The sequence below is a fragment of the Amblyomma americanum genome, chromosome 2, assembly GCF_052857255.1.
Source record: "Amblyomma americanum isolate KBUSLIRL-KWMA chromosome 2, ASM5285725v1, whole genome shotgun sequence".
NCBI lineage: Eukaryota > Metazoa > Arthropoda > Arachnida > Ixodida > Ixodidae > Amblyomma > Amblyomma americanum.
Window position 1 is genome coordinate 133,412,685 of NC_135498.1, and position 144,179 is coordinate 133,556,863.

Here is a 144,179-nt window from a genome sequence, read left to right on the forward strand (position 1 = left end):
ACAAAGGCCGAATGGCATCACAGTGAATTCATACATTCTGTCGGGGGTCAAAAAAGCAGTTTTGGGACGATCGGCCGCTTCCATGGGGACCTGCCAGTATCCAGAACGTAAATCGAGGGAAGAAAAGAGCTCCGCCCCTTGCAAACAGTCCAGAGCGTCCTCTATGCGGGAGAACGGATAGACATCCTTGCGCGTTATCTTAAGACGGCGGTAATCGACACAGAAGCGTATGGAGCCATCTTTCTTTTTCACAGGGACAACAGGCGATGCCCAAGGGCTACTTCAGGGCTGAATGATACCGTTTTGAAGCATTTGGTCGGCTTGCTCTGTAATAGTCTGGCGCTCGGTTTGGAGACACACGATAGGGGCGCTGCCGCAGCTGCGCGCGGGCACCAGTGTCGATGCGATGGGTGACGGTGGAAGTTCGGCCCAAGGAAGTTTGGTGAGCGTCGAAGGAAGAGCGAAATTGATGAAGGAGGGCGAGAAGCTGTGTTCTGTGCGGCGGGGGAAGATTGGCGTCGATGGAGCGCAAGAACAATTCGGTAGAAGAGCGATAAGGCGTAGAGGCAGGAGGGCTGAGTGCGTTCATGGCGAGGAGCGGTGTATCGTCGGCCTCCTCGCGGATGAGCAGAGATGCGATGGGCTGCACACTGCCGAGGCATTCACCAAGGCGCAGAGCGGTAGGGCAGGAAAATGGGTTAGAAACCAAAAGTATCGAAAGACCAGCGGACACAGTCAGTACGGCGTATGGCAGAGGGAGACACTTGGGGTGCAGAAAAGTATGGCCTGGAGTAAAGAGGACAGTGTCATCACCGATAGAGTCGCAAGACAAGTGTACAAGAACTGAAGAGCACGGGGCAACGTCGATGTCTTTAGCGGCGAGGGCTTTAACACAGGCAACAGGAGGAGTAGCGTCCAGAAAAGGATTGGGCAGAGAAGAGAGCCCGACTTCCGCTCGAGCACAGTCGATGGTAGTTTCAGGGGCGGAAAGGAAATCCCAGCCCAGAATAACAGGATGAGAACAGCAAAGCAGCACGACGAATTCTATCGTGTAGAGGGAGTCCTGAATCACAACTCGAGCGGTACTCGCTGCGGACGGCTTGATGTGCTCAGCGCTGGCCGTACGCAGCGAGTCCAGCATTCGGCGTCTTTACCTTCTTCATTGAACTACAAAACTTTTCGTCCATAACAGAAATCGCAGCACCGGTTTCCACAAGGGCCAAGACAGTAATGGCTTCGACAGATATTTCGAACAGATTAGCAGGAGATATGTGAGGCCTGGGAAGTTCGACGGGGACGCAGTTCTCGCCTCAGGAACTGCGGCGCCTAGTTTTCCTCCTGAGGGAGATTGGGGCGACGTCGCATAGAAGAAATGGAGCGGCGCCTTGGTGAAGGTGAACGGCGTCTAGGAAGGGCTGAACGGTCAGGAGAAAAAGGACGACTAGACGGCGGCGGCAAAGCCGGGCCACATGACCAGGCAAGCTGCAATTGTGGCAGATAGGCCGGTTAATGATGGTGCGCCAGGGAGTGCTGAGTCGCGGAGCCGGCCGAAGAGAAGGAGCCACCGCTCGCGCAGTTGTTGGAAGCAAAGCATAGGTAGGCGGTCGAGGTATGGCGACGACGTCCGCGTATGTCAGCGGAGCGGCCATAGGGGGCGGCGTCTGGGTGACGACGGCGGCATATGTCAGCGGAGCGGCGGCAGGTGGTGGCGGATGGGCGGTTGGAAGAGCCTCGGCATCCTGCTCTTGGATAGCGTGTCGAAGGGCCGGAGCCAAATCTGGAGCTTGCCCTGTAGGGTTCGGCAGAAGAGAAAGCTGACGCGCCACTTCTTCCTGAACAAAGTCTTTGATTTGTTGCAGCAGCGATGAGGTTTCAGGTGCTGGTGTCAGTCCAGCAAGCGACTCAACATGTCGAGGGTGCTGTCGAGTCAGGAGCCTCTGCTTCCGCAGCTCCTCGAAGCTTTGGCAGAGGGTGACGACTTAAGCAACGGTGCGCAAGTCGCGCGCTACCAGCATCTGAAAGGCGTCGTCGTCAACACCCTTCAAAATGTGTTTAATCTTGTCAGCTTCTGGCATGTTGAGGTTGACACGCTTGCATAGGTCAATGACGTCTTCGATGTAACTGGTAAAGCTTTCGCCGACCTGCTGAGACCGTTCACGCAAGCGTTGTTCGGCGCGGAGTTTCCGAACAGCAGGACGACAAAAAACATCGGAGAAGGTTGTCTTGAAAGCAGATCAGGTGCGGATGTCCACCTCGTGGTTCCAATACCACAGGTTAGCCACGCCGGTGAGATAAAAAAATTACGTCATTTAGTTTGGTGGTATCGTCCCATTTGTTGTAAAGGCTCACCCTCTCGTAAGACGTGTGCCAATCTTCGACATCCTGCTCATCGGTCCCACTGAAGATGGCCGGGTCCCGTTGGCGAAGGGAGCCGGCGCAGGTAACAGCTGGGCCCACTTGCGCGGCTTGATGTTGAACGTCGTGAGGCATCGCAGAAGGCGGGAGAGTACGGTTGCGCAATTCCAGGGCTGTTACCCGGCTCCTCCACCAAATGTAAGGCGGGGGTTTATTTAAAAGAGCTGGGAGGAAGGGAGCAGCGGCGAGAACAATCCGAGGGCAACCAGGTAGGGCACAGACACACGTGGCGGTAGCAATACGGCTGACGCGCAGGGCCATCTTCGTTTTCACGAGTCATCTGGTTTGTCTGGGTCATCTTCACTATATAGTATATATATATATATATATATCATATAATATATATATATATATATATATATGTGTGTGTGTGTGTGTGTGTGTGTGTGTTGTGTGTGTGTGTGTGTGTGTGTGTGTGTGTGTGTGTGTGTGTGTGTGTGTGTGTGTGTGTGTGTGTGTGTGAAGGAAGCCATCAGTCACCGAACACAAGGAGCATAAGGGAATGTTTCTATTTTGTCTTAATTTGTTTAGTGACAGTGGCAGCATAATACTTCGATTAATCTAACGCTTAAAGAAAACTACTTTTAAAGAAGCAGAAAAGCAACCATGCCGCCGGTGGGATACGAACCCACCACCTCCGAATATTGCGTCCAGTGTTCTACCAACTTAGCTATGGCAATGGCTGTCCAATCTGCTGCTGTTCGGGGCATGTATTAGGGGGTGTGCGAATATTGGAAATTTCTAATAGAAATCGAATATGTTTGATATTCGATTCGTTTTCGTATTCGAAAACTGATATTCGTGAATTTCCGAATATTCGATAATTCCAGAATTCTCGCCAGCGATCGTATACTGCGCATACTTTCATAAATTCGACCGTGGCAAACCACAATATCTGGGCAAATTAGCCCATAATCGACTTAAAAATTACAGGAAAGCAATACAGAGGACCTATCCGCTTCCTTCCCCGCCGTTTATCACGCGGACCGACCGCATCCCGACGCCGCAAGGCTTCACCTCCTGAACTTTCGCCAAGTGGGCTTTCTCACATACCACCCGAGCTGCGAACAAGATGGCCGATGGCCCGCTTCGAGCAATTGCAACGCGAAATCGCGATTAATTTAATCCTTCGGTAATACGCTACATATTTAATTCCCATGTCCGAAGAATGCGTCTAGTCGCCTTCATAACTCTCCGAGCGTGACTTTCGCCATCCGTTTGGTAAACTACGCTATGCGGAAAAGCCTACTTGCGAAATGCCGTGGGAGCCTCCTGACGGGGCACGTCGAGTAGTCACAATAGGGTAGGCGATCCTGTTAAAATCTTGCCTATTGCATGGTGCATTGTAACCTGCACACCTCTTTAGCGGGCGTAACGGCAGGCGTGGCAACAATCGGAAGGCCTCTGTCGCTAGGGAAAAAAAATATCCTGGCTGCATAGTTTCGGGTTCTGAGCTTCACCGTTGCCCCGCGTCAACTTCATACGTCAACCCACGCATTCGCCGATAGTCCCAATTCCAACTCCACGCGGCTTATTTCGTTTTCCGTTTTATAAACCGCCTCGAAGCTCCGGCGCCCACTAAGTGTTCCCCGGCCCCTTTCTTGCATTTGTGTTGTTCTTCAGCACTCCAAAACGGGTGGCTCGTCATGGGCTTACAAGTGTTAGCGCGATGGAGCCGCCTCATAAGGCCTTACTGCATCTTCAGCATTTGCAGCAGCATTTTCGGCACCATTTTTTTTTCCGGGGGGCCGCGGACAATTTTATTAACAGAAACCTTCGGATGAACCGGGCATTCCTTCCAGTCTCTTGAACTCTGAATGAGTGAGGTTTAAAAGCCACCATGTTATATTTTGTTGTCAGTATTGTCAATTTATGGATTATGTTTTGAATGGCTCATTATAGTTTGGATACAGTTATGCTGTCTAATAAAGTAGTATACATTTCTGTGCACATCATGTTTTTTTTATATGGCACAGAGGCAGTCTAGATTTGTTTATTTTAGTTGCAAAGACCACGCACCATTTTGAAAAAATAAGGGCAACGACGTTGGCTTGCTGATCGTTTTCTGAAATTATTTTGTGCTGAACAGATATTCGATTATCGAAGCCATTTTTTTCTTCATATTCGTATTCGATTCGTATTCGAAAATTTCAGTATTCGCGCACCCCTAGTATTTATGTTTATTGCGTGTAAGCAAACCTGGAGAGTGTTCCGCAGCGTGTATATATATACACATAGAAAATCTGAAAGAAACACACAGCCACAGTAGCCAAGTAGCAAAGGTAATTTTTTAAAACCATTTTAAAATAAACTTGTGGTGCTGATCAAGGTAGATTATTAGCGACTATTTTGTCGCTTAACGATAATAATGCGAAAAGCAGAAGAAAAAACAACCACACGCAGCCGGTGGGAACCGAACCCACGACCTCCGAGTTACACACACATATGGTGCTCCACCAACAGAGCTACGGCGATAGCCGTCAGATCTTTTGTTTTGTGGGGTATTTCAGTTTACGTGTGGCCTAACATGGAGAGTGTTCACCAGCGCCACCCTCGTCCATAAGAAGCGGACGAAGTACGTCCTGTATTACCGCTGGCGTGACGTGGCACGTCATTGAACGGCGAGGGCCGAAGCTAAGTGAAAACCTTCTTATGCTTCCTATGGCATCAAGGGTGCCAGAACCGAGGCACTGGTTAAGCAATTCTGCACACAAGGGAAGGAAAATGAGGGGCTCGTTATGCTTATGAAAGAAGGCAACAGCCACTAAATGCAAGGAAGAAAGGGAATTTTTTATTCTTTTTATTTTAAATTTGTGGTGTTTAGCAAAGAAGATTGTTGGCGAATATTTTATAGCTTAAAGATAATTCACTAGAAAAGCGGAAAAAGTTCAGATTCCACCGAGGGTAAAAGAGCCCACGACCTCAGAATTGCGCGTACGCTGCTCTACCAACTGAGCTACGGCAACGGCCGTCTGGATTTTTTCCTTTCGCGCTTAATTAATTATGCATGTGGCCTAATCTTGAGTGTGTACACAAGCGCCACGCTTGTCCATAAGCGGCGGACGTGCCACCATGTCAGGCGGCTGCTCGATCGTGAGGGGGCGTTTTGTGAGAACAACCTGGGTCGCATCCAAACCCGAGCAACCCAAGTACCACCAATGGCAGAGCCTGTCGTCGAAGGGCAGCTGCGCTACGCTTGACCACTGCGCCGGGAGCGGTAGGATGATTCCCTTGGAAGTTTGAATGTAGAGAATAACCAATTGCTCTTATATACATAGACAATTCGCCATTACCACTATCCGAAAACTGCTATTCGTGAGCACTCCGAAGGGAAAACCCGAACCCGAACTGAAAACCAAACTGCTAGCGCACCCAATTCAGATTTGCCCTAACTATGCCCTATCGACCATCATTTTTTTAATTTTCTCCCTGGGAAAACTTCCGAACCCTCTTTTTTCTTTTGATGTTTTTGCTCGAAACAATGAGTTCATAGAGGGACAGTGGTGTTCCTTCACGAACACTTGTAGATGTGGTTTAGGAATTAAATTCGTCTGGCATTATCGAGCGGTTTCTTGCCTGTTGAATAAACAATGGCTCTGGGCCGCACGCAAAAGCTGGAATACAATAATATGCGTTGCGGGGCTTGATGGTCCATTCTCAGAATACTTTGTTGCGCACAAAACGATGACACAATAAGGACGAAGGCGTCGTGTCTTCCTTGCCGATATTGTGTCGTATTTTTAATCGCAAAAAACTATTTCTGCAGTGTATTGTTAGGAACATCTTTAGGAGCAGTGTGTGCTGCTCGAACGGAATACTATGATTCTATAATGTTCTTTTATAGGCATTCTATTAATTGTTGCCGTTTATCTCGTTATCTCCATGATATTTTCTTTGGGCGCATGAAGAATGCCTTCCACTTCAACAATATATATCCCCAGGGTTTGGAGAAGCCTTGTATCATCTTCATTTCCTTTTGCGCAAATATCCTCGCATTCGTTGCGTAAACCTCTCGCCATCTATCTGGCTTCACTATCCGCAGATCTCACAGCTTTAACAGAAAGTTGGACACCTTCATAGCTGTTATTAATGAAACCTAAGCTGTTTTCGATCACACAGGTTTCTGTTTGCAATTACTTCTCAAAGACATTGCATATTTCACAACTGCCTTGCTTCAGCTGGCATTTTAACTTGCCTATATTGGTTTCTTTCGGAATATTAACAGAAATAAGCATTACTTGCCAATCACATGTAGCTAAAAGGCACCAGCAGGCCACCCAGGAGAAAGGCCAAGTTGTGAGAATAAAAAAATTGCCGGCGGTTTAGTTCTGGTTAAACCTGGAGTGACGCGATAGCTACAGCTGGCCGAGTGTAACTTGCTCAGTGGAATTGTAAAGTCAAGTCTTTCGCCGCTCCGTTTCGCTGGTCGTTCCTTCTTCATGTTCGTCCCACTTGACACGGCGCATGCGCACAGCTGTGGCAGCTCGGTTTCGCCAGCGCGCCGCGCCGCCGGCAGCTGCTCCGCACCACGTCGCGCGTCACGTGACAAACCACGCGGCGGACGACATGATCAGCCACGGCACCCCGCCGCCGGCATCTGCTCCGCACCACGCGACCCCACGTGACTGCGCGCCGGCGCAGCCACCGCTACGGCTCCGCCACGCTGAAGGCTCGAAATACTACCGTATTGTAGCTATCGCTAAAAAACCGCGTCGCAAACAATGGTGGGATGACTGCAGACCTGGCGTAAACAGATGGAGTAGCAACAGAAACAGTAGAAATGTAGCACCGCTGCAGCAGCCAAGGGAAAATGAAATATCACTAAACCCTATTACGGTTGTTATACAGATGTGAAAAATAGCCCATCCCCGTTGTTAGCGTCGTCTTTACATTAGTTTAGCTTATATGCTGCCTGCTCTTCGCTTAGCAGGGAATATTCGCGAAAAAGAAGAATGACAACACAATGCTTGACTCACATCAGCAGAAAACCCACTTCGCCGGCACACGCACGCCAGAAAACACTAAACCACCGCAATAAAGAAAACGTGATTATCTTATTGAGAAATATTCGATAAAGTCGTCTACATTAATGTACAAGGGCAGAGAAAAGTGGTCAGGCAATACACAAAATGTTTGCTAAAAACATGCAACAGACTAGGCACTCACCAAGATTGAATGTGGATGTGAGACAAAAATGTGGGGCTTAAGTTCAAAACCGGAGCATGCCCCGAGACTGATGTGCATTCTAATTTTAAGAGCATAGCGCAGCATCAAGACATTACGGAAGCGCAAAACCATTTTAAGTCTATATCGTCGTCGAAGACTGGTGTAAGCCTGAAATGAATTAAAGGAAAGTCGTAGGGCGTACAGGAGGGTACACATATAATGATGCCTTCTCACCAGTATTAACGCTAGGGTCTATGGCTGCCGTGTCATCGCCCGCTTCTGTTCGTCGAGTTAAGCAGCGTGCATAATCTACATAGCAGCTTCGCTGTTTGAGGAAGCGGCAGTAATATTTGTTTATATATTGAGCTTATAGCCTTTTTTTCTTCCTATGCATATTCTGACTTCACTGCGGACGACAGCTTCACCTTTACTACACAGCAAGTGCGCCGCGAATGGGAGCATTTGCTGCTTGCTACAATTGTGGAAATTTAAATAAAATGAAGTCTATCTCATCATCAAAAGTAAGTGAAAGCTTGAGATACGTGGCAGCATCAAAGTGAAGGGCCTTCTAGCGGCCCAGGAATAGTGGTAGCCGGTCTAAAGGAATTTAGTGATGTCTTCTGCCTCCTGATCGAACCTGCCCTCACCCACTTTTCTTCTTCGAGCTAGGTAGTGCGCATGGCCTCCTTGGATGCATTCGCTGCTTGAGGAGTCTCCACAACAAGCTTATGGTTTCCGTGTAAAGCAATGCACCCAGCATCTCCATTGGTGTTCGCTTTCTGGCGCGTAATTGCTCTTGCCTACTCTTCATCGTCCACATAGAAGCGTTAACCCCCTTGGACGTCTTTGAAACATTGTGCGCGGCTAAAAAGAACTTAATATGGGTATATAAAGCTAAATAAAGCCTTTGTATATCCTGGCTGTGTCAGCTACAATGCGCTTCCACGGCGGCGACGTAAATTGTAAGTAGCATATTAAAACGCACAGCGAACGGATGAAATATCAGAAGGACGACGACTTACAATACGTACGTCGAGAGCCTGAGAGTTTTTATTTCGATAACAAGAACCTGGGGACAGGACAGCATCGCAGAAAGGAACCTGATTAAATGACGCACGAGAAGGACCACCGAGGGTCTTGCGGTGCAATAACATAGAGATAAAAAATAAAAGAAAACGCTCCGGGTGTTACCTGTGTTGCCTAAGCAGCCACGAAATGAAGCTGCTGTTTTGTTCAGCAGTGGGTTGAAATTGAGGTCAGGGCGATAGGTATAGTAATACTGGTGAGCCTCCTTGTAATGGAGTCCAAGGAAGCCAGCGATTTATTTCTCAAGTCTGCTGCGTTACAGCCATATTTCACCTTCACCGCTACTTTCGCATGTAAACGAACTTCCTGCAACCGTGCAGACCAAGGACCACAAAGTTGGCACTTAGTAATTCGCTGAATTTGCCTCAGCTACACAGCCTCCAACACGTGCACCAAGCGCCGTCGACCCCGCTGATTGAGCGTGCATCAATCATGGTCGTCAAGGCGAACACGGTCGTCGAGGCGACTGCGTTCACTTCCGCGGTGACTACGAAACGAGCCTGGGGGAATACTGCCGCGGGTGACAGGGAGCGAAGTATCAAGATTTTTGTTGCGAAAGCAACACTACACCAGCCAGCCAGCCAGCCAGCTCGGCTCGTCGCGTGGTCGCAATTCAGCCGTATGAAGTGGCCGACGAACGACCTTCGAGCCGCCGTTGCCCAGCAGTGCCGCAGCCAAGCCCCAACAGATGGCGCCGCCGTCGCCGCTCGCCCCACCAGATGTGCTCCGCTGAGGTAGGGGGAGAGGAGGTGCCGCCTATCTCGGGGATATATATATATATATATATATATATATATATATATATATATATATATATATATATATATATATATATATATATATATATATATATATATATATATATATATATATGAGCGTCTCGCCTCTGTGTATTGATGTCGTTATGGAGAGCGCGAAAGAGACGCAACAACGAGAGAACAAAGCGAGGAAGAGACATCGCGCTCAAGAGACGCCAGAAGAACGCGCCGCACAACTCGAAAAGCATCGTAGCGAAGATGCGGCTAGAAGTCGTCCCACGTCCCGGAGTGGCTCCTGAACTGCGGAAGAGACCGGTTTGAGTTCTTGAGAGCGTCGGAATAAGACGCTGCGTAGACGACGTGCCGAGGAAATGAAGCTTTCGCAATTCAACTAGGCTTAACCACAGCTAAACTACAGCCAATTTTTTAGACCCGTGTTCTTGCTGGTGACGTGATGGGCGCGATGCGGCGATTACATCACCAGTGCCCATGCCGGTTCGTATAAGCACGCTTACTATAGCACTTCACCACTATACAGCAATATCTATTACAGATTGTGCACGACTGATACAAAACTATCATTCGATAATGCCATTATAGCGCCCTCAGATGCTTCGAATGCAAATGGCTTCAATTTCATTCGAGTTCCTTTCACATTTTCGGGTAGCGGTGTTAGTGATTATTTCTTTGTTGCTGAAGGTTAACTGTCGAGAGCTTGGTCGCAGCTATCTTAATGTCGCTAGCTGACACTCCTTCTTAGCCGGTGCAACTACTTTGATGATAGCCTGGATCGGTTTTACTGAAATTATTCTGCTATTTCAGTTGACATTGCGGTCAGCTATCTTGACTCCGAAACCAGCAGCGAGTCAATGCAGCCAGGAACATCAAAGCCAAGCAACTGCCAAACCGTCAAAACAGCACACTCAAAACCGAAAACGAGGCACACACCGCACCTCAAAAACTCCCAGCGTGGCATGCGCAGCGGAAATCTTAGCTAATGGGGCACCGCAGCTATCTATAAGGACAAAAATTTAAAGCTGATAATATGCAGAGGTACAGCGGTACAAGGCAAGCTAGATTCATTTCTGACACACTCTAATCGACGCTTACCCTCATCGCCATCGACCACCATGAAAATTCCTCACACACAAAGTATGGCCGTCAAACAATTTCTTACGCCTTCCCAAGCATACTAAACGACTTCAGAAAACACATCACCGTAATGAAATATTCCGAAAGGGATATTCCAGAAATATTTCTTTAAACTGCTTGACTCAAAAGATTACAACATAATGTTTCTATTCCATTCTTCTAGTAGATGTTTTCGTTGCGAACTATTGTGTAATATTTACGTTACATATTGTGTAATATGTATTTTGTATATGCAAGTGTCAAAGGAAAAATTCTTCATAAACGCCGTGTCGTTGTTGCTTGGATAACTACATTTTTGTAAAGCTGCTGCTGTGCAGCTTTTTCTCCTGTCCACTTTTTTCACCGTTTATCTTTTCTTTGGTGAAAATAAGACATGTTGATTGATTGATTGATTGATTGATTGATTGATTGATTGATTGAATGAACGATTGATTGACTCACCTTAGCAACTCTCTCGAGGCGGTGCTTGCTGCGTGCGCACCACACTGCGTAAGATCGTTCATAGGTCACGTACTCGAGTTTCGGCGATGATGCCCACACTTGCATCGTTCCAGGTTAACTTGGCGGCCTGCACATCTTTTCGTAATGAGGCCGCGCGGCCTCCAACCTTCTGGTCCGGCATCTCCGCAATGACACATTGTGATGCGTCGACAGCTGAGGCACTGGCTTACCCTCACTGAACCACAGCGGAACCAGGTAGAATTTGTTGCAGGCTAGTTGGTGCATATTTTGGTGCAACACGTTTAACGATACTTAACCGTCTTGTGTGCGCCAGCCTGGCGAACGTCTTCTGGTGCAGTAAACTTGTAACGTAGGAAATTACTAGTCATGTGAAGCACTCCCGTGGTATCCATATATCCATATTAGGTTCGTGCAATGAACTATCTGAAAGCATCACGCGAGGCCCAATCTTGTCGAAGCCTGCTATCACACGAGCTTTTGCTGTGTCTGTAAAGCGCTGCCCATGCTTAGACACCGGAGTACGCAAACTCCGACGCAGGAGCATATCGCTGCATCGACAACAAACGTGTGGCCTATGAAAGGAAAGGACGGGACCAGCCACGCCATAAAAGGACACAAAGTGTTGGACAACGCTATCACTGCCGCCCTGGCTGAGTTACATAGCAACATTCTGGTTAGTGGTATGATGCCATTCTTGACCTCGCCCACTCAATTTCTTCTTTATATTATTAGCCCGTCCCAGGCGATTCTTGAGTGTAACTCAAGAAGTCTTCATCGAAGTGCTCAGGGAACTGTAAAAGTTCCAATTTGACTGCTTTCGGCTTTTTCTGCAAAGAAAACCTGCGAGTATTCTCTGAAAATTTTTCGCATGTAACTGTTTTAGCCACCGATAAAGACGATCTCCACGTTACCATCCCCGCTGCGACAGTTTGATATTGTCACGTGATAGTGACAACGCCAAGGAGAATATATGATGAGAATGGCGTGGAATTCAAACTCGCTCAGGGGCTGTCTTGCGTCCACAATGAACTTAACTCTATGCTGGCAGTAGGAACAAGGGTGCTCGGTACCTGTCGAAGAACAGAATGCCTGTCGCAATTCGCTACGCTTAATCTAAAGATGACAAGAAGCCTTTAAGATAAGGTGCCAAAAGCAACTGAAAAAATCACGAACAATCTAGAGCCAGTTCCACATGGTTATTATTGATAGAGATATGCCTCGTCGCACCTCACCTTAAAAAGTGATAAATCTGCGTACCGGCTGCTTTGGACACCTACAATCGAAGAGCACAAAGCATCGTGACAAGTTTTCACCACAAATGACTTTATCGAGAAGTCTACGGCGCTCTACGCGCGGCCGGCAAGAACAGTAAAAAAAATTAAATCGACGAAAATCTTTCCACTCTCAAGACGAGGCAAAATAATATATACCTCATTTACACTGGGCGAAGCGTGACCATTACTTATTCCACATAGTGCTGGCCCTTTAGAGAGGAGCGCTTATAAACGCGGCGGTTAGAGTGACGACTTTACCTTTCACCCCTTGTTTTTGCACGCCGTCATCTTTCTTTCATCACGAAATTGAAAGCAAATTTTTCCTGTCTTCAAGGTTTCTCAATGGATATTCGCTTTCGGGCTGTTCTTCTGCCTTTGTTTTCAATGTCGTTCCAATGTCATGAAAATACGTAGAACCCGGTTAAAATACGTAGAACAGGGAATTATAAGTATCATTGAAAGCAGATTCTTATTTCACTCTGTCCACAACTATCAGTACTTTATTTAGTAATTGCTCGCAACTACTGGTATAGAAACAGATAATCTTTTGACTGACTACTAGGAATAAGTAACACTAAAGCCTGTTCACCGCAGACAACAATTCCGTCGATAGCATGTCTATTCAAAACATTGCGGGCAGCTTTAAAGAATGAGCAAGTCAGCCGAAATAAAGAGTTTTGTTTGGACGCCACTTTCAGTCTTTATCCTCTCGACGAACTATAACGACTACCTGCCTCTATATCATTTCGATGAGGGTCGTGAACGACGTCAATCGTCTAGTAATTTGGCATCGCTAAGAACCTTGAAGGGGCACTAGAACACAACTGCAACAGTGGCTAATTGGTTGTGTCGCGTTGCGTTTACGGGTCAGTGGTTCGTACCGCCGTCAAATGAGTTATATCGGAGCTCCTGCGGTAAAGCCATCTTGTGGGACTTTTTTTTCACAAAGTTGGGTGATAAACCCATTTCCATGCATTTTACCCAAAAGGAGCCGAGCATCAGGCCAGCGGAAAGCATGTTCCCATTGTGTATATTCTGCGGTTGCACGCCTCTTTTCGGCCCTACAGTTTAGCGATTCTTGTGTGGTAGGGCATTTAAGGGTGTGTAAATTTTCGGAGGGCTGAGGAGGAGAATTGTTTTTCCATTCAAGATATTAGTAACGCTGGTGAAGCATAGCGAGACTCACAGTGTGGTCGAGAATAAAACCCCTTACAATCTTTGCTTTTGCCACAAGCTTTAGGTAGTGAAATTGCGAAAGTGTTCTCTCTTTTAGTTCTTCATTATTACTGATTTCGCTTTGTTGAATGTAAACCATCTTTTAACGAATAGGTGCCCCGTTTCCTATGGTATTGCCTCTCAGAGATTCAAGCATGAATCATATTTCTGTTGCGGAGCATTTCGATTTTTATCATAGCGCTACATTACGTTTTGAGCTTTTGTTCTATAACGACGAGCTGTAAAAAGTGTGCATGCGTATCTGAATGTCACGTGCCTGACAGAGTACTTGTCGGTGACGAACTTGTACGTCTACATCAGCGGCCAAGTAATTTAACAGTATAATGGAAAGACAAGCACAATGTTGTCAATTTGTGGAAAACGCGAAGAAATTCCATAGCCCTACAGCTCGATTTCAAAGACGCTGTAATCATAGACCACGTATACATTGCAAATGACTGAGGAAATGCATGAAGCGCAGCAGATTCTGTCAATGTAAGCGTACTGTATGCACCACGAACATGCAGTCATGCGTAGCCTTTTGTCGAAAATACACATTCAAGTTAATTTTCCGCTAGATCATAAACCCTGCCTCTATTCCTTATAGGACCCCTGAAAGTCTTAAATTTTGAACAAAGAGTACAAAAGTTTCTTGACAGATGATGTAAAAGGAGCCACACGACATCGTGCTGAAGCCAAACTCCTGGTTTATACACTTCCGAGAAAAGCTGTACATACTTGACAAGTATGTTGTAGAGGGTCATGCACCACAAACATGGAAGCCTTGCATATCAGAAGTAGGTCGAGGAATTCTGCTACACTTGTGAAACGCTGTTCCTCGAATCGTTTATTACCAAAACTGTGATCGCAATTTTCAATGACTGCGATAAAAGACTCATGCAAAACTGCACCTATTCCATCTTTAAGTCGCCCGAACACATGCTATAGCACTGATTCAGATCAGGAACTCAATTTTTTCGTCCAGCCTCTTAGTTACTGGTACGCATCCCTGGTTTTAAAGCTCATCAGGAAAGAAGGTGCTTCATTATGGGCTTATGAACCACTGGAATCCTTTTATCAAATGAACAACCTGGTGTATATAAAAACAAAAAAATTGCTGGTGGTCTACCTCTGGTTAACCCTGGTCGAAGGCAAAAAACTACATCGCCCTGGCTACGTTTGTAGTCGAGCGACTGGCGGTTTCCATAGAGAGCCATGCTGACAACACACATTAGTAGGCATTTTTTATTTGTTAAACATCTTGCTTTGTTACAAACGACAAACTTCGATATTATGGCATCTCGGCGCGCGGCTACGGCAAGATGTTCATCTTCCTCTATCGCCCCAGGCGTCTGGCAGTGAGCGCGCGCACTCACACTTGTATACAACTCGACTTCTCCGTCCTCTCATTTTTAGTGACGTCAGCTACAGCAGCTACACCAGCGGCTTCTACACCAAATATCTCGATATGGATCTTTGACCTTCGGCCTTGACCTTATGGACCACCTTGGTGTCGAACGTTACTACCACCGATTATGCTCATGGCTTGACCTCTAGCTACATCCAAGGTCAAACTTGCAGCCCCGCTCACTGCTCAAAAAGCTGGCGTAGTTAAGCTTTTAGCTTAAAAATAGGCGAGAAGAGCATGTTTTCGGAAGGTGGGTCCTCCTCCAGCCGGTGCACATATCGGCGGCCCTCAAGCCATCGCTTCTGCAAAAATGGGACGTCACAAGTATAATCAGTGATCTGCCTAGGCCGTTCAGCTTGCAGATGGGGCAACTGAATCGCGGAAACGGCACAAAGACAGTCGTTCTGAACGTGCCTTCGCCGCACTGATCGACAAGATGCTTAAAAACACTGTCCCCAAACTAGCTGAACGCAAGCAATGTACCTAAATATGTTTAAAATTATCCGTTAAAAACAAGTGTTGTTGTTCTCGCTCGCTAGCAAAGAGAGAGGTCACCGCAGCATTCATTTTCCAGCTTGGTATAATTGAAACTTATCCCTCCCTTGCGTTCGCCTTCCAAAAGGTTGCATAGGCGGTATTATTTTATTATTATCATGGTCCAGCACGTCCATTGCGGGATTATTTACATATCTGATGAACCAACGCAAGGACACAACGAACTAGGGGAGATGAAGGACGATGTGGATGCACGCGTTAGACTATTCATCTCTCTTTCAGAAGGAGCGGAAGCAACAGATTTATAGTTTGCTGTCAGGACCCCTGACGTAAAAACCTAGGTAAGTACTATATTTAAAAGAAAGCGCATCAGGAGATTCCAGAAGTAGATGAAAACCACGTGCCAATAAGGAAAACGTTTTTCTTCAATAAAGGAGAGAGAGTTGAGTGGGAAACAGCTAACAAAAAAACAAGGATGGGTACACGGTGACATATACTCGCGCATCCCGATTATGTTCTTTGTGCGCTGCTTCTCACCTAAGTCATGCAGAGACTAGCTCAACCACCAGCTTTATTACAGGGTGAGAGAGGTACTAGCGAGCAAAATATGTAGTCCTCGCTTTGTGCCACAACAAGGAAAAATTAAAAGGTTGCTAAGAACGGTTGAAAATAAACGCGGAAAACTCAAGGTGATAAATGTAAGACGGGGTCTTAAAAGCTAAAAACGATTAAAGATATATAACAAAATGAAGCAAGAATCACCGCAAAAAGCAAGAAAGTTAAAACTGACAATGAAGTTAAAAGCGAAGTGTACTGCTCCGAGCAATCGATGAAGAGCGTTAAATGAAAAGATAATAAGGCAAAAATGTGAAATTAAATAAAAATACCGCAGTCCAAGACACATGGTAAAAGCTAGGTTGCATGACTCAAATCTGGAATTGCGTGTCAGGTAGGCACCTTGTCTTCCTGATAATACTGGAGGCTTACCTATTCTTTAGGCTTTCAGTGCTGGTATTTGGCTGCCTCAATGATTATTTCACGAGGTCGCGTGTTTCTGTTCTTCGCTATTACATGCATTTTTTGAAGCTAAAAGCTTCACTACGCCAGCGTTTCGAGCCGTCAGCGGGGTCGCAAGTTTTAGCTTGAATGTAGCTATATGTCAAGCCATGAGCATAACTGGTGGTAGCCATACGACGCCACGGTGGTCCATAAGATCAAGGCCAAAGGTCAAATTCGGGATAGTTGGTGTAAGCCGCTGGTGCGGCTGCTGTAGCTCACATCATAAAAAGAGGGGAGCAAGAAGTCGATGAGTATATAAGCACGTGTGTGCGTGCTTACTGCTAGACGCCCGGGGCGATGGGGGAAGATGACTTCTTGCCGTAGCCGCGCGCCGAGAAGCCATGGTCGCGCAGTTATGTCGCTTCGAAGAAAGCAACATGCTTAAAAATAAAAACATGCCTACTATTGTGTGTGTGTAAGTACGAATATCTATGGAAACCGCCAGTCGCTCGACCACAGACGTAGCCAGGGAGATGCGGCATTTTGGTTTTGACCAGGGTTAACCAGAACTAATTTCCCACTAGCAGTATTGTTTGAACTTCGTACGAACAGCCTGTTTTAAAAATTTTAGTTGGCGACATAATCATGCTTTTTAGCTTTTAAGTTAAACAAAGACCTGTTGGGTAAGTACACCTCTTTCCGTATGACAAAGGAATGCAGAATCTACAGCAATAGTACAGTGAAGAAAACGTTGCTGGTGCAGGATGCTACACGTGTCGACTTGTTTCCCTATTTCCTGGAGATGTTTGAACTCCTGAGAAAGTCGTCTTGGAGCACTGAAAACCACTTCAACACTAACTATTTTGCTTGTTGAGACAGGCACGATGTGCCGGTAGTATTCACGGCCAAGAAATGCTATCTGGTTTATGTGCACAATTGGTTGATCGTGGTGGATGCCCTGATCTTCCGCATGCACCATCAAGCATGAAATAATATGCGCCGAATCTGACACTGGTTTTCTCTGCTGCATACCACTTAACCGAGGCGCGAAGTATGTAGGACAAAGCAGTCTTTCCATCAACAAAAGGTTAGGTGAGCATATTCTGTCAGTCTGTTCTGTCAGTTACCCAGCTCTGTCACCCCAGATCTGTCAGTCTTGGGTGACTAAAAACGCCCTGCAATCGCAATCGCAAGAACCGCAATCCTACATGACATGTACAATGCCACGCAGGTTACTTCTTGGCGATTAATTTTTGGAAAGAGGTTCACGATAGTTGTACATAAACATGGTATGCATCATTTGGGCGACTTTGATATGAGCCGACACATTTTTGGTTCTGTTCACATTTAAAGCCATTCTTACCTCTATATAATAAAAAAACGACGAGGGTGTTATTGTCCTGAGCTATAGAGTACATGAGCGTTAAACGCAGCTGTTTTGCGCTTAGCCCACAAAATGCGAGACATTTGCTTTTAATGACGCGTTTTTTTACCGATGTGCACCTTTATGTTGTTTTCGAGTTCCTTCTTTCCAGCAAGGTTCGTGGACTTGCTCCGGAGGTTGAAATAAATAAAAATGGATGTGTCGGCAGCATTTTAGAATGAGAGACGCGTTTTTGACTTCAGCATATTCTTAGATAGACAATCTTGACACGTTAAAGAACCCAGGTAGTCGCAATTTCCGGAGCCCTTTACTACGGCGTTCCTCATAGCCTGAGTCACTTTGGGACGTTAAACCTCCTAGACCATAAACCATAATTATATTGAATAATGAAAAATACCCAGAGAGCACCGTTTAATACGGATGGTCTTTGCTGATCAGCAATGGGAGAGCTGTGCCCCGGCTGTTTCGAGGTTCTAGCCATCCTCAAGCTTCAAATCCTCGTGGTAGTTTAGTTTTTCTACACATATGGGTTTGTCGCACTTTAAAAGTTAATTTATTGCCAGTGGTTTTTCCTTGTAGCGATCTCTCTATCTGTCGAGGCTGTTTATCCGCTTTTAACATGTTATAAAATCTAATTTGCTTTTAAGTGGATGTAAGCTTGATAAATCATTTTCCTTTTATGAGCAATCGAATAATAATCGAATGTTAACAAGAAGTTCCAATAGTTATAATCCCAGCGCATAACGAGATTTAGTTTTTGGATTTTCTTTTGGAAACCATGTCATTCACTTCTGGAAACATGCACCAAATAGCCCCTCAACAAGTATTACTCAGTAACCTTGAATACATATTTTAAAGTGCTCTATACGCACTGCAAACTTTCCTGTCTGTTCTGCAAGCAGTGCAAAAGAATTGAAATCTGAATGTGCGTTGAGTAATTCATTTAGCTAGCCGTTCGATTTCAGATAAGACTGGTGTGTAATAACTTTCCTGATAAGCCTTTCCTGCAGCCGTTAAAAGTAATGATCGAATAATATTGTTGTTTTACGCGAGGAATTTGTTATGTGCAGACGTGAGCACTATTTATGCCGGTCGCATCTTTTGAGCACGATCTATATGCACGAGGCAACGGCGCCATGCATATAGTGGCCAGAATCTACACGAACCAGAGACAGGTCGCTCGGATCGTTGTCAAGCGTTAAATAATTTTGGGACACTAAAGCTTCCTGTTTAAGGGTATGACACGAAAACTTTCATCGGTCCTGTGAGCGCTTCCTCTTGTGCACTCAGATGCGGACACCGTTACACTATGATGTGAATGACAACACGACATACATAAAAAACCCGCTTTAACCAAGCCGTATTAATGTGTTTGAGGGGGCTAAACACTGCTCTTTGTACACTACACACTGCTTGAAGCACACTTCAATGTATTCGAAGACTGTACGCGCAGCTTCATCGCATTTTTGCACAGTCATTCTGCTTCGCCAAATACTGTGCACAAGAAAGACATCATATCTAAAAGATCCGGTTCACCGTCCAAGAACCTCGCCTCATGCGGCGTCAAGGGTAAGGCTTTCTTTAGTCGGCGCGGTGGCTCAGTGGTAATGGTATTCGGCTGCTGACCCGCGGGACGCAGGTTCGATCCCGGCCGCGGCGGTCGCATTTCGATGGAGGCGAAATGCTAGAGGCACGTGTATGCGCACTGTCAGTGCACTTTAAGCAACCCGAACTACGACATCCCTCATAGCCTGAGTCTCTTCGGAATGTTAAACCCCATAAAGCCAAACGAAGTCTTCCTTTATTGACCACTAGAGGAAGTCCCAGAAGAGCAGCGCATCCCAGTAATCAATAAAGGCGTGCTCGACTGGACTGGCCCTTGTTGGTGACAAAGCAAGCAGGCAGCTTACATATGGAAAACAATCCCTTCTCCGCCATATATGCTTTGCCAGCAACGCACCAGTGAGTAACTTGAAGAAAAACATCTTCACACAAGCTGACATCACCGTTTTCCCCCCTCTCTTTAAAACGTTCTTCCTTGGCCTTCACTATACGAAGGTAAACTGGCTTCGGGGAGACATAGTGAAATGAAGGGGTGCTTCGCGCTAGCCCTTGGCATGTCGACGGTCGTCGTTGACGGAGGCACTTCAAGTTACCAGTCTGACAAAACCAGAGGCAGGCCGCAGGATAGCAGTGTAGCAAGTAGGACAGCAGGACAGCATGTAGGAAGGTTGGGGCCGGTGTGCACAGGAAAAAACGTGCAGACGGCTGCAGCCACACTGGGAGCTCTAGGAAGCATACAGGGTGGGTATGCTATGCGGGGATGGCACGTTCTGACCGAGTTGCTCTCTTAAAGCGAGCGGTGGTAAACGCCCGGGCAAAAAACGATAACAGCTGATGGGCCTTTGCAGAGGACAGGCGTAGGTGGTGCGGTCGGCAGGTGAGTACCGGTGCATAAGAAACAGCGCCATAAAGTTAATGAGCTTCGGTGCACACAAGATTGTTGAAAGGCTGGATGAACCTTCAGCGAAGTGGCTGTTGTTGCAGGCACTATAGATATAAGGGCAGCGCCTAGCAGTAGCTACGCAGTATTTGTTTATTCTTCCGTGCCTGCTCTTGCTCGCTTTGCGTAGTTTTTAATTCTTTTTACGTAGATCTCTGTCTTGCATGCTTCTCAGAGGCAGCCTCGAATTTCACATAGGGAGAACAACGCAAATTACAGCGCGCCTATTCCACTTATGCACAGCACTGAACTAGCTTGTTGTCTGCTCGTGCAAGCATAAACATCTATCGTGGCTTGGTTCGACAACCTCTTGTTGGGTCACTATTCCAAGCCGAGTGTGTTGCGTTCTTCAACCAAAAAAATGTGACTTTGGTTAAAAGTCTTTTTTTCTGTGGTAGCTGAACTAAATCGGCCCAATTCTGTCGGAACTCATGCTCGCAAACTCACATGTTCACAAACAACTCTCAAACAAGGAGCTAAGACTATACCTATATATGTACCTCTAGGCCATAAAAAGCCTGTTTGACCTGTTGATACGTTAATACATTGAAAATTAGTGCTACAAAAGATCGAGAGATGAAAGAAGAAGACACGCGCGGACAACAAAAGTACGTCGGTAGTCTGCGTTCGTCAAGCCTATTTTTTTTTCTCGTTTGTCGCGGCGAATGTAAAAATCTTAGAAAATTTCAATGACGTCACGTTTTTCGTGTCGTGTCAATGACGTCACGTATTTGTTTTGTAAGGCGGGGGTTTATTTGAAAGAGCTGGGAGGAAGGGAGCAGCGGCGAGAACAATCCGAGGGCAACCTGGTCGGGCACAGACACACGTGGCGATAGCAATATGGCTGACGCGCAGGGCCATCTTCGTTTTCACGAGTCATCTGCTTTGTCTGGGTCATCTTCTTCACAATCACCCCCGGGGCGAAGAGGAGCCATCCTGGCGACTTACAGCGACAGCAATGTGGAGGGGTTGTAGTAAGGGTTAAGGCGCTGGATGTGAACTGTCTCGCGGCCGCGGCGGCGGAGATCGGGAGATGGCATGAGGGGTTCGACGACGTAATTAACTGGAGATGTGCGCTCCAGGACACGGTAGGGGCCGTGATACTTGGCGAGAAATTTCGAGGAGAGTCCAGGAGTACTTGATGGTATAAGAGCCACACAAGCGCACCAGGTGAGAAGTGCATTGTGGTGTGAGCGTTGTCGTGGCGGAATTTCTGGCGATACTGGGCGTCAGTTGTGAGTGACCGGGCGATTTGGCGGCAATCTTCTGGGTTTTGCGCGGCTTCGGAAACAAGGGTATATTCGGAGGCGTCAGGTTGGTAAGGCAGAATGGTGTCTATTGTAGGATGACGGCCGTAAAGAAGAACGAAGTGAGAGAAAGCAGTAGTGGACTGCTGGGAGGTGTTGTAGGCGAAAGTCGCGTAAGGAAGGATGGGATCACAATTCGAGTGGTTGGATGCGACATACATAGAGAGCATGTCCCCAAGGGTGCGGTTAAATCGCTCGGTGAGGCCGTTGCTCTGCGGATGATAGGCGGAGGTAGTACGATGGATTATGTTGCACTGGAGGAACAGGGCGGTGACGACATCGGACAAAAAGGCGCGTCCGCGGTCGCTAAGGAGTTCACGAGGTACACCGTGACGAAGGACGAAACGTTGCAAAAGGAAGGAGGCAACGTTTGTCGCTGTGGCAGACGGAAGGGCGGCGGTTTCGGCATATCTCGTGAGATGATCAACCGCAACGAAAGCCCAACGGTTGCCGGCCGCAGTGTACGGAAGCGGGCCGTAGAAATCAATGCCTATATGGTCGAAAGGTCGTGGTGGGCAAGGGAGTGGCCACAACTCTCCAGCAGAACGATGAGGAGATGGCTTGCGACGTTGACAGGCGAGACAGGCGCGTACGTATTTAAGTACGAAGGTGTACATGTCGCACTAGTAATAGCGCAGCAGGATGCGGGTGTATGTCTTGAAAACTTTCGCGTGACCGGTTGTGGGTCAGCGTGCAAATAGGCGCATATGTTCGTGCGCAGGTGGCGAGGAATAACGAGTAACCACTTGCGGCCATCGGTGCTGTAATTCCGGCGATTGAGGAGGTTATCGCGAATCACGAAGTGGGAAGCATGGCGGCGGAGAGCACGGGATAGAGAAGCAGCCGTGGGGTCGGAGAGAAAGTCGAGAAGAGAAGCTATCCAGTAGTCAGTACGTTGCGCTGAGGGCATGTCGCTGATGTGATGGGACGACTGGGAGTAGTCAGAGGTGGAAAGGCTAGCGATATCGGCTGGAAGTGGGCAGCGGGACAGGGCATCAGTGTCTTCATTCTTGCGGCCGGAACGGCAGACCCCGCGGATGTCATATTCTTGCAGACGAAGAGCCCATCTGTTAAGGCGGCCGGATGGGTCTTTCAAGGAAGAAAGCCAAAAAAGCGCATGATGGTCCGTCACAACGTCAAAAGAGCGGCCATAGAGGTACGGGCAGAATTTTGCAAGGCCCATACGATGGCCAAACACTCTTTTTCACTGACGGAGTAATTAGTTTCAGACTTAGTAAGTGTGCGGAATGCGTAGGCAACAACGTATTCATCAAAACCACAAATGCGCTGAGCGAGTATGGCGCCGAGGCCGACACCACTGGCGTCCGAGTGGACCTCAATAGGAGCGGTCGAGTCGAAATGACGCAGTATGAGCGGCACTGTGATGAGGAGCCGCAATGTGGTATACGCATCATCGCACGCCGGAGACCACATCGATAAGTCGGAACTGCCGGACAGTTGTGTTAAAGGCGCAACAATCGAAGCAAAGTTGCGAATAAACCTCCGAAAGTAAGAGCACAGACCTAAGAAGCTGCGCAAGTCTTTGATGGAAGTGGGTTTGGGAAAGTCTGCGACAGCGCGAAGTTTAGCTGGGTTAGGACGAACGCCTTGCTTAGAGACATCGTGTCCTAAAATTGTCAGCTGACGCACAACAAAATGGAATTTCTTCAAGTTAAGCTGCACGCCAGCGTCAGAGAGGCAGGTCAAAACGTGCTTCAGGCGGGATAGATGGGTTTCAAAGTCGGGGTAAAAGACGACAATGTCGTCGAGATAGCATAGACACATTTTCCACTTGAGTTCACGCAAAATGGTGTCCATCATCCGTTTGAAGGATGCAGGGGCATTACAAAGACCGAATGGCATCACAATAAATTCATACATTCCGTCGGGGGTCAAAAAAGCAGTTTTGGGACGATCGGCCGCTTCCATAGGGACCTGCCAGTATCCAGAACGTAAATCGAGGGAAGAAAAGAGCTCCGCCCCTTGCAAACAGTCCAGAGCGTCCTCTATGCGGGAGAGCGGATAGACATCCTTGCGCGTTATCTTAAGACGGCGGTAATCGACACAGAAGAGTATGGAGCCATCTTTCTTTTTCACAGGGACAACAGGCGATGCCCAAGGGCTACTTTCTGAATGATGCCGTTTTGAAGCATTTGGTCGGCTTGCTCTGTAATAGTCTGGCGCTCGGTTGGAGACACACGATAGGGGCGCTGCCGCAGCGGCGCGCGGGCACCAGTGTCGATGCGATGGGTGACGGTGGAAGTTCGGCCAAAGGAAGTTTGGTGAGCGTCGAAGGAAGAGCGAAATTCCTGAAGGAGGGCGAGAAGCTGTGTTCTGTGCGGCGGGGGAAGATTGGCGTCGATGGAGCGCAAGAACAATTCGGTAGAAGAGCGAAAAGGCGTAGAGACAGGATGGCTGAGCGCGTTCATGGAGAGGAGCGGTGTATCGTCGGCCTTCTCGCGGATGAGCAGAGATACGACGGGCTGCACACTGCCGAGGCATTCACCAAGGCGCAGAGCGGTAGGGCAGGAAAATGGGTTAGAAACCAAAAGTATCGAAAGACCAGCGGACACAGTCAGTACGGCGTATGGCAGAGAGGGACACTTGCGGTGCAGAAAAGTATGGCCTGGAGTAAAGAGGACAGTGTCGTCACCGATAGAGTCGCAAGACAACTGTACAAGAACGGAAGAGCACGGGGAAATGTCGATGTCTTCGGCGGCGAGGGCTTTAACACAGGCAACAGGAGGAGTAGCGTCCAGGAAAGGATTGGGCAGAGAAGAGAACCCGACTTACGCTCGGGCACAGTCGATGATAGCTTCATGGGCGGAATGGAAATCCCAGCCCAGAATAACAGGATGGGAACAGGAAGGCAGCACGACGAATTCTATCGTGTAGAGGGAGTCCTGAATCATAACTCGGGCGGTACACGCTGCGGATGGCTTGATGTGGTCAGCGCTGGCCGTACGCAGCGATAGTCCAGCAATCGGCGTCTTTACTCTTTTCAACGAACTACAAAACTTTTGGTCCATAAGAAATCGCAGCACCGGTGTCCACAAGGGCCAAGACAGTACTGCCCTCGACATAAATTTCGATCAGATTAGCAGGGGATATGTGAGGCCTTGGAAAGTTCGACGGGGACACAGTCTCGCCTCCGGAGCTGTGGCACCTAGTTTTCCTCCTGAGGGAGATTGGGGCGACGTCGCATAGGCGAAACGGAGCGGCGCCTCGGTGAAGGTGAACGGCGTTTAGAAAGGGCTGAACGGTAAGGAGAAAAAGGACGACTAGACGGCGGCTCAGCAGATCCGGAATACTGACTCGTGGAAGGCCAGTACGCGAGAGCTGGAGGAGGTGGCGCGTAGACTGGAAGACGGCGGCGGCAAAGCCGGGCCACATGACCAGGCAAGCTGCAATTGTAGCAGATAGGCCGGTTGTCGATGGTGCGCCAGGGATTGCTGAGTCGCGGAGCCGGCCGAAGAGAAGGAACCACCGCTCGCGCAGGTGTTGGAGGCAAAGAATAGGTAGGCGGTCGAGGTCTGGCGACGACGTCCGCGTATGTCAGCGGAGCGGCCATAGGGGGCGGCGTCTGGGCGACAACGTCCTGCGTATGTCAGCGGAGCGGCGACAGGTGGGGGCGGATGGGCGGACGGAAGAGCCTCGGCAACCTGCTCTTGGATGGCGTGTCGAAGGGCCGGAGCCAAATCTGGAGCTTGCCCTGTCGGTTCGGCAGAAGAGAAAGCTGACGCGCCAATTGTTCCCGAACAAAGTCTTTGATTTGTTGCAGCAGCGATGAGGTGTCAGGTGCTGGTGTCAGTCCAGCAAGCGACTCAACCGGTCGAGGGTGCTGTCGAGTCAGGAGCCTCTGCTTCCGTAGCTCCTCGAAGCTTTGGCAGAGGGTGACGACTTCAGTAGCGGTGCGCAAGTCGCGCGCTACCAGCATCTGAAAGGTGTCGTCGTCAACACGCTTGAAAATGTGTTTAATCTGTCAGGTTCTGACACGTCGAGGTTGACACGCTTGTATAGGTCAATGACGTCTTCTATGTAACTGGTAAAGCTTTCGCCGACCTGCTGAGACCGTTCACGCAAGCGTTGTTCAGCGCGGAGTTTCCGAACAGCAGGACGACCAAACACTTCGGAGAAGGTTGTCTTTAAAGCAGACCAGGCGCGGATGTCCATCTCGTGGTTCCGATACCACAGGTTAGCCACGCCAGTGAGATAAAAAATTACGTTATTTAGTTTGGTGGCATCGTCCCATTTGTTGTAAAGGCTCACCATCTCGTACGACTTGAGCCAATCTTCGACATCCTGCTCATCGGTCCTGCTGAAGATGGCCGGGTCCCGTTGGCGAAGGGAGCCGGCGCAGGTAACAGCTGGACCCACTTGCACGGCTTGATGTAGAACGTCGTGAGGCATCGCAGGTGGCGGGAGAGTACGGTTGCGCAATTCCAGGGCTGTTAACAGGCTCCTCCACCAACTGTAAGGCGGGGTTTATTTAAAAGAGCTGGGAGGAAGGGAGCAGCGGCGAGAACAATCCGAGGGCAACCAGGTCGGGCACAGGCACACGTGGCGATAGCAATAAGGCTGACGCGCAGGGCCATCTTCTTCGTTTTCACGAGTCATCTGCTTTGTCTGGGTCATCATCTTCTTCACAATTTTTTATTTATGAATTCATTATTCATTTTTCCGCCACATAGTAGACGGTGCTGACTCTGTACCATAAGCCGAGAAGCTTAGGGAGTTGCACGGCGCAATTCGGTAGTTGCAGCGGCAGGGCTAAATGATGTCCTGGATGGTGACGCTGCACAAGTAGTGGAAAGATTAACTGAGGGAGTTGATGATATAAAGGCAATAGCACAGCAAATGCAGATCGTGGTGTGCACAGTGCCGGAGGTGCAATGACAGGACGGAGAGGTTTCCAAGGACTGGGTGAGTGTTAATCGAGAGATAAGGAAGTTAAGCAAGGAGAAAGGTTTTGAAGTGGCAGACATAAACATGAAACTGCATAGAGCAGGCTTTGGCAGATGCTTTACACGAGATGGCATTTATTTTAACGGAAGGGTAGAAGCAGAGGTAGGCTGGCCCTTGTAATAACGGTGAGTGTAATAACTTGAGCTGAGCCCAAGAAAATAGCCACTGGAAGGTCCAGGAGGAAAACTACTAAAAAATTAACACCAGGATGAGTTACATAAGCATAGAAAAAGAGCAAAACGGTTAGAAATAGAACAGCAGTTAAAGACGAAGAAGTAGGTGTGTACGCGCTGTGCGAGACATATCTCAGGAATCGAACAGATCCAACGTTTACTGATGCTACGTCTGGGAAAGGAGCAGCAGAACAACAACGCAGATGGGAGGAGGGGTAGGCATGTTTATCCAGAAACGACGATAGCGTAATCTTTCAGTTAAGACTGGTAAGTCTTAACTAAAAAAAACGGAAGGAAATACTCCTAAATGATTACTGTGAGGGATAGACGAAATTCCAATCAAGCTTATTAATGAAATTTTCCCAAGATGTAAGGAAACGCTGATAAAAGTATTGGATACAGTCGTAACAAGTAAACAAATTGCGCAGAGCTGGAGACAGTAAAATGCATGTGACTTATAAAGGAAAAGGAGATGAGCGAAAACTCCTTCCGACCAATTACGCTAACATATACATGCTGGCAAAGCAGGGTGTGAAATTAAAAATTCAGTCATGTGTAGAAAGTAATACGATACTCGGAGAACTTCGGAACGGGTTCAGAAGGCGTAGGTGCTTAGATGATGGCCTGCTAGTGCTTACTCAATGCATAGAGATAGGTAAGGCGGAAAACAGACCTCTGCTTTTAGCCTTCCTCGACATAAGCGGTGCATACGACAACGTGAACACGGAACTCTGCGGAACACCGTAAAAGATGAAGGTATAGGTCATAAGGTAAATTATGGTCTATAGAAAATATACCCTGAAAATGAAGTTCAAATATATAAGAATGGTTAAAACGTACAACTGTCGATGTACGCAAGGGATTAAGACAAGGTTGTCCTCTATCACCGCTGCTGTGCATGCTTTATATGGTAAATATGGAAAGAAGAGAACAAGGAAGCAATCTAGGTTATAATCTGTCGTACAGATTAGGCGGAAAGGTCGTTGAGCAACGACAGTGTACGGAGGAATATGGGCTGGGCATTGTTCGAAGCACGGGAAGCCTAGAGTAAAATTCTATGTGAAGAACGACTGAGGAAATGGACGATAACAGGTGGGCAGCTGACGTATTTAAATACTTATAAAGAAAGAGCGTTGACTTGCAATGCCGGAAAGGAAATAGGAAACTAAACATTAAGTATGCCGGAAAGAGGATGGAGACAGAAAGAGCATTAAACTAGAGGTTAAAAATTTGGAGGGGACACTCAAGTTCCGCTTTGAGGGTATGACGCGATGGCGTTATAGGTTAATTACCCTATATGCAGAAGGTCAGAAGCGCTGCCAGGCGCCTTGCCGGAACGTGCAGGACTCAAGTTGCAGTCGTAGTTCGTTGGCACATCGTTCTCGACAAACCCGATGCCACGGACGCCAGCAGAGCTTCCGCGTCGAACGAACGGGCAGCTAGCCGCAATCTTCGCGGTGAACGTGCCTTGGATGTGCGCTGCGTTGTTCGCCGCTCACCGCGTGATTCCTGCGTCCCCGCAGGGCCCCACTGCGCCCGAACGAGACGAGCAGGAGGCGCTCATAGAGATACATACTTACGTAAAGAGCGGACACTCCCGTAGGGCCCTGCGGCTGAGCTACTACACTGCCGCCAGCGCCCCGAGCGGGTGGTCGGAACGCTAATTTCGTCATCCGAGATTTTAGGCAGTGCTTATTTATCTTTTGTTTTTGCTATTGAAATATACAGCTACATCGTCTAAGTGGAAGACATGTGCTTCAATATTTCATTTCTAAGCATGCCTTACATATAGCCGTAATAAACTCTCGGATCGCAGAGGTACGGAGAGTTTTACTGGAAATACCGCCAAGCTTCTCGAAGAACCTACGCATGTTGAATTAGTTCATGCAGGTTGGAGTAGTGCAATCAGAGCTGTTCTTACTTTAATTTTGTACCATCACTGAGCCGCCTCTTTCAGTTGCAGACAGAGAAGGGTGTGGTTTCACATAGTTTTTTTTTCTTGTTTACAATTTGAACTGTTCAGGAAAAAATACTGGATCACACACATTTTATAAAATACAACATTATACAAAAAGAAACAAAAAAGAACTTATGGTAAACCGGGTGGCACCATAAAAAAAATATTGCACATTTGCTCTGCATGTTTGTCATCGAAAACATCCCCCATGCGAACAACACAACTGCAGCTGTGAAAAGCTAGACGCAATTAAGGGGTTAAAAAGGCACGTAGAGTGCGCTCGATTCGTACAAATCATCAGCTTTGAGCAATAGGTTCATTGGCTGTTCAGAAATACAAGCACAACATATTCATGGTAACACATAATGGTAACACAATAGTAAGCTTGCACTGTTCGTAAAAAGGCGTTATTGCGATTTTTTGGTCAAGGTGTAGACACCACGAAAAAAATCCACATTTATGCTGCACGCTCTTGTTCTAAAAGAAGACAATTATGAACAAATGGCAAACAGCGTAAATCGTCTCCTCGAAAAAGGCTGCAGTTTCCTTGGAGAACAATAAAAAAATACAACTTTCTAAAACATTGTCCTACATGTAAAGAATTAAGTCCATATCTTTACTAATTATCGAACCTAGCAAAGGGAAGGAAAGATGTAATGAATGATCAGCGCAATAATGAACTTAGCGACAGATATATGTAAGCGAACCCTGTGTACTATTGACAGCGATGAGAAATAATGAGACATCAGGCTTTAAATTTGTCCAGCTGTCTGCCTTCACTGATTTCTTGAAGCAAATGCTGTCTAAGTTTCTCTTGATGAAACGAACATTCCAGAAAAGGCGAATTCTATATGTTTTATTGAGAAATGTACGTTGAAATCGCTCGGATTACACAGAGTGGGTCCTGTAGTAATTATACATCATAGCTAGAAAAAGACAATTCAAAGCTTGATTGGCTGGACGATATGTCAAGCGTTTAAATACACGACAAGCGCACACTGAAAATTACCTTCAGTGAGCTGACAATCCGAGTATCCTATAGGCTGAACAGTAGGAATATCTGTCTTTGTCAGCGAAGTCACCCCGGGGTACATGAAGTCATCTGCGGTCAAATGGTCCCCGCAGATGCAGTACGTGGCATATACGGCTGGGCCGGCGACTTTTCTAACAGGTCACCCCTGTTACCACACTCGATCCAAGCCCTCGACCTAAAACAGTTATGGCGCAGTATAACCTGTTATTATTCGCTTCACTGGCTGACTAAAAAAACATGCGCATAGTAGCCAGTTCTAACAAGAGATTGGCAGCACTGTTTTACATTTTTTTAAAGTACACAGAACAGGCGTCAATCGCCTGCTGTCACAAGGAATTCATAAGAGCTTCGTCCCTGGCTTCCATTGGATTTGCCCGTTGTTCCCACGCCATGAAACGCAGCAGTAGCTTCCGTAATTTAATCCGCTCCGTGGAATATTAGTGTGGGCTTGTGTACAGACTGTATAGATTGTTGCAGTCATCAAACGGGAAAGAGAAATATATCGCAACAAAAAAAGATAGAAAAGGAAAATAAACTCGCTGATGACAGTTATTTATAATCTGCTTGCAGGCAAGCATGTTATCATAACGTTCGTTAAAAATTCTGCATAACTAGCTTCAATCTCTTGCGGAAGCGATTTGACGTAAACTGATTTTTGTCTATAAAGCAGTGACTTGTCAATGGTTGTCTCTATGGTTTTCTTCCAGACCGCACCTATATGCGGTGTGGACCAGTGATAAACTTTCATTTTACAGTGACCGCACGCTGTGGTAAAGATTTCGTAGATCGTAGTAACCGCAACGATTTTCTTATACCCCTGCACGTGGGCACTTTCGGTTGTGATCAAGTCCTCGACCGTAATTCTACTTTCAATCGCGATGGAAAATGTTCGCTGAGATAGCGGTCGAAAGATCGGGAGTAAGAACAGCCATAACGCAACTGATGTTACTAAGTAGGTCCGAAACACCCGACAATATTTGCAAAGTTGGCAGAAAAGAGTCCTTGTATATTACATTTTCCAGAAAAAAGTATTTTATTTTGGTATTATGGCTAAAAACGGTGCCTATCAATGCCGTTCACCTAAAATTCTCTGAAACACATGTCGGCGGAATTGACGCAGGTGTGAGAAATTATGCCTGAGTAAAACGTATTAGCGTTTGTTGTACTGCAGTCTAAAATAACCTTTTTTGTTTATATATTAGTCTTCTCTCTTTTGCTGTTCGTTTCCTAGCACTCTGACACCTAAAATGCACATAGTAGGTTTAGAACGCAATCGGGCAGCTCGATTCCGACGCTCCGAAAGCAGTCAAGTACTCCTGATCGCGGCTCAAACGCAATCGGGCCGCTTCACTCCGATACTCCGATGGCAGCCAGCTATTCCTAAACGCGGCTTAAGCGCGATCGGGGCATATTTGGGCCCGATTAGGATCTGACCGATCACGATCAAAACAGGCCGCTTCCCGTGGGACAAAGATATTTTCACGTGGTCGATTTCAAATGCGCATTACACTGTTCGACTCACGCCATGTAAACCATATAAAAGGCTTGCGTCACGATACGGGTGAGCCAGCGATAAAGTCTGTTTTAAACCGAACGAGTTGCAAGTGACTTTTGGAAAATTACGCTTTCGAAGTAATGCACATGCTCTTCCGGAAAACACGACAAACGGATGGCTCACGCCTCATATTATATACCGCACGTGCAAAATACGTACACGCAGCATAACAAACGACTTGGTACAATGTTCTTAGCTCAAGAAACATCAAAATTAACCTTGCAGGCAAAAGGAAAGAACTTACCGGAAGAACGAGGGGGCGCGTTGAAAAACGCGGTGAGGTGGGCATAACCGGCGGCACATGAGAGGCACAGCTCCAACTTCTATTCGGAAATTGAACGCCTTCACGCAACGCGGTGGACTTGTGATAAGCTATCAAACTTTACAGTTGAGTGGAAGCGAACATAGGCCACCTGGCGAGTGGTCAGACCCTTTTTTGCTCGGCCGCGAAACGGCTTGAGTGTCCGCTCTTTACGTAACTGTGTTTATTTATGAGGAGCTGCCGTCGCGCGCTATTGTTTGGACAACACGTACATTGCGAGGAGGAGGAGAGTGGTTTTAGTGGGTGCCGCCTGATGGCGCTACGTGTGCGCCAAGCGAAGAGGTAAAGTAGCGAAATTTTTTTTTACTCACTTAACTACAAATTCTGTAATTTTCATGCTCATATTTGCTAACATACACCACAGTACATGTCTCTAAAGCCCCCTTTTAAGACAACACCATATTAACTAGACATGTCTTTGTTCAGTCCAAGCCGTCAAGCTGGCGTGGCGGAGTGGTTTGCGTGCTGGTCTCGAACTCCGGAGGCCCTGGTTCGATTCCCTAACTCATCCAATTTCCTACTAGGTTTTGTTTATTAATGCGTCCGAGTTGTTTCACTCACGGCCAACACCGCCGATGCCGGCGCCGACGCCGGCTTTTCTGCGACACAGGGCCTTTAACGCTATCGCGTTTAAATGCGGAAGGTAAGAACTGAATTAATGCAATGAAAAAGAAGCATAGTGGAGATCTGAACGGATAGTAGAAAAGATAGATCATGGAGGAATCTTGCTATGATAACTCAAGATGCAGTGCTCGACTCTTTTAAGGTAGGTAAGGGTGTGTTAGAACGCGCAGCTACAAACAAAAATTTAATGAAGATGACACAAGTGCAGTGTGTGGTAACTGTGTAGAAACAATTGAACACCTCATACTGAATTCTGATGGCATCCATCCCGATCATTCGTCATGTGGTGCCACGTGCACCGGCAAAACGGGCCGCTGTGTAAACGAGAGGTTAGGGGAACCAAAAATATTGCTGCACGTGGACTCACCTAATTGTCTGCCGAAGCACTGCCGCACATGTGGGACCAAAGAACCAAAGAAAGAGAAAGAAATGAAGGACGTTGTTTGAAAAAAAGAGCGATTCTTTTCAGGCACCGGAAGCTATTAGTGCGTGAACATATGGAAGCCATCCAAGTGCGCATGTGCCAGGAAACCTGTACCCGTCAACGCTCGGTGGCGCCGACTTTGAGAATTTCAGTCTTACGGTTCGGCTTTGGGCTGTTAGTGAATGAAGTCAGTTGTGTGGCTTATGGTCCGCTTTTTAACTTCTGGTTAGAGAGGATTTCTGTGATGATTGCCCGCTTTGTTCTTATTTTTTCTCCGCTCAGTGTTTTTGTGGTTTTATATTAATACTTGTACTTTCAAGAATAAAGTTGCACTTAAGAGCCAGCGCTCGTCCTAGTGGTTCTTTCGGCCTGCGGTCGTCTTCAGGCGTTTTTTTACAGCATGCGTTTTAACCACCTCGCCTTGCTTTCTAGTATAATCAGTGAAATTTTGTTATTAAATAAACTTCGGCCCAACAACCGAATTCCAGCACATTTGACCCCACACGTACCTAGTAGATTACTCTCCTGTCGTGAAACACCGTGTTCCTGCGGAATGCTGAACATACAACCACGGCCTCTCATTGATAAAAGAGAAACAAAGGCACAAAAGCAACACGCACAACGGTTGACAGCTGGCGAGCAGAGGAGGAAGTCTAGAGAGGCGAAAACTGCGCATCAACTTCATACCACTTTTATGAGTAGCTTTGAGCTTGGCAATCGCCAACAACGCAGCTGCGCTATATTAGCTGGTACTGTGCGCCCCAGGCTTCATAGTTTTCTTTCGCAGCAGGAGTTCTTGATCACTGCTGGGTCCTGCAGCGGCTGGCCAAATTATTTTCTGGTTCGCAGGTTCGTATCGCTTTCCTCTATATAATATTTAGCTGTTCCTGCTGCTGACATCAAATTCTATACTTTGTAAACCAGACATTACGTTGCCATTGACAGTGATGTGACCACCGCTGAATAGCTTCCGTTGTAGGACCAATCGTTAACCTCAAAACACTTGGCTTCCGTTCTCATGTTATCCACTGTTCTGTTCGAGAAAAGAAAAACGCGTACAAGTGAGAAGTGATGCACCGATGGCCTATATGCATAAGATCCGTCTCGTTTGCAACAAGACTATGGTTCGCATCCCGGTGCCATAAAAAATCTTCGCCTGCTAAAAAATTCTGAATGCCGATGAAAATGAGTAATCGTGCCAGGGGCAAACTTTTACCTTGTAACCAGAGCAGATAATACTCCTCCTGGACAGAACAGGTTTCGGCAACCACCTTCTATTTAACGCACCAATTTGCGCTCGGCCTTCAGTGTCAGGCGACCACGTTGCAAGTGACAAAGGCGGCTGTGAGGCCAGTGACGCAGAGGAGGGACCTAAGAATCGTTTGAACGGGTAAGGTCGCCAATAAAAACTGAACGTGGCAACGTTTTACATTCGATCCTCATCCAGTGATGATAGCCTAGCCGCGCTGCTCAAGGCACAAGCTGTTATTAAATGGGATATCACGAGGCTTAGTAAGGTTAAAAGGACCAATGATTATAGTGTGTTAAACAGTGGGAGCCTAGAATGCTATGGCGTTTCGGTGAATAAAATATAGTGGCGTTTATCTTTCCTGATCAGTACCGGTATAGCTAGTTGCATAAAAGAATTCTGCAGCATTAACGAGAGCGTGACAGTTATCGTAATTAAACCTATCACAAAGGACAAAGTGAAAGCTGTAGAGGCCTATACTCGTTAATGCAGTCACAACAATAAGATATCCGAAATGTTCCATGAAGACGTGGAATTAGTAATGAGTAGAGTAAAAAGGTAAAAAGTAACTGCTTTAATAGGACCCTTGAGTGCAAGTTAGGCCATAAGCAATCAGGAGAAAAGCAGCTGGGATTTATGGCATGGGTTCTAGGGATTGCAGGACCCAGTCAGTAATACAGTTCTCTGAACGAAATAGTTTACAGGTCATGAATCGCTTCTGTCGTAAACGTTAGAACCCGAAGTGGAGTTACAGCAGATTGAATGCCGAGACTAAAAAGCAGTAGACTTTATGTTGCGCGCGCAGTATAACACCGTGCAGGATGCGGACGTGCTGAACAAGGTGAGTTGTAGTTGCTATAGGTTAGTGGAGTTTTTAGTTCGCCTAGACATGACGGAATGCAGGAAGCAAATAAGGAAGAAGCGCACCGACTATTTAGTGCTAAAAGGGAAAGTTAAGGATCTATCTTTAGAACAAATATTCTTTTTCAAGGGAAGACAGGGACTTTAGTTTTGTAGCGATTTTTGATAATTTTTTTAATGTCGCTGCTCAGCGCTCAGTGAAATTTGGCATGTAACAACTGCACAGTTCGCGGGGAAACGTTCCCTGAGGACGAACGATCCTAGTAAGAAATGCCAAAGCATTAACGCATCTAACCCCAAAGCTAGAATAGAACTGCCAGAGCTGTCAAAGCTAATCAATAAGCGTTAGGTAACTGACATAAGGAAGTATATTTTAGTGAGATTCGAGCATGCTCTTAACAACAGGGGACGCTTCAAAGCTGCAAAAAGGAAACAGCAGTATTAGAAAATGAGATGTTAGAAGGGAGACGCGATGGGCAATGTGATTAGCAGTATGGAAAATCCAGTTCTCTATTTATTTATTTCAGCACCTTCATGTACCTGGGGACATTACAGAAAAAAGTGGAATGCATGAAAAATATCTATATCTATGTAATTATAACACAAGAATTGCGGCAATACAAAGAGGAAAAAATAGGAACAACAGCAACAACGCTGTAAAATGCAGATTAGTGAGAGTGAACATATTCTTCGAGAACAGTTTTGAACAAAACAGAGTCGGTAATCGAGGAAATTAAGGTGGGCAGGTGGTTCCATTCTTTGCTTGTCATGGGAATAAATGAGTGAAAATATTTTGTTCATGCAACAGAAAAGGATGCCTACTATATGAGGGTGGTCTCTACGGGATGAAATGCGTTTAGGCTCAGAGAGAAGCGCTTCTTTGAGATGGCGACTGTGATGAAAAATTTTGTGAAAGAGAGGTAAGCGAGACAGTTTTCTTCGTAAACAATTAAGTGGAAGGTTCAAAGTATCTTTCATATTTGATACACGAGAAAAACTAGAGTAGTTGTGAAGTATCAATTTTGCACAGCGATCTTGCATAGACTCCAACGTTTGAGCGTGACATTCGAGACCAGGATCTCACACCATGCATGCATATTCCAGTTTTGGGGTACGAGTGATTTATAGAGTAGATGTTTCAAAAATGTCGGTACCACAGTGAAATCTTGCCTTAATATTTGAAGCATGCGATTGGCATTGCTGCAGATAAAGTTTTTATGTGGGTTCCAGGTGATATTGTTGGTTATGTAAACACCTAGGTATTTGCAAAACATTACGTGTTCTAGGAAAAGGTCACCGACCTGGTAGTCAAAAAGGAATGGTGAGTAGGCCGAGTTGTATGTAGTTTATTTTTGACGGTAAATTCAGCGCGGACGGACGAAGGACACTGGAAGCAGGACAAAACCAGTGTCCTTCGTCCGTTCGCGCGGAATTTAGCGCCAAAACATTAAAAAAGGCCGGTGAAAACAAGAGGCGGGTTACGGAAAAATGGCATTTCTTTCCACTTATTAGGGTTAAGTCACATGTTCCAGGTGTTACACAAGTTTAATGGGCTGTTAATGTCGGACTGAAGTTAGGTGTTGTCAGAGATAGAAGAAATCGTTCTGAAAATTACGAAGTCATCGGCGAATAATCTAACAGTAGAGTTAATGTGGTCAGGCAAGTCAATAATGTAGATAAGAAAAAGTATTTGTCCCAGCACAGAACCGGGGGAACGCCGAAATGAACTGGAGAAGGATAGGAAGCATAGTTATTGGCATATGTAAACTGTGTTCTGTTGGGAAGAAAAGTTTCGATCCATGCTAAAACGCTGGAATCAAAGTTAAGTCTGCTATGCTTTAAACGAGGTAATTGATGGTTAACAAGATCAAATGTTTTGGAGAAATCTAGATATATGCAGTCGATGTAGGACCCAGAGACAATGGCAACAAGAAGGTCATCAGTGAAAAATATGCGCTGTGTCTCACATGAAAACGATTCGCGAAATCCATGCTGATGTGGCGTAAAGAATGAGTTATTATCAAGAAAATTAACCAGGCTGGAATAGATTATATGTTCGGAGATTTTGCAAAGAACGCTAGTTAAGGAAATTGGTCCTTGCGACCGTTTGGTAACAGTGAATAATTCAAAGATTGAGTAAACAGGTTAGAGAGGATTATGGATGAGTATGCTTTGGTACTCTTCAAAACCTTCGAATTAATACCATCTACGCCCGAGGACCAAGACAGTTTTAAGTTCCTAATTTAGTTCTGCACACCGACCGAGTCCATAAGTACAGTGTCTACCAGAGGAAAATTTATGTCATCGATAACAGGCAGAGTAACAGACTGCAGTCACAAAAAGAAGTTTGAAAATACTTCATCAAGTGCATCGCAATATTTTCCGCTAGAAATAACAACCGCACTTTCATCGGATAAAGTTTTCATGTTGGCTTTTGAGCCACTATTATTGTTCTAGCATTTTTAATAATCTGTAATTAACCAAAAAGGCAGGGTATTTTGAAAAAATTCTTGTTTAGCGCCCTTCATTGCCTGTTTGTATAGAGGGTTACCTATCTTATAGGCAACCCAGTCATCGTGCCTTTTGCTAAATTTTGCCTTCGCGAAAGAATCTCTTCTTTTTATTTAGTAGCCGTTTTAAGGAAATGTTCAACCACGGGGATCGCTGCCCGCCCGTTATGACACGTTGGGGTATGTATTTATCTGTTAGCAATGTAGAAACTGAGACACGATGAGCAATGTGATTAGCAGTATGAAAAAAACAGTTATAACAGCCAAGTCTTCACAGATCTCTACAATGACAGAAATATGCAGAAAATTTGTGTTGGAGGTAGCGGGGCAGAAGAGTCGGAACAAATGCTGCCGCCGGTAGCGGAGGACGAATTACAGAGACGTTTAGAAGCAAGAAAAGGGGAAAACATCTGGTCAGCATCAGGCTGAAGGATTGCTCAAGGAGCAGTTCTGCTGAAGGATTAAAGGAGGGAGGGGGATTTTCCAGAAGAATTTTCAACCATGTGTGCTCAAATGCACATGACCTCCGGAGTTCCGCACTTTTGAAGGAACGCTATCATTATATCAATCCGTATGAAAGCGGACGTCAAAGACTCGAAAAGCTAAAGCCCAATCAGTTTGCAATTTCGCCATAACAATGATCATGGCGGTAATCACGATTATAAAAATGGCTGCTGTTTAGCTCTGGTTAAAACTTGAGTGAGGCGATAGCTACATCTGGCCGAGTGGAACTCGCTCAGTCGAATTGTGAAGTCAGTCTTCGCCGCTCATATTTGTTGTTGTTCTTGTTTTTGCCTTCGAGACATGGTACTTTCGTTTTGTTGAGCTTTCCTTCATCATCTTCGTTCTTGGACGTGGATTCAATCTCTTCCCCTCTCCTCCCCCACTTGACACGGCGCATGCGCACCGCTTTTGCAGCGCCACGCCGCCGGCAGCAGCAGCTACTCCGCACCACGTGATCACAACCACGTGAGTAACCATGTGGCTGGTCAGGTGACCGTCACGCGACCAGCCACGGCGCCTCCACGGAGCACAAGGGGTGCCACGCTGAAGGCTCGAAGTGCTAACCTACTGTAGCTACCCCTACAGAAAGCAACATTAGATACACGCGAACAAAAGTACTGTAGTAGATTTCGGCTAGGCTACTCAACAATGAGCCATAACCGCTCCACCAGTCGGGTGATACACAAGGCAACCATGTGATACAAAAATTAACCAGTGGGGTCCTGGACGGCATGAGTGTACGACCGACACGCCAATTGGCGTGCTCCCTTAAAATACGTTTTTTTTCTGCAGTGGGCATTTTTTTTGTGTTATCCACTACTTGAGTCCCCTGCGTCCATGTTTTTATTTCCCACTGTTTCCTTCATAACAATGTACGACTGACCAATCCAATAGTCAGCTCGCTTGAAGCGAAAATAGCGGTGTGCCGAATATAAACCAGAGTATATTGCTTTTGTCCATTAGCAGAAAACAATCCACAAAGAAACCTCAGCAGTCAAGCAGGCGTTGCAGCACCAGGGTGCCGAAGAAGCACATGCAATGGCGCTGCTAAGCAAACTCCCAAGACGCTTACCACTTTGTGGGGCGAGATTTCAGTGACCGCTTTTGAGATATTACTCTCCCTCTTCCTTCCACAGTTACCACTGCGAGTTCTTACCGTGGCATTCATTCTCCGTTTGCGCATTCGTCGGCTATCGTCGTGTCCCCCTCCTTCCTCGTGACCACTCTCCCAGTGCTTCCCATGGCACGCACCTACTGAAAGCGCCGGCTACTACTGCTCTTACTATCCCCGCAGGGGGGCGCCTGCAGCTTGCAGGCGTTGGTGAGTGGCGACACCACGGGTTCCCGAGCATCCACAGGGACATCCCCCCAGGGGGATGATGGTGAACAGTGCATCACCACGGACCCGAGCACTCGCGCTTCACCGTGCGTGGCATCGCCGTGTCCCGAGAAAAGGGGATCCTGGTGGTTGAGCCAATGCCGAGCGTTTGGACCTTTCAGGCCCCTCGGCGGAGGCAACACACCACTTTGGCTCCAGCTTCCTGTAGACGGCATCTCCGGCGCGACCCGACCAGGGGAAATCGGCTGTCGCCTTTTCGTGTCCTCCCCTCTGTCTTTCACTTTCCTATCATCTTTCTTGGAACTTTCCTGTCTCCTCCTTCCTTCTCGTTTTTTTCCCCTTTTCATAGGCGCCGAGGGATAACCTTGTGTGGCAAACCACCCTGAGTTGCGTCATATTTGGTTATAGCAGTGGTGTACAGCTGGCGTGGGCAGGGCTTTTTTTCAAGTTCCTATCCCGTCCCCTTGTTGGGCTCTATGGTGGGTGGCTGGCACCATGGCCGAAGAACACATTGTTTTTTCAGGCTACCTCCTTTCTTTCAAATGATCGTCCTCTGAAAAGAGGGTGGACCGATGTGACTTCACAATTTTTCGACAAAAAGAAAACAACTTTCCCAAATTACCATATTGTACACAGTGAATGAAAAGAAATGCCAGCTAGGCTAATATCCCCATTCATAGTTTCAAAAGTTCTCACAGATTCATTAAGTCCGAAGTACAAGTTAACAAAACTGTCTAGTGGAGACTTCCTGCTAGAACTTGTTGACATCATTCAAATCTCGAAACTGGCAGACATTGAAACTGTCGATGACATCCCTGTGTCTGTAACACCCCATAGATCGCTACACACTGTACGTGGTGTCATCTCCGACAACGAATTTTTGCACCTGACAGAAGAGGAAATGCTGTAAGGACTGTCCGAACAAAATGTAACCAATCTATATAGAATAAAAATACGCAAATAAAACAAAGAAATTCCAATGAAACACCTGGTACTGACCTTTGCTTCCTGCACCCTGCCCGAATCAATCCAGGTAGGGTACGCAAACATATCTGTTCGACCATATATCCCTAATCCCAGACGATGCTTCAAATGCCAAAGGTTTGGCCACGGCTCCCAAAGCTGTCGCGGCCGCGATACATGTGCCAAATGTGCCTCCCATGACCATAATTCCGAAGAATGAGATGCTGCACCACGCTGCGCTAACTGCGAATGCGATCACGTCGCCTATTCAAGATCGTGTCCTGCATGGAAAAAAGAAAAGGAAATTACTACCATCAAGACCAAAGATAATCTTACATTTAAAGAGGAAAGACAGCGTTACGCATTGACTCGGAGCAAATTTCTTTCACAGCACATACAAACTTCGCCGATGCGGTGAGTGGGCGCGGCACACCACATCGGCCTTCGGCACCTGCCCAGCTCACACTAAGTGCGGTTGAGGCAGGGCCATCCGCGCCCCTGGCAGATGCAGCGAGAGCTGCTATGCCACCCCCACAAATGGGGCCGTCGGCCTCCAAGCCGGCAGGCCGCAAGGCTTCCCCCATTAGGAAGTCCACCACGCCCCTGCCCGGGGGCTCCCCACGGAACTCCAGCACCTCCACTGAGGCGTCGCCTCGGCCGCAACGGCGGCGGGGCTCCTTTGATCGCAGAAAAGAAAAAAAACGTTAATAACAGGCCTTCAGCAAGGAGGGACCTAAGGTCTCAATACAATCTCCCCCAAAATCATCATGGCGTTCCTTATCCACTGGAACTTCCGTGGAATTCTAAAATAACTATAGTGACGCAACAGATATCCTGAACTCTCTATCGCTTGTAGCGCTATGTCTGTAGAAGACCAACTTAGGACCTTCTCATAAAAAATATTTTTAAAAAGCATAAAGTCTTTCGCTGTGACCGTAAGCAAGCAAACAGCCTCTCTGGATGCGTTGCAGTTGTAGTTCAGAGCGGCGTCGCAACCCATGAAATAAAGCTCCAGACGAATTATGAAGCGGTTGCAGTCACCGTCCTAAGCTTTAAAACAATTACCGTATGCTCTATACACCTTCCACCACATCTCACTATTACACAACAATGTCTAGAGGAGCTTTTTAGGCAGCTATCAGAGCTATATCTGGTAGTCTGGGATTTTAACGCGCACTTCTCGTTTTGGGAGAGGGAACGGACAGACACTAGAGGTCGAATTTTAAAACATTTTATTCTGTGCAACAAGGTCTGCTTGTTCAATACAGTCAAACCCACATATTGATCTTCATCCTCAGGTAAGATGAGTTGCATAGACTTGTCTTTTAGCTCACCATCCGTTTTTACCGATCTTAAGTGGGATATTCATGATAACCCGTACGAAAGCGATCACTTTCAGTGGTAATTGACTGTGCATCACCACCACCAATAATCCCAACAAAACCACGCCGTTGGAAGCTGCACTTAGCGGACTGGCAACTATTTCAAGAAAAAGCCTGTTTGGAGAAATTTTTTTTTGATAATATTAGCGTTGACGAACTAAATGAGAATTTTACAACATGTATCATTGCGGCTGCACGTCTAGCCATTCGTCAATCGTCAGGAGTTGTACGGCAAAATAATAGGCTCCCGTACACAGAAGAGCGCATAGAGGCGAGAGCAAAAGCACGGTACATACGTCGCAATGCTGAGAAAACTTTATGGAAAAACTATATTTCGTCCATAAATAGTTCAGTTACATCGAAACAAATGTGGGAGCAAGTCCGCACACTTAATGGCAGCTTCACTCCTTTCACAATTCCTTTCCTAACAGCTCCGGATACAGAAACAAGCATTAGCGAAGAGGCCGACAAACTAGGGGAACACTTCGTCACAGTTTCTAGCTCCTCACACTACACCCAATCATGTTTAAAGCATAAGAACACAACTGAAAAACAACGACTGCCGACAAGTGGCAGTGCAAATGAACATTACAATAAATTAATTACACTACAAGAAATCCGTACAGTGCTTTCAGCCGGCAAACAGACAGCACCAGGTCCAGACGAAATCAACTATGAAATGCTTGCTCACCTCTCCGAAGATGCTGTAGAAGCTCTTCTCAAATTCTTCAATAAAGGATGGCAGTCCGGAAAAAACCACAGGCGTGGAAAAACGCCGTGGTTGTGCCATTCCTGAAATCTGGAAAACCGCCAACTTCGGCTGGTAATACCAGGCCAATAGCGCTTACAAGTTGTGTTGCTAAAAGTTTCGAAAATGTGCTAAATATTAGGTTAATGTTTTTCCTTGAATCGCGAAAACTTCTTGATATCCACCAATGTGGATTTAAAAAAGCATGCTGTACAAATTACCATCTTGTGCGTCTTGAAAACACAGTCCGTGAAGCCTCCATACACAAACAACACTGTGTCTAGCAGTATTTTTTTTTAATTAGAAAAAGCTTATGATACCACCTGGAGGTATGAGATTCTTCGTTACCTCGCTGATCTGGGTATCCGTGGCAGGATGCTGAACTCTCTAAAAGACTTTCTTTCTGACCGTTCTTTTCGTGTACGTCTAGGCTGCACGGTTTCGAAAAAGTTCATCCAAGAAAACGGCGTACCGCAGGGGTGTATTCTAAGTATCACACTGTTTATTGTAAAAATGAACTCAATATCGCGAATAATTCCAAAGACCATCAAGTATCCCGTATATGTTGACGACCTTCAAATTTAATGCGCATCTTCCAGCTTATCAACATGCGAAAGAAAGATACAACTTACAATGAAAAAACTAGCAACGTTGGAGACCAAAATTGATTTAAGTTCTCTCCACAAAAAACAGTTGCCGTCCTTTTCTCACTGAAAAGAGGCATGCAGATTGACCCCACCCTGCACTTGAATGAAAGTGTTCTACAAGTAAAACAAGAGCATAAATTTCTAGGCATAACTTTTGACAGAAAGCTCACATTCTTACTCCACATAAACACCCTCAAAAAGAAAGCTTCTCGATCTCTAAATATACTGAAGGTACTCTCACGGAAACACTGGGGGTCCGACAGGTTATGTCTTTTACAGATCTACCACTCGGTAGTACGGTCCACCATGGTACTGTCTTCCGGCTGCTTGCGACTTCACGCTAACACAGTTTCGTAAAAACCAAACACCACATGAACATCTACTACAAGAATACTTGGCTGTGAAAGAGAACTAATTAAGCTACATGGAGTTTTACACAGATGGCTCAAAAACAGCGATGCACGTTGGAAGTACCATAGTACAGGAGAAATGGGAAAAAATAGTAAGATTGCCAAGTTATCTATCAATCTTTACTGCCGAATGTTACGCAGTGTGTACGGCTGTGGACAACATAGTACATGAGGACATCGAAAACAGTATAATATACACAGATTCCCTCAGCCTACTCACAACACTGCAGTCAAGAAATGCAGTTGAAACCTTAGTAGGCCACATCATACACAGCACAGAAGAAGTCCCAACACAAGGACATATGATAAGGTTCTGCTGGGTCCCGAGCCGCGTCGGCATAGAGGGTAACGAGAGAGCAGACTCAGCAGCAGTAAAAGCTCAAAATAGTGGAATCAAAATTGTCAACATACCTTTTAAGGACTGCATGAATTTCATACATAAAAAATTAAAGAACAAATGGCAGAAAGAGTGGGATAATGCACTGAACAACCAACTACACTTCATAAAGCCCACCTTGGGGGAATGGAAGTCATGCAGACACCAGGAACGTTTCATTGAAGTAATCTAATGTCGCCTTCGCATAGGACGTACACACTTGACACACAACTACTTACTTACAAAAGAAGCCAAACCCGTTTGTGAAAGATGCGGAGACGTGCTCACACTAAACCATATCTTATTTACATGTCCAAACCTATAAAAGCTAAAAAAGTAGTATTTTAGTCATTTTTATAATCAATGCATTCCATTTCACCTAGCACTACTCTTGAGTGATAATTCAATAATTAACATTTCTTATGTTTTTAACTTTTTAGGAGAGGTTGGTTGTCTTAATGAACTTTGAATTCCTCACTTTTATGTGATACACCTCAGCCACTTTCTCATTCCTGAGAAGAAGACTGAGGTGTGTATTTCATTGGTTGGGAGCCTCGACATCCTTCCTCTGCAAAGGATGGCCGCTGAGGTTACCTGGCCTTTCTTTAAAGTTTTCAACATTGGCCATTTCAAAAAATTCTGCATTTTACCTTCACCAGATGGTGTGGAATGACATTTTAGGTCGTTCACACACCCGCTTCATTTCTGTCATGTAAAGTCCGGCACAAAACAATTTTCTTTGCCTTGCGTTTGGCGCATGATGGCCTTAGCCGCCTATGTGCCATAAAACCCAACACAACACAACACACTATTCTTACTACTCCAACCCAAAACCGAGGAACGGGTGCATAACTGCTATCGCTGTGATGTATGTATAGTGTATGCACGGCAAGCATATCATATCTCGATCGGTAAGGGCGTGGGGCTGGAATACACGACCTCTCCAGTGCCATTCTTCGCGTGTTTACATTAGCTATGCAGAGAACTTCATTATGAAGAGTTAGGGACAAAAGTTAATTGAGTGTTTCTTAGTAATCTTCAATTTCCTGGTGACATGCTAGCTGCAAGTAACTCAGGAGACCGACTGCAAAGCACCATCAAGAACATAGACAGAAGTGTTGCTTGTTTCATTTTCATTCTCATAACACAGACAGCCAAAGCAGAACCATGGGTCAAAACTTTAACGTGAAGGAATCTAATTTTACCTTCAGCTGAATGGGATAGGCAGAACTATTTACGATGGGGAGTGATTGATTGGAAGGTGTCAGGAAATATATCAATTTAGAGCACATTGTAATGCCTTACCCGGATCGCGAGAGTGAAATAACTTGGAAAATTAGAATGAGGTGCAGAGAATTCGTCACTTAATTCCGAGTAACGTGCAGTACTTATCCAGTGATCCTCAAGAAGAAAGTGTACATTTGTATCCTGCCAGTACTCACGTATAAGACAGAAACATGGAAGCTTGAGAAAAAGATTGCTATTAAGTCAAAACCAGAGCAGTGAGGTATGGGAAGAAAACAATTAGATGTAACATTAGCAGAGCGGAAGAGCATATGATGGGTAAGGCAAAACGTGAGGGTTAATTAAATCCTACTTGAAATGCGGAACAAGAATGGGCATGTCCAGGCTAAATGCAGGGAAGACAAAATAACCGTTGATCCCTGAGAGTAGCCTTATGAATTTCGAAGGAAGACAAGTGTATCATTCCACGTTAGTAGGTGAGTTGGGTAATTGAGATTTTGACATTTTCGAGGATTAGCCAGTCACACGCAGCAGAATGCACAGTTTAATGCACAGATAAAGCAGAGACCTTTGTGCTCCTTTTGAGGTAGCTAATCCAATGATGATGACGACTGCGAAAGCTGAGGGCAGCATCTACAGTGGTAATGTGGAAAATGCCGAAGTTGCAAACGGCCTACCACAACGCAACACAAGTGCGAGCTATGAGAAAGTATCCTAGATGATGAGATGACAGCGTCAAAAATACATAACCTGTGCTATGATGAGAGTTACGTTATATAGGTCCTCTTCAGAAATTAAAACTTGTCGGACTCTGTATTTTGCCGATAGTGGAACTTAAAATGTCACAAAAAATGGTAGGGTTATAACGTAGTTGTACACAGCAGACATGCGTGTGTTCATTCTTCAACTGCAATCAACACTTGAGCTCCGCCTTAACAGCGGAACAATAGCATCATTGTGTTATTGGCCATGTTTTTTGCTTTAATTATATGATGTGAAACTACTGGAGGTGTATGCAAAAGACACCATATAAATCTTGAGAGCCTGCGCAGGCTTGCTGGTCTCACATAATTATCAGCACAATTAGCCTGACTACACCGACTGCTGGATAAAGCCCTCTCCCATGTATCTGCAATTAACCCTGTTCTTTGCCAGCTGTGCCCTCCCTATTCCTGTAAACCTCTTGGCCTCATCCACCCACCTAACCTTCCCCTGCCCCTGCTACGCTTGCCTTTTCTTAGAATCCGCTCCTTTACCCTTAATGATCAGCGGTTATTTTGCCTTAACATTACATGCCCTGGCCAAGCCCATTTCATCCTCTTCATTTCGACTAGGATGTCATTGCCGATGCCGAAAGCCGCAACTCTGGAATGCCCCCACGCGTTGAACAAAGCTTGGATTACGAAGCATTTACCACAACTTCTTAACAAACTTCACGTACAAGTTTACGTATCGCGATTTTCATTGAAGCAGCTTAGTAGAATCATTTCCTGGAAATAATTTCCTGTCTGCATCGGGTGTAGAGGTTGTGTGAATAAGCGTACTTCTTTTTCGACGGATGGCTATCTTCCTTCTTTTTTCTAATAAGGTGTTTCGTTATTTTGATTGTATCTTATCTATGTATTTCAGTGCAATTTCTTTTGTATCTGCTTCTGTGACCAGTTAAAAAATTATTGCTGGCCTATTCTCTAAATAGTTTGTACTCCTGATAAGTGGCTGGCCTCAGGTACCGCACGTCTGTTTGCCAATGCTGCCATGTGTATCTTGGTGTGGTTGGCATTTCAAGCTGCCTCGTGAAGTTTTTCAGTACTTAACAAACACAGATCACGACGAGTATTCATGTCACTGCCAGCGTAGTGCCACAGCTGTCAAGCGAGGTGCCATTGCAATGGCAGGGGGCGTTTCTGTCACAGTCACCGGTAGGGATTGTGCGACCCATGTTGCTCTTCCCGAGCAACCTCTCGCGACCAGTCATTACATGCCACATACTAGTGTGGTCAGTTTACTCACAATCCGGTGGGCAGGTTGAGATGACGCCACAAGATTTCATGACGTATCGTTGCGCGACGGTCCTTCCAATTTATCCGACCTTCCTCTCATCGGCTGCAGGTCTCGCAACGCTCCCCCGACCTAAACCGAAATTGTTCGAGTAACTAGGGTAAGCTGGGTTCAGTTCGGAGCACCTAACAAGATTCTTGTTCTGCGTTGGTGCATGTAGAGTAGCGCTTTCGCATTGAAATGCCGATCTTCTGAGCTGGCTGTGTCTTAGAGTATAATCAAAGTACATATATTAAAAGGCGCCTGTGGTTAACGCAGCGCTTACCGATGAAAACGTATACTTGAGCGCAAACATCTAATCGAACTGGAGAACACTGAATCACGGTATTCCTCCTTTGGCACAGGAAAAAGAGGAATGCGCTTTTCCGAACTCACTCGTACTGTCTCTCAGCATTTTGCCGCTTTCTTAAATGGATATACATGTTGTACAGTGGGCGGGATCCTCGTTTTTGTCTGTAAATATTCATAACCATCTATCATATTCCTCTTTGTAGGACGCTGGCATTCCGGGGTGTGGGAATAAAACAGCGTGCTCAAAATAGGTCCCAATTATAAAGTTCTCTCACAATGTGCCGCTGTTTTGTAAGGAGCGGTTCTGTTCCACTGCAGTCAGCGTAAGATTTACGTACCTTTTGCCTTTTGTCTGCACGAGCCTTATGCCCGAAAAAGAAATATTATATGCGGTGTGCACTAGCATCGGCCTGAAAAACTCTACGAGGTTAGATATTGATATTTTGGAGCACGAGATTTTAAGTCCGAGCCAGCTTCAGAGCCGCAAAGGCTGCCTCAGGAGCATCCGGCAAGACGAAGGGTATGTCGTCATTCAGAGGCTTGTGAACAGGTGCCGTGATAGAGGCAAATTTTATTGCGGAAGCGCTATTTTTTTAGCAATCCTGAAAAAGGTGAGGTTTCTCTGAATCCTCTCAGATATCTTCAGAAATAAAATATTGCCACGGCAGGGTCTCAATCCTGCGGCGGCACCAACAGCTTAGCTTCACTGGCCGCCGCACGAGAGCACTATGGTATCGCAGCAGCCAACCACGCGTAGTGTTAAACTGGCACACTTTGGCGCTGGGCATTGCGCGTTGTCGCTTTCATAAACTTCCATCTGGGCGCAACAGTCGCGAAACGAAATGAAACACGCATAACTGCATCCTTGGCTCCCAAGGCATTTCAGACGCGTCTCGAGCTACGTGGCTCTAGTGACAGTGAGAAGAGCGTTGCTCGCGTTTGCGTTGACAACCTTTTGGCAGAAACGCGGCACTGAAGCATTATGCCACCGCCGTTTTTTGGGTTCATTTGCACTGGCGTTGACAACGTTGCAGACTTCGCAGATTTTGAGAAAAGGAAAGTCGCATAACGCGCTTCCTAGGTCAGTCGTCACCTCAGTCACGCTTTCATGTACGTGGCGGTGGTGTCCACCAGCAAAAACCTGCTTTTGCACAAAAGTCTGTGCTTAACAATGTTAAACCGCCATCAATTGTTTTGTAGGAATCGGCGGAAGTAGGTCACCAGTCTTAGGAAACTGCGGAGATTTTAAGCCGACACTGACTCGGTAAATGCTGAGCGAGCGATTCATCCGGATCTGGCTTACTCGCTTCTATGCATACGACGGGATGATGTAAATTATTGTAGTCTGAGGCAAAGCAACATTTCTTAGTATTTAGCTGGTTAACAAGAAGAATGAATGAGGAATGATTCGTGAGCCGTATGTGGGAGCGAGTTGCTTTGCTGCACAAATTGACTGACAACTGCAGAATTCGTCGCGAAGAAGGCTAGATGTGTCAATACGGCAAGCAATCCTTTTCTGCTCTGGTGTCAGGACAGAGCTGATTGCAGCAAGAAGTGGTGCATCGGGAGAAAGAGGGAATGAAGCGGAGAGGCCTGGTACAGAAAGGGAAAGGACGATGACAGGCTCAGGGTTGGTTTTAGAGCGAGAACCGGCATTGGACCGCTAAAGAGAACGATGCGCTCTGATATGGTGTTGAAGGCGCCGAAAAGAAAAAAAACTACTGAAGAAACAAAGAAGCGACACGATAGCGAAAATACCCCTGTACAAAATAAGGGGCCTTCGCGCGATCAAGATCTCCCCACCCGTCATGTGGTTGGAGTCAACTGAACGTATGTCTTCGCAGCGAGAATAGAGTACACCGTCAGTGGTTGCTACTATGCGGGAGCAATAATGTTCTGAATCGGCAGAAAGGTCGCATTTTGCGACTTGACGTGTGGGAGGACACGTAGTACAATTAGTGTGGAGTGAAAGAAATCCCTACCGAGAATGAGCTAGTGGAGGATGTTGTAAACAGTAACCCGTGCTGTACACAGTCCGGAAGAATGAAGCGAAATTTCATTGGCAGAAATTTCAGAAGAATTAGGAATGGGGACTTTTCTGTGGCGAAAACGCAAATCAAATAAGACGACGGAAATAACTGTACCAGTATCAATTAAAGCTTTCACAAGAGTGCCATCGACAGACAACGTGTTGGACGGAGGCGCAGGAGGAACTGTAAGGACACCAGGGGGTGCAGTTTTGCCTCCCGAAAGCGCCAGGTTAGTTTTCTGTGTGGCGGCCTGAGGTCTGAGATATCGGGTGAACGGCCGGCGGGAACCGACGGAAAGACAATGCGGAGCAGCGACACGACGATAAGCGTCCGTCGTTCGGTCAAGAGAAGTGACCGAAGCTTAGTACCGACGGGGATCATTTTCGTCGAAGGCTGTCGCAGAAAAACGGCTGCTACCTGCAGTCGCGATATAAATCACAGTAGGTTGAGCACTGGTATCGCGGGCGTCGGCGACAAACACAGGTAACGTGGCCGCGTATGCCGCAGTAAAACACTGTATGGGACATTGAAGCTCCGCCTTAAGGGTAATGCCCATAAATGCAGAATACTTCTTCCTATCAAATTCATAGGTCGCTGATATTTGTCATATCACTCCCGGCGCAGTGGTGCGGCGGTTAAGCGATGCATCAACTCTTGCAGCGGCAGGTGTTGCCACCGATGAGCCTTGTGAGGCATATGTTGCTCTTCCCAAGCAACCTTTGATCAACTAATAATTTAGCTGCCACATGCCACGGTCGGCATGTAGAAGTAGGCGGTAGGACAGTTCGAAAAGATACCGGGAAGCTATCTCAGGTGACGAAAGATCTGATTAAGAAGCGCCAAAACATGCAGTCATCTAACACTACCGATAGAATACAACTAACGGAGCTATCAAAGTTAATAAATAAGCGCAAGGTAGCCGACATAAGGAAGTTTAATATGGAGAGAATCGAGCATGCTATAAAGAACGGAGGTAGCCTAAAAACAGTGAAGAGGAAACTAGGCATAGGTAAAAACCAGATGTATGCATTAAGAGACAAGCAGGGCAATGTCATTAGCAATATGGATAAGATAGTTAACGTAGCCGAAGAGTTCTACACAGACCTGTACAGTAGTCAATGTAATCAGAGCGCTAATGAGAAAGACAGCAGTGCACAGCAATGCGTCATCCCACCAGTAACGAAAGATGAAGTACAGAAAGCCTTAGAAGCAATGAAAAGGGGGAAAGCAGCTGGGGAGGATCAGGTAACAGCAGATCTGCTGAAGGATGGAGGGGACGTCGTGCTAGAAAAACTAGCCACCCTGTATACGCAATGCCTTATGACCTCAACTGTACCAGAAGCTTGGAAGATTGCAAACATTATCTTAATTCATAAGAAGGGAGACGCCAAGGACTTGAAAAATTACAGGCCGATCAGCTTACTATCCGTTGCCTACAAAGTATTTACTAAGGTAATCGCTAATAGAGTCAGGGCAACGTTAGACTTTAATCAACCAAATGATCAGGCAGGCTTTCGTAAAGGATATTCCACAATAGATCATATTCACACTATCAATCAGGTGATAGAGAAATGCGCAGAATATAACCAACCTCTATATATAGCTTTCATTGATTACGAGAAAGCATTCGACTCAGTGGAAACCTCAGCAGTCATACAGGCATTGCGTAATCAGGGGGTAGAAGAGCCTTATGTCAAAATACTGGAAGATATATATAGCAACTGCACAGCTACTATAGTCCTCCATAAAGTCAGCAATAAAATTCCAATAAGGAAGGGCGTCAGGCAAGGAGACACGATCTCGCCAATGCTGTTCACCGCATGTTTGCAGGAGGTATTTCGAAGCCTGAATTGGGAACAGTTGGGAATAAGAATAAATGGAGAATACCTAAATAATCTGCGATTTGCTGATGACATTGCCTTGCTGAGTCACTCAGGAGGTGAACTGCAAATCATGATCAATGAGTTAGACAGGCAGAGCAGATCGATGGGTCTAAAAATTAACATGCAGAAAACCAAGGTAATGTTCAACAGCCTAGCAAGGGAACAACAGTTCACAATTGGCAGCGAGAGCCTAGAAATTGTGCCGGAATACGTCTACTTAGGGCAGGTAGTGACAGCTGATCCAGATCATGAGAGGGAGATAACTAGAAGGATAAGAATGGGCTGGAGCGCATATGGCAAATTCTCGCAGATCATGAGTGGCAGTTTACCAATTTCCCTCAAGAGGAAAGTGTACAACAGCATAATCTTACCGGTACTCACCTACGGGGCAGAAACGTGGAGGCTAACGAAAAGAGTTCAGCTTAGGTTAAGGACAACGCAGCGAGCCATGGAAAGAAAAATGATAGGTGTAACGTTAAGAGATCGGAAGCGGGCAGAGTGGGTGAGGGAACAAACACGGGTTAATGACATCCTAGTCGAAATCAAGAGAAAGAAATGGGCTTGGGCAGGGCATGTAATGCGAAGGCAAGATAACCGCTGGTCCTTAAGGGTAACGGAGTGGGTTCCAAGAGAAAGTAAGCGTAGCAGGGGGCGGCAGAAGGTTAGGTGGGCGGATGAGATTAAGAAGTTTGCAGGCAAAGGGTGGATGCAGCTGGCAAAGGATAGGGTTAATTGGAGAGACATGGGAGAGGCCTTTGCCCTGCAGTGGGTGTAGTAAGGCTGATGATGATGATGATGATGATGCCACGGTCGGTAGTTTGCACACAGCACCGGTGGGCAATTTGCGCTGACGCCACAAGTTCAACGTTCCGGCCTGGGTGGTCAGCCTGCCTTTAAGAAGCTTCTGTCAAGTTTTTTCCTGAATTTTTCGCTCACGGAAGACGACGGCACCGGCTTCTCTGTCATACGACACCTGACGCTGTCGCGTTAAAACAAACTGGATGTGGCGGAATCCGTCACCAGGCAGCGTACACATGGTATCTAGAGGATAGGGTAACGAGGATGTGCTGCCCAGGGTCCTGACGGTGAAGGACGGAAAGGAGCAGGGTTGTTGCATCGTCTTTTCTATAGTTTGGCACATAGCGGAAGACCGATGTTTCAGGACCGTGTGGTGAATGAAGGAAGCAAACACGTCCTTTACTGGTAACAAGGAGCAGGGTATTTTAAATTTGCAGTAGATAATGCGATGTCGCCATGCAGCTCCTCGCGAATAATGGTGGAGACCGATCAGGCCCCTCTGGCCGACACTGCTAGTGAGGGAGAACCCAGGCATCTTGGAGCCAGAGCGACTGGAGGTGGCAAAATCACTGACAAGTGGTACCATAGTCCAGCACCGTGGAAGGATTCTCGGCAGCATTAGCAGTAAACGCCACAGAGCCGATGTTCTTAGAACGTGGCGAAAGCAATCGTCTTGAGACATGACGCTGACGCGCCGACAACGGGCGACGATTTCGTTAATGTACGGCATGTAAGACTTCCCCGGAAGCTGTACGCTCCCACCTAACTTCTTAATATTCAAGAATGGAATGCCGGGCCGGCACAGAGTGTGCCAAAGATTCGCCGAATAAATGACGAGAATTGGAACCAGTCAGTAATGGCGTCTTCATAGTCTTGGCCATATCGAAGAAGGAAACTTTGACGACATTCACAAAATCGCCCCAGTGGCTGAAAGCGCTTACTCGGTAAAACTGCTGAAGCGAGTTATCCGTGGCATAGCCCCGAAGGCCCATGACAATGCAGGTCCGTGATGCCGTGCTACCATACAAGGATGGCCCGATGGATCTTTGACAGTGACTACATTGAATGTCTGGCTACCAGAGAAAATATTAGAGCCTAGAGGAAGCCCGGCAGTGGAGGCAGGTGCAGGAACGGCGAATAGCACAGGGCGATGCGGGTCGACATGCTTCATCGAGGATGTTAGGCCGATCAGTAGGCTACCAGAACGGAGCTTCAAGGGGACTGTGGATAGGATGCTGGGATCGTGAGGCGCCTCCACTACCAGCGAAGGAAAGAATCAGCGTAGGAGGCTTGCAGAATTACCACACGCGGGAATTGAAAAAAGACAATGCGCCAAACAGACAACACGGGAGGAAAACAGACAAAACAAGTGCATTTCATATTGCAGTAGATAAGTGCCGTTGTGCGACAAGACGTGACGGCAATGTGACTTATTATATAAAACAGATGCATGTGGTGGCCTTGAGGAAAAACATAGAAAAAGGCCCACTGTAGAAGAAAGGTAGCCTAGCAATACAGTCTGGGGCGCTAGTTCGTGCGTGGTTTCGCTTGTTCGCGCATGTGCTTGTTTCGTCTGTCTTTCTCCCGTGCTGTCTGTTTTGCGCTTCATCTTTTGTCAAAGCCATGCACCAACTAGCCCCCCATAGAGCATTCCTAGGCTGCCTTTCTTCGGCTGTGGGCATTTTTCTAGGTGTTTCTTCAAGACTACCACATGCTTCTGTTTTAACAAGTCAAATTGCTTTCGCGTCTTACTGCTCAAGGGCACTTGGCTACTGCATGAGGAAATGAGCGCGCTTCGCCTCACTTACTTCCATGTTGTCTGTTTTGCGCATCATCTTTTGTCAAAGCCATGCACCAACTAGCCCCCCATAGAATATTGCTAGGCTGCCTTTCTTCCGCTTTGGGTATTTTTTCTAGGTGTTTCTTCAAGACTACCACATGCTTCTGTTTTAACAAGTCAAATTGCTTTCGCGTCTTACTGCTCAAGGGCACTTGGCTACTGCATGAGGAAATGAGCGTGTTTCGCCTCTCTTACTTTTGTGTTGTCTGTTTTGCGCATCATCTTTTGTCAATGCCATGCACCAACTAGCCCCCCATAGAATATTGCTAGGCTGCCTTTCTTCCGCTTTGGGTATTTTTTCTAGGTGTTTCTTCAAGACTACCGCATGCTTCTGTTTTAACAAGTCAAATTGCTTTCGCGTCTTACTGCTCAAGGGCACTTGGCTACTGCATGAGGAAATGAGCGTGTTTCGCCTCTCTTACTTTTGTGTTGTCTGTTTTGCGCATCATATTTTGTCAAAGCCATGCACCAACTAGCCCCCCATAGAGTATTGCTAGGCTGCCTTTCTTCGGCTGTGGGCACTTTTTCTAGGTGTTTCTTCAAGACTACCGCATGCTTCTGTTTTAAGAAGTCACATTGCCTTCGCGTCTTACCGCTCAAGGGCACTTGGCTACTGCATGAGGAAATGAGCCTGTTTTGCCTCTCTTACTTTTGTGTTGTCTGTTTTGCGCATCATATTTTGTCAAAGCCATGCACCAACTAGCCCCCCATAGAGTATTGCTAGGCTGCCTTTCTTCGGCTGTGGGCATTTTTTCTAGGTGTTTCTTCAAGACTACCACATGCTTCTGTTTTAACAAGTCACATTGCCTTCGCGTCTTACCGCTCAAGGGCACTTGGCTACTGCATAAGGAAATGAGCGTGTTTCGCCTCTCTTAATTTTGTGTTGTCTGTTTTGCACATCATCTTTTGTCAAAGCCATGCACCAACTAGCCCCCCATAGAGTATTGCTAGGCTGCCTTTCTTCGGCTGTGGGCACTTTTTCTAGGTGTTTCTTAAAGACTACCACATGCTTCTGTTTTAACAAGTCACATTGCCTTCGCGTCTTACCGCTCAAGGGCACTTGGCTACTGCATGAGGAAATGAGCGTGTTTTGCCTCTCTTACTTCCGTGTTGTCTGTTTTGCGCATCATCTTTTGTCAAAGCCATGCACCAAATAGCCCCCCATAGAGTATTGCTAGGCTGCCTTTCTTCGGCTGTTTGCATTTTTTCTAGGTGTTTCTTCAAGACTACCACATGCTTCTGTTTTAACAAGTCACATTGCCCTCGTGTCTTAGCGCTCAAGGGCACTTGGCTACTGCGTCAGGAAATGAGCGTGTTTCGTCTGCCTGACTTGCGTGTTGTCTGTTTTGCGCATCGTGTTTTTCCAAAACGATGCGCCGACTCCGCATGTGCAAAGGTGCAATGCACCCAGTACCGAGTTCTGCTGCTTGCTCGTCTCGAAGCATTGTTAACGGCATTTTCGTCTTCAGAAGTTCTATGAATAGAACCTAAATGGTAATGTCTAACCCTTGGCAAATGGTAATAGATTTCTACGCAGGAGTTTTTTGCTAATTTAGGGTCAAAAATGATGAGTGAAAAATGTTTTTGTTTGAGTACAATAAATTGCTATTTTGGCTAAAATGCACAGTGGACAAGAACTTAAAAAAATCAGAACCGCAAGGATAAATAATCAATACATCGCGCGCATCTATACTACAATAAAATTATTCTCCAAAATGTAACAATAAAAGATGGTTTGGTTTGGTTTATGGGGCTTTAACGTCCCAAAGCGACTCAGGCGATGAGGGACGCCGGAAATTTCGACCACCTTACATTGCACAGTAAAGGGGCCTCAAAATTTCGGCTTTATCGATATTCAATCACCGTGGCCGGGATCGGATCGGCGTCTTTCAGGTCAGCAGCCGAGCGCCATAAACGCTGAGCCACCAATGCGGCGTCTAAAAGATAGATGCAAACCATTTTCTGAAGCGTTCGAGTACAAACCACAATAATAAATATTAATTAATAAAATATCACAAATAATAATAAATAATAAACCACAAATAAAAGGAGGAAGAAGTAGGTATATAGGCACTATGCGAGACACATCTTAGGGATCTAGAAAATGCACCGTTCATTCATGGCTACGCCAGGGAAGTCAGCAACGGAACAACACAGAAGGAGGGAGGAGGATTAGGTATGCTGATGCATCAAGGAACAAATTTTCAAAGAAGAAAGTCAACTTGCAAAGAACATGTCAGGGTATTGGGTACAATTGCCTGTAAAAGGACATGACTAGGAGTAGTTTTTTTAGGAACAGGAGGCAAATGCAGAGAAGAAAACAAGGACCTAGTTAACTGTCTCAATGACGATATAAAGCAGTTTAGAGAAGGTGGCGATATTATTCTGCTGGTTGACCTGAATGGCCGCATCGAGGATCTGGATGGATACACAGATTGTAACGGGAAGTTGATGCTAGACGTATGTGAGCGGCACAACCTAGTTATTGCAAATAGAGAAACTAAATGTGAGGGACAAAGCACGTGGTAATCCCGTAACAGGCAAACGACCATTGACTACTGCTTAGTCTCGCAGGGTATGTATAGCAAGCTCGCAGTGATGGAAATAGACGAAGAGAGGAAGTACAGCCTCGGTAGGAATCATAAGCGTATTAGTCTACAGTTTGGAGCGCTGCTCAAAAGAGAAATGAAGGGGAGTCAAAAAGGATGCGGAAAAATTAAATGACGAACAAATAGCGCAAATAGCGGCGTGCATAGAGGAAACAATAGAGACACATACCATGGAAAAGTGGGATCATAATAAGTTAGAACTCCTCATTAGTACAAAAATAAAACAAGAGGAGTAAACCGCTGGAGAGGAAAGAGGAAGCCACGAAGTTGGTGGAATAAGGAAATTAGGGAGGCCAGAGAACGACGGTTGGCATCACGGGAACACAGAGAAGCGAAGAGGGCGCAGTTATCTGAAAAGGAAATCGGCCGAAAATGAGAATCTTATCGACAAAAAGAAACAGCAAGTGCAGGTCCTCGTCCAGGCTAAAATAAAGCAGTCCTCAGATCGCTGGCTGGCTGAAGTTCGCGATGCAACTAAAGGGGGGCCAAGGAAATTCTGGAACCATATAAGCTGGCTGGGCAAAGCGAATCACAGAAATCAGGAACAGATTCACGATGCCGAGGGAAAATATTTAGAGGGACCTGACACTGTGAACTACATTGCATCAGTTGTAGGTGAGTCATTTAGGAAAGACGATACGGTAATCGCCCCAAATGGGGAGAAACACAGGACAGCACAATAGAAAACAGCTTAGAACTGACGAATCTTAACTGAAAAAGGCGGAAGCAAATAATCCAAAAAAGCCCGTCCGCAGAGAAGAACGAAATTCCAATCCAGTTAATTAATGAACATAGACCAAGAGGCAAGGAAACGCTGATAAATGCATTGGAGGCCGTCATAACAAATAAGCAAATTCCGCACAGTTGAAAACGGAGTAAATTGAATTTTATTTACAAAGGGAGAGGCGATAAGACGAACATAAAATCCTTTCGACCGATTACGGTGAGAGTTAGGTACAGGCTGGCGATGCAAGCAGTGAAATTAAAAATGCAGTCATGGGTAGAAAGGAATAGAATACTCGGATAACTTCAGAACGGGTTCATAAGTGGTAGGCACTTAGATGATAGTCTGTTCGTGATTACCCGATGCATAAAAAGAGCTAAGGCGGAAAGCAGACCTTTGTATTTAACTTCCTCGACAGAAGCGGTGCATACGACAATGTGAACAGGGAACTCCTGTGGAACAAATTAAAAGATGAAGGTATCGGTTCTGAGGTAATTGATTTTCTGCCGGAAGTATATCGAGAAAATAAAGTTCAAATTACATGGGAAGGAATCAAGTGTACGACAACTGTCAAGCTACACAATGAATTAGGGAAAAGTTGTCCTCTAACACCGCTGCTGTTCAGGCTTTGTATGATAAGTATGGAAAGAAGGCTATAAGTAAGCAATCTACGTTACGATCTGTCGTACAGATTAGGCGGAAGGGTTGTTGAGCAATGGCTACCGGGTTTAATGTATGCGGATGATATTGTACTGTTAGCAGATAGATGGCCAGGAAGATTTGCAAACTTTGATTGATTGCTTTCGAGACGAAGCAGACAGTCTAGGTTTCAGTTTTTGCGCAACTAAGTGAGGTGTGATGGTTTTCAACGATACAACTGATCAGGAGCTTACAGTACAAGGCCATGAAATATCCCGAGTGGCCGAATACAAATATCTCGGGGTATGGGTAAACGAAGGGCAGATGTACTCGAAAAAGCACGAACAGTTGCTCATAGCAAAGAGCGTAGAGTTGCCGGAATAATGAAACATAGGGAATTGGGGGGAGGGGCGGGGGGGTACAACTGGTGTGACGTACTGAGAGGTATTTGGAAAAGAATAATGGCGCCGGGCCTTACTTTCGGGATTGTGGTTCTATGCTTAAAGGCAGAAGTTCAGCTGATATTTGAAGTAAATCAGAGAGCTGTCGGAAGATTAGCGATAGGTGCCCACGGGAAAAGCACAAACGAGGCAGTACTGGGGGATATGGGCTGGGCAACGTTCGGAGTACGATAACCTTAAGTGAAGTACTATACGAAGAACGCCTGAGCAAAAATTGGACTGTAGCAGGTGGGAAGCTAAGGTATTTAAATATCTGTACAGAACGCGTTGAGTCACAGTGGCGGAAAAGAACTAGAAAGCTAAACAGTTAGTTTGTCGGACACGAGGACGGAGAAAGAAATAGCATTAAACGACAGGTTAAAAGCGCGGAAGGTAAAAATTCGATGTATTCAAAGAAAAGGAAGCATGGTGTAGGAATATATAGATACCGGAAAAGGCAGATGAGGAAGGAAACGTTTTATGATAACTCAAGAGGCAGTGCCCTCCTCTTTGAAGCTAGTCAGGGTGTCTTAAGACACTCAGCTACAAAAAGAAATTTAACGAAGAAGATGACACATGTGCTGTGTGTGGTAAATCTGAAGAAATAATAAAACATATGATACTAAAATGTGATGGTATCTATACCGATGTCAATGCAGGCACAGTCATTCTTCCTGAGGCCCTAGGGTTTAGAGATAAGGATAGTCATGTAAATACATTTGCGGTGGCAATTAGCAAAAAACGATAGGAAGATTGGTGGCTCAAAAGCAGCGAGGTGGCATAAGTTTAAAAGTGTAGGAAGACGTATTTGAATGAAAATGGCGAATTTTATTAACAACTTACAGGAGAGTTAAACAACAATAAAGGGAAAAACAGCATGGTGGCAACTACCATCATCCCGTTTCAAAGGCGACACTCCCACCTTCCATCCATCCATTAGTTTACTACAGACGTGCGCTCCTTGGCGCAATGGGGGCCTAGGTATTTGTAAAGAACTTTCTTGGAGGCGCTGGGAGTGCTGGATAGTATCTGCAGGCACCAGAACGAGTCAGGCGTGAACGATGGAAATCGCCGTCATCCCGTTGTTTTTGGCGCCACTGAGTGTCTGCCGTGAGCGACCGTGCGTTCTGGCGGCAGTCTTCGCCGTTGGGCAGCTGCAGACGTAGTTGTACAGTTAGATGCGGCAGGATCGTAGGCGTGAACTGTGTTGATGGGAAAGACTGGATGGCGGCCATGATACAGACAGAAGGGGGAAACGCTTGTGCGTGCATTGCGTAGCTGTGTTGTAGGTGTGCAACGTATACTGTAGAAAGAGGTCCAAGATCATGTGGTTGGCAGCGGCATGGGAGGACAGTACTTCACCCAGGGAGTGATTAAATTACTCGGTTAGATCGTTTTTTTCCTGATAGTAGGCGGTGCAAGTCCGATGAAATATAATGCACTCGGCGAGCAGCCATTTAACGACGTCAGAGGAACAGGCGCGCTGTGTGTCTTTGATCAGCTCACGAGGACCACGATGTCAAAAAATGAAGCGCTGTAAAATGAAGGATGTCACAATTAGGACTGTAGCAGCCTGGAGCGCAGCGGTTTCAGCATGCCTCGTCAGGCGATCAACGACAATAATAACCCAGCGGTTTCCTGCTGCGGTGTACGGAAGAGGGGCATATAAATAATTTCCGACGTGGTCGAAAGGTAGGGGCGCATAGGGTAGTGGCTGCGACTTGCCAGCTGCACGATGAGGTAGCTGTTTGCGGCGGTAGCAGGCAAGGCACGAGAACACGCACTTGACGTCAGAGTTGTACATACTGTGCCTTCAGTACTTGATACAGATGCGAGTGTACGTCATTAATGCTCCCGCGTGACCGCATTGCGGATCAGCGTAGAAGGATGTGGAGATTTGCGATCGCATATGTCGTGAAATGAGGAGAAACCGTTTCTTCCATCTGAGTTACAGTTACGGCTAAAAAAACTTTTTCGCGAATGTGAAAATAAGAAGCTTGACGCCGAAGGGCGCGAGATGCTGGAACCCCACATAGATGGGATAGAAAGTCCGGAAGAGAGGCAACCATGCGTGTGTACACTGCTTGCAAACCAAGTCCCTGGTGGTGAGCGACTGAATTAGAGGGCGGAGAGGATGGCAGCCTCTTCGGTAGCGGGGAGGAAGACTGGACGTCGGTGTCGTGGTGCTTGCGGCCTGATTAGTAGACGACGCGTGTGCTATATTCTTCTAGACGGTGATAGCACCGAGCCAGGCGGCCCGATTGGCCTCTTACCGAAGAAAGAAAACAAAAGGCATGAAGATCCGTGACCACATAAAAATAATGCCGAAGAGAGAACTGCGATACCGGCCGAGTGTTCAGAGGATGTCCAAGCACTATTTTTCCGTCACTGCGTGGTTGGACTCTTATCTTAAGAGGAGGCAGATGGCGCGAGTAAGTACATATTTGTCGCATCCAGAATTGCGCTGCCCGAACACCGCAGCGAGGCCAATACCGCTGCTGCCGTATGTACTTCGGTCGGTTCTTGAGGGGCGAAGTTTCGCAGGACGAGTGCCGCAGTGAGGAGAGTACACGAGTTTTTGTATGTGCCGTAACGTGCTGGCGCCCAACTCGAGAAATCAACTTTCCTGCTGAGGGGCCGAGTGGAGTTGAGTGTAGTTGTATGCTAAAGGTGGGATTAGCCTTGCTTATTCTGCCGGCAATTGCTCCACCGTAGCGTTACTTATATGTTAATAATGACCTAAAACCGGTCTGATCTGCCCCGCTATGCGCACAGACACTTATAATAGTACATATTCCACCCCCGAAGTCACTATCTATGCACAAATTCAGCCAGAGTAGACTATAGTCTAGTGCAGTGCCACCATTCATGCACACATTCACTCAAATTATAACATAGTCTACTCCAGAAGACACCATCTACGCACACATTCAACCACAGTCGACCATAGTCTGTTCCTGCTGTCACCATTTAGAGACTACATCATTGTCCTGCAGAAATGTTAAAAGAAGGCGTGCAGCCTCCCTTCTGCATGTCAGGCTTCCACTCGGGTAGACAATGTCCTGAACTGTACTGTGAAGGGCTCCTTCTTCTTGAAGGAAGCGAACATCACATATCTTTCTGCGTTGTACTCTGGGCAGTACATAGTTATAATGTTCTATATCCCCGCGTATACCACATAAAGAACAGAGCGGAGCCAATGCTATGCCCGTCTTATGCATCTAGGCAGGAGTGCGAGCAGAGGCCATGCGAATTCGATGTAGTAGAGTGGCCTGGGACCTTCTCAGTCTCTTGGTCACACATGGCTTGTGGGCACAGTCCACAGGGTACTAGAATGACCGAGCACCGTTTCTCTGAAGAGTCTTTTTTCATCTTGAGGTATTTTTTGATGAATTCCTTGACAAAGCTTTATGGCGAGACTGCCTGCTACCTCATTGCCTCTGACTCCTATGTGAGAGGTAACCATTGGAAATATAGAGTGAAGCCTCTGCTGTTCAGAATCTGCACCTAACGTAGAGAGCTTATAGACAAGGCGTCAGTAGGGAAACCGCGCTCTAACCTCTGAAGGGCAGATTTTGAATCAGTTAGGCCGATGGGCCGAGCTAAAAGGTCAATAATGGCAGCAGATTTGCGAATAGATAGCCAAAAATACGATCAGATGCTAAGGCGGCTGCGCAGCTTCCTTTAATGGAAGTAGGTTTCGGAAGGCAATCATAGCAAGAAGTTTAGTGGAGCTGGATGCACACCCTCCCTCCTTCGACACAAGATGGCCTAAATTTGACAGTTAAAGAGCAGCAAAGCGATACCTCCTTAGGTTCAGCTGCAGACCGCCCATGGTGCGTTATTTCAGGTCTTGCTTGAATGGGCTCATAATTAGTCTCAAATTTAGGAGAAAACTGCGCAAAAGTTGCTCAGCTAGCACGGAAACGTTTCAAATTCAGGCCACGCGAAATTGTGTTAGTCATGCGCTCGAATATAGCAGGTGCATTACAGAAGCCGAAAAGCATGACGGGATATTTATACCGACCATCAGGGGTAACAATGCGGCCTTAGCACAATCTTCTACTTGGGGTCTTGTCAGTAGGTAATCCAGATTGTCATCAATACGGGGAAGGAAGTGCACGTCTGCTGGTGTGGCCGTATTAAGACAGCGATAACTAAGCAGAAACTAGTGAAGACATATTTATTCATTACGGTTTTCATGGCTGACGTCCAGGGGCTGTTGAAGGCCTAAATTGCGCCGCTCAGAGCGTGGTGTCAAGCTTATGGGCGCTGACGCACAGGGATTATGGCCTCCGGTGTATAATGAGACACGGTGCAAACGCTGGTAAAATCGGGTTGGTGAGAACCGAAGGAGGAGCGAAACTAATGAAGTTCATCAAGCATCTGAGTTCGTTCAGGTGGACGAACAGTGGCGCTGAAGGAACGAAGGAAAACGTATATATGCAAAGTGTCGACCGTGGCAACAGCTGGGCTGAAGGCGTGTGCGTTTAGAAAGTGTAAATCTTCAAGCTTTCCACATAGAAGAATGGAATAAGCTGAATGGTGCTAAGACACCACAAAACAGCAAAAAGATATGAAGATGGAAGTGTTACAAAAAGGTGTTAATGCCAGCTGATTAGGCGTGTACAGCACATGGTAGGGGGAGACACTTGGGGTGTAGAAATATTTACGACAGTATATGAAGTACATTACCATCGCGAAAAGAGCCGAATATAATGGGCACAAGCGAAGAAGGGCACGAAGGAAGGTGAGTTTCTTCGGCAACGACGCCTTCGGAAGAAAAAGAAGCTGAAAGGGTGGCGGCCTACGAGCAATGGCTAAGCGCATGGACAGTGTTATGGCACAACTAGGCCTCCCAATTCCAGATGATGCCATGGGAAGAGCTGGGCAAAGTGGTGAATTAATGGCGTACAAAACTTCTTTGGTACCCACCCGAGCAGTGCACGTCGCTAATGGCTAAATACGCTGCGCGCTTGCCATGAACACCGAGAATCCAGAAAGCGGTGATATAACTCCTTGCGAGGAGCGGCCAAAGCTTGCCGTCATGACAGAACCTGGAGGACCTGTACACAAACAGCCTCAGCAGAGGCTCGATCAGATTTTCGGGAGAGAAATCAGGACTTTGACATTTGGCTGGCGGCCCAGTTCTTGCCTCGATAACTGCCGCATCTACCTTTTCTAGTGCGAGATAGTGGCGTGCAGGCGCATATGAGAAAGGGAATGCCGACGCGGGTAAATGTGTCCGGCGGATGGAAAAGGAGTAGCGATCGAAGAAATAGGCATATATGTGGAGGCTCGGCAGGCATAGAGTACTGGTTTTAATGCTAATGCATTTCTTGTCTCAGGTGTGAAATGTAGTTGACCTGTCAGCAGAGCGTATCGGCAGAGCCTGTCGGCTGAGCGAGTCCGAAGGAAAATGACCATTCGAAAAAATAATTTCGCCGGCATCGCGGTTTGAACCCAGGCCATCTGTGAGCCAGGTGGGTAGGCAACGCACAGCCCGCGAAGGGTTCTTTTCTCTCAACATAGTATTTATTACAGTCGAACAATGTTCTTATACATAAACTATGTAAAAACCACGAAAAAAACACTCGCAAAACAACAATGTGCATATTAGGACAAACTTATACTACAAAGCACGAGCAAAGACGCGACACTGGATACATCGCTAGTACATCATAATACGACGTATCCAAGCAACGGTGCAACAGAAAGAGGGCAATGAAGAGCACAGCACTAGGAGTGGTTGCCAGTCTGGTTCAAATTCATTTTGGGCATACAATTCCTTTAGTTGTATGAAAGGTCTTTGGTTCAAGCAAGTTAGAGGGGCATGTAGTGAACGCTTTGGGTGTGCACGACGGTAAAGTGCGTTGGGGATGTCTACTAATGTTAGACAACAAAGACTTGCAAAACTATTGCTGACGTCGTCCAAGTGTCACGTGATAACTGTCAAATGACAACGATGATGGAAAAAGTTGCCAACGTAATCCAAGGGTCACGAGACAAGTATCATGTGACAAAGAGAACTTGCAACAAAAGTTGTGGACGTTAAACCTCAAATGCTTTCGCATTTCTCCAAAGCGGCAGACTTCAGTGCTCTGCAATTTTTTAGGTCAGAAGCCGGAAACTGTGGGAGACTACGGGCACACCGGCATGCGACGAAGGCAAGGCCGGCCTACATGGCTTGGAAATCCACTAGAGCGAAGAAATTGGTGACTTTCACTAGCACGCCAAGGATTGCACAAGCGGTAAGAGAAAAGGCATCGTCGTTTGAGGTACCTCAGTCTTAGTAGTCGGGACGTATTGTAGCCAGAGAAGTAGCTTGATGGCATCGGCTGTGCGACGGCGTTAGTGTTGGTCACTAGTGCAGCAAGAGGTGCGTGTTGATGTGGTAGTGCGGGTTGATGAACCGGTGGAAGGGCTTCAGCCACTCGTTCGGCGATGACGTCACGATCGTCGAGCGCCAAGTATGGAGGCGGCCCGGGGCGGAGAGGCAGAAACGAGAGTTGACGAGCAGCTTCCTCAAGTACACGCTTTAGGTCGTCGCAATAGGGCTGAGTGGTCAGTTGCAACCTACCGGCCGGCAAACAACTGGACAGGCGTACCCTGATGGCGAGGGAGGAGCCACCGCCTGCGCTACTCATCGTAGCTCAAGCACAGACTTATGACTTCCTAAATGGTGTGAAGATCTCTAGACAACAGCATCTCGAATGGGTTGTTCTCAATTCATTTCAAAATATGCTTTTCCTTGTCAGCCTCGGACATGAGATCGTTCACTCGCGTGCAGAGTTTGACCGCATCTTAAGTGTGCCTCTTAAGATATAGCTGAACTTCTGTGAACGTTAACGCAAGCGTTGTTCGGCACGAACCTTTCGCACAAGAGTACGACCAAATATATCGAAGAGGTTTCTCTTGAATCTGGCCAACGTGAAAGGCTTGCTTCGTGGCCATGATACCAAAGGCTGGCAACGGCACCCAAATAAATAATCTTGTTCATTATTAACGGTAACTGGGGCCAGTCAAGCTGCCCCTGAGCAGCTTTTTCTCCTTGTATCCCCCACAACCATTGCATCTCCTTGTTTGTGGAAATAAACTCAAAATTAAAGTCAAGTTTCTTGAGGTGCCCATCTGCTCGTATCATGTGAGCAGGCATTCAGCATCGAGGACGTCAGTCCCGTTGAAGAGAGCGAGGTCCGGCCGGTGGAGAGAATCGGAACGGGGAACTGCCGGGAACAGGGTGCGCCGCATGCCCGTATAATAGTTAAGAGGCGCTATGTACCAAGCTGTGGAGTTCTTCCCCATACGGCGTTGACGCCGTTCAATGCTACTTTCCAAACGCCAAAAACGTCAAGTACTGAGATGAGCAATGCAATCCTGTTGGAAACATTTTCACCTCCAGGCTAGAAATACTAATCCGCAACGTTTAATAAGATGGAAGTCAACCTTCCTCAGGGAAGAATTACTTAAGAATTAAGGCATGTCTGAGATATAGAATGTCAGCAGCGTCGGTTATATTAGGACTTACGTTAATCCGGGCGAACTTTACCACTTCTTCGCCCTCAAGTTAAACGGCTACATCGAGGCTGTCTTCGTCGATAACCTATGAACAGCAGTGCTTCGATAATGTCGGCGACTTTCCACCTTTAGTGACATTAAATTGTTTCATCTGATAACTCCTGGACAACGATGCTAAACGTGCTGGACAGCAAGCGCAGTATGACGTCCCATGAATTGGTCTCCGGCTTAATAGCGCATGGACACCCTATCTGCGATCGTCTTCTTCGAATACTTCATCTGGCTCTCAGTCTGTGGATGTGCGCCGTGGTCTTCCCCCTGCCAGTTAGTCTGTGGTACAAAACGCCGTATGTTTTTTCGGTTATGAAGGCTTTTCCTGTCACCGTGAAGGCTACTTTTGGGGTGCCATAGCTTGGGAACTCTGATAAGTAATGTTGCACTGTGTTTGTGTACCGTTCGCAAAATGTTTTTCTTCTTCATAACGGGTCAAGTAATCGGTGAACGTTATAGGTCAGTAGCTACCGGATGCACACCTGACAAATGGCCGGGTAGAACAACACCCCACTTTCTTCGAATGGCGTCTCTGGCTATGGCATAGGGCGAATATGACCTATCGCATTCTCGCTGTAGCCCTGAAACACCAAAAGACCAGCAAGTAACTGCGGAGTCATTTAACATGCACAAAACGGCATTATGCATAGTTAGCCTCTTACCGCTGAAACATGTTCACACTTTTCAGAGCATAACCTGAGCCAGTATTCCTCACGTTAGTCTTGAGAAAGCAGCTAAAGCATAGTTTATCGATGCTATAGCAAGCTGAGAGAACAAATACTCACTATTTTAAGTATTTGGAAGGTAATGAAACACTACTGAAGCGTTCGACAACATGCAAAAGGTTGTACATAAGGAGTGCTCCTGATTATCTACTTATGTGCAGAAAGCTTAAGTTCTGGAGCCTGGGAAGAAAACAAGAGTTCAGGAAAGTAAGTACCGAAAAGTAAATGAAGATTCAGGGGTGTAAGATAATGATCAAGTGAATTTGGCAAGTATATTAAAAGTCCTGAATCGCTGCCTCTAAAAAAACAAAGGGTATCAAAGTTGTATCTTAACGGTACTCTCCTCTCGAAAAGAAACACGGAGGGTAGCGAAAAGGCCCGAAAGTAATATGAAGACAGTGTGCCGAGCTAGGCACACATATTGTGGGAAAAGTTAAGCGAAATATAAAGAAATAAGTGTGTTAGAGAAAAAAATGGGAGCTCATGGTATCCTAGCTAAAGCCGAGGGCGGTAAACGGGCGAGGACTGCACATGATATGCGAAGACAAGATAACTCTCAGTTTCTCTGGTAACGAAATAGATCCCAACAGAAAACAAATGAAGCAGGGTGTGGCTATGCGTCAAATTGCCAGATCATAATTAGGTGTTTTCGACACATGGTTCTTCGTTTCTGTCCATTCTGTACTCGAGTAACGGCGCAGTTCAGCCATACAAGCGTCGTTGTTAGTTTCGTGCCGAATACTCTCGAGCTGCTGATGTGACACAGGAAGCGAAGAAATAACGCTGACTTGAATTTGTCCTGTCTAGTAGGTTAGTTCCGTATCACTCGGGAAGCGAGAAAGCGCATCAGCCAGAAACAACTCCTTTCCTGGTTTGAACGTCACCTTGGCTGGAAATTTTTGCAAAACGAGCCTCATGCGCTCCAATCGCAGCGGGCATTCACAAAGTGGCTTTCTGATTATAAATTCCAGAGGCCTGTGATCCCACTCGATGGTAACCTCTGACTGCTCGAAGATATAATCTTGAAATTTTGTGCAACCATGAACAATTGCCTATGTTTCCTTCTCGATCTGCGCGTAGCGCTCCTGTGCTTCCATTAGCGAACAGGAGGAGTAGGCGACTGACTGCGCATCGTGTAGAAGAACGGCTCCTACTCCACGCTGACTGGCGTGTACTGACAAGGTCAATGGTTTTTCTTGGTTGAAATAGGCAAGAACTGACGCCTTTGTGAGGGTCGCTCGAAGCTAACGAAAGATGATATGCTGGTCTGTCCGGACCCACGCGCCGTTCTTTTTCAACAGCTCACGATGTTGATCATGCCGAGGAAAACTTGCAATTTCATACGGTTTTGTCATGACGGAACTTGCTAGTGTCCAGGTACAGCGCCTCTGGAGTCAGAATGGGGCCCATGTAGCAGAATCTGGGCTTGAGAAAATTGCACTTGTTTTTATTGAGCTTCAGGTTGCGTTGTATACACCGGGACAGCAAAGCTACTAAACTTCTGTGGTGTTGCTCTCGAGACTGTCCCCAAACCAATGTGTCGTCCATAACGAAGGCAATGCCCCTCAAGCCCTCTGGTACCTGGTGCATCACCCGCTGAAAAATTTCCGGCGCGGAAGCGATGCCGATTGGCATGCGCAGGAATCTGTACTGCCCGTAGGGCGTGCTCACACTGCATACGCGGGAGCTCGGCTCGTCGAATTTATTCTGCCAGAATCCTGACGATGCATCTAGAGTAGAAAAGAACTTGGCTCCATGCAGCCGCGGTAGGAGATGATCTAACGTCGGCATGTGGTAGTGCTCCCTCATAAGTGCCTTATTTAAGTCAGATGGGTCCCAGCATATGCGTACTTTTTCTTTATTGACTACTAAAATCATGTGGCTAGACCAGGAATTCGGTTCTGTTACCTTAGCAACGACGCCGTCGTGCTGCATCCGGTCCAGCTCAGCTCAGACGTGCTCCTGAAGGGCGATTGCGATTCGTCGCGCTGGCTTCACGACGCCTCGAGCTTCAGGTTTAAGCTCCGTGTGGTAGACTATGTCTTTGATTTTTCCCGGCCCCTGGAAGACATCTGCAAATCTTTCTACTAGTTCCTTAGTTTCCAAGGCGTCCACGGTGTTTATGCGGCCAATCAGCCCTAAGCGTTCAGCCACCTTGCCACTCAATATAACAGGAACTGCTTGTTTCACCATAAAGAATAGCGCCGTGGTAGACTGCGCTGTATTGGCGACCTGAAGCTCAATCTTCTTCGTCGCCTTTTCTATGTGCCCGAAAAACGCCCGTAGCGTAAAGCAGCAGTCTTGCGCTGGCCTCTTAGTTATATTTCTGAGTGTCGCTTCGGGCATGACGCAACACTTGGCTCCGGTATGAATTTTGCAGCGCATGATGGAACCTTCGATGTCGACAGTCCCTGACCAGCGGTCGTGGCCATTAGTTGCATTGATCTCCAGGGTTTGAAGGAAATAGCCCTCGTCCTCCGCCATTTCGACTTACTTTATCCTGCATGCATGGCCTCTCAGTCTCGCTTCTGGTTGACGACATCCACGCGCGAATTGGTTTCGGCCACCACACTTGTTACAGCGCTTGCTTTGCGCAGGGCACTTTGTTTTCCGTGTCCCGTGAAACAGCAGTTCGGGCAAAATCCGAGGCTAAGTTTCGATTTCACAGCATGTACGGTGGCCTCATCTGTTGCGCTTACTTCTGCCTCTCTGATCTCGTTGAAGTGGTCCTTAGCTTGTTCCCTTGCTTTGCATAATTCCACTGTTTTGGCATAAGATGGATTTTCAGACAGAAGTTTCTGCTACAAGTTTTTGCCTCTAACTCCTAGAATTATTTGACTGCGCAGTAATCTGTCCTCTAGCTCTCCGAATTTGCACAAGCGAGCAAGAGTTCGGATATCGATTAGCCTCTCGTTAAAAGATTAGCCCTCACGTTGAACTCGGGAGCCGAAACGAAACTCGTTGAGCGTTAAATTCTTCGCTTGTTTGCAGTGGGCCTCGGATTTTTCTATCAGCTGATCGAGGTCTTGCTTTTCATCCCGCTTTGCGAATTTGAAGGTGTAGAACAGCTGCCTTGCTTCTTCACCAATTGTCACAAGAAGTGTTGCTGCCTGAACTCCTTTAGGCTGCTTCCTTAGTCCGGTCGCGGTAGAAAACATAGTAAATTCCCTTTTCTAAATGATCCAGTTCTTGTAACCGTCACGAGTACTTTCCAGTGCCTTTGGCGGTGGAAGAACCACTAACGCCATACTTCTTTCTCTGGGGGATATTAGGGGTGCAGCTGGACGAGGGGGTGGGGAAGAACAGCGGTGAACGCGGCTAGCGAAATGCGTCGCCGCCCACTTCTGACACAATGTGAACGGTCGGTAGGCAGGGAAAAAAGAGTGTTTAATATCAGACAAGCGGCTGCTTATATAAGGACAGGTACAAACATGAGCATGCGCACTTCGTACTGTACGAGCACGTGTTAACATGACAGTGCGCATAATTACAGTGACCAAAGCTGGTACACAGCAGGGTAAACAGGAGGGGCATATCTGTCTTCCCTCTTCCTTTTTATACCTCTGTCTATATAGGCGAGGACTTTGTCTTTTGCCCTGCTGCTGCTGGTGATGAAAGGGCTTAAGTTAAACAGTTTGTCAAATTCTCTGTTTTTTTTTGTAGAGCCATACACGCTATAAAATTCTTTGATCCGGTGCAACGCTTCTAACCAGCTTAAAAGTTCAACGTCTCTGCAGCTTCATTGAACAAAACTTTGCGTTTCAGTATAAACGCTAACGGCCCTTATGTTACAAAAGCTCTTCTCTTACACGACATCAATTATGCTAAGCCACATCGGCATTTGTTTGGTATGATAAACGAAGGCGTAACGCCACGAGTTGCAGCCGAGTGCAAGCTCCGCATATGGGGCCTGCCGGGGCTTCTTAACATGTGATAAATGCGCTTTCTATGACTATTCATAGTCGCATGTTTTTGCGTAATCAGAGAAGCCTATACATAAGGGTTTGTTATGTTCTGCGCATTTCTCAATCACCTGAATGACAGTGTAAATATTGTGTATTTTCGAGTATCGTTACGAAAGCCTGCCTAATCAATTGGTTGATTGAGCTCTAAGGTTTTCCTGATTCTCTTAGCGGTTACCTTAGTAAATACCTTTTAGGCAACGAATAGTAAACTCATCGGACTGTAATTGTTTAAACTCTTTGACATTTTCTTTTTTACGAATTAAGCTAGTGCTACCATTCTACCATGTTTCTGGCACTCTCGAGGTTATATCATAGGGCATTGCTTATAGAAGGTGGCTAGTTTTTCTAGCAAACTCTCCTCGATTCCTCTAGAGATCTCCTGCTACCTAATCCTCACCAGCTGCTTTCCCTTTTTGCTTTGCGCCCTAAGGCTTTATTTACTTCCTCTTTCTTTACTGCCGAGACGTCCGATTGGTGTGCGCTACTGCCTCTCTCATTGGCATTCTGATTATATTGGCTACTGTATAGATTTGCGTAGAACTCTTCGGCTACTTTAACTATCTTATTGATATTGTTAATGGCATTGCCCTCTGTCTCTCAATGCGTACATATGGTTTTACCTATGCCTAGTTTTTCTTTACCGCTTTTAAAATACGTACGTCCTTTAGATCACACTACATTCGCTCCGTATAAAACTTCCTTATATCGGCTTCCTTGAGCTTACTTATTAAATTTGATAGCTCTGTCACTTCTATACTGTCTGTTAAGATAAACACTTTCATGCTTCGACGCTTAATAATCAGATCTTTCGGCTCCTAAGATAGCCTGCCGGTATCCTGTCGAACAATCCTGCCGCCTAATTCTACTGCTATCTCCGTATTAATAGCTATGAGGTTATCGTTCACTCTTCAAATAGTAACATAGTCTTCCTCTGTAGAAGCCGAATATCTGTTCTGCAGCGACATCCTGAATTCTCGTAGATTCCCTCTCACACCTAACTCATTAATAAACTACCGCTTCACTAGTTTATTCCGTTCCTTCTTCAGGTCTAAGATAATTCAGGACCTTATCATTCTGTGGTCTCCACAACACACCTTCCGAGGACCCTCACATCCTGCACGATGCCATGGAGAGCGCATAGTTTGAAGTCTATCTTATTTTAGTCTCACCGCTGGTCCTCGTTATCTCGTTTGCAGAAGAAGGTATTTATTATTCATAAATTATTTCTCTCTGCGAAGTCTACTAATAACTCCTCCTGCGATTCCTAGAGATTATACCCTAGTAACCTACCACATTGTCACCGGCCTACTTCTCACCTACCTTCACAGTGAAGTGTCCCATTAGCACAATCAACTCTGACTTTCCTTTGTTGATTGCCGTTCCCACATCTTCATAGAAGCATTGAACGATCCGATTGTCATGGCTGGATGTAGGCATTCCGCTTGCACCTCTTCAGTCTAATTACGTTAGCTGCCACCCTCTCGTTAATGTTATTGAACTCTTCTGTGCTGCCGGCAATATCCTTTTTGATTAGAACTTTCACACCTAGTTCTCGTCTCTTTGCTAATCTACAATATCACAATACGTGCTAACCCTTTAATACTGTATCCGCACCTATCATCCTAACTTCAGTAAGCTCTGTGGCATCCCATTTATTACCCGCTAGTTTCCCGAACAGCATTGCAGGGCAAGCCTCTCTTGATAATGGTTTGTTTTAAGGAGATTTAACGTCCTAAAGCGACTCGGGCTATGAGAGACACCTTTGTGAACGGCTCCTGAAATTTCGACCACCTTGGTTTGTTTTAACGTGCATTGACGTCGCACAGTACACGGGCCTCTAGAATTTTGCCTCCATCGAAATTCGGCAGCCGTGGCCGGGATCGAACCCGCGTCTTTCAGGCCAGCAACCGAGCGCCATAACCTCTCATCCGCCGCGGTGGCTCCTAACTGGATAATGTTCTGGCGTTAAACGTTGCCAGGTTCAGTTTCAATGGCGGCCTGTGCGGAGCGGAGCCAGAGATTCTGATTAGCCTCCGCTGCGTCACAGGTATGACCGCTTCCTTGGTCAGTTACTCCGCAGCAGCAGAGGAATGACGGCCAAGGGTTAGTTGGTTTGTTCATGAAAGGCTGTGGCCAAGCCACATCCTGCTTTGTTAGGAGAGTGCGTTGCCTGGTTCTGGTCATCCAGATCAGGTCGCACCCCAGGTGTGATTAGAGAATTTCATCGACACCCGTTTTTTTTTAACACCATGATGAATTGCTCGGCGCCGGGATTCGAACTCTGTCCTCTTGCACGCGAGGCAGATGCTCTAGTTCTACTTCATTGTTACTCCGTTGCAAAGGGCTCGGAAAATTGAATTTGAACTTCCAACGAAGAAAAATCTCTTGGCACCTGTCCCGTGGTTTCATGTCTTCGTTGTCCCCGTCTCTTTCGCAGCGTCCTTAGAATCAAAATTAACTCTGTACAAACTAGCTGAAACCAAAGAGCCACTGGAAAAACACCCCTCCGTTGGCTTTCATTAAACTTCGCGAGTATCTGTAATTCTAAAGAACAGTATTTAAAATCTTGTAAAATGTTCATGTGTCACTCTGGACAAAATTGTTTTCTAAATATTTTGTTCAGGGCAGCAGATTACAAAAAATAAGGCATTTAACATACTCAAGCTTCCCTCCAAATGAACACACGGAGCAGATGATGAAGGCGATGGCAGATATGATGTGGCCGTCCACCATACTCCGAGGGTTGTATGTCATCACTTGCTACCTGCGGCGAGGTTCATGCTGAGGGGAACAAATGGAGAACTACAGCGCGTGTACAAAAAAAAACGTTCTTTATTACACAATAAAAATAATTAACAGAGAGGGCCAGCTAGCAACAAAACGTCAATGAGGGCTTCTCGTGAGGAGAAGGCTACGTAAGAGGGCATCGAATTTTCCGGCTTAGGTGCCGGGTGCAACAATGGCGGCACTGCGCGGCGTGCTCTCACGTATGCCCCGCATTCTTTGGGCTAGTTAAGCCATCCTTAGGAGCCTGCGGCGTGAGGCAAGGGGCGTTCACCGGGCACTTCCGCTTGCTTCGCGACCTGGATGAAAAAGACTTCCCCTGAGCATTACTCATCGAGAATCCGCGTAGTACGTCCACTTTGCGCTTGAGGAAGCTAATGAACCCTGGCCCAGCCATGGACAACTGACAGACTGAATTTCGCGCATGGTGTAGCGAAAATGCATCGAGAATTGAAAACCTCCAAGCCTGCGTTTGTTCTCTGAGAACAAAGCTCGTCCTATTTGGTAACAATGATTAGGTGGTCTTTCACTTTTGGACAAGTGATTTTCTTTCTCTTCAAAATGAAAGCCACACGATTTACAAGGAGCAAACTACATAGAAGGCATCGTTGTTCTGGCATACATGTTTTTAAAGTTAAGAGACCGGAAGCGGGCGGAGTAGATGAGGGAACAAACGAGGAATGATGACATCCTAGTCAAAATCCAAGGATAGAAATGGACTTGGGCGGCGCATGTACTGCGAAGGCAAGATAACCGCTGGTCCTTAAGGGTAACGCAGTGGATTGCAAGAGAAGGCAAGCGTAGCAGGAGGCAGCAGAAATTTTGGTGGGCGGTCGAGATGAAGTTTGCGAAGACACGGTGGCCGTAGCTGTCAAAGGACAGGGTTAATTGGAGAGAAATGGGAGAGGCTTTGCCATGCAGTGGGCGTAGACAGGCTGATCATGAAGAGTAATGTGATACCGACATGCTTTTCTTGTCATAGTCGCTATCATTCCCGGCATTCCTTTAACACCTATTTTCAGTGGTTATTGATAAAGTTCCCAATTATTTTTCGCTGAAATTGCTAGCAGTCATCAGGCTATTTTTATTCATATGCCTGAAACATCAATCAATACTAAACCCAAGCACTTTCTATCACCTTGTGTTTTGGCACTAAGCCTTTAGCTGCGTATGCAGCACTAAACACCATATCATAAAATATTCATGTCCAGCAATGTAGGACAGAAATTTTGAAGATAAGAAAATTTTAAGATACCTGTACGGTAATATGAAAGGTAATGATCTATTCTTCTTATATGTAGCAAAATCTTTTTTTAAATGTTTCCATCGCTCTCATCGAACAGTTAAGACTCAAATAGAAAACCAATGAGGAACGCGTTTGGTGATGACCAGAAGGTTAATAGGAAAAAGAATTGAAAACTGCCGTCCGGTGATCTGCAGATATTCTGATTTTTATCGCTAACTGTTTTACTCTACTCGTAAAACTTTATATTCGTAAACTTTATATTCGTTATACTATATACGTAAAGATAAATGTTCGTAAAACATTTATCTTTCAAAAAATGCTTTTGTCCTGAATAGCTGGTTTTGTAATTACCCCCTTTCTGTACTTCTGCACTCGCATTTCTTCATCTCTGCCAATTGACTCTTCTATGTTACAGAGCGAGAAAAACAGCTGAACACGCAGTTGCGGAGCCTCATCGACTGCGATGGATGCGGCGAAGCGAGTTGGACTATTGGACCGCTGCTGGGGCGTGCCCTTCGCCGTGGCATTCTCAGCTCTCTTGTTGGTCATGGTGAGCTCCTGCACCGGCTACATAACAGTGCTCTTCAAGGACAAGTATCTTGTCAACCACGAACAGGCCTCTTGGGTCTCCATCACAATGGTCATTGCGCAGAGCATCGCTGGTAAGGCACCTTTGCGCCCATTTTGAAATACGGGGGCACAGCTACGCTCAAGAGAACTGCGCAGCTCATAAGTGCTCAGTAGGTCTGCACTGCAGTAAAGCCTTCTTATTCATAGATGAAATTTTTAGAACTCTTTTTTTCCTATTCTATCCCACATAAATACACCTTCCATGGTCACTGATTGTGGTGCCGCACAGAAACGACGACGTTCGGTGGATAGAATATGAAACGTTCAAGTGAAAAAAGAGCAGAACAAAGGAAAAAATATAGCGGTTAACTATAGCAAAACGCAATTGGCTACCCTAGCTGTTGGCAGCCCTCCATCTATTCCTGAGGGCCATGGAAAAGCAATGGGATGCACAAAATGCGAAAATTTTTCCGATAATTTAGTCTTCAATGCCACGCGGCACGTGATGGCGAACGTACATACTAGAAGCTTTGGTCCATTTCTTCACTCAATCGACCCACATCTTAGATCGACTCTCACCCAGAATTCCTCGACAACTCGAAACACTTTATCACCGACTTCGTCTGAATGCTGCATATACAAATGGCCTGCGGTACCGTTTTGGACAAATGAACAGTCCGCATTGTGACAACTGTGCTTCGATAGAAACTGTGGAACATATCCTGCTTGAGTGCCCTGCGTATGCTAACGAGCGTGCGTACTATGAACATTGCATGCAGAAGCTCTGCCCAGTGCCCCTAACAATGGACAAAGTTTTAGGCCCCTTAGCCTGCTTCAGGCAACCGAGACTTGCAATGAACTTTCTTTTTACATATTTAAAGGACATTGGACATCTCGATAAGCTCTAAATTAACTTGCAGGTTACCTTCATGCATTCTTCATGCAGTGAACTTCGTCAGCCTATTCGTCGGACTATGCACTCCATCGTTCCATAGGTTACATCAATACTCGCCACTGCATCCTTAGTACCCATTTCATGGCTGCATTTTATCTTCGTTTTTTTTCCACCTCTTCCACGCTGCTCTCCTTCAGTCTTTATCTCCCAAATTCCCCTCCCTACGCAGAGTAGCATGCCAGCGATATTGAAACGCCGGCTAAATTCTCTGTTTCTTCATTAAAGAGTCTCTCGCTCTCTCTCTCTCTCTCTTGGTCCATTATTTTCTTAGCTTGAAAGCCACGGCATTTCAAACTGAAATTTATATTTTGGGGGAGACGCGCATACGGAACCCGGTATCTATGAATAGAGAAAATAAATCTATTTTAAGCAGTTGAATATATGGCATCGCCTTGTCTTCACGCCACTGGCACCAGAAACTGCAGTTCTTTATGCAAAAAATACAAGGCCACCTGTAATGGTTGCGGCTATTTAAGACGCCTCCTCAGTTTTGGTGTCGTCAGCAGGCATTTCGGTCAAGCGCTTATAATTCCCTTGGCTGCCACCAGGCGGCGCACTACTTTTGAACGTTCAGAAATAGCGGTTTGGCATAATGCAAACAAATTTAAGTCGTTGCGAAGTAAAGAGGCAAATGCATATGTGATCTGAAGAAATGCGTTTCTTGCCTGAAGGTAGTCTTTAGTGGGTGCATCATTATTTTTGGAAGCATTAATTGGGCCAAACCTGAAAAATATTGGGTACGTTTAAGGAAAACAACGAAAATTTGGCCCTCAAAATTAAAGTGGCATATCAGGTTACGAGTGATATTTCGGCTGTCGGCAATGTTCTGAAATAAACTAATCTGCTCACGAGAAAGCCGTACAGCAGGGTGAGATTGAGTAAAGTCTATTGGTTATAAAAGCGAGTCCTCCATTATACTGTTGCATAATCACCTAATACTCTGATGTGAGCGCCGCATAGGTGACTCGATGGATAGTGAACTGCGACAAACATGTTTTTTAAATTTTTTCTTGGCTTGTCGCGGTGCATCTGCACTTGCCTTCATAAAAATAAATTTCAGATAGAAGTTTTCACTCGCAAATTCCCCCCTTCGGTCTGCGTTTTTATCCTGTGTTGTGCTTCAATGTCTCCGTTATGCAGTGCCAAAAAGCAGATACATCCACTTAATCTTCGGGAGAACTATGATGGCAGGGACAAACATGGAAGCACGCCTAGTTCCACATGCGCATGCCCGTTACATTTCGGGCCAACCTACGAGGTAGTCTCTTTGGGCGACAGGTGCACCGAGGAGGAGGAGGATGAGAAAAGGCAGGGAGGTTAACCAGATGAATAGCCAGTTTGCTACCCTGCAAGGGGGAAAAGGGGTCAGGGGAGAAAAAGATGAAGGAGAAAAGACACTTGCAGGAAATTAAGGTCACTATGTAAAGTCACAGCGTTCAGTAAAATCACAGCCTATAGTTCAGGCCAGAAGTCTTCAAAAAGCGGAGCAGTGCCTTGGAGGCCTTTACCGCCGACGACCGCCGCAGCCAGTGGCCGAGAATCTTCGTTTCTGTCAGTGGGCGCAGGTCGAGACGCTCTAGTGCACGGCAGAGAGCCTGTCTTTCGGCGCTGTAGCCAGGGCATTCAAAAAGAACGTGGGCTATAGTCTCGTCACACCCGCAGATGGCACATGCACGGCTGTCAGCTATACCTATTAAGAAAGAGTAGTGGTTGGTTGAAGCTACACCATGCCACAGGCGACACAACAAAGTTGCTGCACGTCGTGGTAGGCCGGATGGAAACTGAAGCTTCAGATCGGGGCCCAAGGTGTTTAAACGCGAATGCGAGAAATGGCCTGAATTCCTCACGGCAAGCGTGATGTCCAGCGACAGTGGTCTAAGCCTACCCGCTGCTCAGGTGCACCAAATTTGCAATAAGCGCATAAGGCGTGCAGGCCAATGCCCTTCACCCGGAGGGTGTCCCGTGCGCGCAACGAATATTCATCGCTTTCTTTCCACCTTAGCAGATCAAGCATTTTTAATCAGTTGTTAGTTTCCAGGCTTTGAATTTGCGTGATTAAGGCAACCAAAACAACGAATAAAGCCTGGTCGTATACGGTCTTTAGTTTCTATTGCTAAGTAACATTTGGTCCAAATTCATTTCCATTTGTGATAACCCGTAAGCGCAATGGTTATCGAGTGGTCTGCCATCTGGCTTGTATGAAACAGATGCGGCATTTCGTTCACAGAGGCACCAAGATCGCTCTGACCTGCTACTCGGCTTGCTTGTGGAAAGGATATTGAAAAAAAAGGCGCCTTTGTGGCCACCTCATGAGCACTAAACATATTATACATGACCCTATTCGGCAAACCCGCTTTTGGCTAACTAAAATGAAACAATAATCAACGGCTTATGAGTATCACTTCGGGGCCTATGTACAATTGCTGGTGCTCGGCCTCTAACGGCGGCGGGCCATTGTCAAGAACGGTCTGGGCCACACACAGTTTCCGCTTTTCCCCAAAGCGACGACGGGTCCGTCGCACACAGAAATAGAATCTGATTACTAGCCCTAAAGTCGCGGTGAATTCCTCCAGCATGCCCAGTACACATTCCGAAGTGGGGACTTGCGCACATTGCGTACGCAACACGCGTGAGAACATGAGCTCGGTCAAGCGAGACGACACCTCCTCGTCGCTCGAACTAAAGCTAGTTTGCGGAGGGTAATCTTCTTTTCTCATTTCATCGATATGTCAAAATGCAAAAAGCTGAGCGTTAAAAGATGCATTTTAGAACCAACAATGAACCACTGATATCTGATCATGCATGTAATAAACGCGAACTATAAGAGGGGTCTTACGATATTCACGCTGTGAGGGAAGCGAAATGCGAAACTGTTTTTGAAAATCAAGTTTGAATATTTCCAAATGAATCATCCTAATGATATTTAAAGCTTGTTGTTGGCTTCGCAAGATGAGCGCAGGCATTTTGTTGCTGCAGCTTAATTTGTCTTATCGGAGAAGCATCGGTAGAAATAAGTTGGAATGCTCCTCTGGGAGCAGAACCCATTGAGTGCAGGAGCGAAGCGGCAGTCAATGGAGAAGAAAAAGCATCACGAAAAAAAGATAGAAAGGTTAAAGTACTTTCAACAATAATGCTGTATTTGTTATGACTTCCACCTCTATAGTGTTACCGTCTCTCAATGAAGCTGCCCACTCAGGCATCAACCACGACCTGTTTCCACCGTAGCGCTATCTGAAAGCGTGTCGCTTGGCGGGGATGTCCGCACAAGTGCTTCTTTCCTCATCAACTGGAATGCTTGTTCGCTAGTTTCACCTGAAAACCCCATTTACATGAGCATAAATTTTCTATGCGCAATATGATTGCCATGAACATAGGTTTGATCATAACCCCGTTATTTTCCATTGCAACGTGAATAAAAATTTCTGGAATGCGTTCTTTGGCGACTGTTATGAATGAGTGGTTCGGGATTGAAGCGGGCCTCCCAGTAGTCTTGTTTACTCGTCTAGTTAGCGAGCGGGTAGACCAGCTTCGCCATCTTGTTTAGCAACCTCCTTTTAGGCTACCATTACTACAGAGCGTAGGCACTTAGCTAACTAGCATACTTACCTAACATATATTTAAAGGCGGAAAAAACACACACTCACACACAAAGAGCAGACAATGGGACAGACAGCCAACGTGTATCTGTGTGCCTTTGTGTGCCTTTTTTTCTCGTTTACAGATTTATATTTAAGAGCAACGAACTCACCCGACAGGAAATTCGGTTAACCTCAGGTCAATTTCCGTATCTCAATGTCACTCAAGGGGGCTGATTCAACACTCACAAAGTGTAAAAGCTGAGAAATGTAGCTGCAGCACCGAAAGTGCAGATGACCGATTGTACTGGGTTCGGGCTAGAAGTTGAAAGTTCCAGAAAAGAGTTTCTTGGTGGTTCGCAGGAACGCGCACCACTGAGAGTAACCAGTATGGTAATCAGCTGATACGCCAGAAAACATTGAAACGAACAAATACAGGCTCTTAAAATTTTAAATCAAGATTTGAAAATGTAAGCGGAGAATTCACTGCACTACATTTAAACACTAGAACTATCAAAAACAAGATAGATAGCTTCGAAATACTTCTTTGTAATCTCGGAATGAAATTTCATGCCCTAGCACTCACTAAAACCTGGCTGTCTGAAACGGGTGTTCCGCCCCACATAGATGGCTCCGAGTGCATGAGTTTAAGTAGGCAGGGGAAGAGAGGTGGATGTGTTGCGCTCTAACTGATGAACAGTTTGCATCTCCGAGCTATAGATGAATTGACCAGGCATGATGACAATGTTGAAAGCCTTTTGGCAGGGTCTCAAATTTTGCAATTGGCGTTTATACAAACCGCCAGCGGGTAATATATCAAAATTTTTAAATTTCCTAGATGGTGCACTCTTTCTGCTTCAGTCCTCAACTTCGTCCACCCTAATCCTTGTTGATGTAAATATGGGTACAATATCAAGCAACGCAGAAGCACAAGAATTTCAAAATGTCCTGAATCTTCATGCCTGTACCAATGCCATACGACTGCCCACCAGGATTGATCGCGACTCTACTACATCCATAGGTGTTTGCATCACGAACACGTATTGCAGCCATGTTATTTGGGGTGTTATAATCAATGATCTTGAAGAAGTTTTCTAGATGTTATAATGCGGCCTTCCCATTGCAAGAATGTGAGGGAAGGAGCAAGCAAATAAAGAAACCATCGATCACTCGTGAACTGTACGAGATAATAAGGCAAAAGAACAAAAATTATCTTGAATTTATAGGGCGCAAAGATTCAAGCGTACTCATGAGTGCAGGAAGCTTAGAAATCAATTCAATTCCGATCTAAGAAAGGCAAAGAACACATATTACGAAAATAGGTTCATGAATGTTCAAAACGATTCTAGGAAAGTATGGAGCATAATCGACCAAGTAATGCGTAGAAGGCGTCACCAACAAGACATCATAGACATTTACAAATACGGCGTTCGTGTTCCTGTAACAAAAGTTGCTGAAGAAATGAACAGAAATTTCATTACCATAGGCTCGTGCGAAGAGGTTCAAGCAGAAGAATGGAGTCTAATATCGGAGAAGAAACTAGAATCTATTATGCTTGTACCAACGACACCTACTGAAATATATAAAATAATTCATTGTCTATCGAATTGTGTCGCTGCTGAAGTCGATATCATAAAAGTCCCACCCATAAAATATGTTGCAAATACACTTAGCCCGATATTGTGTGATATAATAAATAAGATGCTCCAGTCTTGAGAATTTCCTGAGGAACTAAAAATTACTCGAGTAACTCCTCTGTATAAGGGTGGCGGTGAAAACGATGTTAACAACTATAGGCCTATTTGGTATCTACCAGTGTTTTGAAACATATTCGAACGTGCGAAATTCGTCAGGCTATCGAGCTTCTTTGAAAGGCATCATATAGTTAGTAGTGCTCAGCATGGATTTCAGAAGAATAAGCCTGCAGAACAGGCACTCATGAATATCAAAGATAAATTAATTGAACACATTGAAGAAAATTCCCTGACACTTGGCCTGTTTCTAGATTTAAGAAAAGCTTTTGACACTGTACAGCACAATATACTGCTTAATAAAGTATAAGCATATAGGGTAGGAGGAGTTCTACTGGGACTAATTAGAACATATGTTTTGTGCCGGTCTCAATGCGTATCTGTAAACCATGTAATCTAGCAGAATGACAAATCGAATAAATGGCAGCGGAAAGTAAACGAAGACATCGAAGAAACACACAGACGAGGACGATGCTGCACTGACAACTCAGAACTCAGACAGAATGACAATTCTGCATGACGTTTCCCAGGAATCAATTTTAGGGCCACTGCTATTCCTGGTATACATTAATGATTGAATAAGAATACCCGGTTCTCCCGAAATAATAATGTATGCCGACGATAGAAATGTTTTCTTCAAGGCCCAGAGAAATGAATCCCTAGAGAAAGCAGTTAACACTTACCTTACTAATCTCTCTACCTGGTTGCGAATGAATCGGCTAGGACTAAATACTAGTAACATAAATATGTCTTCTTTAAGTCAATCAATAAAAAGGACTCATACGCACTGAATATAAAGTTTTAAAACACCCTGCTCCGCCAAGTAAGTGAACAAATATTTCTGGGAATCTGGTTTTCTGAGGATTTTTCATGGTGGCGCATCCACCTCGCATGCGGGAGGTGCGGGGTTCGATCCCCAGTGCCGCCGGGTACCCACCGGTAATACAATGTGTACAAGCTTTACCCTGGTCTGGTGCTCTGCTTATTTAGGGTGAAATGCTTGAGAAATGGGACCTTGAGAAGTCGAATATACCTTGTGCCGTGGCGCTGTTTGGCTGCGCGGATGCCCTTGCGCCATAAAAATCCATAATCCTCATCTTTCATGGACATGTCATATTCTTAAGCTCACCACTGAACTCTACCCAGTGGTGGGTAGCACATGCAGAATACAGAATTTATTACCCACGTGGCTAAAAATGAAGTTGTATTACTCTTTATTCTTCTCCAGCTTAAGTTATGGTATCTTAACATGGCGTACAACGACATATTCTAATTACAACAGGTTATTGGTCCTTCAAAAAAGAATGTTAAGAATGTGCCACAACTTTTAAGGAAACATCAGAAACATACCCACCCAAACGCTTTTCATAAAATACTCTATGCGCCGGGCCGACCAGGTGTAGTAGTTTAAATATCTACTATGGATTCATAGATACAAACTTTATCCTACGTCCTCAGTTAATTCATCTCGCTATTCAATCCGAAATCCTACGCTTAGACTGCCAGCTATAAGAGCAAACCACGGGCGACAAACGTTAAACTTTCAAACAAATAATATGTTGAACAGAACAGATATCACTGTTATCTTCAACAAAAGATTTTCTGTTTTCAAAAAAGAGTGCAAAAAATGTTTTCGTTTCAGGCAGTATTTTCTTTGCTTTGTAAAGACATTGTGTGATTTCATGTGCATGTAATTTGCAAGCAAGAAGGAAGCAAGACAAGAAAATATATATATTCTCTGCGTTCCTTTGTTTTTTGTCTATCAAATATGACGGTTTATTTTTTTTTCGTTCCCGGTGCAATAGCTTTGTTACTTCGGTTGTTGCGTTCTTTTTTTGTCTTTTTAATGTTCGTTTTGTACAACATTAGTGCTCTAACAGGGAAGTGTACTTGCATATGTGTTTTTCATGTGATTGCGTTTGTTTCCATTCCTTTTCTGATGAGCAAATGTTTGTTTGGCTCACAAGTGCAATGCCGCTTGTCGAAATGTAGTAATTCAATTTGTGCTGAATTTGTATTGAGAGGCCGAAGCCTCGTCCGGCGCTATTACGCTTTTAGCATCGCCCCCCCCCCCCCCCCAGACATGTTCTAAGAAGCAAATAAAGGAAAAAAACCTTTCTACTTCCTTTGTCGAAAAAAAATGACGGGCACTCGTAGTGCCCACAACGCTTCTCTCAGAGAACCGCGCTTCTAAACTCACCGAACTAGGTCAGACTCCCATAGAGTACACGTTATCATTCATCAGTTAGTCAATAAGCCAGCACTTTTTTCTCACACTGATTGCAAAGTGAACAGTTTAAACTCAAATAATAAAGCAATACGGTTCGCTGATCCAACAAGAATCCAGCTACCAAACAACTTTTTCTCTTCACGATGTGAGACAATTGCTTGCTGAAAGCAATGGACTGCGTTCGTAAAATCAGTCTTTTAGCAGCATAGCGTTGTTGTTGTTTTTGCTGTTCTTGCCTCAAATACGATGGCGCATACCCACTGTGGTGGATTAGCCAGGGTTTGGTGCAGATTCAAAGAGGAAAAAACTCATCCAGGTTTATCTCAAGCGGCTCATAAAAATAGAGGAAACTGAGAGAAAAACAAAATAAAACATTTTGAGAGATCATGTGGAAATCGAGATTAAAATCGAGGAAACAAAACGGTGTGGGCTAAATAACTAAATTTTAAATAATTATTCAGAAAGAACATAATTTAGAGAGGAAAGTAAAGGCATCGAGAAGTTAACACAAAAATCTCCCGGTTTCAATAATATACTTGTGAACAAGCTGACACACCTGCCTAATGGCATGCCGTTTGACGGTTGCACCGAATGAGAGGAGGACAGGAAGAGTAAACGGCAGCCCTAACTGAGCGAGCGGATCTTCCAAAAACTGAATTCTCTGCCGTGCAAACCCCGCATGACGCACGTGGATTCTACGGTGTGCACCCAGAACGTCATAAATATAGATTAAGGCTAGGAATCCTGCAGCGCAACAGCGTCATGAAAACCTCACATTGTCTTGATCCGCAAGAACGTATGTTCTATGGGAATTTCAAATGTTCGAAATCCGCTGTACCAAGTATGGGCTAATGGCTCATGTAATGGTGTATTTGGTAACGTTCATAACGGGACGTGGTCAGCCGGGTGAGGTTCGGAACTACATAAGCAACAGGCCCATTGATGTCTGATTTCGCTAAGAAATTGGCCATCGAATTTGAACTAATGCCACAGTGCCCTGGGATCCACTGAAAACGCACCTCTTGGACATGACGTGGCAAAAAAGTACATTAGGGATCGGTATAAGAGAAAAGTTGTCGAACTTTGTAGTGCTGCCAAGACTGAGAAACTCTCCGAGAGAATGACAACTTGAGAAATATTGCGAGTAAGGTTTTGAAGGGCCAAACCAATAGCGAGAAATTCCGCAGCGAAAATTGGTGTATAATCAAGGACCCGAATAGAATGACACCAATCTAGTGTGCGGGAATAAACACCTACTGCTGCCATTTCGCCATGTTGAGAGGCATGTGTGAAAATTTCAGCATGGCTCGAATACTCGAACAGATATTCCTCCAGGAGACGTGTAGCACATTGGCAGATAAGTGCTTGCATATAGCGGCAGCGTATGGTCGAAGCAAACAGCTGGTGCAGCCTGCTCATTGCTGACGCTCTGCACGGGCCTAAGCGAGACTGCAATTGTAGAGAAGAGGTGCCCAGTAAACACAAATTGAGGCAGTTTGTAAAGCGGTCAATGTTTATCTAGAACCCTAAGCTGGGCTAGTCAAAAAATTGGAGGAGCCACTCCAGGAATTGACTAAAGTCCCCGTTAGAAGGTGCGCACTGTGGGAAGCTGGAAGCGAGAGTTCAAGACCTCTATGCCAGCTTCCAGAAAGAGGGCACAATTTGCCACTGATTTTGGTAACCCCAAGCAAAGGCGTAGAGCACGGCTCTCCAAGAGAACCAGAGGCTGAATTTCGCATCTGGGGCAAACGGAGAAAAGAACGCAACCGAACTCCAAAATTGGTCCTACGTAAGTCTTACATAGAAAAAAGAGTGTCTCTGCGCATACCGAATTTCTTATTGTTGATTCTTGTCAGGCTACCCAGAGCTCGCTCACCTTTGAGAAGTATACTTCTGATATAAGGTCGGTAGTCTAGATGAGGGTCGTATATTACACCAAGGTATTTTAAAGACAATTTGCGGGATTTGGGCGCCACAATACAGTAGACAGATATAAAGAGGGGACGCTGAAGGATAAACGAGAACGGAAGATTTGTTCTCTTTGAGAACTAAATGTGATTTGCCCTGCCATACCCCCAGGCTTTAAGGTAGGCTTGCAATAGCTGGTAAAGTGAATGTCCCCAGGAGAAGCAAAAAAAAGCGATGTCCGCATACACATACACTTTGATGTCACCCTGAATCGGTATGTCCCACATAAGTACGTTAAAAAGTAAAGGAGACAGAACCGATCCTTGAGGCACATCTATAATCTGCGGAAAGGTTTCGGAAGTAGAGGAATCGTCAGAACAGAAGAAACGTCTATCATTCAGGAATTCCTGCATCCGTGCAAGAATGTGAAAAGGCGGCTGAATTTAGTAAAGCTTTTTCAATAGTATTGAATGCTCTACGCTGTCATATGCTTTAGCGAGATCAAAAGTGACTAAAGCCGCGATCTCTTTCTTCTCTATTGCAACCTTAATCCTGCTTTCCAAATCTACATGTGCACTCCAAATCAAGCACCCCCGACGAAACTCTATCTGAAAACCACTGAACGCTTGTATTGCAAGAACGTGATCTGTGAGACGGCTATGAACAATGCCTTGAATAAGTTTAACTAAATTAGACAAGAGGGAAATCGCCCGAACGTTACCAATTACAAAACCCTTCTTTGAATTTTGAGAAGTAAGATTATTTTTGCAATTTTCTGTTCAGGAGGGAGCCAAGCTCTCTCCAGGCACACATTAAATATATGCAATACATCAGAGGTAAACTATTGCACAAGAGACTTCAACATACCGCTAGAGACCCCATTGCATCCAGCAGCTGAAGGTTTGAGGCCAGTAGCTATGGAAAATAATTCACAGGGTGTAACCGCGATGGAGTTTGCGCGCGGAGGGTTAGGACGAATGGAACCACCAACCGCGCTTGAAAACGCAGACCAAGGCCTTGAGCTTTCTGGTCAAGTTCTTTTGCATCCGGGGGTGGCAACACCATTGACTCTGTAACATGAGATGACGGCGTATTATGGTTGCGTTCCATGAATCGGTACAAAGCTTTGAGGTTATTTGGGCTTGATGGATAACGGTTCAAATTCGCATTGTACTCCTGCTTCGCCTTGGCAATGGCCCTTTTGAAATGAAGTCGCGAAAATTTGTAATTTATCCGATTTCACAGGCAGTGGTTATGAGAGAGACTTTTGGAGGCAGATTTTCTAAGTCGATATGCTCTCTCACACTCATTCCACCACAGGGAGGTCTGTTTGTTTTTGACGGTAGATTGCATTGTGAACACGGAACACTCAGAGGCCCCTAACACGAAATAGAGAACTTGATGAGCGCGATCCAAGTTATCAGATGATGCATCAGATGATGCACAATTGCACAAGTTTTTTTTAGACGTGTGTGGTTTACGCATTTTTGTGGAGAAGCAGTTGTCCTGAGGGGAGAAGCTGCTATGGTGAGAGTTATCGGGAAATTATCACTGGAAGTTCCACCATCCACTGTAGACCAAGAAGAAACTTGCACCCCGTTCACTGACAATGTTAAGCCAATGACAGATCGAGAATCGGAACGCATGAAAGAAACTTATGGATTGTTACAGCTACGCACGTTCCTTGCCAGCATCCGTGACCAAAGAACCTGCCCACATGCATCAGTACGGAAACCTCAAATTACGCGATGAGAATTGAAATCACCAGCAATCATCAATCTTGTTAGACCGCAAAAGAACATTTAAATGATCTGTGCTGTGGACACCTGAAGGAAAGTAAACATTAGCAACGGTAAGAGGAGCACACTGTGGAATTGCGATATCAACAGCCAACAATTCGCAGTCAGGTCTTTGAATTTGGTGTGGCACATGCGCCCCATGAAAAAATTTAGAAGGAATTAATATTAACAAGCCACCACCCCGGCCGAAATTCCGATTGGCTCGGAATGCCCGAAAAGTTCTGAGAGAGAATGACATAATAGGAGTCAGCCAAGTTTCTTGAAGTAAAGTTATGTCTTGGTCGAATTGGAGACAAGGTTCTGTAAGTCGAGAAAAGTAGATGTGACTGAACGGCAATTCCACTGTTGCACTTTTAAGCCCGCCATTGTTACTGTAAAAGCAGGTAGCCTGTGACAGCCTCCTTTAAGACCAGTTTTATGTGAATTACTGGGGGAACGTTTCTTGCTTTTGTTGCTTGGTAGGGCAGCCTTCGACGGAGAGGAAGGAGCTCGACGCTTCTGGGAAGGATTGGCCATCTCGACATCGTAGTGCAAACGGTACAGAGGCTGGTATCCCCAGCACCATGCACAGGCACAGACGAGGACGCAGCAGGAATAGTAGCCAGGGGATAAACACCACAGAGGCTATTGGATGGACTAGTTGATTGAACGGGAAGGCTAACAGTTGAATGAGCAACCTGACTTGAAATGACCTGGGATAATAGAACTTCATTGAAGGTAGGCAACATACAGTCCAAAACACCTGCAAACGCCTTTTTGATAGCTGACACCACAGACTTTATCAGCAACGTCTCTGCCTCTGCCTCAGGCCCAAATGACCTAGGAAGTCCCGCATAAGAATGCCTCTTCCGGTATAATTGCGCATAAGCATCATCTCCTGAGCATCTTCTCTGCTGAATGATATCCAAAACTTTCTGCTCATCTGCACGTTTGGAACAGCCAGCATCATCAGCCGGATGTACGCCGCAGGGACTGCAAATTGGACCTTCAGGTGTGCAGAAGTCTGCGAAATGGTTCTCCCCGCATAGTTGGCAACGCGTCGCAGATTTACAAGCTTTGCTGCTATGACCAAAGCGCCAGCAATTCCTGCATTTGAAAGGACGAGGATGTAGCGGGGCGACTCGGTACACTATAGGCCGAACCTTAAGCTCAGACGGGCAAGAATATCCTGCAAATGTTACAATCACAGACTCTGTCGTCAGACGTGAGCAATTAGCATCGCTGGTACAGCGTTAAACTGATTACACGCCAACAGGGGCGTCCTGAAAGTCTTCAAGTAGTTCCTGAGGAGAGGCCGAAGAGTCCGCGCCGCGGATGATACCTTTTGAACATGGTATTTGCTCTGGAATGAAATGCTTAACTGGAAATGATGCAAATGATGTGCAGTGCAGCAACTCCGACACGCACTCCACATCCGGCGATCGGCACAGATTGCCGCTAAGGCCGAAAGGGCGCACTTCAGAGATTTCCAGGTGGCGGCTGGTAACAGCCTTCAGCAGCTCCTTGATCATTTTAGATATCTCAATTTTATGGCCCCGTCTGCAATGGGTACAAGCGCCACTGGTAGGTCACTGACGCCATTCCGACTGAAAGAAACCAAGGGCAAACTTTGGGCCGGCAGGCTGGCGAACCAGGGAGCCGAACTCCCCCCCCCCCCCCCCCCCCCCCCCCCGGGAATCTAAAGACATTCCACGAGGCCTAAGGGGACAATAAACGTAACTATCGGTACAGCAATAAAATAAAACACCTGGCCGATACCCCTACATGTGGAACGGCCTCACAGTAGAAGCCGGAAGAGGGAGTCCAGAGGAGGCAGCAAGATCAAAGACAGGAACAGCGGCAGGAACCTGCAGACCACAGATCAGCAGAAACAGCAGGTCGCTCGCCGTTAAGGATACCCTTCTACAAAATTTTGGCGTCGTCAGTGTCATCGTCGTCGAGGGCGTTGTAAGTGGAAACGCAGGTGGCCCGCATGCCACCAAGGCCAGGTGACCATGTAACGTATCACAACTTGTCAACCGTGGGAACCTGCTCTACATAGTGTGACCAAACTGCTGACCATGGCAGGGCTTTTACGCTGTACCTAGGCGACAGAGTGAGAGTACTTGCGCGGGAGAGATTTTCAATGCTACGTAATGTACTCTCTGAGGGTCTCTGAAAGGGGCTCTCATTAAACCTGGAATATGCCTGGTGTCTTGAAACACAGCACTTCAAGAATGTCCTGCAGCAAGAATTTATTTTTTTAGCTTGACTGTAGTAGAGCAATTTTTATTCAAAATTTGAATTTCACCTTTTTCGCAGCTTTCTTCTACTGTCGTGACTTTTTGCACGCTGAAATGCTGGCGTTCCTGCGATGGACCCATACACTCGAGCCCGCCGCCAGCTGCCGACGTGCAAAGGAGTTCCCCGGAGGGCAGAGCTTACCTACCCGCCTGAGTGAGGCGCTTGACTGGCCTCTGCCCTGGTAGCTGCGTGACGCCTGAAAGAATCTATTAGCCAATTCTTAGACGACATAGCTCCATCACGCTGATGATGATGATGATGATGATGATGATGATAAGCCGACATACGCAGAAGCGTGAAATGGAGACGGACACGAGTGCCAGAAGTGGCGCGCGCCAACTTTAAAGCTTGATTGTGGGCTCTCTGTTGGGCAAAAAAGTGTATTTGGCTCAGGTGCTGATAACAACACCATTTAGTGAATGATCGAATTTATGTACTCTCCACAGAAGGCGTTTTAGGGCCCCTTCAAAGGTAGATTAAACGTTACGTGACGGAGAAAGAAGAGTATCAATACCTGCGTCATACCCTAAAGGCGGAGTTTTAGTATCCCCTGAAGTTTCTGGTCTAATAATAATAATTATATTAATTGGTTTTGGGGGAAAGGAAATGGCGCAGTGTCTGCCTCATATATAGTTGGACACCTGAACCGCGCCGTAAGGGAAGGGATAAAGGAGGGAGTGAAAGAAGAAAGGAAGAAGAGGTGCCGTAGTGGAGGGTTCCGGAATAATTTCGACCACCTGGGGATCTTTAACGTGCACTGACATCGCACAGCACACAAACGCCTGCCAAATCCTTATTCTTGGAAAGGTGAAAGAACCTGACGATAGCATCAGCTCTGATAAGCCTCTGTGATTTCCTCGGAAATTAAGGCATGGGTAACAGAAAATTTCTGACTATGTTTTGTAAGTCGGCGCACTTGAATTCTATGCTCATGATGGCTTCGAGTTGTAGAGCACTGTGCGTGCGTGCGTGCGTGCTTGCTTGCTTGTGTGTGTGTGTGTGTATGCATGGCAAGGCTTTCCAACCGAAGTGATTGCATCTGCCATTTGCGCTTTCCGCAGGCCTTATTATTACCCAGATGCAGCACAAGATATCCGTCTACCACATCAGTCTCATTGGATGCCTCTTGGCTTGCACTGGTCTCGTGGCGTCTGCATTCGCCCCCAGCATTGTCTGGATGACATTCACACTCGGCGTTATGTACGGTAAGTTGAGTGTTGCTCTTGGAGCATTTTCCTACAGTTCTTCTGATAAGGCCGACTAGAAGTTACGGCTATCAGAGAGAGGGGGGGGGGGCTTACATTATTCATAATAACTTTTAGATGATTTGCAAAGAAACGTTTTGCTCAACAGAATTATCTGCGTAAGGGATGCAACTTACAGCACAACACATTGTGATATACCACAATTTTCAAGGATGCTGTGCTTGATGAATGCCCAGGGGAAGGTGCACTTGAAGAGATCATGGTGAAGTACGTTGTTCGCGTTAGTCCTCAATATACTGTGCGCTGTTAAGTGACAAAGAAGAGAAGTCCTCAAGAACTGCTGTGCCATAATTTAAATGGGTGTTTAGAAGGGTGAGTGGCCGGGCTAGTTGGCACTTTTGCATGATGGTGGAACAGCGAAACGGACGAAACACAGGAACAAACAAAAAATAGGTACACGGCACTTACTAATAACTGATTTTTTTCGAAGTACAGTGAATACATAGCGATAGAAAGAGGGCGGCACATCGATAAGAGGGCTGCTCGGCTACCGGAAACCAGACGATAGTCACATCAGCGGATAAACCATGTATTAGTGAATGAGCTGGGGGTGAAAGGCGCTAAAAAGAGGGTGTGGAAGGTCGTCGTGCGAAACAAAAGATGAAAGTTAACAAAAAGGTGAAGTTGAAGTTGCCTATAAACAGGGTAAAAACAATACACAATAAAAATCAATTAAAATGCTGACAATAAAAACATTAAAAAAGAAATATACTAGGTGTAAAAGGCCTTCAAGCATAGAACAATAAATGCTAATGGAAGGTGTAGTTAAAAAGGTCCAAAAGAGGCCAAAAGCTTTAAAACCGTAAACGGCCTACAAGAGATAAAGAATAAGACCCGCCTGACAAATGAAGGACCAAATAGCCATTATTTAAACAATAAACACAATAGAGGCCGGTGAAACATTGGAGCCGAGTGAACAGTCGCAACACGATCAAATCAAATCAAATCATATTTTATTCTCCAGCAAGTATCTGAATGGCCACCTGTACGAACACCTTGACGAAGGCCCAGGAAACCATTATATGGCAGCAGGAGACGGACCGAAATAACAAATAATGAACAATACAGAAGTGATCATCAATAAATAAATAGAAAAGCAATTATACAGCGTATGCATGAGAGCAACACAACCAAAATAAGCTTACAGAATGTTTATCAATAATGAATGAATGCAAAAAAGAGTACAGTAATAACAGAGTTTTTCTCATGCGACATACGAATAAATACAGAGTACATTTTCACAAATGTAATGTAATTTTCACAAATTTAATGTATGCCCGGCTGTGCTTACAAATTTCAACTCTTTCTCTCATAAAGCGATAGACGGTGTACTAACAAAGTGGTTCTTAGCACGCCGGATATTGACAGCTTCAATTATTTCTCTAGAGGTACTGTCTCCTCCTTTCCAGATGATCACACATTCATTGAATACTCATCTCGTCTTTGTTCCTATGTTTCGTCCCTTGTGCTGTTCAACCATCATGTTAAATTGGTGGTTGATTCCGTGCCCCTTCAGTAAAAAATATATACATGGTAGCAAATAGGAAGCTTACAGATACCACTTGCACGTAAGAGAACACAGCAGACAAACGTGTTATATTGGCTCTGGCGCTTAGCAGAGCATGTTTCTCGTAAGACAGGAGCACTGTGCGTCGTGGAAACACATGCAGTTCTATTCCCAGCTGGCATTATTTGAAAATTTGGTTTATAAAAAGCGGCATATTTATAAACAAATCAGTTGCTTAGGAATTTCTAACAGTGAGTCAAAATCAGCCATTCAACGATAAAGCGTAGGAGAATTAACCCAGTGCATTGTGTTGAGAGTTATCGTTCACAACGGTGCAGGTACCGGCATAGGAGTCGCCCTGCTGAGCCTCTGCTTGTACCTACTGCTGTACTTCGACGAATACCGAGGCACGGCTACATCTATTATGTGGGTGCTCAGAGCCACATCAAGCATGATTGCCACGCGGCTGCTCTGGAAACTCACATCAATTTATGGGATTCAAGGCTGCCTTCTCATAACTGGAGGAATAGTGTTGCACGTTGTACCCCTTATCATGCTAATAAGGCACCCCCAACCGTGTACGGTGCCCTTCTCAAACCTCGCAGCAAAGGCTAGTAAACTTTGCTCAAGTTCACACAAAATTGTTGATAGTGGTACTACAAAGGAAAGAACACATCTTTCGCAGCGCAACGACCAGGCCCGACAATGTGCCGACTACAAAGAGAAACCGAATAGCACTGCACAGGTTGCTCTCCAGAGTTTTAAGTCCTTACCCTTCTACGTGCTTGTCCTGTACTCCCTCATCTCAGAGTACGTCTTCATAACCTTCTCAATAACCATAGTTGCCTACACAGTGGACAAGGGATGGACAGTTGAAAGCGGTAATCAGATTGTGATCTACAATGCCGCTGGTTGTCTCTTTGGTCGAGTGGTTGGGCCATTTGCGACAGACAAGATCCGCCACAGCCGCTGTCCCATGGCGGTCGCTACTTTCTTGGCCTCCGCTTGTTGTTTTCTCCTATTGCCCCTTGTGACGACATACGGCGGCGTTGTTGCCCTAACGATTATCTTGGGGTTGGCTCAAGGGTACATACTGTGCATCAAGACAGTCCTAATTGCGGACTACATGGCCGTGGTGAGGATTAGTTTCTGCTGCGGCGTGGCCGGTCTGACAACTATTCCTGTGTGGCTTTGCGGACCATCCATAATTGGTAAGTACTACATTATGTTTTCTTTCCTTGTCACGAAAAGTTACGGAGATTAGATAGTATCTTCATTTTATGTTTTTCTTTGCAGGTTTCTTTCGCGACAAGAACGGCTCGTATAATTTGCTCTACGTGGTCTTCTCTGTACTATGCGTCCTCATCGCGGCGATGTTGACACTCCTCGCCTGCAGGGACAGAGCTCGGCGAAGACGCTATAAAAGAAAATTTCAAGCCTTAAACGATGTGAGAGAAATGGCGCTTATTAATACTCCAGTCATAGTTTCCTCTGTGGAGGACGATGTCAACTGCTAACTACCAAATGTTCCTGACAAGAGAACGGTTACATCACCGGGATCCCTTGTGCTAATATCCCGTAGAAGTGAAATAGGTGATTTACCTATTTAGGGAATGGAAGGTAGATATAGACGGGAAGTTGCAATGCAGTTGTTACGATGTCAACAGCTTAGAAAATAATGAAATAAATTATACAGCCTCATTGCTCACATGTCTGGGATTTAGCAGCTTCCTGAGTAGTAATATCCGCTAATAGCACTAAGATCAGACGAACTACAAGAGCTATAGTAGATTTTGTAGCGAAAAAAATAACGTAAGTTGTATGATAATCAGCTAAGTAAACATATTGGACTGAAGAAAAATTTAGACAGGTCAATAACCACACTATCATTTCAAGATAGCCACAATATACTCCGCTGACATCGCAAGAAGCTGAAACCTATGCATGTGGTAGATATTTTGAAATAGCTAAATAATAATATGCATATATTGAAGAGTGTCCTCACATTTTGTTCACCTAACAATAACTTCAATGAAAAAGGATTTGAACAAGATTTAACACAATTTTTAGCAATGCTTAGCAAGAAGTACTTCACCGAAAATACGCGGATATTTAATTCTAATTTATCTGCAGCCTTTAACATGTGGTCAGCCTGAGTTCGTCAAACTAAAACGACTGTACTTAATTCTATCGCCCAGAGAGCTCCAAGCTGATGGTCGTCGAACGAGGAACAAAGTCGTGAACTAGACATTAAATTTTGTTGCAAAAGAACTCATATTAAAACAAACAAGGCGAAACGAAAATGATTCTTTAGTTGAAATACCATTTTACTCTAAACCAGTTACCTTCTAGAACCGACATAGTCATTAAGAGGCAGCATAGTGAAAGCCTACACTAAGCCTGTTACTTCTATACCATGACTTGAGCGCGACGAACGGGACATAGAAGCCAGGAAAACGCGGGGACACAACACAACGCTGTGGTGCGTCCATGCTTGTTACTTTAATTTAAGTCCCGTTGGTTGCGTGTAGTCAAGAAAAACCACCATCAACTCGGCAAACAAGTTACGTAGCTTCTAGAACCGTCCTACTCAGTAAGTGGTAGCATAGACAAGGCGGCAGCATAGTTACCCTAGGAACCGATAAATACAAAAATGGCCGCCATCGTCTCGAAGACATTGAAGTAACGAGCGCTAGCTGTTTGGTTTACTAGATGAAGAAAGCGAAGAAGAACGCGCCGCTCGTCTCGAGAAACGGAATGTAATACCTTCTGAAACGCTGTGGATTGCCACCATGCTCGGCTACGCGTGCACGCACGACTCCCAGCGGAGCGATCGACGCCTAGCGCCATCTATCAGAGAAATTACGATGCAGGTTTACGAAGTGTCGAGTTGCACCCCCTAAACATACGTCCCAAGCGGAACTTGCTTCGTTTGGGGGGTTAATGTGGGCCTAGAATTTGGCTTGCGGTGTGATATGGTAACACTTCAATTAGTAAGTGCATGTATGCAATGTTTACCCATTATTAGTTGTGGTTTTATTTCTATACCACAGACCATAGGGCTTTATTTGCTTACCAATTTTGGTATACAACTGTCCCCGGATTGGTTCCAGTTGTTGTTGGAGTATATATAGCGGAACGAATGTATACTTCCAAAGCGGTCCCGCAACGGGACAGTTTTCGTGAAATAAAGAAAAACAACGGGACACTTTTCGTACCCACTTTACGATAATTTTTGATGAGGGGGGGGGGAAGAGATGAGAGGGCTGAACCGATTTTATTATCCGCCATCTTGGATTCGAGAAACCGAAACTATGCCTCCATTTCGTCCCCTGACGTCATACTCACATAGTTCCACCTCTATCCACCATTCTGGAGCATGACATCATCATTGGCTCGCGGCAGGTGGTTGTTTCTACAATGCCCTTGTAGATGGCGCTACAAGTCTCAATGCGAGATGCGCTGTTTCCTAGTGGCAGCCACAGATGGCACTTTGATTTCGGGGTGGTAGGAGACCTCGAAACGTGATGAGTAATTGCTGCCACAGATGGCGCTGTGACCGAAAATAGTAGCAGACCCTACAAAATCTCGAAACGTGATGAGTAAGAGCTAAGGCTCTTGAAACTGATCAGCAGGCAAATCAACAACCCAAGCCACTGTAAGAAGTTAGACACTGATCCCACCTTATTGTTCAAGTCGTCTTGAGCAAACTAGAAAACCTCTTCTCAGGAAACTAACGCCTTCAAGTGCTGTGTCCACATATCTGGACGCGACCTAAACCTCCTCATATTTTCGTACGCAAAGCAAACTTCCACCTTTGAATACCGCGCTCTTTGACTCTCCCGGTCAAGGTTCTGGCGCCACCTCTAGCAGCTACATCGAAATGCTTTTGTGAAACAAACACAAAATATGTGCATCCCGCCGTTTTTTGGCAGGGCAAGTAAATAGCTTTTTTTTGCATTCTGTGTTTGCAAGTTATCGTTAATAATGCAATTTTGGGATCGGAATGTGTCGATAGGTTAAAGTAGAAACGGTACACAAATGTTCGTCGTTATAGATGAAAAAAGAAGTGCTGCGGTGGACGTTCAGAGTGGCGCGTCCAAAAATGTGGGCATGGCGCCTTAGTGCCGAAATTATCGAAGTGGCGTTTTTCCCCCACAACGAGTCGTTTTTTGTGCACGTATGGCACGAAATGGGCGTACTGCTTGCGGGCGTTGAAAAATATGCTTGTATGAAGAGAGCGTTGGACGACTCCACCGCTGAAGCTCTTTTCACGAAAATAGCTGATGGAGAAGCACCTCCGAAGAAGTGCGGCCGACCAAGCAATGAAGACCCGCAGATCGTTGCAAAGAACCACCACTTAGCTGAGCCGCTGCCGACAAACCCAGCGCGCTATTACCAGTGCTTAAAGTCAGGGTGGTCTGCGAGGTTCTTAGTTCCCCTTTCTAAGACATAAAAAGGATCTGAGACCACCTCTGCTAGATTGTAGACCGCGTGAATCTGAAGGATGCAACCATTTTCAGTGAGGGGCAGAACATTTTTTCTCTATAGTTTTGAAAATTTGCGGTTTTAGCAAAAAATGATACATTTTGTATGAAACCCGAGACGGAGAAAAATACAAAGTGGCAGCACTACAACGGGGGATGAAAAAGGGGAACCCGCGCCCGCACACCATAGTCAGTTCAGAGCTGGCCGATCAGCTCTGGGGCTACAACACCCAGCACATTGGTAGAGCGAGGGGTCAGTTTTTTTTTCAGGTCTCTGACATAAATTGAGCAAACAATGACCTTTAAAAATGATTTTTTCATTATTGCAAGAAACCAAGTGTAAAACAGGCCGTAAGATGGCAACTCTCTCTCCCTTTCCGCCGGTCCTAAGGTCACTCGAGACCCCTTCGATGCAGCCGGACTTCAAGCATTACTTATGATAGAAGCAACCATCGGCCCCAAGTTCAGAACACGTTAATTACACAACGGTGCCGACATGAAGGCTGCACTTCTAAAAGCCGCGTTCGGTGCTCGAAATACCAAATTTCGCTCTCCCTGTCGTCACAGAATGACTGCGTTTTTCTGTTTTATAAGTCATGAATTACAGAATAATTCCCTGAAGCGTTTATTCTCACAGCTAAACATTTGTTTATGGCCAACGATCAAGGCAAGCAAATGTAGGAGTGTCTACGTTCATGTACTAGGTTTACGGCGTCATGTCCACAAATGTGGACGGTAATAAAATATGCTTAAATATCAATATTGTTGCATAATATTTTGAACATTACTTCTGCTTAGTCTACACATCATCTTTTATGCAAAAGTAGATTTTTCCTTTAAGTAGATTTAATTGGCGCCTAAAGGGGCTAATCACGCAATCTGACCGCAATTTTTTTAATTCGTAAAACAAACAAGCAGGATGCTTTTACTTTTTAAAATCAGCAATGTGCTCACAGAAGCCCTTTTCAGCAGATATGCCGGTCAGGTCTGTTGTTTTCAACGATAATTCGCGTATGGAACACTTGTCAACGTTTCTCACCGCTGCCTTGTAGAAATTTCCTTCGCTCCTTCCTTCATTTATTGTGATCACACAGCTCTTTTTTCGAACATAATCGCTTACCGATGCGGTCATTATCGCCGCGGATAGCATATTAGTGGTACTGGATGTCGTCACTTCGTACACAAATATTTCCACAAAGAAATATTTGAAGCGCTCAGCTGCAAAGAGCAATGGACTCCCGTAATAGAGGGATGGCACAACATTTTTGGTACCTGTTAAAATGTTTTAAGCTCGAAGTGCAATAGCTCAAATTCCACGCCCGCAGGAAGATGAACTGTATCTCTATATACTTCACTAGGTACTTACGCTGAACTACTTTGAGTTCGATTCTTATTACTTTCAAATATTTGAAACTTGTATGGGACCTACTATGCAAATGATTTGCATGCCTATGCAAACGGTTTGATGTGGTCACTAGGAACTAAACTTCTAAATTCTTTTTTAGAAAAACCGCCCATATCTCTGCGTTATATAGACATCATTTTTATCTTAAGGGAACACGGATCTGAGACGTTAAATCGTTCGTCCCACACCTTAATTCATTTCTCAAGCAGTACAATTACCTTGTACTTCTCCAGCGCACAGAGCCACTAAATTCAGTTCCTAGATTTGTTAATCACTATTGGTGACTTGTGCTACAGTCCACGCTAAAATATAATCCACGCTCTAAAAAAGGCCTCTTCTCCTAATGACGCGTCCATTCGAACCTCCTCAAATTTGGAATTGTTGTTTTGGCTTCTTAGATCGACACTCACCAGAAGCTGTTCTGACAGCATAAAAACAGCTTTTAAAACAAGAGAAACGGTCTTGACAAAGCGGGGTATCCAAGCATCATCATCAGCATTGTCAGGGCAATTCTTAGGCAAGAAGTAAAAAAGACAGCTACTAAGAAACCTAAACTGTGCCTCAAACAACGCAGTATCAAGTCATCGCATATCAACATAAAAATTGCCATAACTCGAATGGTGGCAACAGGCATGATGTAAAACTGCCTTCACCGTGCCTGCTAAGCTATCAAGTACCTGTACAGTTCTAACTAAAAATCCTGTGGAATGTGAAAATAAGCATGGAGCCCCGCAATTCGAATACTCCACCAATGCGGTGTACAGCCTGCCTCTCATTTGTTGGTGCATATACATTAGACAGAGGGGAAGGTGCGTGGAGTGGCTCATAGAAAGGAAAGTCGAGCGATTTGTTGAACACAGGAGGAATGTAAAAAAAAAACTATAAAAGAGGCAACCTGTGTGACGATACAGTGACTGACACTGACAAATCCAAACCATTGGATACGGGCACTACTATTCAGGCACCTGCTAAAACCAAAGTGCAGAGGAAAGTCATTGAGGCCTTTCTCATAACGAAATCCGGTGAAAAATGTGTTAGTGTAACTTCCTTGGTACTCCTGAACAATGAATTTCCCATTTTATAAGGACACGTGTGATCTGCTGCTTCGATTGCGGATTTAGCTTGGTTTTGGTTGTGCGTTTTATTATTGACGCGGCTTTTGCCTAAGGTTTTTTAGTTGCTCACTGAGACTCTTCTAGCCTTTTGGCTTGCTGTCTAGCGGTTTCAGTGTGGATTGTTTTTTTTTTGCGTTATGTGTTTTTAGCTAGATATGACTCGGCTTTTTCATGAAGACACGTTGTTACTTCTGTATGTGTGCATGTGAGTTTGCGTACGGGTGTTTCGATGTCTGCGCGTGCAGCCGTGCATGTGTCTGATTCTGTTTATGTGCTTGTGAGTAGTTCTTGCATCGTATTCTTCTTCTGCTTTTTTAAGTACTGCGATAAGCCTTTGGTTTGCTCTTCTTAGATACGTTGAAATGTGTGCGTTTCATTTCTTACTATGTGGTGGTTTTGCTGTGTGACTGCGAACTTGTGTATTCCGGACAACGTCGAGGACTGTGAATACTGTCGGGTATAAATGCAGCAGTTTCCTCAAAAATAAAAGTGTTTTGAAGTTTCCGACATTTCTGACGTCTGCTTCTTCCTCCCATTTTTTGTGCAAGTGTATTCCTTTAATGCAAAATTAACCAACTCGCTGAAACGAAAGTACTTCTCTAGAACGCAAATCACTTTTCTTGACACTAGTGTTCGTTCAGAAAATCGATAGCTTAAAACCATGCTACACATGAAGCCTCCATACCGACAGTAATGCTTATATTTCTCTAGTCATCATCCGTAACACTGTAACCAAGGCATATTTGTAGGATGCGCAGTGCGCCTTAGAAGGACATGTACCGACGGCGGCGACTATTTCAAACAATCTCAACAGATCAGCAAAAAAGGAAATAGCAAGAAGTGCTCGTTATGACATAAATGACGGAAGCCAGCTGTCATCGAAAGCATGGAGCATAGGGGACGTTTTTTTTATGATGCTTTTATCAATGTGATATCAATAAAAGCAGAAGAAAAAACAACCACACGCCGTTGGTGGGATCCAAAACCACGACCTCCGAATTTCGCGGCTTTGGTTGTTTCTCCTTCTGCTTTTATTAATACCACGTTGATAAAACTACAATTTAAGAATGTCCCATGTGCTCTTTGGTTTCGGTAACTGTTGGCTTCCGTCATTAATGTAACAACGAGCACCGCTTTCCATTCCTTCTTGTGATAAATAGTTAATCTAGGGATCTGGCAGTCTTTGGCCGACGGCACAGCCAAAGTAAGGATTTGGGCAGCGGCACTGTCTGCTGCATTGAGTGCTGTGCATGCTCAACCGCGCTGAGGGATCGGCAAAGAATGGGGGAAGCCTTCACGTCCGGCTTCAAAAAATTCGACGTAATGGCCTCTCCTGAATTCTTTCCTTCTTCCGTGCTCCATAGCATCGCTTCATCATCGTCGTCATTTGTGGCTAACGCGTTACAACCAGCTGCAGTAACACCCGGATACTTTTTTTGTGCTACGTTGTTAGAATGCTGGTTATATAATTTTTGTGCCATCGCAATCCGAGATAAATTATCTACCGTATCTACGCATAATGTGTTTTCGAAAGTGATGCTCAGATTCATTAGCGATGATGTCTCTTGTACAAGTTTATATTTCAACGTTCAAGATTGATGGTCTCTGTCAGCACGGCTTTGCGGTAGACGGGGAACACGTTGGCCGCGACCACAGCGGGAGCGTGCAGCCGCAGAAGTATCACACGCCATGCCTGGGATGTGAAATCTGCATTTCATCGACAGGCGAAATGGGGTGAAACTCGCGAATGATGGAAGATCCTGAAATATATTCAGGGTCTCATGGCGGCGGCAGCGGTAGCAGCAGCTTGAGGCATCGTTCGACCGGCTGTACTGTCATCACCGACAAGAGCCACTTATAGACAACACCGACGAAAGGTTTCGGCTTGCTTGATCTTGAAGACCTGCTTGAAACCTGCTTGATCTTGAAAACCAAGCCTCGAAGTGAAACCGCACCCGAAGTGAGAACGAGAAGTGCTAGCGCACCTAATTCACGGTTGCCCTACACTGTAAAAAAAAAAATGCTCCGCAGTACAGAGAAACCCGCTGGTAATGCGTTGCCGGAGGGTTTTCCGCAACATGAGGTACGGACTAAATGTCAGAAACAGAGACTCCGTATGACGACTGTCACATTCTTGGTAACGGAAAGTTACGCCATGCTATGCACGAGACCGAAATCGTTTTTTCATAACGAATGCTTATGTTTTGTTCTTATTGAAGTTTCCGCAATGTGTATGCATACGTCCTCCGTTCACTCGGAAGTCATTTCATCTAGAGCGGAAATTATCTGTATTGTAATTATGTACTTTCTGTAGTACATGAACATGCGTCTTCGTATAGCTTCTGCCCGCAATGTTCACTGCAGATATAGCCGTCCAGGTGCCGAAGGAATAAGTATTATGTACAAGGCTTTCCTTTACGCATATTATGTAGTGCATACGTACAAAGAATGCAGCTTAGAATGAAACAGTGGTAAGTGTTTGGGTGAGTACAAGTACATGCGTTTTATTTTCATGGCAAACTACACACATTGTACATCTGCACATTGCTGTCGGATCCACCTGAAAAGCATAAAAATAATCCTCATTTAGTGGTCACACAACACCAAATATAAATTTCACAAATACATTTCAACCATCCGCTATTGAACAATCGGCTTTCGTAGAAGCTTTCAAAAGCCATTCACCGAGAACCAACCCGTTATAATTTATTGCCCAAAATTAATTTCTCATAACAGTAAACAGTAAAAACCACAGGTCCAGAAAGAAGCAGACAAAATGCGCTTTCCCGGGCGGCACTGTGCGCATGAAAGACTTTACAGTTGCTTATCATGTTGTGCTATAGAAAGTAGCTCAGGATGGGGGCCAGATGCAATTCAATGCAGGTGCCTTTCTGTACATAGTACTAAATGCACAACTTAGGGAGCAAGGAACATTGGTAACATCTGAAAAAGGCGGGAGACGCTTGCCGAATTTATCGTCCATCCAATTTGTCCATCCAAATCGTCCATCCAAACTAAATACTGTGAGGTAACAAGAGCTAATATGGACAATCATGCCTTTAAGAGATATTGTCAATATATATTTTCCTGAATGAACTAGTTATCCTTAGAAGCATTCAGAGGAAGTTAATTTTGCTAAATGCCTTTTGCCAGAATAGGCCTTTTATGAACCAGTTGCAAATGAAAAGAATAACTTTAAGAACACGCTATGCATGCTATAACGCCAAATTAGTTACATACAACAGTATACTATGCCCCTAGTTTTATGGTGGGCCTGTACTGCACGATTTTCATGCAAGGTAGTGGAAAGTATGTGCCATGAAACAGACCTCTGCTGGCTGAAACTGGCAAATAAGTACCGGGTTTTTAAGGCAGGAAAGAAGTTACATAGTTCCTTCTGCAGGTTTTGAACTTCAGGTTAGTTATTTGAAAAATGTCAATCCCTGAACTGCAATGATTGAAGTTTTTAGCAAATAACATTTCCATTGTAACAGTTGAAACGCTCGTTTATTTGAGGAACGACTTTTCAAAAGCCTGCGTTTCATGGTGGCTGTCAAGTAGCCCTGATAAAGAGAAACCAGTCACGACACACAACCAAGGCCCCGTAGCACATTTTCAACTATACCCTCGTGATATAGCTTTAAAGTAAGTGTTAAGCAATAAAAATACAAATCCCTTGATTTCCTTCATGATTTATCACTGGTGTATACATACAAAGATAACCGTGCAAGATGTGGAGTGCATGGTACAGAGAGAGTAGGCAGATGGTTTCTTGACACTCAAAAAGTGAACAAGGGAAAGAAAAATCTCAGGGTGCTTGCCGTTTCGACAAGACAACTTGTTTTCGTCTGGGGTCAACATATACAGAGGAAACTTAGAATCAAGTACAGGGTTGCCCACTCTTAGTGCGAACACGCGACCACATGGCTGTGCTCTTTGGGCCACTGTGTCTGACATTGCCACACATCGAAGTGTAACATGACACGAAGCACCACATCCAGGTGCATCTCCTCTTGCGCCATTTTGCAGCGATGAGTGGCTGCGCCGCACACAGTGGACGTCTAAAGAGTGCGGCCATGCGCTCACATGTTCGCACTAAATGTGGCCAGCTCTGTACATTCCAGAATTGGCATAATTATTTGAAAAGGCCTTGCACATGGTCAGAGGTTTCCCAACCCATAATTTCCCCCTCTTTTCCTGCTTTCTTTAATTTATCGTTATACTTAAACCTTACGCCCTGCACCTCCTGACATCACTTCTCGGAACCTTGGCTGCCATACTCCTCCCCCTCCCCCTTCTTTTTGCCTTTTCTCCGAACCTGCCCTCATTTTCTCTTTTTCCTTCAAACTATTTTGCCCCCCCCCCGGTATTTTATTCTGCCATGCTGCTTAATTCCTTTATCCTAGTTTTTCAGGAAAAGGCAGCCAGCCATACCAAGCCACCTTTTCCGGCTGGACATAAAGCCATTCAAGCCCACTATCCACACTCCATACCCCGAGATTCGTTTCTACTGAATTGGGCTTTTTTGTTTTCACAGTTTTGCAGGTCAACCGGTTAATATTCTTTAGCAGCTATCATGCCTGGTCAAGGTTCACGCTCCCCATCGTAACGCCCTTCCCATATCGCACCCTCGTCTCACACAACAGGCCTTTCGCCTCGAAGTGAAAACCTTATTTAAACCCCACCAATGATGAACACTTTGCCAGACAAAGACAATTCCTCTTGTCGAAACGTCGGCAAGCACCCTGAGGCTTTTCCCTTCCTTATTCAGTTTGTGAGATACCAGGGACAGGTGTTCAAGCAGCCATACCACACTAATACCCCTGTCACACGGGCACCGCAAACGCCTTTGAGAATCATATCCCAAGGCGTAAGGAGTGCAGCTACCCGGTACAAATGTTGCGCCTTTGTCGCTAAGGGCCTTGGAGGCGAAGGCGCTCAACCGAGACCTTCGGAGCCCGAAGACGCGGCATTCGAGAAGCTGTGATCGCAGTACCATCCAAAGTCAAAAAGTAAAAGCAATAAAAAAAAAATAGATAACCTAATAATGTTTGAAAACATTTTTTTCAAATACGAAAGGTGTGTCTGGCTTTGGTTTTTGTACGGGTGTTTATGTTTTATGTTCAAATTTCAAGACAGTGAAACTGTTGCGGCAACACCGAGCGCCCATGGTGGCCAAGGCAATACACGTACAAAACCTGCTCCTGCTGATGAGAGTAGCTGTTGCAGTACTTTTAAGGAAGCAATCAGAATAAAAAAAATTGTCAAAGCTCAACGAATGAACAGAATACACCACTTTAATTTTAGAACACTCACTTCAGCCACCTCGAGTATAGCAGCGGGTGCTAAGCCTGAACGACTTTCACCTTTGGGCTGCACCGTGTAGCTGCATCGCTGCTCCTTTAAGCTTTCGCTCCTTTGGTGAAAAATGGTGCCTTTGCTGGAAAGGCCTTCGAGGAATGCCATGTGACAGGCGTATAAAGCGCATTTTTTACTGACACGAAAGACTCAGTGCCTTTAGTTCTGACAACATTCTAAATCATGCTTTGGTGGCTTAGCATATCAAAATACTGGACATGACAAAATCAGCTAATTAGTGAGGGCTATTATTTGCTATAGGTAAAATTATAACATTCTCCTAAAATAATGAAAAGAAACCACCAGCACTGACATCAATCTACAATTTGGCTGTAACATACTGACATGACAATATAGTTACACGTAAATTCCCTTTTCGCACTTCAAAACTGCATGCATTATTTCTAGAAAGTGCGAGAACAGAAGCTCATACATAGTGCCAAAGAAAAGAGTGCATAATAGTACCACTTATGAGGTGTTTATCGGCAACTGCAATGAGCAAGGCTATGTTAATGGCAATCCAGAGTTATTATGTGTCTTACGAGCGCATGCACTTGGGAGGTGATAGCAGCTGTGGACGCAGCTGTCCATCGCAGTTTTGAGTCTGTCGAGATAAAACATGGGGTAAGGTATTCCCTGTTTTGCTGCCGAAGGCAAAACCGCCAGCGAGTGGAGTTGCCTTGCTATTCACTGTCAATATCTACTGCTCAAAGTAAAGGAAACTAGGGCATAAAACATACAGCATTTCATACTATGCTTTGGCCAAATGCAGTGAGAATGAAACAGACTAGAGACGTCTTATGACGTTTGCACTCTTTACTTTGCACCAGAGGAAAATAAATTTATGTACAGTTGACCTACTGCTTGCCACAGTCCTAGAAGAAATGAATCCAGGTCTCAGAAATTCTACCGAGAGAATACTGATGCTGCATGTGCATTTCTCTGAACAGTTCTGAAATATGCAGAAGTTACCAATTTTTTTACTACCTGATTACATACTGTAATCTTTGCAAGGAATATGAGGTTAACGGACTGGGAAAAAATGTCAGGAATGGTACCTTTGGTACTGGGCACTTGGACAAACAAATGACCCACTGGGCGTCCCCACCCAGGAGCTCTGCTACCAGGCACCCCTAGCAACAGTAGTCAATTTTCCAGATCCAAAGGAGCCATGCGAATGATTGCCGAAAAGTCAAGTTTAAGGACAGCAGATGCATGAACACAAAACAGTTTTCCAACTTTGTTTCAGTGTGATAAATGGTTTCAAATCTCTAGACTATATCAGGTAGTACACAAATTATCAGAACACCATCTCCCGCTCAGAATCATCTCAAAACACATTCGACACGCAGTACCAACATGGACAGTTCGTGCCTAATTGAATCCAAAAGTTTACGCTGATCGACCAATATTACTCTAAATAGAGACAGAAAGCGCATGCACGTTGTACTGATGTTATCGTGAACATAACATGCGACGAGACGCAGGGTTACAATACAAACAAAAAACCGCTTTCAAAATTTGAAAACAAAAGGCTCCCCTTCTCACAAGTTCGCCTAACCGGAGACGTTGCCGAGTGGCTGCCGCCAAAGTCACTCGCAAGGCACAGAAACAATAAAAATGCAGTGCCGCTGACTTTCCTTGAGCAATTCCAGTCGATTGAACTTCCAACTGTTCGCACCGACTACATCTGCAAGCATGTGTAAAGGTTAGCGGCGCAGCCACGCCATTTGCAATTTACGGAGCTACACGGGAAATTCATAGCGCCATTCGCGTATTCGCGCTCAAGCTCACGTCGCTGATGTCGCAAAGGCGCACAACGGCAAAAACATATAAGATGTATTTAATTTTACGATGGCATTTTTAGCTGACAACCTGAATCGTTTGATATATTGTTTTTTCTTTTCGTTGCATGAACGTTATTACCACCAGCGGCAGCGCAGCTTGGCCATGGCTAGCCATGGCGAAGTCGAAGCGCTAGCCGAGCCCGCAGTCGGAAACATGTGCGCAGTTAGCGCAGTGTGGAGTTGAATGAACAGGCGCTATGGAATGGGATTTTGTTCTTCCGTGTTCGCTGCGTGCGTACTGCGCGTTGTGTGTCTTTAGTATGTGTGTGTGTATGTGTGTGACCGGAACGCTGCATTGTAGTGTACATACAACAGCTCGCTGTCCCGTGCGGCATCGGTGCGTAGTAAAACGATCATGCAGAATGTGCGTTACAATGCCAGTGGCCCTGCACGAAAGAGGAGACTTGAAGCCGACGGAAAAGCTGCTCTCCCTCGTGGAACTGCAAGAATCTGGCGAGTAACAGTCGACGCGCGTTTCGGTGGATGATTCTGTTTATCACGCCAAAAGATGCAGCACTGGCCAACAGCAATGATGAACTGCTGCTGCATCATCACCTGTGTGATGTTTGTGACAAGCTTGTTGGATGTGAACGTGGCCATGAATGGTATTCGCCGAGCAGTGGCCCTCAGGGCGTGGCACCAGTGGATACCTGAAGTCGATTACTGTTTGCCCGCGCCCTGGCGCCTCGCATTCAACCGAATGCTTTGGCGTTAATTATTTATATCTGAATTTCACACGTAGTTGGACTCGCAAATATTACAGCGTACAAACGTGCCGTCGGAAGAGCACCCTTTTTCATTTTTTTAGGGAGGGGGTGGGTGAAATATCGTCTGCTCAAATTTAATGTCACTAATATTTTGAGCTTATTTTCTAAACAGGTGCCGTGGTGGCACTGTAAGCAATGCATTTACTGGGCAGAAGTTTATTTTATGTTGTGTTGGCACAAGGTTAATGATTGTCATTGTACTGTGGTGCCATGTTCAAACAAAACACATAATTTTACACTCTCTTTGAAGAATGCCTAATGAGGTAATAAATTACTGAGCAGCGAGTATGCACTGTGGTAAATGCGACGAACGGTACTGAATTACTTCACACTTGTCATGTTCTGTTGTCGTTAGTGATTGCGTATGCCTTGGTGTCTGCTGCTTTCCAGTGTAGGAGTCGAGAGGCATGTCGAGCTCCACTTAGCAGCTTTTTTTCCTTCCACTCTCTACTGGCCAACGTGGTAAAATAAACTCAACATAATGCGTGATTGCTCAGACCTAGATTAGACTACCATTTCACTTATTTACTCTCAGGGCCAATTGGCATCGAAGAGAGGAGAGCAACTAACATAAATACATGTGTAGGCAGATTAATTAAAATGATTATACACAGCAGACTTGAAGGCATTGGATGCAGTGGTGGACATGACGAAGGCAGAGAAGATGTGACAGCTGGAAACGTAGAAAACTGGAGATCTGCGTGAGTTTGTACGCGACTTAAGGTGAACGCTAGCAAAAAATTAAGAAGGTGCAGAAGACTGAGGCCAGAGTTAAAACTGTAGTTTAACAGAGGAAAGCACCTCCCAGCAAGCCAAAATGTGCACATGCAAGCAGTTATGTGAACACAGAACATAGAAAATGAAACTCCTTTTTGGAGAGAAGGAAAGCTAAGGCACATTGCTTATTGTGATGTTGCTTAAAAAGTTGGTGTCTAGTTGTTGCCCTTCATATCTGGTCCTTCCACACCCAGCAACTGCAATGCCATCAAAAAGGAGCATCTCCAATCACTCTAATTATATGGGAGGTACACATCGCCAGATGTCAGAGGCTTGGCGTCTCATCTTGCAGACTAGCTAGTTTGGCAGATTTAAACTTTACCGCATGTAAGAGGCATGCGGTAGCCTTGAAGGGGAGTATTTCATAAGTGTTACAGCATATTGTACAGTGCTGGCATGCTTCATTATTTACATCACAGTAATATGCTAGCACAGGCTGGAAAGTTTGTAAGTGAACAGAAAAAAACAATGTCCATGCCATATCTTAGCCACATTCTTAGTATTGTATAAAAAGTGCAAATAAGGAATTCCTCATTTTTTTCAGCTTTTTCTTTCTGTGCATTGATTTTTTGCAAGTTAGCAAGGTTCTACAGTCTTGTGTGCCTATCGGCTGGCCCCTTGTTTATCAAAGGTACCGAGTACACAATGGGTCGTGTCAGTGCAAGCTAAGTAAACGATGGATAGAAAATTCGTGCTTTCAGAGTATTTCCAGAAAAAAACTGCTATTATTTCCTACTCAGGATGGGGGAACAGCATCGATGGTGCACATCCTCCTTGTCACTGCAGCAATTATGGCTGCTCGCTGCTTTTTGGTGGCGTTTCATTTATCTGCAGGAAGAGCAGGCATTAATGGGCGGCAATAGGTACCTACTAAATTAAACATTGCATTGAGCAATGTGTTGTTGTGTCGGTGCTTTTGTTATCTATGAAGGAGTTGGTGTTTTTAATTAATGGTTGTGTAGCAAAGATGTAACTGCTACATTGCACTGCATTCACAGATTTGTTTGCCCATGCTTTTGGTTTACTCAGTTGTTTATTTCCTTACCAAATGGCAGATGGACATTCGGCTTTCAACTTGTGCACTTTCATCATGTTTGCAATGTACTTTCAGCTGGTGTTCAGTTTCACTTTGGAGAAGTTGTCCAACCATTGTCTGTCTAAATGTTTTCTAACAGTTGACCTCATTATGCAGCATTTCTCACAGAAAGCAAATGTTGCAGTAACATTTTTATTAAATGTTACTCTATCATGTGGCTAGCAATGTAGCGAAAAATATTTTCATCAAGTCAGCTTTTAACATTATAGCAAATTAAGGCCTTTGTTATTTAACGTTGCTCACAATTGGTACCAATCACTCAACCTTAAAGCAACGTAATGCGTTATCACCCTTCCTCGGCTCTTCATTGTGTTAATCACATTAGACATGCTCACGGTCGTTCGCCATGCTAGTTTGCGGACAATGTTGGCTAAGAGTAAACCAGACAAATAAAAAATCGGACGTCATGTGATGCCTATAGTCCGCGGGCCAGCAGTTCATCGTGTAAAAGTGGCGTCACATCATAAGCATCTTCTGTTTTTGCTGCCTTTAAGCAAGTTATTAGTGCGGTTGGTGCAACACATAGTCGATGGGGTCAACCGTCCTGTCGTGTTAAGTTTTGATCCCTTAAATTGAATGTTTAGTATTTTTCCCCGCAACGACTACAGAGGAACACGGACGTTTCCTTCAATACTGGACTGAATATACGGTCATTCCCTACGTTTCATTGAAAGCAGAAGTGGTTCTGTATTTAAAACATACATAGTCTACGTTATAGGTACGGAATTTTTTTACAGTGTAACAACGGTGAATAGACCGTCATTTTGCTGGTATAATGATTTGGTTCGCTTTTTTTTTCACTTGAAATAGAGTTTTAGCGGCTATGGATTGGGCTACATAAGCCAAGGTTGGGGGATTGTATCCAAAAATTGAAGGCCCCCTTTCGGTGGAGCAGCAATGCATAAACACCCGTTTGCTCTGCGACGTCAGTGCACGCTAAAAAACAGGGGGTTGTCGCAATTTACTCAACGCACTCCACTACAGGTTGCTCGCAGCCTTGTGCAGGTTTATGACGTTAAATCGCACATACCGCTGCCGCCGTGACTCAGTGGTTATGGCGCTGGGATGCTGGGATGCTGACTCGAAAGACGCGAGTTCGATCCCGGCTGCGGCGATCCAATTTCGATGAGGAGAAATCTCAGCGGCCTGTGCACTGTGCGATGTCAGTACACGTTAAAGAACCCCATGTGGCGAAAATTTCCGGAGTGCTTCAATACGGCGTCCCGCATAGCCTGAGTCACATTGGGACGTTAAAACCGCACAATTCAATTCATAATCCGAATCGCACATACCATAACACACCGTACTGTACCAAATGATACCATACCATGCCATTACCTTTATACAATACTACACCATGCAGTTCCATACTATTTCAGAACGAAAAAAATTAATAGACGATGACGATAGTCGGTAATGCGAAGTTTGAGGGCAGCTCTTCACACTCCACCTGCCACCGCTGCCAGGTGGCGAGTTAGGCTGCTAACCACCCTTCGGAATCTTCCCGTAGCAAAAAAGCGTGAAGCTCTTCATTCTTCCAGTTTCGCAGTGGCAGTTGGCGTTTCGATGTGCTGCCACCTGCCAGGTGCCGTGTTACGAGAATTTCCATATTTGTAATTCCATATTTTGGACGAATTAACGTTGCTACCGGCACCACGGCGCTTAGCCAAGGAGAGTCATACACCGAGCGCGAGCGCAATTCAGCATGCTTCTGAGAAGAATCAATAAATGTGTTCTCGCATGTAAGAAGTACCGAAATCCGACTCAGATATCTACTGAAGCATTTTTAGGGAAGGCGGCTGTGGTGGCTCAGGGGCTATGGTGATCGCCTGCTGACCCGAAAGGCTCAGGATCTATTATGGTGCCGCTACAGTGCCTAGTGACAAGATCACACGGTACAAGGGTGAGAGATCCACATATGCGAATGCAGCCCAGATTGCGTGAAACAAAGAAACTTTGTTGTAAGTAATCATTGTGACGTCTGCCTCTTAGCCGCATTTTTTCTTGGCGTTTGCTGCGAAAATGATGAAACAAAGACTGTGCACCTTTCTCTTTTCTGTTATGCAAAGGATTACATGTCCCATTAGCACAAGAGCCGGCGTCCGTCGCCGTAAATGGCACGAAATTCCTCAGTGACTTTTCCTTACGTCTTTATGCAAGACACTGCGGTCATCGAAAAAAAAAGTATTCAAAACAAATTAATCAAACAAGCCTCCCCTGTGGCTCTGTGGCATTGATTTTGAGCGTCTGACCCCAAGATCCCAGGCTCGAACCCAACCACGGCCTTAATTTGCAGAGCCAGAATTAAAAAGAATTGGCGTACTGTTCAGTATGAGTGAACGTTAATGAACCCCAGGTGGCCTAAATTAACCTTGTGCCTGCCACTACGGCGTCCCTCCTAGATTTCGCGTCGCTTTGGGACGTTAAACCCCATAGTTTATAAAACAGACTAACTCTGCTCTTTAACACGCAGAAAAGCAAACAGCAGTCTTAAAATACAGTGTACTGCAAAAACACCTTCATAAGTGTTTTTCTTGTCATATTGCAGTCTTATTTTACGTTTGCTGCATATTACAAAATATCTTTAAAGTCATTATCATTTATGCCGGTATGATACGTCTATTTTTTTTCTCCGTTTTTCTTCCCATGAATATGGCTCGTTTTGAAAAAAAAGCTACTTATTTTTGCCTGGTCATTCAGAAAAAGCGAAGGGCCGTAAGCGGAGGAATGTAGTAGACATTGTGTCCCATTATGAAGAAGAGCTCATGAGACAAGGAGAAGTTTCTATGTGGGAGTAGTTAATGTAATGCAATTTACGGATGGGACATCGTAACGCACCGCCAGGGCTAGGTCTAGAGGTGATATCATAGAAGCGGCTAAAGCAGGAAGAATGTTATCAGCGTGTGCGGGCACATCTTCCTTTACCTCACCGAAGAAATACTTATTTTTTTTTTTTACGAAGGCCAGCGCGTCGAGTGATGTGTCCAGTTTTTAAAGATATGTAATTGAATTTTCCCGTGTTTTCATGCGTGTTTATATATAGTGTCAAGAATGTGACATAGATGCTCCTCCGTTTTCTTATAATTTGTTCGTTCGGGTACTTTCAGAAGGTTCGTCCGTACTTTACGAGCACGTGCGTGTTGCTTCCGCAAGTATTTACACAGCACGTGGTTTGAATAAACTGCAGTAAGTACACGCAGTGTTATTGCGCATGCATTTCTGTAAGTTGTCGGTCATTATGAAATCGTGAGGCACTCGAAGGACGGAGGCCGCAGTAAAAAAAAACTAAATTCAAGACAACATTGGCATTGGCACGTGTGCACACCTTAGCGCGTGGACGTCAGTGCAATTTTTGAGTGACTACAGCTGCGATAACTGTCATCAGGGAAACAACTTTTTTCGCTTGGCCTTGCACGCCCATGAAGCACTGTTTCAGTTCGCAGTGACAGAAGTAGCACGTCCCTTCGCCCGGAAGCGCCCGGCCGGAATATTTACTCCTGTTCAGAAGGTTGGTACCCATTTCTATAATTGACAACTCGTAAATGCGGGCACTGTCTCCGGAGACCGTGGTTGTCGTTTGAAGGTGTCTGGTGCCTTGACAAACTGCTCAGTCTGGTACCGCTTCCGGTGCGGAGACCATTTTGCATCCTCAGTAGGTATAATGTAAGCTATCATGTAGGCAATTTTCACAGCATTAGAGCAAATGGGGGGTGCAGTGTGAAAATTTATTTCCGTTCATAACTCTGGGAAAGCAGAAATTGCGTCCGTAAACAGCGTAGTGTTTCCGAGCCTACTCTGGGTGGCATACTGCAATGTGCGTAATCGAGTGAAAAAGATGCCAGCTACGAATGAGAAGCAGAACGATTTTAGGGTGAAATTGGAGAAGGCTTCTAAACTGACAGATGTAGAGCAGAATGGTCGTATAAAACTACAGCCCGAAGAAGACAGTATTACATGTTCTCCAGCCGCCTGACTGTTTACAGCACTGGAGTCATATACAGGTATTGAAAGCCAAGTAAAGCGAATAGACAGATCAGCAGGGGAAGCGAGAACTTTCAGATACCGAGGAAATTGCCTTGACTAGTACGACAGATGAATAATAATAATAATAATTGTTTTTTTTTGGAAAGGAAATGGCGCAGTATCTGTCTCATATATCGTTGGACACCTGAACCGCGCCGTAAGGGAAGGGATAAAGGAGGGAGTGAAAGAAGAAAGGAAGAAAGAGATGCCGCAGTGGAGGGCTCCGGAATAATTTCGACCACCTGGGGATCTTTAACGTGCACTGATATCGCACAGCACACGGGCGCCTTAGCGTTTTTCCTCCATAAAAACGCAGCCGCCGCGGTCGGGTTCGAACCCGGGAACTCCGGATCAGTAGCCGAGCGCCCTAACCACTGAGCCACCACGGCGGGTGACAGATGAATAAACGTCGCAAATTGTGACATGTTCTGTCGGGCTCAAAAGTTTTCGGGACCTACGATGCGTGACGAAGCGAAGCAAAGCTGCATTGCTGCGCCATCTGCCGTCACAGAGAGCGGCGTCCAGGCCCATGGCACGCATGCTGCTGAAGTACTGTGAATGAGACTCGTCACCATGCTCTCTGACGACTGATGACGCAACAAAGCAGTTTTGCTTCGCCCCGCCACGCATCGCAGATCAAGCCAACTTTTGCGGCTTAAAATACCTGGAGTAACCCAGTCAACTAGACCAAGGACGAAGAAAAGCAAGTCGCACATCCGAGACTGGACTATCAACCGTACTTTATTAAGTATTACACACTGAACACCATGTAATATTTATTTTAATCAAATCTATTAGTTGCAAGGAAAGTTTTTCTCAACAGAGGTAGGGGCCAGCAGCGCGAAATTGTCGAAGAAAACTTCATCGCGATGCATGCTCGTAAATGATTTCGTTCAGCCTCGGTCAGCCTGCTCGAAATATGATTTTTGTTTCTGATTACTGGGCATAGATTTCCAATCGTTGCTCTATAGTTATCGGGCGGTTGATCCTGGCTCTTTTAGAGGTTTTTCTTTTCAATTTAGCAGACTTGATAGTCCAGGCGCCGTGGAAGTGTTTCATGGCCTTCTTGAATGTGACAACTGGCCCAGATTTAGAGAGCAGCTTGCGCAATGAAAACCAACAGAATTTCCCTCCGCATGGCGCTCTTGATGCCCAGATAAGAGCGCGTAACTCGTCACGTACTCACAGAATAACAATGGAACAGCGATGACTTTCAAAAACTGGATACCAGCTCTGTTTGCGGATTGTACCTTAATTGGCTGGAGCCCTGATGAAGCCACAACAGCACAGTGGAAGCTGCGCCGACATCATAGCTGGCTGTCGCATGCGTCAGCAAGCCACGAGTGAATCTGCCTTAAAAGAACTGAGTTTTTTATTGACAGGCATGAACGATGCCAGTGCAGTGCTAATTTTCTGTGAACACGTAGAAATGTGCACATGCGTTTTTGGTGATTGTCTTCAAGTTTTTACTTTCCTTTCTAATTCTTTCTCGTTTTTTTTTTACAAGCAGTGCACCTTTGTAATACCATCAATATTTTGACTGAGCAGAAGCCAGTGTTTCTTACATAAACGTCTGTGCGTCTCGGAACAACGATGCGCTGTATGTCAAAGCTCTGTTTTTGTCAATATGTTTGTCCATGCATATGATTCCTTCGCTCCCTATGAGTAAGCAGCTTGAGCATCTGCACACCGTTTTTAAATAGATACCCTCTAGGTTAAGCTTACACGTATGTTAAAGCAGCTTGCAACACGATGTAAGAACCTTCGCTTCTTTGTTCTGTTAAGAAATTTTCAAACTGTTAACGTTAGTTTCAAGACCAAGATTGACCTGCTCTCTATTTTGAGACCTGGTAGCAAAATACCGGTTAAGGTGTCACCCAGCAGTGGATATATGATGGGCCTTTCTCCAGTGTCTGGGAGCTTGGTGCTTTGGGAAAGGTAAGCGTCTAGCAACTATCGGCTGTATTTGCCAATATGGAGCATTAATGTAACAGGCTTCTCAGCGGGCATGTGCGTGGCAAGAAACAGCCATCTAATAACAAAGATGAAAAACATTAGTACGGGAGATATATCTTCTACAGCACAGGCGCTGCGTACTCATATTTATGTATTCCAATACGTTGCAGCCAACAACTCCCACGTGTTGCATATGTCTTTGAATTCTTACGTGAACAAGTCGGTTATAAAAAAAAATCGTTGACTGAATACAGCCTAAGTGTGTGCTATCTTGCAGAAATATATTGCAGCAGCTCGAACGGCCGGAGCACTATCAAGGGGAGTCAGCAGAAAAAAAAAAAACATGCTGCCGCGATGGCTGTCTGGTTAGTGTTCTCGGCTACTGACCTTAAAGACGCAGTTTCGAACCCAGCTGCGGCGGCCGCATTGCGATGGAGGCGAAATTCTAGAGGACTTTGTACTGTGCGATGTCAGTATACATTAAAGAACCCCAGGTGGTCGCAATTTCCGGAGTCCCTACTACGGCGTCCCTTGGGCATTAGAACCTCATGAACCATAAGCAATGAAAACCTTAAGCGCTTTGCGGACTTTACTGCAGCTTGCAGACGTTGGTGAGGGGCGACACCACGGGTTCCCGAGCATGCGCAGGGACATCCCCGTAGGGGGATGATGGTGAACAGTGCATCACCATGTATCCGAGCACCTGCGCTTGGCCGTGCGTGGCATCGCCATGTCCGGGGAAAAGGGGACCCTGGTTGTTGAGCCGACGCCGAGCGTTTGGACCTTTAAAGGACTGCGCAATGAATTAAAAGTCACTTGCAAATGTTTTCATTGCTTAGAAATGATGCTGAGGAGCCCCCACACTAAGTATGAGTGTTCGGAAGTGAGCAGGCAATTTCTTATCACTTTTGAAAAACCGTGTTTTTTTTTAAATTCGCGGGCTGATTGGTGTTTTCGTAGTGACCGGTTTTTAAAGTAAAATCGTGAAAATATACGTCACTGGTTCCATGACGTCGGCAGGCCACCACACGATGTCATTCGCTGGAGCCACAGCAGCCACGACGTCACGGGCACACTTCCGGTAGCCGTGAAAGTCATCTGATCGTTCCGCCGCACGATCCCGGCGATGGAGACAAAACCAGTCTGCCGACCAGGTTTTCGCGAGATCGGCCGTCGAGCACAAACATTCACCAAACGCGAACTCGATTTACGTTCATAAGAAGCTCTGTGACAGATGAGTGAAAAATGCGTCATTTCTGAGGATCTTTGGCCAATACCGAGGTGCTGGTTTAAGTGATAACTTTTATACAAGCAAACTTCATATCCTACAGCCGCTTGCTGCTGCTGCTGCTGCACCTTGGTGCGGCTCTATCTGCTTCCGTCTGCGAGGTCGCTGCTGAAGGCGTGGCGGAAATCGAGCACAACTTTATTTCACTATGGGACGGGCTCGCATAAAGGCAAAGTGACAAGAGTAGTTCCTTATCACGGCGCTGGCTAGTTCGGAAGCGCCCTCATAGGCGGCATCGATGCGAAACCAGCTGGGCTTAGCGACGACCAGGGCAGCCGGGAAGCAGCCCACTTCGTCGCCCGGCGCTCCCGCAGGCGTCGTCGTTGCCGAAAGCTCGGCTCTTGCGCAAGCATGCTATCGTTGCTCGAATATAGCAGGTAGCCTTTCTGATAGCATGGCTGTTTTGTGTTTTCTAGTGCGAACGTGAAGTAGAGCAAGCCAGCTGGCGGGCCGGCTAGCCTGGATCCCGTCGGCCGCGGTTACAAAAATGCCCTTAAGGTTGTTTTTGACGTAAATCATAAATGTTGGTATAGAGAAATGCGAAAAATGTATCATTTTTGAGGATCTTTGATCAATACCGAGTTGCTGGTAGAAGTAATAACTGTGATAAGAGCAAAGTTCTAGCCAGAATGGCCTCGCAGCTGCTGCTGGCCTGCCGTTGGCTGTCCGGCTTGCCTGAGGCACGCAGCTGTCCGCTAGCTCCGCTGCCGAAGGCGTCGCGGAAATTGACCATATCTTTAGTTTATTGCGACATTATGCTGCTGACAGCAAAGCGACATTAAGAGCATCTTTTATCATAGCGCAGGCAACTTTCGAAGCGGTGTCAGCTGCGCCTTAGATGCGAATGAAGCTATAGGCCTAGCGAGGAGAAGGACAACCAGGCAGCAGCAAAATTCGTTGGCCGGTGCGACCGCCGGCGGCACCGTTGCCGAAAGCTCGCTACTTGGGCAGGCATGTTTTGTCGCTGCTCGAGTATATGTCAGGCGGTCTTTCTGATAATATGGCTGTTATGTCGTTTCTGGTGCGAATTTCAAAAACAAGCCAAGCAGCGGCCGGTCACTCCTGCGCGGTGGCAGAGCGTACGCTTTGAGCTTTGGCCAAGCGGCGCATCGATGCTTGCCACTCCGAGTGTCCCTGCTTGCAATGGGGCTGCAGCGGCGCCCGGTACAGTGCGCCGGCCAAGATTTCGCACATGTATCTCCTGCGTTGCTCCCCTCGCGAGTGTGTGCACTTGTGAAGGAAACCAATATGTTTGTCCTACGAGGGGCCGTGGGTATACTAGTAGATTCTCAGTCAGGAGGTGCCATGATCGAGTCCGCGTGCTTGAATTTTTGTTTCTTTTTAATTGTTTCGCCTTAAGTAACCTCTCCCTTGTTTAGATGCGAGCCTTTCTGCCCCTACAATCAGTGGCACTGAGTACTGGGCGGCACTCAATCTAGGTTCATAATCACGATTGTTAAGGAGTTTGCTTTGCTATATGTGCATTTAAAAGGGTTATGACAAAAGAAGAGTGAGAACTAGAAAGCGCCAAGTCGGCGGGAGGTCTCGCTCGGCGTCTCGCTAGTGCGACATGGGAGTTGGCGGACCGTCGGCCAACTGCCGTCTTGTGGGAGACCTGGCGCCGACGCCGACACTCGGCCCACTGTTTTCGCCACCGCAGTGTGACATAGAGCCAGACATCACAACGTTACGGTTTTGGCAGACCGAATCGGCCGACTGTTGGCCTAGTATGACAGGCCCTTAAAACTACAACAGATGGCAATATAAGGAATCCGACAGGCACCGCAATCCAGAATGACGAGAGCATGGCCGGTCTCGAGGAGAGCGCGCGCCCCCCTCGTGACCGGTCGTGGGCCTGAGTGAACGGACCGACGCTGCTGCTGGGGTGCGACAACCGTAAGTCTCAAACCGAACGTCAGCTGATGACGTGTACTCAGGCGGGGCCCAGTCTCAGCGATGTTTTCTTTCTTTAGTTTTTTTTTTGTGCCACGCGGGTACGATTTGAGGGGGGGGGGAGAGGAAGACCGTAATTTTTAATCGTCCATATCTTCGTTGCTATTGATGCTAGCCCAAAAATTCCTGCGCTGGAGTGACGAGTCATGGAATGCCTATCTCTTTGTCTGCTTTACGTAACCTCAATTGTTTTATTGCGTACTCCCTTTAAGGCCCCTAACCGGAGGCAACACAAAACTTTGGTCCCAGCCTCCTGAAGACGGCACCTCCGGCTTGACCCGACCGGGGGAAATCGGCAATCGCCTATTCCTGTCCTCCCCTCCATCTTTCACTTACCTAACTTCTTTCTCACAACTATCCTGTCTCCTCCTCCATTCTTGGTTTTTCCTTTTTTTTCTGGTGACTGGGTTTAACCTTGCTTGGCGAACTACCCTGGGTTTCGTCATATTTGGTTCTATTTGAGGTGTACAGCTGGCGTTGGGAGGACTTGCTTGCAAGTTCCGGTCCCGTCCCCTTGTTGGGCTCCGTCGTGGGTGGCTGGCACCGCGACTGAAAAACTAAATTTTTTATGGTTCCCCTCCATTCCAACCCAGATCGCTCTCTAAAAGGAGGGCGGAACGGTGAAGACGTTTTTTCAAAAAAGAAAGTGTCATTCCCATAATTTTATGTTATTCATAGAAAAACTGACGAAAAACAAGCAAGACTGATTTCCCAGTTCCTGGTAGCAAAGTGCCTGACCGACACCTTTTGCCTTGTGTACAAGGTATCAAAAATGGCCAGTAAAGACTTACTGCTCGAACTACGTGACACCGTCCAACACTCGAAACTTGCGAACATTGTATCGATAGGGGAGATTCCTGTCTTCATCACGTCACACCGATATTTGAACACAGTCCGAGGCGTCATACTGGAACCTGATTTTGTTCACTTCTCTGAAAAAGAAATCTTTGAATGCCTTGCCGACCAGGATGTCATAAATGTTCAGCGGATAAAGCTCCGGAAGGATAACAAGGAAATAGATACAAAACACCTGATCCTCACTTTCAATACCAACACACTACCTGAAAGCATTGAAGTCGGGTACCTTGAAATAATTATAAGACCATATATACCCAATCGACGCAGATGTTTCAATTACCAAGAGGTTAGGCCGTGAAATAGTCTTCGAACCACCAGTCAGATGAACGTGTTGCTGCCCCGCGGTGCACAAATTGTGAAGGAGACCATGCTGCATACTCCAGGGCTTGTCCGTCCTGGATGAAAGAAAAAGAGATAATTACTCTGAAAGCCACTGAATACCTTTCTTTCAAGGAAGCAAGAAGGCGATACGCAGAAACAAACAGATTCTCCTTCACTGCAAAAAGAAACTTCGCCGAAGTAGTGCGCGGGTGCGGCGCACCACAACAGGCTTCGGCACCTGTCCAGGCCGCACGCAGTGGGCCTATGGCAGGGCCTTCCGCGTCCCCTGGTGGAGTAGCTAACCCTACTCCGCCAACCCCAAAGCAGGCTGCGCAGACCCCCGGGTCTGTTGGCCTCAAGACCTCTTCTCCAGGTCGAGGTCTATCTCGAAAATCAGCGTGCGTCCTGCACTGTCGCCCAGCGCCTCTGCAGAGGCGATGGACACGACCCAGGGCAGCCCCGTGCCTTTCACGTCGGACGGCAGCCAGAGCTCTTTAGATCGATCAAAAAATTTGAGGCTCCAGTTCGCGGGGCCAAATCAACGATAATATAGCTTCATCGGCACACACGCACACAACATTAATATGTCTTTCATAATACACTGGAACTGCAGAGGTCTCGTAAATGACTATAACGAAATAAAAGAAATTTAAAACACAATTTCTCTTATTGCTTTATGTGTGTAGGAAACCAATTTAGCCCCTCAGCACACAAAGGTGCTAAGACATACCCCCGTATTCACAAACTGGCCTTACCTTTACCTTACTTTAACGCGAAAGGAGACTTTCAGAAAGGTTACTGAAAGTGAGAGGTAAGGGAAAGCCAAGCTTTGTTTTAGAAATCCACCTTTCGGCTGCCTTACCGAAAGCTTCTTACCGACAGAAGTAAGAGGCACGGTAACGAGGCTAAAGAAAAATTAGTGCTTGTCGCATCAGTGGATGTACTGTAACTTTTTGTATACTATATAAAGCAGTTAAACATATACTGGAGCTGTAATAATCATTCAGTAGACGAAATTAACTAGCCTGACTCAGATTTTTACGCATGATTCCTCTTTGGTCTAGCCACTGTGATAGGCAGCCGTCGCTACAAGAAGCTTTGTTGAGTCGACGTCGGTGTTTGTTTATATTTGTGTGCCTCGATCGTGGTGTGTTGTGCTTGTGCGCGTTTGTTTTGCGCTGAACGTCTGAAATGTACCTTTTCTGAGGATTTTTGGCCAATATGGACCTGCTGGTAGAAGGGACAACTGTGATACAAGGAAATTTCATCCCATAGCCGCTTTGTTGCTGCTGCTGCTGCTGCCTTGTGCGGCTCGGCCTTGGCTTCTGCAAGATCCACTGCTTTAGGCGTCGCGGAAATCGGGCATATCATTATTTTATTATGGGACGGATTGACAGTGAAGTGGTGACTAGAGTAGTATTTTTATTATAGCGCTGGCCTGTTCTGAAGCGCTCTCAGCTGCGGCATCGATGCGAAACTAGCTAGGCTTAGGGACGAGCAGGGCAGTCAGGAAGCAGCGTAGACCGTCGCCCGGTGCGCCCACAGGCGGGGTCGCTGCCGGAAGCTGGGCTCTTGCGCGGGCATTCTGTCATGGCTCGAATATTGCATACAGACTTTCTGATAGCAAGGCTGTTTTGTTTTTTCTGGTGCGAACGTGAAGTACACCAAGCCAGCTGACCGGCCGGCCTAGCTCCCTTGCGCCGGCCCAAAAAAATGAGCGGAAGATTATTCTTCACGTAAATAATAAAACATCGGATAGAAAAATGACAACAATATATCATTTTTGTGGAGTACTGGCCAATACTGAGTTGCTAGTAAAAGTGACAACTTTGATGCGAGCAAATTGTTTGCCAGAACCGCCTCGAAGATTCCGTTGGCCCGCCGTTGCGGTCCGGCTTGCTTGGCGTCCGCCAGCTCCGGTGCCGAAGGCGTCCTGCAAATTGACCATATTTTTAGTTTATTGCGAGATGTAGTTGTGGACAGCACAGTGATATCAATAGTGCTCCATTATTACAGCACAGGTGACTTCTGAAGCGCTGTGCGGTGCTGCATCGATGCGAAACAGGCTATAGGCCTAGCGGCGACCATTGCAGCCGGGCGCAGTTCGTAGCGCGGCCTGCCCGCTGGTGGTGCTTTAGCCGAAAGCTCGCTACTTGCTCAGGCATGCTTTGTCGCTACTCGACGATAGCAGGCAGTCTTTCTGATAACATAGCTGTTTTGTCTTTTCTGCTGCGAACTTCAAAACGTGACACCGGCCGTGGGCGGCGCTTGAGCCGAGCTGCGCATCGATGCTTGCCGATCGGTGTTTACCTGCTCTCGGTGGGGCGGCAGTTCGCAAACGGTGGCCAGCGCGGCGCACCGACGAAGTTTTCGCATATGTCCCTCCTGCTTTAGTTTTTACATATCTTCGGTTTAGGGAAACTTGATCAGTGCCGGAAACAATGTTGCCACGATTACGGCGGATACAATCGATACCACCGGGAAGGATACATCGACAGGGAAGCCGGCGACAACTTGGAAAGTTCCCGCACCGTAAAAGCGAAGGGTGGTAAGCAGTCGCGGCAGCAGCGGCACGGGGCAACCTCGCCCGTTAGGGCAGCGGTGCAGCGGCAGCACAGAGGAGTTCCAGCACGGTAGGCTTCGAAAAGCGGTACCTCGCGGGCTCATCATCGAATAGCTAAATCGGGTACTGGCGATCCCTCAGCGCTCGCCGTGCCGGCTTCGCACGATGGGGGCACCTGATCGATTTCTTCCATTAACTCCGTGAAGTTTATAAATCGGAAATGCAGTCGTCGACTGTACTCGGTTGCCATGTCAAATTGACGGAAGGAGCTGCTAAAGGTAGCCCAGGGGCTACCTTTGCGAACGCGCCCTTTCCGAGGCCGAAAGGGCGGCTAAAGGTGCAGTTTAAGGGTAAGGTTGGTTTCTGAAACCCGGAAAGGAGCCGTAAAGGTAAGGACCTCGAAAGGGAAGGTGAAGGTCCGTTTGTGAATACGGGGGTATAGTCTCTTCCCCCGTGACCGAAAGGAGGCGAACAGACTCTCGGGAGGCGTAGTCATCATTGCACAACCTGGAGTAGCAGCGCGAGATCAAACTGAAAACTACATTCGAAGCCGCAGAAGCCACTGTTGTTGCTTACAAAACCATTACACTTTGTTGCATATATCTCCAACCACATCTCTAAGTAACAAAACATGAATTAGAGAAGTTTTTAGAACAGTTACTGGAACCATACTTGATAGCTGGCGATTTAAATGCACACTCTTGTTTCTGGGACAGTGATAAAGCCGACAGGAGAGGTGAGGTCAATGACGATTTTACACTATCTAACAATATTTGTTTACTGAACGCCGGTAAACCTACTTACTGCTCTCCTAGTGCAGGGAAAATGAGCGTTTTAGATTTGTCTTTTAGCTCTGTATCAGTTTTTCGCAATTTTAAACGGGATGTTTTAGACTACATCTACGAACGCGATTATCTCCCTGTTCTAATCTGACTGCCATCCCTACCATCAGTCACCCCGAAAAAACCACGGCGTTCGAAGCTCAATTTAGCAGACTGGCGACTTTTTAGAACAGAAGCTACATTTGAAAATATTGCGTTAGAAAATCTTAATATCAATGAAATAAACGAAAACTTCACAACTTTTTTTCTTGCTGCCGCACACTTGGCTATCCCTCAATCTTTAGGAATAGTACGATGCATCTATAAAGTGAGGTGGACACCAGATTGCGAAGAAGCAAAGAAACAACAAAATAAAGCTTGGAGTATATTTCGCAGATACCCCACGCAAGAGAACCTTATAAACTTATAACCTTATAAAACAAGAGCTTAAGCTCCGTACGTACGTCGCAAGGACGAAAAAGCATCATAACGAAGCTTCGTTTCCTCGATAAACAGACATGTCTCGTCCAAAAAAAATGTGGAAGGTAGTGCACAAACTAGATTGTCGCTACTCCCCGTTCACGGTCCCTCTTCTGACAGCCCCTGGTGTACAAACAAACATAAAAGACAAAGCAGATATATTAGGTGAACACTTTGCTACTGTATCTAGTTCCTCTCATTATGCAGACTCATTTTTAAAATATAGAAACACAGCCAAAAAAAAAACACTGCCGACAGCGGGGAGTGCTCACCAACCATATAATAGCCCAAATACATGAGAAGGAATTGACAGCGTACTGTCTTCCGGTAAGCAGACTGCACCGGAACCAGATGAAGTTCATTACGAAATACTCGCCCATCTGTCCGAAACCGCTGTAGACTCGCTTCTGAAATTTTTAAAAAATTATGGATACCGGGAGCGATACCGGAGGCTTGGAAAAAAGCAATTATTCCACCATTGTTGAAGCCGGGAAAAGTACCTACCTCCCTAAGCAATTTCAGGCATATAGCCTTGACAAGTGTACTTGATGAATCCTTTGAAAGCGTCCTGAACATTAGGTTAATGTTTGTATTACAATCCCGTGATCCTCTTGACATCTATCTATGCGGGTTTAAAAAGGCATGCTCTACAAACGACCATCTTGTGCGCCTAGAGAAAACAGTCCGAGAAGCAATCATACACACGCAACACTGCCTTGCGGTCTTTTACGACTTAGAGAAGGCCTATGACACCACATGGAGGTCTGGCATACTGCAGGAGCTTGGAAACCTCGGCATCCGCGGTAGGGTGCTCCAATGCTTGAGTGACGTTTTGTCCAACCGTTCATTTCAAGTACGCCTGGGTGCCACTCTTTCTATGAACTTCATTAAAGAGGACGGCGTGCCTCAGGGTTGCATTTTAAGCACCACACTTTTTATAGTAAAAATGAATTCCCTAGCAAAAATAATTATAAAATCCATCATGTATTCAGTATATGTCGACAACCTCCAGATGGCTTGCACATCTTCGAGCGTTACATCGTGTGAGAGGCAAATACAGCTAACAGTAAATAAACTAACAACATGGGCAGATAAAAATTGTTTCAAGTTTTCTACGCAAAAGCCAGTAGCTGTTCTATCTTGCTTAGAAGAGGACTGCACACTGATCCCTCCCTGTATCTAAATGAAGTCGCACTACCAATTAAAGATGAGCACAAATTTCTAGGAATAAATTATGACAAAGAGCTCGCATTCCTGCCACACATAAACACACTCAAGAAGAAAGCTTCTAAAACTCTGAATATACTAAAAGTATTTTCACGAACACACTGGGGTTCCGATAGGACTTGTCTTTTACAGATTCATCGCTCTGTAGTACGCTCTACATTAGATTATGGATGCATAGTTTATGGATCAGCGAGGCCAACGTACCTGAAACCACTCGACCCAGTCCACAATTTAGGCTTACGTCTTTCAACTGGTGCTTACAGGACGTCACCTATAAACAGTCTTTATGTTGAAACCAATGAACCGTCACTTACAGACAGAAGAACCATGCTCACATGCTCATACATATTAAAAATCCGTCCGATGCCCACACATTTATGTTACCCTACAGTCACAGTGCCCATCCAGAATTCTTTTTAACAATAAACAGCTAGCTATAAACCCAGTGCTCCTGCGTTTAGAAGAGATGTGCCAGAACCTCGGAGTGTTAGATACCTGGCATTGTTCGAAGACGAGATGTACAGCCTCCACGGTACAATTTCCTTACATTCTGTGACTTCACTCTTACACATTTGAGTAAAAAACAAATTCCGCAACTACATATCATACCAGATTTCCTTGCCCTCGAAGAAAACACAGTAGCTTTACAGAATTTTATACTGATGGATAAAAAACAGATAGTTACGTTGGAAGCGCAGTGGTGTGCGGGAATTTGGCGTAAATAGTACGCCTACCCCAGTGTTCATCCATCTTCACTGAGGAGTACCACGCAGTAATTGCGGCTATAGAAAAATTACTAAGGGAGAACCTCAAAAACGCTAATATTTACAGACTCCTTAAGTGTACTTACAGCCCTATATTCTAAAAATGCAAGCGCCCCTCTGCTTGGTTACATAATACAAAACATAGTAACTGCCACAGCTCAACGACAAAATATAAACCTGTTCTGGGTCCCGAGTCCTATGCGAATAAAATTCAACGAGAGAGCAGATTTATGCGCTGCTCAAGCCCATAGCAAAGAAATAAAAACAGGAAATAAACCCTTTAAGAACTGCATGGAGTTAGTACAACAGAAATTAAGGAAAATATGGCAGACAGCTTGGAACAATGAAGTAAGCAACAAAGTGCACCTGGTAAAGCCAATCCTAGGCGAGTGGAAGTCGTGTTTGCACAAAAAGCGTTTCTTTGAAGTTCTTTTATGTCGTCTCCGTATAGGCCACACGCACATCACACACAATTTCTATTTACAAAAGTGGACAAACCGGTCTGTGAAAAATGTGGAGATGACCTATCAATTAATCACATTTAAAGTCATACATAAAACATGATAAAGTTGGGAAACAAATTTTTTACTCAGTTTTATAATGAACACATTCCTTTACAATTAATGTTGCTTTTAGGTGAGGATGCAGTTGTTGACATGACTTCTGTTTTTAGCCTTTTAACAGATCAGGTTTTCGCTGCAAACTATAAAATTTTACCCACTGATTCACTTCATTCTCTTATACACCTCAGCCAGATTCTCATTCATGAAAGGAAGGCTGAGGTTTTCTTTTACTGGTTGGGAGGCTCAACATTTTTGCCTAAGGATGCCTGCTGAGACTACCCAACCTTCTTTAAAGCTCTTATATTAATGGTTCACAAATTTCTTTCTTCTTTTATCATTAGGTAATGCAAAACAATGTTTTACGCCACCTACATCATCGATAATATCCCTTACTTTGAATTTTTCGCATCATCGCCTGAATTGCCTATGTGCCATAAAACGAAACACAACATCAGTGTGTTTTCCGACACCTCACATTCGCCGTCGCGTGATCTCTCGTTCTGCACATGCGCAACAGTGCAGTCGACAAACTTACCGTATAGTCTGCAACCTAAAGCTAATGTACATCTCGAAGGGAATGATAAATAATTTTCATGCCGGTTATTGTGTGTGAGGCAAAAAAAGTAAAGTAGACTGAAAAATAGATTTTCATCGAATAATTCAAACGATTCTGGCTGGGAAGTAGCTCAGAATGCAACAAAAATAATTTAATCTACAGAGGTAAATGATGAATAATTTGAGTGATTTTAATGATTAGTTGAAGAAAATGAAGAGAAAAAGTATCCATAAACAGCGGACTCTATCCGCTGTCTTGTTTTGTGCACTCATGACACAATGCCAATCTATTCATTCCACCAGAGCTGCAACGGTATTTTCCCCTCTTCACTGTGCTCTTATCGGTCTCAAAAATATTCTCTTATTATCACGCATGCTCAGAATGGAAGATCGCGTGTTGCGAGTACCTGGTATTATCATCTCATGGCAGCAGCACGTGGTGCCACGGGAATTACGTCGGCAGCCTCAAAGTCCTAAAACGCGTAAACCGCGATTATAATTGCTAACAATAAGAATTAGTTTTTCGGGCATTATTTATCCACGTAACATTCGGGAGATGCGGCTTTAAATTTTCAAGCGGGTGCACTCGCATATAATAAGCCAATACTAATGTATGTTTAAAATCATTAGAACAAATGCAGACTGTAACAGCCACACACAGGGACAAATGTCTGCGAAAATTGCAAGGGAGATCGATTTTCATATATTCACTTTGCACCTACTGCAGGGCGAGTTGGTTTATTATTATAAAAAAGGCACCAAAACAAGAAAAATTGGTTGTGGTTAGCTCTGGTTAAACCTGGAGGGACGCGATAGCTACAGCTGGTCGAGTGGTACTTGCTCAGTTGAATTGCAGTCAGTCTTTCCCCGCTCCGTTTCGCTGGGCATTCCTTCTTCATCTTCGTCCCACTTGACACGGCGCATGCGCAAAGCTGTGGCAGCTCGGTTTCGCCGGCGCGCCGGCAGCAGCAGCTACTCCGCACCACGTGGCTGGTCACTTGACCAACCACGTGACCAACAACGTGATCAGCCACGGCGCCACGCCGCCGGCAGCTGCTCCACACCACGTGTCCAACCACGTTACAGCGTGGCGGCGCCGCCACGCTCAAGGCTCGAAATGCTACCGTAATGTAGCTATCGCTAGAAAACAAATTCTCCTAGGCGCAGTTTCATCAATCGCGTTTCAGGGACCTGAGAGTGCGTTACCAAGGTATCAGTACATTTAGCAGATACAGAGCATTTCTCCTTTTGAACTGTATTTTCAACGCACGTCGCGGTTCCTAACCTTTGGTTTCATTGTTACATATTGGATCCACAAGTGCACACTGCTGTTCTCTCTCAAATAAATGTTCTTCCGAAGCGAGACAACCAACCTCTTACTGGTGTGGTAAGAAAAATTTATTTTCACGTTGACAACCGGAACGGGCGGTAACGAGATGAAAGAATGACAAAAGTACAGAACAGTGATCATTGAACAGTGGCCACGTCCGACCTAAGAACACGAGAACATCACACAACACAGAATTGGTCGCCATTTTCATGCTAGTCGCTAGTGATGCAAATTATATACATAGAGCACAATGAAGAAAGTTTTGACAAGCATGAAAGTATATACAGTGAATACATGGTAGGAATGAATACATATACAGTGGTTGATACCAAAATCATATCTTATGTGTTTTGGTGGTTATATATACATGTTGTGAATAAATGTGAATGGACGTGTTGTTGAGGTATACTACGCGATCACAGGAAACGATAATACATGATAATTACGACCTGGCTACACAAACCAGGCCGGCCGAAAAAGCGACCCTTACACGCCCCTCCGAAACGGACACAAAAGGGCAGGACCAGTGTCGAAGGAACTCTTCCTCCACAAGGAAAAATATCTCTTCTGAAAAGAAGCTTAATGAAGCAACAGCCTCACAGCGACTGCGCCAGAGCACAAAAGCACCAGCAACTATCACGCGACGCGCAAAGGGGCTGCGAGGAAAACGACTGCTCCTTAAAAATCGTCGCACTCCCAGCGCTGGAAATCCGGCATGCACCGGTCTCCAACAAACACGGGCCACAACACATTCGTGTACGACTTGGCGGTTGCACTCTCGGAGAGGGCAATTAGGACACTGCGCTGTCCGTACAACATCCCAGTGTTCCAGGCAGCCTAGCGTAGAAAAAATCCTCCATTCCAAGCGGCACATAAAGTCGCGCAAGTGGCCTCGAATGAAGGCCGCCGTTAGCAAGAACCACGAAACGGTCGCCGCCTGCCGTCTGCTTCTTGGAGGCACCAGAGGTAAAAACAACTCACCCATCGAATCTACTACTCTATTCTCTTGGACGTCTAAGTCGGTGCTGACGCGACGGGCTTGCCGACGGAAAGCCACCGCTGCGCATAGAATACAGGCATACGGAAAGCTTACTACACTGATTCATTGGCGCATCAGGGATGAATTCTTAGAGGTGCGTGCCTAAGAAATAGAGGCGAGCGCCCCTGCCGGGCAATCATCACCCCGCAACAAACAGAGAAGGCAGCGGAGAGCTAGCAGCCGGCCACAGAAGGAAAGACGAATCCACCCCTCGAACGTGGCTGCCCGAGCGCCGCGCGGCGCATCAGCTCTGTCCGGCCTCCCACAGAAAAGGGAACATAGCAGACACTGGAATGCCCGAAAAAAAAATTGGTGGTGGTTTAACTCTGGTTACACCTGGATGGACGCGATAGCTATAGCTGGCCGAGTGGAACTTGCTCAGTTGAATTGCAAAGTCAGTCTTTCGCCGCTCCGTTTCGCTGGGCGTTTCTTCTTCATCTTCGTCCTACTTGACACGGCGCATGCGCAAAGCTGTGGCAGCTCGGTTTCGCCGGCAGCTGCTCCGCACCACGTGAATTCGTGGTGGCGCTGAAGCCACAGGGTGGCGGTGCCTCCAAGCTGAAGGCTCCCAATTCTACCGTATTGTAGCTATCGCTACAAAACACGAAGAGGAGGCTGTGTAATATGTCCCACATACCATACTCGGGCACTAAAGATCGTGCGGGCGAGGTATCGACGCTCCAATAACGGCAGATAAAATTCAGAGGCCATCATGATCATGTTACTAGCCTCGTTAAGTAAGGTGTCCTATACAAAATTTTTACGCCGTACGAATTTTTTTCGACACCAAGAATGCGAATGTTCACTCTGTGCGTGATGCGTATATGACCGCTGAGACGCGCATCAGACTGGTCCATCATAAGATACTTTCTCTTGGCAAAGTTGAGGGCAGCGCAACACCCTGCTGTAATAATCGAAAAGCCGATCACACCGTATCAGGCAATCCACAATGCCCAGGTAAATGGTTATGTCATCAGCAAATGCCGTCACCTTAACTGCCGCATTGCCTGGGAGAGGAAGGCCATGAATGCCAGGATGCCTTATTATTGAATCTTAGGTAAGGCCCGATGCTAGGGCAAAGAGTAATGACGAGAGGGGACAACCCTTCCTAACCCCACTGGTGACGGGAGTGCTGTGAATGCCCGCGTATGCCTTACGAATGAGAGTATTGAAGCCTTCCGGGAACCCGTAAGCCCTTAGTGCTCCAAAAATGTGCCCCTGTTCGAGGCAATCAAATGCCTTTTCCTATCTAAAGAAACCAATAGACTGCTTGCCAAGCGCCCATGAGTTTACGAGATACTATTTCGAGTGACGAACGACAGGCTGTGATTCTCCCTGCCGGAAAATGAACAAGGCTTATGGTTACCAAAGAAGGTCGCCATCACGCCCCTCAAGCGTCGCACTACAAAAGCTGCAAAAGCTTTATCGTCCACGTTGAGAAGCGCTATTGGTCTCCACCCTTCCGGCCGAGGCGACTGTGGATCGCGCTTGGCTGGAATAATGATTCTTCCATTCCGGAAACTGCCACGAAAACCACAGCTCTCAATGCACTGGCTCCCCGCAGGGGGGCGCCTGCAGCTTGCAGACGTCGCGACGGTGATTGGCGACACCGCGGGTTCCCGAGCATCCGCAGGGACATCCCCGCAAGGGGATGATGGTGAACTGTGCATCACCACGGACCCGAGCACCCACGCTTCGCCGTGCGTGGCATCGCCGTGTCCGGGGAAAAGGGGATCCTGGTGGTTGAGCCGATGCCGAGCGTTTGGACCTTTAAGGCCCCTCGGCGGAAGCAACACACCACTTTGGCCCCAGCTTCACGTAGACGGCACCTCCGGCCTCACCCGACCGGGGGAAATCGGCAGTCGCCTTTTCCTATCCTCCACTCTGTCTTTCACTTTCCTATCTCTTTCTCACAACTCTCCTATCTCCTACTCACTTCTTAGTTTTTTCCACTTTTCATAGGCGGCGAGGGTTAACCTTGTGTGGCCAACCACCCTGAGTTGTGTCGGATTTGGTTATAGTTGAGGTGTACAGCTGACGTGGGCAGGACTTGCGTTCAAGTTCCAGTCCCGTCCCCTTGTTGGACTCCATGGTGGGTGGCTGGCACCATGACTGAAAAACTTCATTTTTTATGGCTCCCCCCCTTTCAAAACCCTATCGCTCTCTCAAGAGAGGGCGAACGAAGCAGCAGACTTTTTTTCAAAAAAGAAACCGACATTGACATTCAGCAAGTTCTATGTTATCCACAGCGAAAGTAACGAAAAACAAGCAAGAATAATTTCTCCGTTCCTTGTGTCTAAATGCCTAACAGATACCCTGGGCCCTGGCTACAAGGTTTCTAAGAAGACCAGCGGAGACTTATTGTTAGAACTCCTTGACAACACCCAGAACTCGAAAATCGCAAACATTGCATCCATCGGAGAAACCCCAGTTTCCATAACAGCGCACCGATCCCTAAACTCAGTCCGTGGAGTCATCTCTGAAAACGACTTCACACACCTAACCGAGAAAGAATTGCTGGAAGGCCTGTCTGACCAAAATGTCACAGATGTGTACAGAATCAAAATCCGGAAAGACAATAAAGAAATAGAGACAAAACACTTGGTCATAACATTCAATACAAGTACATTACCAGAAACCATCGATGTAGGATACTTAAAAGTAAATGTCAGGCACTACATTCCAAACCCACGAAGATGCTTCAACTGTCAAAGGTTTGGCCACGGCTCACAGAGCTGCCGCGGCCGCAAAACGTGCGCAAAATGTGCTTCCAAGGATCACATTTCTGAGGAATGTGACGCAGCCCTGCGCTGCGCAAACTGCGAAGGAGAACATGCTGCATACTCCAGGGCCTGTCCGTCCTGGAAGAAGGAAAAAGAGATTATCACGATAAAAACCAAGGAAAACATTTCATTTAGAGAAGCAAGAAGGCGATTTGCCGTTGCCAACCAGTTCTCCTTCACAGCAAAATCCAGCTTTGCTGATATGGTGCGCAGGGGCGGTGCACCACACAGCACCCCGGTCGCTGCCGAGGCCACTTCCATCGAGCCAATGGCAGGACCATTCACGCCCCAGGCAGGGTCAGCGAAAGCTGCCCTGCCAGTGTCAAATCAGGGAGCGCCGGTCCATGCGTCGGCATCCCGCAGGACTTCCCCCTACCGGGGGAGGACTGAAACCCACAAACCCGCGCCTTCCCCGCGCTCCTCTAGCGCCTCTCGTGAGGCGATGGATATAACTGCCACTCCGCCTCCACTACAGAGGCAGAACAGCTCTCTAGAGCGGAAAAAAGACAGGCCCCTAATAACGGGCCCACTACTTAAGTAAATCCCCTTTCATTTCTTCTCAAAAACATAAACATGGCTTTTTTAATCCATTGGAATTGTAGAGGACTTATGCGGAATTACAGCGACATAACACATATTTCAGGGTCAATGTTACCCACAGCTTTATGTCGTCAGGAGACCAATCCTGGTCTACAACATGTACATATCCTGAAACATTATAAAACTTATAGACGCGATCGAGAGCAGGCAAATCGGCTATCGGGAGGCGTCGCGATTGTCGTTCAAAGCGGTGTCCCTGCTCAAGAAATTAAACTCAAAACAAAACTTGAGGCGGTTGCAGTCAGTATCGTGAGCTACAAAACACTAACAATCCGTTCCGTATACATTCCTCCACATTTTACGTTAACACTCCATGATCTACAGCAACTGATCAGAGAACATCCGGAGCCATATCTGTTACTTGGGGATTTTAATGCTCACTCCTCCCTGTGGGGAAGCGAACGCTGTGACGCTGGAGGTCAAATAATCGAAGATTTTATCCTGACGAATAATGTACGTCTTTTAAATACGAAAAGGCCACATACTGTTCCCCAACATCTGGGAAAATGAGCAGTTTAGACCTGTCTTTTTGTTCACCTTCTGTTTTTAGCGATTTTAAGTGGGACGTTTTAGACAACCCGTTTGGGAGTGATCACCTACCAGTTTTTATAAGCCTATCATCCTCACCTGCAGTCATCCCTGCCAAACCACGGCGATGGAAGCTACATCTAGCTGATTGGGCGTTGTTTAGAGAAAAGGCCAGATTAGAGGACATTTACTCAGAAACACTTAGCATAGATGAAATCAATGGAATTCTCACAAAGTGTATCATCGATGCTGCACGGCTAGCTATTCCCCTGTCCACAGGCGTGGTGCGCCAGAACCACAAGGTATGGTGGACGCGAGAATGTTGGGAAGCCAAAAAACAACAAAATAAGGCCTGGGGTGTATTTCGTAGGTATCCTACTCACGAAAATCTAATAGCTTTCAAAAAGGCAAAAGCTAAAGCCCGATATATACGGCGGAACGCGGAAAAAATGTCTTGGCAAAATTATGTGTCTTCCATAAACAGCTCGGTAACATCAAAAAAACCGTGGGAGCAGGTCAGAAAAGTAAATGGCAGCTATTCCCCATTCACCCTTCCTCTGCTGACGGATCCTGGTATTCAGACAAGTATTAAAGAACAAGCAGACATTTTGGGGCAACATTTTTTTATAGTTTCTAGTTCTCCCACTATACACAGTCATTCTTAAAATACAAAAACACAGTCGAAAAACAAAGACTCCCTACGGCAGGCAACATAAACGAGCCTTACAATAATTTGATTACACTTCAAGAAATACAGAGAGTACTGTCTATAGGTAAACAAACTGCACCAGGCCCCGACGAAATTCATTATGAAATGCTGTCCCATCTATCTGAGCAATCTGTAGAAGTTCTGTTAAAATTTTTCAACAAAATATGGGTCGTAGGGAAAATACCAGCTGCTTGGAAAAAGCCATTATTGTTCCATTTCTAAAACCAGGAAAGCCACCAACCTCCCCTAACAGTTACAGGCCTATAACCCTTACAAGCTGTCTTGCCAAATCTTTTGAGAGTGTTATAAATATTAGATTAATGTTTATTCTAGAATCCCGAGAGCTTCTTGATGTCCACCAATGTGGTTTTAAAAAAACATTTTCCACAGTCGACCATTTAGTCCGCCTGGAAAACACAATCCGAGAGGCCTTTATACACAGACAACACTGCCTTTCAGTTTTTTTCGATATGGAGAAGCCATATGACACGACCTGGAGGTTCGGGATTCTTCGCGACCTGGCAGAGCTTGGTATCCGCGGGAGGATGCTGAAATATTTGAGCGACTTTTTATCCAACCGTTCTTTCCAAGTTCGTCTCGGCGCAACCCTCTCATATAATTTCACTCAGGAAAACGGCATTCCTCAGGGATGGATTTTAAGTACTACATTGTTCATAGTAAAAATGAATTCTTTAACCGGTATAAATCCACAGTCCATTATGTACTCGGTCTACGTTGATGACCTTCAAATTGCGTGCACATCTTCTATCCTGGCAACTTGTGAGAGACAATTACAACTCACAATAAACAAATTAGCACTTTGGGCAGAGAGAAATGGATGTAGGTTTTCTCCACAGAAAACTGTTGCGGTTCTTTTCTCGCTGCAGAGAGGACTGCAGATTGATCCCACCCTCCACTTGAACGACACCACACTTCCAGTAAAACAAGAACACAAATTTTTAGGCTTAACTTTTGACAAGAAGCTAACGTTTCTACCACATATAAACACCCTAAAAAAGAAAGCCACCCAATCCCTGAATATACTCAAAGTACTTTCTCGGAAGCGTTGGGGATCCGATAGGAGGTGCCTATTGCACATCTATCGCTCTCTAGTACGCTCTTCGTTAGACTATGGATCCATAATGTATGGGTCTGCGAGGCCATCATACCTTAAAAAGCTAGATCCAGTACAAAACCTCGGGTTGCGCCTTTCAACTGGTGCTTACAGAACTTCACCCATAAATAGCCTTCACGTAGAAGCAAATGAACCGACCCTCACCAACAGGAGAACAATGCTTACCTGTGCATACGTACTCAAAATAAGGTCGCTACCGAAACATCTTTGTAACACCATAGTTACAAAATGCCCATCCAGAACACTGTTCACCAACAAACCTCAAGCTGTAAAACCATTGCTCCTCCGCTTTGAAGAAATATTACAAGAAATAAACATACTAGATGCACTTCCTGATGTTGCCCAGAGACCCGATAGGTTGCCACCTTGGTAGTTGTTTCCTGGTGTATGCGATTTCGCACTGACACACATTCAAAAAAGACATACCCCACTGGAATATATACAGCAAGAGTTTCTTGGAGTAAGTGAAAAATACAAGAATTGCACAGATTTCTACACAGATGGCTCTAAGACAGCACTCTATGTAGGGAGCGCGATAGTGCAAAAGAAATGGGAAAAAGTAGTCAGGCTGCCTCAGTGCGCTTCAATCTTTACAGCAGAATGCTACGCCATTGCTCTAGCTGTAGAACAAATATTGAAGAAAAACATACAGAACAGTGTTATCTACAGTGACTCTCTCAGCGTAATTACAGCAATAAACGCCAGAAATGCAACTGAACCCTTAATAGGAAACATAATACATAATGTAATACGAGCTTATTCACAAGGACATACAATAAAGTTTTGCTGGGTTCCCAGTCACGTGGGCATCAGCGGAAATGAGAGGGCTGATGCAAGCGCCGCACTTGCCCTTAACGCAAAAATAAAACCAGTAAACATACCGCATAAGGACTGCATCAAGTCCGTCCAGAATAAATTGAGAGAAAAATGGCAGGCCTCTTGGGACAACGAGGTTAACAACAAGCTGCACTTTGTAAAACCGGTCCTGGGTGAATGGAAGACCTGTAGGCACCAGGAACGATTTATTGAAGTAATTTTATGTCGTCTCCGCATTGGACATACACACATTACACATAATTTCTTACTAACGAAACAAGACAAACCTCGTTGTGAAAGATGTGGAGACGAACTAACATTAAACCATATTTTATTCTCTTGTGCAAAACTCGAAAAACTAAGAAATAAGCACTTTACGAAGTTTTATAATGAATACATTCCTTTACACCCAGCGCTGCTTTTAGGCGAAAATGCCATTGTTAACATATCTTCCGTTTTTAGCTTTTTAAAAGAAGCAGATTTTCTTCATAAACTGTAATCTTTGATCCACAGCTTTGCTTTAAAATAAGATGCATTTCAGCCATTTTCTCATTCCATGAGAAGAGGGCTGAGGTGATTATTTGAATGGTTGGGAGCCTCAGGATCCTTGCCCAGCCAAGGATGGCTACTGAGGTTATCTGACCTTCTTGAAAGCGTTTATTTTTAGCCATTTATAAAATTTCTCCTTTCTCTTATTACTACCAGAACGAAATAGCAATTTAAGTCCTCTACACAACCATGTTTCCTCCCACCTACAGAAAAGTGTTCATATACCTTGAGCCTGGCGTATGATAGCCTTAGCTGCTTATGTGCCATTAAACCCAACACAACAAAACAACTCAATGCACTGGTGATGAGCTGATATTAACGATGGACCAAGGGTTTCCCAGAACGCCAGGTAAAATTCGCCTGGCAGACCATACGGGCCAGGCGCTGATACACAATTCATTGCATTTTGGATAGCCTTCACTTCCTCCTAAGTCGGAGGGGCGCAAAGCGCGTCATGTACCTGAGGGGAAACTTGCGGCAACGCGGTCAACATGGTATGCGCTGCAGCAGCCGCCTCATCAACAGCGATGACTGTTCGCGCCACAGTCACGAAATGCGCTAGAAACCGAGCCCGAACTCTAATCGGCGACAACACATTGCCGATTGACCACCTGGACTTGAGCAGTGTACTTAGCTCGATCGCGCAATGCGCAACACTTCGGGATGCGCACAATGTCCGCGCGTGCATCGCCAAGCCGCAGCAGAAAGGAACGAAGCAGCAACAAGGCATTGGAACCTCTCCGGCAGCTCCTCATACCACGCGCGCTGAAGGCGTCTTGCGGTAAGCCCTGTGAACATCTCTAAGCTTCGTAGCCGTGTCTTTCAAAGTTTCTGACACGCGACGGCCCAGCGCGCGAGCAAAACAAGCGCCATAGACTCATGAGCGCGTCCCACGATTTTTGGATGCTGTCGGCCAGCGAAGCGCTCAAAGCCCGCGATAGGCTCGCGCGCGTACGCGAATCTTGCAGCACGCGCACATCAAGACGCCATGGTCGACTGGTTCTAACTCCCGTGAGAGACAGCGCAAGCAGTACCGGTCGATGATCGGAAATGTACACCGTCGTCAACGGCAAAGCGACGGTATTCGTCCTTGACACGTTGGCAGAAAGCGAGTGAGACATATAACCGCACTTAAGCCTGCTGGCTGATGCTCCGCGGCGCCACATCCAACTAACTGCGGCCCGTGTAGGAACTCCTGCGCATCCACTAGCAAGCACTGCTGCACAATGCGCCGAAGTTCAAGAGCATTGCAGGAAGACCGACCCCAGCCATGCCTTTGCACATCAGCACAGCTGTCAAGAACATAGCTGAAGTCACCTATTATGATTACACGGCGCCCGTCAAGGAAGAACACACCCACGTTTTCGTAAAAGTCGTTACTGTGGCCTGCTTTAGCCGGCGCGTAAAGGCACAAGACACGCACCCCCAGGTGACTAAATGCAGTCGAAGGCTAAAACACAGCCAAGCCAATCATATGTTACGTGGTGCACGGTTTCGTAAAAAAGCTTTGTCTAAAACTACCCGTCCAACTCCACCCAAATGCGTGTTTGATTAGGAGGAGCAGTCTAATTTGAATTGTTGTTTGATGCTATGACATCAAACAGTACGGTTAAATTTGTTTCTTGAATGCAAAGCAAATCACAGCGAACCGTTCGTCCAAAATGAATTACGTCGGTTTGCTTACGGTTGCTACGGAAGCCTTGCACTTTAATGTAAGTAATTTGAGAACTGTTGCCATTCTTAAACTTAATTTTGAGAATAGAAGGTGAATGTGTACAATTAGACGGCACCTCTAAGGCGCCACGCTCTCACATTAGGCTTGATCTCCCTGTCTTCCAGCGGACGGCCGGGCCTTCTTGGGAGGCTGCTCCTACCAGGGACCGTCTTGTGGACCGTCCGAGCCTGACGCCGAGGCCAGTCCACACGCGAGTCATCACGCGAAAGACACATGTGAGCGTCGCACTCAATAAGGTTAGATGAAAATCCTGTACGACTGTCAACACCCATAGTAAAGGTGTCACTGGAGGCGTTTGTGTCCCGATCTGGGCAGCGCTGCACTAAGGACCGATTGCGTTCTGGCAACGAGTCGCGCTCACCGCCATCCGGCACCTGCAAATCTGTCCAAAGCGCCGGCAGCTTCTTGACTCGGCCAGTGCGCTGCGGACTTCTGAAGAGCCCGCCGTCGTCTCAGGTGCACCCTTAGCGCATCAGCAGCAGACGTGCTGGTACCTGTAGCAGTAGGCGCCGCTGCGTCACCCGCAGGCACAACGACCGGAGCCGCAGCCTTACATGCTGCAGACTCGGGCGGCAGCAGGCCCACGTCAGCATAAGAGCGCGTTCCCTCCCCATCCGGGGAAGAGAAAAAGCCCTGGTCCCCAGCTGGCGATGAATCCCCCTTCGATGCCTTGTGGGCTTTCTGACGATTTTCCTCCTCCTTTGCAGAATAAGAAGAGGGCCACCGTTGTAGCCGCGGATGGTGCAGTGGGGAAAGGCGTTCGTGGTCACGTCAAGGTATGAGCGGCGCAAAGGGCACGCCATCGTTGGGTGTCATCGCTACAAGGTCGACAGGGACGAACACAGCCGTCAGTCGGGTGGCTTTGGAGGCCACAGCGTCCAGAGAACGGCGCCATGCATTACGCCCTGAAATGCTCCGAAGAGCCACACCGCCGACAGGCGCGCTGCATGCTACGGTAGTCGAAGGTGACTCGGTAGCCTGCAACCTGTTTTTAATTTGGAACAGGGTTTGCGCTGCTCATTTCCATGCGGACGGACCGTGTGTCGGTCAGCACCCCACAGCGTGATCCCATATGGCCCACGGTGACGGAGCGGACTTTCCCGTGCTCGCTGAGAACCTGGACGAGGGCCTCGTTGGGAACGTAAGAGGGCTGGAAAAGGCAGGCCATGGTGGCAACTTGTGACCCCACTGAAATTATTGGAACGCGCTCACTGCCGATGACCAGACAGCCGGCGTCGACGATCAGAGCCATGGAGGCCTGGCTCTTGAGAGTAACTTAGAGACTGGGCGCACATTTGCTGGGCACAGTAGACTTCTTTGTCCAACTATGGAGGCCGCCGAGTCGACGACGGTCTCCGGTCTAGTCCCCGCAGGGACAACTGCATGGGAGACTACAGCCTTCGAAGGACTCCACAGTGCCGACGGTGCCATGGCTACTGAAGGGGACGCTCCTCGCGTGAAACACGCAGGGACGTCACAGATAGAGGGCCAACAACGATGCACTTAACCGCGTCTGCCGAAGCGACGAAACTGGTGTGAGCAACAGATACTTGCTTTTGCCTCAAAAGCAATGGCGCATACCGAAAGTTGGGGATTGACCAGAGTGTGGTGCAGATCCAAAGAGGAGAAAAAGTCATCCAGGTTTTCTACTTGCGGCTGATAAATGTAAATACAGGAATCTATGAATACAAATAATGGCTTTTGAGAGATATAGAGAAAATCTGAATGAGCATCAGGGAAACAAACCGGAAACAAGTAAATTTTAAAGGAATAACTATATATAAATTAATTTTGCCAGCAAAGTAACGGCAACGAAACGTTAACACAAAAATCTCGCGGTTTCGATGACACACCTGTGAAGAGGCTCACACACCTGCCTTAGGACATGCCCTTTGACGGTTACACCGAAAAAGAGGAGGACGGGAAGAGTGAACGGCAGCCCTAATTGAGCGTGAGGATTTTGCAAAACCTGAATTCTCTGCCGTGCAAACCGCTGGCAAGAGAGGATGAAATGATCTAACCATTCAACGTCGCCGCATGTCGGACACAGATTGGACGGCGTGAACCCAGGGCGGCATAAAGATTGAGAGTAGGAATCCTGCAGCGCAACAGCTTCATGGAAACTTCACATTGCCTTGAAGCCATGCCATAAACGTATGTCCCATGGGAATATTAAATGTTCAATGTCAGCTGTAGCAAAGATGGGATCATGGCTCAGGTGCTCGTGTAGTTCATAACGTTCGTAACGGGTCGTGGTCAGCAGGGTGAGTTTCGGAACGACATGGGCAACAGGCCCATTGAGGGCTGATTTTGCTAAGAAATCTGTCTTCATGTTTTGAAGAAATGTCATAGTGTCCTGGAATCTATTGGAAACGCACTTCTTGCACATTAAAGGGCGCAAAGAACATTAGGGATCAGTACAAGAGACTAATTCACGAGCTTTCAAGCACTGACAGACTGAGAGACAATCCGAGAGAAAGATTACTTCAGTAATATTGCGGGGAAATTTTTGAAGGGCCAAACCAATAGGGAGGAATTAAGCAGAAAAAAACTGGTGTATTATCAGTGATCCGGATAAAATAATACCAATCTAGTGCATGGGAATAAGCACTTACTGCTGTTTTTTCACTTTATTAAGAAGCATCTATGAAAACAACTAAATGGCTCGGATACTGGAGCAGGTATTCCTCCAGGAGATCATTTAGCACATTGGCAGATAAGTGTTTTGCATATAGCTGCAGTCTATGCTCGAAGCAAACAGCTACTGCAGCCTGAAAATTTCTAACGGATTGCACGGTCCTAAGGGACACTGCTACTCTAGACAACAGGTGTGCTGTAAATACAAATTGAGCCAGTTTGTACAGCGGCCAAAGTTTATCTAGAAACAACGCTGGGTTGGTGAAAAAAATTGGAGGAGCCACTTCTGGCATAGGCTGAATTTCCCGTAAGATACTTTTTAAGGATACATCGTAGGATACTTCTCGGGATTTGACACTGCCTCCGTGTCTTCTACTTTGCCACCACGCATTCGGGTGGAATTGGAGCGGTATGCTTGTAGCTGTCGTCGTGTTCTTGTTGCGCCCTCTGTAAAAATGAACACCATGAATGCAGTGTCAAAGAGCGGACACTAACATCTGTTCCGGTAGCGTCGGGGATTTCCCTATGGCGAAGGCAGAGAAACACTCCGTTATGTTTTGAGCAAGTTGCATCTACACAGTCCTTGCTTGCATTTTAAAATCTTTTCGTCGAGGTACTTCAAACAGTGCGCACCGCTTTGTGAACATTTTTTTTCTTTCCCATCTTTATCCATCTACTAGCGCTAGTCCTGTTTGCTCTTCATCCACATCTTTAGCGCTGTTTATTCATTATGCCACCTACCATTACAATTAACTTCAGTTTTAACGGAGCAGCCCCCTTAATTCTATCGCTGGATGGCTTTAAGACCTCACGATCTAATATAAGCCCACTCAGAGTGAAATACGCAAAAATAATAATGCTCCGGTTCATATCTCGCCAAAGGGTACAGTGGTGATATCCTAATACCTCTTAAGGACATTAAGAGTCAACACTAGAAACACATCCTACGCTGTGTAGCTTAAATATTGCAGGCAACTTAACATTTCCGGTAGGTATAACGTGAAATAGAATGGCAAGGAGTGTTTCTACTCCACAGAACAACGACTCTGCAGCCTCTATATATACACAATGTCTGGCCAATATATGTGCATGCATACTCTGCATGTATCTGCACAAATATCGTCACGTACACATGTAACCTAAAATCAAAAAGAGAATTTTCTGCCGACATTCGTACATTCCTATAGCGTACGTTATCCAATTATCTTAATGTCTTAGGCTTTGTATGTACCGCACAATCTCAGTCATGGTAATATTTTCTTAGTGTGTGCGAATGTTAAAACTACTTTATTCCCAAACACTACTAATAGACAATGAGCACAAGTGAATCGACATAGTTGTACGCGTTCCAGAAGCGGTACTTGACTGGGAAAGCAGAATTACACAAAGGCGAACTTAAGTCATTATAAAAAACCTGAAAAAAATATGAGGCAATGTTTAGTAGCACTACGCCGAACGAGAAGAGGATGAGAACTAAGGCGCTAGCCCTAACAGCCACCAGTGCGCGCTGTGTGGTGACGATGTGGAATACGTTATCGCAGAGGTTACTCTTTCTGCTACATATAAATTGTAATTTCCTTTCACTTGCCAGCTTGGTCACGTATGATTCTGCCGTGTTCTAGGAAAGCCAGAACTACGCGAACCAGCCAGGCGTGCGTGCATCTTCGTCGGCTGCGATGCATACCGCTGGGCGAGCTGCTCTGATGGACCGCTGCTGGGGCGTCCCCTTGGCCGTGGCATTGTCGGCGTTCATGTTGGTCATGGTGAGCTCCTGCCTCGGCTACATGACAATGCTCTTCAAGGAGAGGTATCTCGTCAACCACGAACAGGCATCCAGGGTTGCCACTACTATGGTCATCGCGAGTGCCATCGCCGGTAAGATGTCCACAATGGGGGCTAGAGGCAATTACCTCCGCTGCGCCAACAAGCTATTCAGTATTCTTGACCACAGCTCCACTAAAAAGCTCTGCTTATTTAATAGCAGCGGCTCTCTACTTCCCTCCAGGACAGTAACAATCGCGGGGGACTCCCAAATGAGCCGCCCATGTTCTCGAATGATCCCTATACCTCATGTCCAACCTTATAAAATTGCCCCTACATAGAATATAAGCATCATATAATGAAATTATGCCACGGCCACTATGTTTCATTTAGAAAACTCTCGAGTGTGCTGTAAAACTCGCCTTCTTTCAAAGTGCGTTCGATGAGGAATAATGAGATAGGTAATAAGGTTGCCTCCTTCCTATCACAGGAATAACGGAAGCGACGTCAAAAATAAACGAGAATTTTCTCCTGTTAAAGAACGTGATTCAAAACTCAGTTGAAAAAATGATTCGTACCACTTACCACGGCGCCCACACTCCCGGGTGCGAAAGCAGCAATTCCGACTTACTCTTATTAGGTACACGTTGCCTTCCAGTGATCTGGGGTGATTCATAGTTTAAGCTTTCTTGTCCTGAACTGCATGAAAATTGCACCACTCCATTGCTGAAGGTTTACATGCCCAACACTCGCGGGAAACTTCTGCTGCATAAAACTGCAGCGTCGTTAAGTGCGTTACCCAAAGGTGGCGCTACCACGCCTCATCTCGACCAAGGATATCATAACAAGATGGTTGGCGCATATGAAGCAACATCAACTGGCTTTAAGCTAAAAAAAGCAGCCTTGCAAATAGATTTTAGCATCTTTTATTGCATCGCTCGAGATTTGCATATCAGTGAGGCGGAAATATGACATCGTTCAGAGCCCCTAATGAGTCATAAAATTGCTAGCCCCTGAAACAAGTCTTAGCCGTCGGAAGGAGAAGGCCCAGTATTAGTTGTTCCCAAAAGCAAACTGTAACAAATACTTGTTACACGTTGATACGTTCGAGTTAAAAAGAAACGTCTCTATAATCTTTACTTATTGAACGGCGGGCTCATGCTTCGTGACTATCTTCTTCTACGGCAAACTCTTTACAGCCTGTTTGATTTTCCTCCGCTCTCTGTAGGATATGTCGCATGACGGAGGGGAAGGGCCAATGGAGATCGGAAGAGGCAACAGCAGGAGAGCTACAAAAGTAAAAGTACAGACATTAGAAGGCTTGCCTAGAGCGCTGGAGCGGTGCGCTGTGTAACAAATAGGTATACAGGGTGTTTCACCTCAAACTTTACGCAATTTTCAAGACTAGGCTTTCCGACTTTGAAGACCGCTTTCTCCGGCATAGTATTGTCAGCGGTGAAGATCATCAGAATACACTTAATTAGCAAGCTAGTTTACTAAAATTGAATGGTTAACTTGGTAGCTATTACTTTAAGGGTCTTATTGTTGAGTGGCGTGTAGCCCACAGTAAGTACTATCTATATCCCGTTCTAGAATTTCGAAAACGCGTTTACCCTCTGCTTTGTGACCGAACAAATTTTGGTTATTTCGACGAGTTGAGTGCACTGGGGAGGTTGCTTTGCCTGCAAGCTTCTCGAAAGAGCATGTATTGAGTCGCGATGCAGCCGAGTTTGTTGCACCACAGCGCCCAGGGTGACGGCGTTATCGAAATTCTTAAAAACTGATGTGGATATTTCTTACGGAGAGCTACGCGCCTCTAACTAAAACGGAGCCTAACAGTAATAGCTAAAAACTTAAAAATTCATTATTGGTTGACCAGCCTTCTATTTTGCACGTCTTCGCTGCATTCTGATGTGCTACACCGCTGACAATGCTATGCCTAAATAAGCGCTCTTCTAACTCGAAAAGCTTATATTTA

At 45.9% G+C, this 144,179-nt stretch overlaps 1 protein-coding gene across 1 annotated transcript; it reads left to right on the forward strand.

Annotated features, from left to right (window-relative positions):
* Positions 1-33,385: 33,385 nt before the first annotated feature.
* LOC144121818 (monocarboxylate transporter 2-like) lies at positions 33,386-95,868 on the forward strand. Its single transcript, XM_077655228.1, has 5 exons — positions 33,386-33,526; positions 74,928-75,174; positions 90,645-90,788; positions 92,694-93,566; positions 93,652-95,868. The coding sequence occupies exons 2-5, from the start codon at positions 74,976-74,978 to the stop codon at positions 93,870-93,872; spliced, it is 1,437 nt and encodes a 478-aa protein (XP_077511354.1). The 5' UTR covers positions 33,386-33,526; positions 74,928-74,975; the 3' UTR covers positions 93,873-95,868.
* The last annotated feature ends 48,311 nt before the right edge of the window (positions 95,869-144,179 follow it).

Excerpts from the sequence above, each read along its gene's own strand:
- LOC144121818 (XM_077655228.1), top strand. The coding sequence starts at position 74,976 with ATGGATGCGGCGAAGCGAGTTGGACTATTGGACCGCTGCTGGGGCGTG. Across the intron at positions 90,789-92,693 it reads CACACTCGGCGTTATGTACG|GTACCGGCATAGGAGTCGCC; the intron begins GTAAGTTGAGTG and ends ACAACGGTGCAG. Across the intron at positions 93,567-93,651 it reads TTGCGGACCATCCATAATTG|GTTTCTTTCGCGACAAGAAC; the intron begins GTAAGTACTACA and ends TTTTCTTTGCAG.